The sequence below is a fragment of the Misgurnus anguillicaudatus genome, chromosome 17, assembly GCF_027580225.2.
Source record: "Misgurnus anguillicaudatus chromosome 17, ASM2758022v2, whole genome shotgun sequence".
Lineage (NCBI taxonomy): Eukaryota > Metazoa > Chordata > Actinopteri > Cypriniformes > Cobitidae > Misgurnus > Misgurnus anguillicaudatus.
In genome coordinates, this window is record NC_073353.2 from 40,309,285 (window position 1) to 40,453,463 (window position 144,179).

At 36.6% G+C, this 144,179-nt stretch overlaps 1 protein-coding gene and 1 long non-coding RNA gene across 4 annotated transcripts; one reads left to right on the forward strand and one right to left on the reverse strand.

Moving 5' to 3' along the window:
- Window positions 1-40,968: 40,968 nt before the first annotated feature.
- fign (fidgetin) lies at window positions 40,969-110,275 on the reverse strand. 3 transcript variants are annotated; one of them, XM_055215736.2, is made up of 3 exons: window positions 110,137-110,274; window positions 109,292-109,396; window positions 40,969-48,257 (listed from the first exon to the last, which is right to left on the reverse strand). In XM_055215736.2, the coding sequence occupies exons 2-3, from the start codon at window positions 109,314-109,316 to the stop codon at window positions 46,066-46,068; spliced, it is 2,217 nt and encodes a 738-aa protein (XP_055071711.2). In that variant the 5' UTR covers window positions 109,317-109,396; window positions 110,137-110,274; the 3' UTR covers window positions 40,969-46,065. The 3 variants fall into 3 exon arrangements, with proteins under 3 accessions (XP_055071711.2, XP_055071712.2, XP_055071710.2); XM_055215737.2 differs by lacking the exon at window positions 109,292-109,396 and having other exon boundaries at window positions 110,137-110,275; XM_055215735.2 differs by lacking the exon at window positions 110,137-110,274 and having other exon boundaries at window positions 109,292-110,122.
- Window positions 90,557-94,041, forward strand: LOC129432592 (uncharacterized). The gene is made up of 4 exons (XR_012358206.1): window positions 90,557-90,843; window positions 91,798-91,859; window positions 91,992-92,140; window positions 93,578-94,041. It is a non-coding gene; the product is annotated as an uncharacterized lncRNA (long non-coding RNA).
- Window positions 110,276-144,179: the final 33,904 nt, after the last annotated feature.

The following is a 144,179-nucleotide window of genomic DNA, read 5'->3' on the forward strand; positions in this document are numbered from 1 at the left end:
AATCAAAACACTTACTTTGTCATATTAAGAACACTGTCATTGCTGCTGTATACTTGAAGCTGTCGCTTAACATTTTTCAAAGCGATCCGCTGTAAAATGTTTTGGTCCTGCTCAATTTTCGTTGACTGAGTAAAATAATGGAAAGTTTTTCATAAGATCCCCTGAGGTCAATGTATTAGAATCACATAAACTTCACAGATGCTGTCGAGAGAACAAGCACCCGTCTCCCGAGTGCCTCTCGCGTAAGTTATTGCATGTTGATGACTTACAATCTTTCCCGTCACAGAAAACCATCACAGGATTATCAATGCAATTAAAGTAATATTTTGCTTTTGTTTGTTTGTTGATCACGAAGTACAAAGTAGATGAGGAAAACTAAGATTCCGTGTACTCAACGCGCCGCCAATGTTTGTTTACAATGCGTGGAATGGTGCGCTGTAATATGTGGAGCGGATTTATTGCGTTCTGTAGAAAAGGAGGAGTGGTGTATATCGCGTTTTGGGATAAAATAACACTGCGGATATTGTATTTTGCGTAAAATTAAGAATTTACTTTTAAATACTGACCAGATACAATACTGATTTGGGCAGTAACTCATTGTTTTTTTTTTTCAAAAATGCCGTTTATCGCGTTTTGGAACCAAACTCTTCAAATAATGAGAAGAGAAACTGCGGAGAAGAAGAAAATGAGGAGAGGAATAAAGTAAAGAGAGGAAAAAAATGAAAAGAGGAGAAAATAATGAGAAGAGAAACTGTGGAGAAGAAGAAAATGAAGAGAGGAAGAAAGTGACGAGAGGAAAAAATGAACACAGAAGAAATGGTTGAGATGAAGGGAGAATAATAGAGTGGAAAAGCAGAAATGGAGGTCTTCCCCCTATTTTTCTCACATTGATAAACGGACTCCATAAAGAAAAGCAATATGGCTGAGTAGGAGTCCCTGCAGCAGTGAGACAATGTCACATTACTGATTAAAGCTCTTCAGAAAACACTAAAAATTAATATCATAACCGCACACAAAGTGGCCATTAAGGTGGTGTAATGTGACTCAGGAGAGCTCTGATAGATGTCCAGGGGCTTTAAGGCCTTATTTGCACACAGGCTGTTATTAGGGCGAGCGCTGAAGGCACGGAGAGAAATGGAAGGATCGGATTTTATTAGTCTAACGTCCACAGAGGTATAACCACACAATACTTTCTGGGAGAGAGGCGGATTTTTCTGTCTTATTGCCCAACCTACGAATCTCCTTTTTGATCAAAGCAAAAGGCCACATCAGGCAGTCTCCTAAACTAAAGCCGTTTCCCTGTAAAACACTTTTTATGGTTTTCACATTCTTAAACATAGATTTACTCCCTGGCTTTGCTCTCTCCTCCTTTGACAGCGCTATTGCTTTCGCCTCCTTTTTATCTCCTCACATTTTAGGGGAATGAATTGCCCATCGCTGTCACTGGGCTCTGGCCGAGAATTCATTTTTGTGGGTCAAGTGTTTCAGAATGTCATATCTGACAGGAACCATCCAACACGATGAATACAGGGACAGACCTTGGCTCGCCTCATCTTCCCATCACAGAATACACAAATACAAGGCCTCTGCTATGAGGATGTCCACTCACCGATGGGCAGCGGGCAGAAAATAACTACAATAAAATACAGGAAAGCGCTACGGAATTATGTTTAGGGAACGGCTGACTTATTTCAACCTCGCTTAAATGAGAGCATTGAACAATTTTCCCTCTTTTTTGGATGAGAAATGTCTTATCATGTTTTGCTTTCTAATAGTGAGTGCTAGTTAATGCTGTGTTGATGTGGGATGGGTCAGGATTGTTTTTGGTTGGTTAGTGGATTGTTGAGGTGGATCTCAGTTTTTAAGTGAGTTTTTTTAATGAAATCTGCATTTTGTGTCTTACAAATGTCTCTTAAAGTAATAGGTCACCCAAAAATGAAAATAAGCCCATAATTTACTCAACTTTATGCTATCCTAGATCATTGGTTCTCGCAAGTCTCATAATCGTCATTAGCGTTGTGACGAACCATAGTCACAAGACACGTGGGAAACAATGGGGAGACACCATTTCAGATCTAGATGTGTTCACATTTAAACAAATTTGCACTAATTGATATTAACTAGCACAAAGTACTAATCATTTTCTCTCACAAACATATTGTGTAGATTTATAAAACAAATATTAACCCAGTGGAGTTGTATGGATTGCTTTTTGATAACAAATGGACTTTCAAACACGTGGCCAGGCAAGGCAAAGGAAATTAAAGGCTAATTTTCATTTTTTGGTGAACTATTACTTAACATTGCATTAGTATTTAAGTAGTGTTTGAATACTGTGATTGATCTTGTCTTCCTTCCACATGTAATAACACCAAAAGGTTATGGGTTTGATTCCCGGGCAATACATATACTGATCAGATGAAACATTGAATGCACTGTAAGTCACTTTGGATAAATGTTTCTGCCAAATGCACACGCTTATTTACAGATTGACTACGTGACTCTTTTGCACAGTGGCAGCTGGTCAATAGAGGGCGCTGGGGCGCCACCCTTCCTGGGCCTTACACACATAATACAAAAAAAATATTATTTTGTAAATTATATAAATTGGTATTTATATGATGGGACATGATTGAAAACTGTCTGTGGAAAATATTTGTGTTACCCACTTGTCTGCAAATCTCAAGTTCAGCTGTGGGGCAATCGAGAAAATGCCCACAGGAGGCAGGTCTTTGTAGAAGTTCAGCCAATTGCTGATTTTATAATCAGAAACAATTGCAAAAGAAAAACAACCAATTAAGATATATTTTTATATTATTAATCCTGTGTTTTTTGTTAAATATCCCAGTTCCACATTCACTCACTTGGTTAATTGTTATGAGAATTTGTGCAACTTTCCTGAATTTTCTCGTAATGTTTAAAAATAATATTCAAATTCAAATAATACTACATTATGATGTGTATAAGCCATAGACTGTAAAAAAAGAGGGACAACGCGACGTTGCCTCCCTCCATTGTAATGAATTGAAGCCAGAAATGTCTGACCATGGTCGCCGTCATGTTACGCAAAGTCGTCAGTTTGGAGCCAAGGCATGCGCAGAAGGAATCGTCCGTGGAGCCAGAGGCGGAGCCGCGGTATTAAACTTCCGCCCAAACGCTTGCGCAACCAATTAAACCACACCAATCATAACAGCACGCCCCGTTTCTATAGCATCAAATTACTAGCTAAAAAGAAACTTATCACAAAAATGAACACTTGAACATATATCAGTGTGATATCAAAACCATCTTTTGGAAACTTTTATTGGAAGTGTAAATAATTTTTATATAGAGCAGAGTCCCATTCGTTTTAAAGGAGAGTGCGGGGTTATGACTTGTACTGCAGCCAGCCACCAGGGGGCGATCAAAGAGCCAGCGGCTTCACTTTCCAAGACTTATGAGGCACACGCGGTATAAGCTTATTTGAAGAGCTAATTTTAGAGCCTGCCAGTCAAACTCAGAGCGCCACCCTCAGGCTGATTTGTGTAAGGACACTAAACAAAATATGTTGAGTTTTCTGGATGTAAAACTTATCAGAGAGTTTGTTCCCCAAAACAATTAAGCTTTAGCTGCCACTGGTTTCGGATGTCTCTGCTCTTCTGTTTTCAGTTCCTTTGTGTTGCTAATGAAGCTGGGGCTATGTTTCAGCAATTATGTTGGCAGCAGTGGCGTTTTCGACATAGCACAGCATCGCTAATGGAGAACGCTCTGCTGGAACACGGTTCTCTCAGCGAGGAACCAGACGTACAGCCGACAGGAGGCTCGGGGGCTTCTGAGGGGCTACACGGTCTCTAATGCGATCGGACTGTAACGGACAATCTATTTACAGTGTGCTCAGGGGAACTAATAAACAAATGTTGAGTAATTTCAGCCAGGAGTAATTACCCTTGCAGCTGACAAGGAGAGTGTGTTAGTTTCTCCTTCACCCTGTGCTCCGAGCAGGAGGCTTGAGGTCTCAAACATACGTATGGATCTGAGCCAAAAGCTGGTTCTGCAAGATCACTTACAGAGAGAAACCAAACGCATGGTGTGCACTGTAAAATAATGCAGCGTTTTTGTCAAATCAATGTATATTTTTGTTCATGTAACTTAGAAAAACAAGTTGAAATTGTTTAACTTAATTTTTTAAGTTATGTCAACATACGCAGGTAAAAACTTAAAATAGTAGGTTGAATTGATTTGCAAAATCAAGTTGTTTTAATTTCATGCTGCATTTTCTCGTTTTTTCTGATGGGTTGAACACTTTAAGCCCAGACGAGTTGAAAAAACATAGGGTAACCCGCTGCCCTAAAATTTTTAATTTTGCCTTTTTAAACAAACAAGTAACTTTAAGTTAAATCTATTTAAGATTGCTGAACAGGCAATTAATATTTTTTGTTTAATATATTGTTGTTAGATTAACAAAACATTTCCTGTTCTACAAATGGTTAATTAACAATATGAGAAACTTCATTTCAAGCGTCTTATTTTAACAGTTTTTTTGTCCTCTCAAAAAAAGGACACCTTGCAAAGCAAAGGTTTCAACTTCACACATAAACCTCAACAAACAAGTCTCAATAATGATGACAGTAATCAAATCTCATGAAATGAAAAGATGAGCTCTTAACTTCACCACAAAAATAATAAACAATTATGATAACAAAAAACAACTGCAGTAGTAGAAATGAAGACAACAAACAGCAAAACATATAACAGTAGCAGTTAATTTATGCATGTTGCCGTGCATGATGGGTAACATTTTTCTATCCACAGACTTGCTACAATAAATTGATTCAACTCAAAATTTCTTGTTGAATGAGAGAAATCATGCAATTCGTGGATTAAACTTATACATGTACGAAATGGGTGACATTTTTCAGGGGTTAGGTTTAAGTGTACTCATTTATTTGTGTTAAAACAACATGCGGGTTAACAGTGAAATTCAGGAATCAAGCAGACTGTTCTGTGATTTCAGAAGCGTTTATTGTCGTATGCACAAGACACAAGACATGTTACTTGCACAATGAAATTCGTTCTCTGCTGTCCACACTAGAATGCCATAAGTAGAAGGATTATATGAAGAATAAGTAATAAATATAACAATAAACAAGTAATAAAGTAGAAAAGATAAGGGTTATATAATGTGATGTGTACACAGTCGGGTAGTTTATGTCAGTTGTTTGATGCCATCTTTCACTCTTAGCTTTGAAAATTAACCTTACATATATGCATTTAAAATAACACTCTTTCTCTTTTAGGAATACAAACAAAAAATATTGATAATGAAATATTGATCTATCGATTGGAGCCTAAAATTGGCCATTTGGGATTGAGGATATTTCTAAAGCATTTATTCACTATGTGCAAACAACAATTAATCCAAAAACAATACAAAAATCATATCAATAAAATTTTCTTTCTTTAAGACTGTATTTTATAGTCAGCGTAAATAAAAATAAAATAATAACAATTTAATGCAACTATGGTGAGCGAGAATAGTTTCATGCATTTTAATTGTTTTCACAAATGTTCAATATGTCATTATAAACATTACCAGCTTGATCTCATAAGAATTTGTACGTATTTTACGAGTTGTCTAAAGCCCTTTTCACACAGAGATTACGGAAAATGCATCCGGGATTTGTCTGGGATTGTTTGATTTTTGGTTCATTCACACTGCCAATGATTTTCTGTGATCTGTGCGTGCACGTAAAGACACGTGACATATTTAAAGGAACAGTATGTAAGAAATGTATATAAATTAATCATACAATGGCTCTGATATGTCACTCGACATTAAGAAATCATTTTTATTTCAAATACTTATATCAGTCACAACAGTGGTCTGGCCAGGATATTGTCATTTAAAGTTTGATGTTTATGTTGTCATGTTGTGTATTGGCCATCAGTTGTGTGATTGCAGTACCAGTTTTAGCCACAAGTTTTGTGATTGCAGTACCAGTTTTGGCCACAATCCTACATACTGTTCCTTTAACTCATTCACCGCCAGCCTTTTTGAGAAAAGTTGCCCACCTGCATTTTTGTGATTTTAACAAAAGTTTCACAAAATTCCTTGCAGGAAAAATTATCTTCTATAAATATATAAACATACAAATTATATCACATTAAAGAACACACCCTTTGCTTTGAAACAAACAATAAACAAACAAACAAAATGGGGAAAAAACGTTTCATTATATATTTACTTTTTCCACTTAATGTAACCACTGAAATATGGATATTTCTCTTCAAAAATACAACATTTTGAGCAAAAAGCTTAAAAAATTGCGTTTTTGTAAAGGAATTTATGTTAGATATCAGACTCAGAATGACTGTCAAACATAAAGGCAGTTAAAATAAATCATTAAATCTTTTAAACTTCCGTTTTTGATAAATTCGGTTTTGGCGACATCCAGTGGATAAAAGCGGTATTACACTTTCACTTTGAAATTCGTCCAGAAAGGCATATTTATTGGTTACATATTAACTCATAATTGACGAGATAACTCGTCAATGGCGGGGAATGAGTTAAAGTCGTGCACTTGATGGTTTTTCCACAGTTTATTATCTATGATTATCTCTTAAGAAATCACGCTTGTGCATTTTAGTTTATGACAAGATTATAAGGAGCGCGTGATGCACTGTTCTGTCATGCTGGTGAATGATCTCAGCTTCAGCGCAGATAGTGACGAGCTCCCTGATCTCTGCTTCAGGTCAGATTGTTTGTGTTCACACAGAATTCATACTAAGTGAATCGCACAAAAACATACATTTATCATAAAAAACAATAGCGAAACCCCACCCCTAACCCCAACGTCAAAGGGCAAAAACCACGTCATACAAAAATGTACGAAATTGGTCTTACGAATTAATACAAATTAGACACCTCATAAAATACAATTGAATTGCCGTGAGATAGCTTTGGCATAAAAGCAACGACCAATAATAGCTTAAATTCTGCTCTTTAGCACCGTAAATGTTGATACATATCGATTCCACCTTATATTCTTTGTAAAGTAAAGAGATGTTCACCTCTTTGTGTTTTTGGGAGGGGTGGATGTGAGGCCGGCTGTATTTTCATCTCCAGAGCTCAACTGCTTGATCCTGGTCGTCATTCGCTCAATCTGCCAAAACGATTTTTATGTAAATTCCTCTCTATCGATTGCAGTGGTTCTCATTGACGGACAGGAGGGGTTTGTAGAAAGCAGCAGTAATTAGATTATGTGATAATGATTACAGTGTAAACGTTGGTGAATAAAACCAGTTACATGTATCTGTGGGGCAATCTGGCACAAACAATAAAAGCCAGATATCCGTGTAAATGTTTTCTGCACTTCCCTCTGTCTCTTTCTTTCTCGTTTTCCCCCGACTCCTTTCCTCTCTCCCTGTACTGAATAATAAGAGGTGGATGACGTGACAGGCCAATATGATCCGCTGACAGACGGACGGAGCGCCCGCGAACGCCTCCCGCTCTCTCAGACAGGCAGATGTCTCGTGTCCCCGTGTGGAGAGAGCTGAGGGAAAGCGGGAGGCCGCTCAAATGAGGAGCTAGCAACTTGAGCGCTCCTCGGGGGGTTGAGTGGTCATTTGATGTCCGGCACAAGGGCAATGTGCGATAGAGAAAAGCCCCGGACGAACAGAACCCGTCTGCTTCAAAACTGAGCTGGCAGGAGGGTGAGATGGATGGAGGGCGTGGAGCAAAATACACAGACTTTGGTGCATGTTAGGGGTAGGGGAACGCTTTCTGGTTTTTGCTCAATCATTCCAAAAAATTGAGTTTGATTTATTATATTTTTACATAAGCAACACACACATCTCTGCTACAAATGAACATTTGAAGTTTGTTTCTAGTACTTACCATTCTTGGACAATTACACTAAACGTGACAGAAGTGCGTAAACGTTACAAATTGCTAAAAATTCAGTTTTCAGGCAAATATTTCAATACAATTTTATCTATATACTTGAAGTGGATATTGTTTATATATCTGTCTATAATAGACAGGTATCCACACTGTATAACAAAAAAAACCTCCAATGCACTCTCTTAAAAAAGTAAAAAAGCCTTTATTAACATGGCTTGGTCATAATAAACCTGATAAAAAAACTTTTAGGTTTATTATGACCAAGCCATATCAATAAAGGCTTTTTTACTTTTTTAAGAGAGTGCCTTGGTGTTTTTTTTTTTTTTTTGTTATACTACTATTTTCCTATCCAAAGAGCACCTCGATGTCCAGGAAGCGCTCCTTTTTTGATATTTGAGGTTTCCACACTGTATTCATTCATCCAGCCCTTTTCTAACGATAGTTCAATTGTAAATGAACACAAATGTCTTAATATGTAAGAAAAAGCAGCACAATTATGACAATTTTTTTTATATGTGATCCAGTCTGTAATACTACAGTTTCAAATTCTGAGATAATGAGCATTAAAGTCTGATTTTAGCCATTCATTTCATTATGATTTCAATCTTTGATGTGACCTTATTCAATCAATATTAAAGATATGAACAAAATTTGACACAATTTTTAATTCTTTCCCCGCCAGCGTTTTAAAAAAAAGTTGCCAGCCAGTGCCAGCATTTTTCATGATTTTCACAAAAGTTTAATGCCTTGCAGAAAATGTTCTTCTTTAAATATATAAACAAACAATATATCAGATGAAAGAACAGACCCTCTGCTTTCAAACATAAAAAAAGTTTCATCCTACCTTCATTAGTTCTCTTGTAATCACCTCACAAACATGGGTAGGTTTCTTCAAAAACACCCAATTTTGAGCATTTTTGGAAGGACTTTTGATAGAGATCAGATACAGAGCGATCTTTAAAACATACATGGAGTTCTTTCTCTTTCACGTGAGGTGCTACTTCCAGGTTGTATAAGTTGCGGAAGTGCGCCGCCTGGTGGATAATAGCGGTATTGCGGAAAGACGGAAAATCTCGTCATTGGCGGGGAAGCGTTTTCTCTTAATTGACGAGATATCTCGTCAATGGCGGCGAAAGAGTTAATAAGACAGGCACATTTATTTTGTTGGCAGCCAGAATGTATACTGTTTAGCCTATTTAAAACAACGGCAAGAATTACGCTAACGTTAGCGGTTTTCATATCGTAAGTGGTGAGGGGTTAACACAGCATTAGAATTAACTCTGTTGGGTCAAAATATTTTCAAGCCAACCAAAAAAGTTGCTAAGACCTGCAGACATATTTCAAAACAATGCTGTTTTATTCAACAAGACACTGGTTAATATTACATAACATTGAATTTGGTATCTTACACACCCAACTTACAAACCAAAAAAAAAACATAGGATGAAAAAATGGACATGCCACCAAAACATTCGTTCATCAATAACTCTCTGAAAAACATTATACATTTCCAATAATTTGCGAAAGATCGTCTTTTGGCAGCATGAAAAAAATACCGGAAAAACAAAACGCTCAACTTTGTGCAACAATGTAAAGAGTCTCTGTGCTTTAAACTGTGCTCTATTATTACCATTACCATTTTTGTTTATTTATTATTTGTCTTAGCTTAAACATTTTTAATTGTACATTATTTCGTTTTATGTCTTTATTATCTTTATGTATCATGCACCTTATGCAGAAGCTTCGCAATTTCATGTATCGAGTATACAATGACAATAAATGAAATAAAAAAAGTCTGTGTTAAAACTAACCCCGCATTAGTTTTTGCCCCGCGCACCCTTACTTTAACTTATGTCTTTTCATAATTTATAATAAAGAATCTCGTGAACATATAGCATAGGAGTTGGGAACTGATTTGTGAATCTTCCTGATTGATTCATTAAAAAATCATGTTAAAGAGTGATTCAGCATTGCATTAGTGGCGCAAAAGGTCATGGGTTGTGGTTCGAATCCTAGGAAACATAAAATGTATAGCTTGAATGCACTGTAATCTGCTAAATGCATACATGTAAAAGTAAATTCGTGAGCTGGGGTACATTTGTTGTTGTGCCGTGTGTTTGTTGTTGTGTACTGAAAGCATTGTTGCTGGTAAAAAGCCAGTAATTTTTTGTTCTGCTTCTACAGATTCTAGTTGTGTAGCTTCGCATATTTTTCAGTGCATTTCATTTGGTCTGCAAAGCTATATGAATATTACTTTGTGATGCATCCAATCACTAAGTAATAATAAAGGACTCATTTTGTGGCTAAAAAGCACTTTGTGTATTTGGTGTAATACAGTTGTGTGGTTTATGGTTCAAAAAATGCATTAAGAGTTTTGCACAAATGGCTTTTTCGTGTTGAAAGAGCTGTTTTAGGTAGGTATGAATGAGGCTTCGCTTTTATAAAGAAGATCTCTTTGGATTTGAAACTTTTAACTTTACAGATCTTTTATGTGCACAGACATCATTTCACACTCTAAAAACAAAGAAAAACACGAAATCGGGTCATATGACTCCTTTAAAATACGATTCTGCGCACCAAGTAATACATAGAAGCATGCAATTAATAAAATATAATTAGTTGTTAAACAGCGTTGATACTGCTATAGCTATAATTAATTTTGTAAAGCGTATTATGTCTTGACATTGCTATCTTGTTACGCGGGCTGTGGACTATCACAGCAGAACACGACTAAACTCCTCAACCCAGTTGCGTAAAGCAGAAGTTTCCTGTGAACATCATCCGTGACGACTGAACTCTCAGGGTGCCGTCGAGGTCTTTGATTACCTGTGAAGAGCTCAGATGTGAGAAAGGCCAGTCTAGAGGAAAAAGATGGTCTCCACGTAGCTCTTAGTCTGTAATTAATCGCCAGCGATCGGATGTGCGGCCCGATAGAAAAACCCACTCGGCTCCCATGCGGCCCAGCCCACGGTCAGCAGGTGTTAGGCTACATTAACTGTCGCTATTTCAGAAGAAGAGGACAAGAGGAGAGAGGAGACTTACGGAGGTGCTTGATCCCTTGGAGCTTAGGTGCATGAGACGGTAGATGTGTACCTTTCATCTTAGTGAGAATTAAGGAGCGTCTGTGCTGTGAACCCTCTCCAAATCTCCACTAATTCATTCGCGCTGCAGACTCGCTTGGCGGCGGATAACCCGAGAATGATAATGAAGAGGAGGGAGTTCGGGAAGAGTCCCTGCCTTTGAATGTGCCCGATGGATCGAGGGAATCTTGCTTTGAATCTTGAGAGATGAATCTTATCAGTATCTGTCGTGAGATGTTCTCAAGAGAGAGTTGGCCAAACAAATCACTGTTTACAATAAAAGTCTAAAATAATTGCATTCTGGTCTTACTTTTAGTGTTTTTTATGACTATCAATTGATGATGTAGTGTATGAAGTCCTTTGAATGATTGTTTAGGTATTTTTAGTTGTTTCATTCCTTTTGGGAGCTGGACAGATATTGAGAAATGGTTTGTAAAGCATACGAGTTGCGAATGGCACAACGAGTAAATACATTTCAGTTTGCGTATACTATTTCTCGAGTGAACAAGCCTTTGCATGATTATTTATTATTTTTGTTATGTACACACGCAGTTCTCCCGCGTGAATATAAAACTGTGGGTGAACTCGCGCTGTACCAGCTGTGGTCAAACAATTACATCCGCTGATGTTCAGCCGTGGAAAGCGATCCGTCCGAATGCCGATTGCCATTTCACAATCAGATTCCGTAATGAATATTTATCACCTCCGAGCTGTAGGAATTCTCAATCAATAGATTTTACCCACTAGCAGAAAGATTTTCTCTCTCTCTGCTGGCACCAACCTACACAAATGTCCTACATTATCATCACAGATGAGGAGCGCTGTATTTACATTTATGGATTGAAATGCCACACTTTTTCCAGCCGCACCAGGAGTGAGATGGTTGATTCCTCTCTCCAAGTTTGTGAACTGGATTTTTAAAAAAAAAAGATGTTATCTTGTAGTTCACAACGGGCCACGGAACGCTCCGAGAACCCTGAACTCCCGGGCCTGTAATTCACTGAAAACTCCTGACCTGAGATTTAGGGAGAAATGTTGTAAAAATGTCAAGAAAGCAACAAGCATAAATCAACAACAACAGTTTAACATGCAGTTGAAATATCTGCTGCTAACATTTCTGTAAGTGACCTTTGTTCATAGCAGATGTGACTAGCGGTTGTTGTTTTTTCAATGCAACAATGTAACAGAGATAAGAGGAAATACAGCTGGCCTGTTTATGCTCGACTGTGCTTTTAAATTCACAGCAAGCGATGTAACGCAGTCAGGACGGAGATGATAAAGAGTCTGTCTACAGCTGCTGTAAGTCATTTTTACCCACACAGAATATCCTGACTACCTGACAGATGTAGGTGTTCGAAACTCGAAATCATTTTTTTTTTTGTGACAACATCGACTTTGTAAACAGTCTTTTTTGTGTGTGTTTTTAGCCCGTCAGTCTGTCAATAAATTTATGATTAAAGTTTTAAATAGCAGAATATCATAATCGTATTATTTTGGCGGTATATACTATGTAAATAGAATGCATTATCTATATGCATATACCACATTGACTTACTACATCATGTTTTAAAATGTGAACTATACTAAAGCACACTGCATACTATGCTGTATCCCACAATGCAGTGCCCTTGACTAGACCTTCTGTTTCCAGTGTGATGAGTGGACTGGAGGTGATATCAGCAAATATGATCTATTTCATTACATTACATTTAGCAGATGCTTTTATCCAAAGCAGCTTACTAAGGGGAGAACATTTAACATTTCCGCAACTTATTATTTGATTTGGTTGATAAAATACATTTTTACACAGAATGCATGATCAAGAATTGTACCTACCGTATTTTCCGGACTATAAGCCGCACCGGATTCAAAAATGCGTCATTAAGACGAAATAACATGTATAAGTCACAGTGGACTATACGTCACGTTTATTTCAAAAATTATTTCACAAAATCCAAGCCGAAGAACGGACATTTAATCTGAAAAGGCAAGTTATTCAACTAAACAATAGCAGACAGAACAGCAGGCTGAATAGATGTTTGTACGTTAAAGTAATATTATCAGGTATTTAAATGATAAACCATAACATACAGAACTTATCTGGAAGGTTGAATGGTCTAAATTAACCGAACAAGCGAATAGCGTCAAGTTCGCAGACTCGTCATTCCTCATTACCGAATACATTGAATTACATAAATACAGAAGCAGCATATGGCGGACTTTTGCGGCTGTAGATGGTAATGCCTAATAAATTTCAAAATTAATTCATACTGACTTGCAAGGCAAACCTGACTAGACGCATGCAGCACCAGCCAAGTTATAAAAAAAATGCGGCTTAGACTGAAAAATACGGTATATCTACTTGATGAAATAATTATCCGATGTAGAGTAATGAGGCCAAATTTTGAAGAGCACCTATCTTCAGATTCACGAATTTTCATTTCCTTTGGTGTGTAAGTGTATATTAGTACATGTTAACGCAAAAGGTACAAACACCAAAGCACAAGATGACGTAAGTGATCGTCTCTAACATAAATCTCTTTTCTTGGACTACAACAAACAAAGACAGACATTATTATAATTCCTCCCGCTTCAGACTCACAACCTGTAAGTTAACTCCTGTTAGCATTGCATTGTGAGTGAATCTTTCAAACATGGTAAGGAGCATCACATTTCCGGCTGACATCAGTGGTATTCAGACCAATCACAACATACAGATTAGCTGACCAATCAGGGGCTTTTCAGATTGATGAGCTTTGTACAAAATCAGTACGTTTCAGGAAGACATATGGAGCTACAAAAATGTACGGAATGTAAAAAATTATGTGTTTTTTTAACCATAAACCTATTTTTAGCAATGAAATAGGTTTCCTTTAAGATGTTTGAAAAGTTTGCTGATGAAACGTGTATGCCATCTCACATGTTTAAAAGTAGTAGGGGAGAACAGGGCAACGCGTATTTGGTTTTGGCTCAATCAATCAAAAAAATAAAAAATAAAAATAGAATTAGATTAATTATATGTGACCCTGGACCAAAACCAGTCATAAGGGTACATTTTTTAAATTGAGATTTATACAGTACATCATCTGAAATGTATACGTTTATCAAGTTGAATAAATAAGCTTTCCATTGATTTACAGTATGGTTTGTTAGGTTTGGACAATATTTGGCCAATATAGGGTCCAGAAAATCTAAATGGTGTCCAAATGAAGTCCTTAGCAACACATATTACTTTTTTTATATATGTTTAGGGTAAGAAATGTACAAAATATATTCATGGATCATGATCTTAATATGCTAATGATTTTTGACGTAAAAATCTATAATTTTGACCAATACGAATCTATACAAGTGGATATTGTTTGTACATCTGTCTACAAAAGATAGATTTCCATCCATCCATAATCCTTTATCTAGCCATCAGTGGCATCTGCTCTTCCGAGGGGCGCAAATTCAAAATATGCTCGTGTATATCAAAATATGTGTTTATTGCGTCATCAGGTGTTTTGTGCTGCACACGCGTCAAAACCGTTTATGATTAAAGAGATGCTCACTTTCACAAAATACACGCAAGACACTCACTTATTACGCATGAGATTATGCGAGTGTCTGGCAAACGCGAACGTCTCTTTTATCATAAACCCTTTAGATGCATCTGCATCAGGCACTTATTTTGACAAGACAGGTGATGCACACAGGTTCACTCGACGCGCAGAACACATGTTTTGAAATTACGAACCACACACGACGGGCTACATACATCATGTTGTGACGAACTCCGCATCGTGCATCCTCCAAAAAAGATGTCACCAGCCGCCACTGCTAGCCATACTTTTATTATGCATCAATACATAAGAATAGATTCATTTTAAGGGCCGCACAGTTAGGGCAAAAATGATAATTGTCAATTATTTCCTCTGACATTATATTTACATTTAGCACGTTGATTAATACAATTTGCATTATTTACATTTCATTATCATTGTGTACTTGAGGCTTAGTTGTAACCGTGTAACTGTAACAAACCCCGATGTGTTCAAATGTTTTCAATCCCAGCTATCAGTTACTAGGAGTTGTTTCAAAATAGTGTTTTTGTTTTAGGTAACAAGATTTTTAAAAAATTACCTCCATGCCTCCAAAACACTCTTTGTCCAGTATCTTAATAAAAACACATCAAAACTTGCATTAAATCATCTTCTGACAGCAAGAGAAAAAGACCAAAAGCACAGATTGTTTGGCCCTGTGTAATACTGTATGTGAAATAGCTAAGTTACAATTACGCGGGTTTAGTTTGAGCCCCTCTCACCTCTATAGGCAATATACAGCAGCAATAAGCTTGTATACTGTATAATTAACAAACAATTGCATTTATACAGAGATATCACAAGCTGTTTACATTATTATTGCTGTACTAGAGTTTTCTTACAGTATTGTATATACAATTCATAGCATTTATGTATTTCAGGGGATGAAAAAATAGATGCCAAAGAGGTGCATAAATTCAGCACAGCGTCTTCCCAAATATGCTTAAGGAGCCAGTAAGTAAATTAATTTACCTTTAAAAGCACTCAGACAGAGATGCCGGTTATGATATGATGTTGAGTTATACACTTTCAGATAATTCCCTCACGCTGTTCATCCGCCGGTCTGGCAACGAACTTAAACAGATCAATGTGGTGTAATGAGTCTCCGATCTCCGTCAATACTCAATTAATGAAAAGGATTGAGAAAATATCAACATGCCGCCAGCCAGCACCGCTCGGAAACTGTGAGTAACGATTACTGAGGAAGCACTTTACAGCCGGAGAGATCCCCAACAGAGCCGTGGACAGTGGACTCATGGGAGGTTCGACCATAAACAAAGAGATTCTGTACAGATTTACGATTTAGGGAGTCCTGAGAGCAAAGCCGTCGAAAAGCTCGCCTCTCTCAAATAGAAACCTAATTTGTAGCCCTGATGGGAGACTTTTAGAGGATACGTTTTCTCTCCCTGTACAAAAGTAAATGAAACTGCGTTGCACGAGGGTCAAATCTTGATGGCGTCTCTTTTGGCGTATATGGAGCAAAGCGTGACAATTAGGTGATGTTATAGCTGTAACCTTTTAGGGTGATTATAGTGATTTTTTTTTCCTGTTGGTAGGATCCTAGAGGTTTTTGTGGTGGTGCATTTGTACAAAGTAAATCGTACCGTAAACTACAATCAGTGTTAGGGAAAGTTACTTTTAAAAGTAATGCATTACAATATTAAGTTACTCCCCAAAAAAGTAACTAATTGAGTTACTTATATACTTTTTATGGAAATTAATACGTTACTTTTGCGTTACTTTTTCTTACTTTTCTTCCTTTTTTATGACTGAGAAGTTCTGCATTCAGAAATCGCATATTTCCATCGCGAAAATGTCAAGCTCTTTCCTACCATCTCCGTTTCTGATTCAAACTGTTTCTGCTAAGGCGCGCACGAGTGTGTTATTTTTACGTGACTACATTCAATTTAATTCAGTACATTATATTTTTATCTAATTAATTAAACTGAAAAGTAACTCACATTACTTTTTAAAAAAGTAACTGAAATAATAATGTGTACATTTATAAAGTAATGCGTTACTTTACTCGTTACTTCAGAAAAGTAATAATATTATTATTATCTAGTGGTAAGGTTGCAAATTGCAACCAACGGCTTAGTCCACTGCTCACCTCTTGCTTTTGAAACACATAGAGAAGCTTTGGTAGCCATCACCGGACAAACATGTCATCGTTGGAGAAAACTTAGTAAAAAGATAGAAAAAATTGTCTGTTAAGGGCTTTTGTAGAAAAATGGCGGCACAAAATGGCGACTTTCATGTAAGGGGACCCTTGGTGTAGATAAAAAGGTCTCGTTCTAAGGTAATAAACACATAACGGTTCATTATGAAAGGTCTTTCTGCACCCCTGATAATAAAGTTTTGTATATTATTTTGCATTTCTGTCAAAAGATCCTTCTAAAAACTACACACTGCACCTTTAAGTGAATGGGAAGGACTGCAGTGTCAAGCAAAATTTGGACTTTGGCGGATGTATTTAAAGGCTTGCTTTTTATACGAAAGTCATGAGAATGGGTTGAAAATACGTATGAATTGCCATGAGATGGTGTTGGTTTGTTCTGCACTGTTAATATATTGGTTATTCGATGAGACTTGATTTTATCCATTGGTAATGGATTGGTTGAACTTTAGCATATAACACATTAAGACTCCCTTGATTTTTCATCAACAGTTCATGTTAAACGACAGCTAGAAAATTTGTGACCCAAAGTGGCTCTCTCAGCGAAACGCTCACGTGAGATGGTAGCCAGCCTGATGCATGACTGTATAAACATAACAGGTTGTGAATGAATCAGAGGTCATCGTCTGTCTGCCGGTTAATACATAATTTATGTCTCAGCATTGCTTCATTACAGAACATCAGAGAAATCAATGGCCCAGCGGGGTTGCTATCAAAGAGCACAAGTGCAGGTGCGTGCCCGTGTTCGTGCACGCTACTATAGACATCCCATCGTACCTCCAGCTCTCCTGAGCGAGTCGGCCTGCGCTGCAACGTTCTGACAGCGAGGAAAATAAATCCCCTCTTTATTCAGAGACGAATTCGGCGCACAAGTGGCTGTAATCAATAAACACGCAGCTGAGCGAAGTGATTTACGCCGGTCGGTGTTTCACGCACAAAGAAAAGCTTGGTTCCCCCCACAGGCAGACCCTGTAATGGAGGCCTTTCAATCTTAATGGAGGGCTTCGATTGTCATGCTTGTGTAGCAGTATTCAAAAGCGCTATCCGATCAGCCTGCGGGACAGCGCGGAGCAGACAGATGATTAGGTACTGCAAACGAGCCTTATCGCCAGGGGAAATTGATGACTCAATCCTGGGGAAGATGGACGACTTCATTTGTGTCATATAAAGAGTGCTGTAGTGCTCGTAACACTGTTATGATTGAGCTTTAAGGGAAGCTTTCGTAATGATATTGCATCCAGATATGTCTCTTCTCTTGAATCTGGCATTCAGCCATCCGTGTGTTTGTGTGTGTGTGTGTGTCTGTGTGAGTCAGAAATAAGAGAAGAGAGCTTACAGGTCTCACTCATTTTTCATTGACTCGCCCAAAATAAATAAAGATATAGAGAAGAAAGACATTGCTGATGTAAAGTAGCTTTACAATTAACCAATTAGTTGTAAAGATTAAGCTAAGCATGTATGCAAAAACATTCACAGGTCAAAGAAGATTGATACAGACAATTGCAAGACCTTGTGGCCAATTTGTATGAATGCGTACTATGTGAATCAAATAAAAACGTACAAAAAAGCAACCATAAAGCCACACCATTAACCCCAACGTCATGGGACGAAGGCAAGTCATACTACAACGTATGAAGGAGATCATGCAAACTAATATGAATTGGCCACCTCGGAAAATAAGTACGAATTGCTTTGATATTATGTTGGAGAAACCAAGACCATACGAGACAAAAATGACATCGCCGTGAACGTAGATTTGTGCTTTGGGTGAAAGTGTCTACTAATTGAATACTGCAAATGTAAAAATGTATTGAGTTTTTATAGCTTCTGACCTCAGCATGAGGGGAAATTTGAGCACAGCGTGAGATTGTTAAGACCTCTTCAGAAATTCTGGCAGAAATGTGAGAGACATTTTGAGAATCTTCAAAATCATCAGTTTGGTCTTTAGTTTAAGAGTTTTCCATGTTAATAAGAGTTTTAGTACTAACCAGTCACAACGCGATGCCATGACGTGCTACAGTGGATTAAATTTTAGAAACGGTCACGGCTGAAAGCTCCACCTACACAGAGATCTCATTTAATGAACTGTCAAAGAGTTGGTCAAATAACTTTTCTGATTGGCTGTGTTTTGTGATTGATTGTGACGTAACACGCCCCTTTTTCGCATTCAGTATGGACAGACAAATCTAACGCTGGATCATATAGCATTGCGTGTAGTTAGGACACAATGTTAGATTTGTTGTTTTTGCAATGATTATAGAAGCCTGGTCTCAATAGGTTGTATTAAAGCAGGGGTGTCCAATACGTCGATAATTAAATAATTAACGTATTAGTCCTGTCAACAAATCAATATTATAAATTTTAGTGTGCTTTAAAACGTAAGTAAATGTATGTGTGGTACAACCAAACTTTACGTAAAAATACACATGTATTCTCATGAGATCATGTTGGATATAGTGATCATGTATAAGTCTTAGTTATTTCTCAGTCTCTTTATTAGAATACAACCAGAAATAAATTTGTTTGCAGTATTAAGTGCAGTGTTTATTTTGAGCAGGAAACTTCTGGATCTCTTAAAGCGAAAGAAAAAAAAACTTATTTCTAATTGTGATCGAATGACTTCAGGACTTGAAAGAGCTCACAATGTGATCAACACTAAATACTGACTTTTCCTGAAAACATTATTTTGTATCTAAATAGCATGAAAAATAAATATGGATGATCATTAAAACCTTTGCTCAAAACAACAGCTGGTAGTGACCTACGTATAAGACTTGCATAATACTGTATTGTACAAAAACAAAGCAAAAAAAAAAAAAAAATGAAATAAAAAATAATATAAATAATGTTCATACTCTTTCCACTCTTTATTGAGGCCTGGGTCGTATCTTGCATAAGTTTTGTTTGTGAATGAGTGAATGTCATGCAGCCTGACCAAGCTGGGATCAGTCTTGAGATTCTTTATGTTTCACATGTTTTGTTGTATTTTATTATTTGGTTTATTTTCCGCTATCTGCTGCCAAATCATAACAGACCTACAATCCACTATTTGAGAATGAATGAGATCTCATCTGTGACTGTTCTGTGCTATAAGAAAGACGAGAGCGAGTACAAGGAGCCTGAGATGGAGGGAAGTAAATGGATAAAGAACAAAGGCAAAACACTTGAGGCGATCGGCCCTGGCAGCTCTTGAGCTTTCTTTCAGTTTTCCTGTAATTTTAAAACGTTTCCCTCAACCTCCAGCAAAGTGCAATAACAGTGTACAGATTGCTTATGTCATCACATTTTGACAAACCTTCCAATCCAATTTGACCTTCATTTTCACCCATTTGCTTCTCCTTTATTTCACTTTTCTAGCAGTCTCGCTTTCTCTTTATTTCTCCACTTTTTCCTTTTGCTCCTTCAGACATTCATGTTTAAAGGGGTTGGTCACCCAAAAAATAATAACAAAAAAGTCTTTATTTACTCGCCATTATGTAGTTCAGTACACACATGACTGACTTGAATTCAGTGCAACTGAAAGCTTCCAAGATCCAACAAAGTAGCCCATATAGGATTAGTAAAAATATGACTTGTATTTCAAACTTTTTAAAGCCCAGTGTTTCCCATACATTGATTTATTTGTGGTGGCCCACCACAGAATCAACACTGGCCCCCACAAATAGAATTTTCATGATTCCCATTTACATTTTTATTTCACTACTTAAAACAGCTTAATTCAGCGTAAAATATAATTTGATATATAATACAGATCAAATACAGATACAGATCAAAGAGTAGAAGTGAAACATATTTCATATTTTGGCACTAGATCAAACACAAACATGACATGATAACATCACATATATGCTAATTAGCGGGTGACGTCATCACCACCACAGTCTCCTCAAAATCCTGTGGGAAACACTGAAGCCATACATATGCTAGATTAATAAGAGATTTTGAAGATTAGAAGATTACAACCTTGTCATCAATATGTGGACATTTTTTTATGTAGGAGACAACATTTTTCTTTTTAGGTAAATTATTCCTCATATGTTTCATAAACACCCTCGGCCTTTTTCCCGGACAGGGATTATTTTAGTCCCAGACTGAAATGCATGTTTGAGCTGCCTTAATTTAAAAACATCTTGTCCTGACCAGCCTGGTCTCAATGTTAATATGTAGTATACGTAACTGTCAAAAACACAAAACATAATAATGAATTTTTAAGATGTGGATTACAGCAAATAAATAAAATAAACATCTTTTGTGAATTTATGTTGTGTTTTGATGTAATTATTGTTGCAGAGGAAAAAACACAATATGACTGAAAACATGTCATTAATATGAGTAAAAAAACGCTAATGTTTGTGGTTTTAATATTTATGAATAGGAATATGTACAAATCTGTACGTCTGTAAAGCTGTTAATACGTAAATAATTAACGCATTAAGCATGTGCATGAAAATATAAGTAATTGTTCATTAGGTACAACCACAATTTACGTAAAAATACACAACAATTCTCATGAGATAATGTTTCCCTGACCTATCTTAACATATATCAGTGCCATTATTGCACCCCAGTATTGTTTTTTGTAAGGTATGTTTGTTAAAACTACTTAAATGACCTACTATAACTAAGGCCTAGTCCGGGATTAATCTAAACCCTGTCTGGAAAAACACCTCTTTATATGAAGGTAATGTTTATGTTTTAGAGTTTTTAGATATAAACAGATTTTTTTTGCATGCTTTATAATCCATTATTGTATAAGATGTTTGTTAAGCACTTAATCACACTGTGGCAGGGTGAGCAAAGACAGACACAGTAGGTGTGGTGTCAGACCGCTTGAGAGGCGTTTATTTCAACATAAAATAAACAAATGTTTAAAAAAGTGTCTATAGGGAAGATAGTGTCCAAATAAAAGGGGTTTCAGTAAAGTGATGAATGGGTTTGGTTTGGGTTAGGACCGGGGTGCTGGTCGACACACATGCTCTTTTAACGGTTCAGCATTACTTAAAGTCCACCGAGAGTGAGGAACATGGCAGCCCTAAATAAACCTAGCCTGTCAGGGCATGACCAGCCTGATCTCATGAATTTCCGTGTTTTGTCATTGTGCTAATTTATCCGTGTCATTATCACGGAAATCCGCATTTTACCGTGTCCGTACCACAGACTTTCTTTTCCGTTTCACATATTGGTTACTCAATTGTTTTTCCTATTTTCTTACCATTTTCGCCAAGTGACAATGGTTTAAAAGTAGGAAAAACAATTGAGTAACCAATACGTGAAACTGACACGGAAAAGAAAGTCCGTGGTACGGACACGGAGAAATGAGCAAAATATTCCGTGACTATACCACAGAAATTTGTGAGATCAGGTTGGCATGACACATGCTCACTTTTGGGACGGGTCTAGCAGCAGGGAAGGTATTTGACTAGTCAACCTTTTCTGTGTAAACTTTATCTGCTTTTCCGCCATTCCAAATCGTTCTCGTTGTACAGTATAATCATTCCATTTCATGTCGATTCCATTATTGGAAAAATGTTTTTTATTTTCCAATAACAGCGTCATTTGGAATGTCATACAAATGTGTCAGTAGTTGCCTTGGCAATGCAAGAGTTTACAGATATTTTTTTTTTTTGGTGTTTAATTCGATCAAATAAATCACTTTACCAGCTACAAACAGAAACTTCTAGCCAGGCAACAGATGCGTGACTATTCCTGTGCGAAGGGCTGGACAATCGTGCTAAGATTTCCGGGCCAGGAATATTGTAATTATTACATACTATTTTTAACTATTTTCCTGATCCCAGCTTTTTTTAAGTTGCCAACTAGCACCAGCATTTTTATGATTTTCACAAATACAGGCACTCTGCTTTTAAACATAAAAAAACTTTTCATCCTATCTTCATTTGTTCTCTTTTTATCCCCTTTCAAATATGGGTAGGTTTCTTTAAAAATGTTTATAAAGGACTTTTTTTAGAGATCAATTTCAGAGCGATGATCAAAACATACACAGAGTTTTTACTGTTTTTGGATCAGTGGAAAATTCAGTGTTTTATAAGTTGGGTAAGAGCACCACCTAGTGGATAATAGCGGAAATATAAATTGCTTTAAAAGCTTGTCATTGGCAGGGAAGTGTTTTCTCTTAATGGCGGCGAAAGAGTTAAAAAGGTTTTGCCCGACAGTGGAAACATGCTATTTAATTCCAAACTCGATAAAATTAAATTGAATGAATATGACACATATATATGTATTTCACCATGAAATTGAAATTATTTGTATTAACGACTTATGCATGCGCTTCATTGTTTTTTTAATCAAAAACATTAACATCTAACCCCTGTTGAAACGGCACTTCTTGTCACGAGGAATGCCACGGAGGCGGGGCTATCAGACTTGTTTCGAGGCATTCCGGTTGTTAAGTCTGACGACATGCACCGCTTTCTGGTCCAACCGCTCACAAATATCATAGAAAAATAACAAAAAACACATCTATAATACACTCATATCATAATGAAAAACTAACAAAAACACCTGATCCCAAATCCGAGATGACCAGACATGGATTTATGGACGTGGATTTTTTTAATGGAATTTTTTCATGAAACTTTTACTGATTCTGGGAGCCTGAGACTGCAGTTTACACCTGAGTTTATAACATTTTAGCTTAAATGTTTGCTATGAATAAATAGTGCTCATAAATGTGGTGGCTTGGAGCTGGAAATGGTATTCCTTACATCAAGACTTAACAAGCGGATAACGTGAGCCTGGAGACTGCAGTGTACACTGTGAGTTTTTTTAATTTTTGCTTAAATTAAATACTGCTGATAATCGGCTGTTTAAATAATATCCTCTATTGAAATGAGTGAAGGTTTGGACCCGGAAACAGTATTCTTTACGTCATCACTTAACAACCGAATTAACCGAATGGCCCAAATTCAAAAGATCCAATCGGTTCTCAATGAAGGAAATCAAGTCCCGCCCTACATTTTTTTTTTTATCAATTTAGAAGTCACTTTTCACATTTCACTTAGATGTACATCACGATATGCAATAGAAGACAATCGCTCCTTCCATTTCATGGTGACTTTAATAATGTAATTGATATTTAACAGGGTTTGCTTTCCATATATATTCTCATTCCTGTGTGTATAACTCTCTACAGTATATTAACTCTGGCCTTGTCAATCACTCGTCTGAAGCTGCGATATCTGATTTTCATGTGTGATAAACAGAGCAGCGTGAGGAAAATCAGAGGCGCTTCTCATATCAAACAGACGGCCGTTTGCGTTCCCGCCGTCGTGAGAAACACTCACCAGGGAGATGGAGACTGACATTTACCTGTGATTCTTCCAGTAGGGCCTAAAATGACAGAGCGCGTAATACGTTCAGGCCCTCAAAAAATGCCACTTCAGATCTGAAATCAATTTGCATTTCCCCCGAGCCCGGATAACACGACGCCGTCAGAGGAGGATTCAAATCCGCCATCAATAATGATGTTACGGGAGAGGTTTCGCGGAGGGGAAAGAGATCAAATTGAAAGACTGATGCTGTATGTTTCAAATGATTGGCCTGTGAGCTGTGTCTGTGTTTATGTGTGTGAGCTCGTGTGGTTATTGTACTGCACCCTATTAGCTTCCCTTGTTCTTTGCTCCAGGTTAAGACTTGCAGGAAGAGATGCATTTAAACTAACAGATGAACGTGTCAGCTGTGACTTTTTACCTTCCATCCAAAACATTGATTGCCTCCTTACTGTTTAAAACCAAAGTTTTATAACATATATAAATCAATTTAAAATTAATTTATTGGAGTGACTATTTAAATATTGACCACCATTTGAATTTAGTGCTGATATGTGTTGGTTTTAATTGTTTTACTTGAGTAGAAATTTGCTAAAGCCATTTCAGTTGTTTGGTTTACTTACCTGAAACCTGCAATACTTTTTCCCATAACTTTTTTAGATAAAAATTAAAAAAGCAAGAGTAAAACTTTATGTCTGTGTTTACTCTGTAAAGATTGTAAGACATCTGCAATGGATTTATGTTGAAACATTTATGTTTTCATTTAGTCAAAACAAACACGGCTGATTATTTGTTCAGGTGACATTTTTTCAGATACATGACTTCTTGTATCTTGTCATTCTTGTCATGTGGATGTATAATGACAGATTTGCTACAGTCAGTGTTGCCAGATAGAGCTGCTAATTTCCAGCTCAAAAGTTGTCAAAAACCCACCGAAATGCCACAAACAGTTGTCCAAAATGTTTGCTCACACAGGCTTAGTTCACACTGCAGGTCTTAATGCTCAGGTATTTTTTTTTTGCAGAAATCCAATTTTTTGAAAACGAACATATGCACATAAAACACGCGTGCCCCTTTCTTTCAAATGTGAAATCTATAAATCGCAAATGATCTTGAACTTGTGCGCAGCTGAGCAATTCCAGATCTCCCCCTTTAAATGATGCCCAATTAATGTCATCAACATATAAAAGAGCGCTGTCCATGTTCAAATCCTTTTCGAGCAGCAAGCATGGCTTATTTCTAAAAACAAGCAAAAGTGAGTATGTCTGCTTAAACCCTGGTGTGGCGCTAAACACTTTTCCACATCAAAGACCGTTTTTATGAATATGGACATGGATATTAGCATATGCACACTTTAAAACCAAATCTGTGTGTAGGCACGCTTTATAAATGAGGCCCCAGATGCATAGGTGCACTGTGTTTGGGGAAATAAACATGGATGCTGCTGGTTAAAAATCGAATGAAATGTGACATGGCCGTTCAGACTGTCGCAATGCAATACGTGGGTGATTCTCACGAAACCATTAAAACACCACAACACTAATGATTTTAGCTTTAAAATGTGTAATAAAGTAACATTAAAAAGCATCAGAATTAACACAATACTGTGTTCTACCTTGCACAATGTGTGATTTCAACTTAAAATTTACAATTATAAATTCTTATCTCATTTTCTGCTGAAATTCTCATTACCGCAATGTGTCCGGCTGTGTTTGAACATGCATTATGTTGTAATTTAATCAAATTAACACAAAAATATTAAGAAAAAAATAAATGGATGTTTTGCTAGACTACTTTAGATGACAGAAAAAATATTTACTGAATATTCATGTGTAATAATAATGAAGAAAAATTAGGAAAATGATGTGTCCATGCTTGATGTTCTCATCCTCCGCAACACTTTTTGAGAACAGTTTAAGCACACATACAGAATTTTAATAAAGTTTGATTTTGAGTGACCAAGCACATGGACCAGTTACTTCAAGATGGCTACCAGGTAAGATCATTTTTTTACAGTTAATTTGAAATATTTTCTTGTCAGAATGCTTACACGACATTTTGATTATCATTACCGCAACAGATGCTTATTAAATGTTAATTTCATTAATAGAAGCATAATACTTTGATTTTAAATGCATGTGCAGAATCTTCAAATTATGTTCTTTCAGGTTTGTCATGTCATTTTGAAAATATGTCAGTGTTGATGTTTTCTGACTGTTGCGGTAATGAGATTTTTTAGGATTAATTTTTTAAATTATGTTACAAAAAGTGTTAAATAATAAGTAAAAGTTTTTAAATTAATGTTCCCATTTACTCCAGACTTTGTTTTTCAATGTCTGGTGGGAAAAAAAGTACATTTAAGCAATTTTTACATTTTCATGCTTGACATTTTTAAAACCAAGTTTTCGTGAGAATCACCCACGTATGTATCCAATTTGGGACCTCATATGAAAGTGGCCTGAGTCTGAAAAATCTGATTTGTTCAGTCATAAGAAAATCAGATATGGGTCACATTAAGTAAAAAAAAGTCAGATTTGGGCCACTTTCGCTTGCAGTGTGAACATAGCCACAGACACACACACTGTAAAAATGCTTTGCTGCCCTAATTTTTTGTTTAGTCAATCTCTTCAAGATAAATAGGTTGAAATGACTTGTAAATTTGAGTTGATTAAACAAAAACAGTGCATGTGCATGCACTTTATAGTTTCATGATAAAGTGTTTATAGCTTTTTATATTTATTTCTTGTGATATTTTATTTAGCGTGAGAAAGAATAAAATATCCTTCTTAGTTCACGCATATTTAATATACAGTTCACAATTGCAGAAAACCATTAAATGAAATCATGTTTAAATGGCCCCTTTAACATTACTAAAAACAATGTTATTTTGATTTATTACATTTATTGATCTGAAAAGTGCTCTGTCCCTGATTGGCCAGCTAATCTGCAAGGCCCAGGAAGTAAACTGTTGCCTACAATCCGTGTGTTTGTTGTAGTCCCAGAAAAGAGATTTACATTGGAAACGATATAACTCGTGTCATCGTTTACTTTGGGGTTTGTACCTTTTGCATATTGTTAACATGAACTAATACACACTTACACACCAAAGGAATTGTAAAATCGTGAATCAGACCATAGGTGCTCTTTAACTATTAAAGCAACACTATGTAGTTTCCAAGTAAAAATGGCTTACAGCTCCCCCATGTGGTTGAAAAGCACAACAGTGCCTGGTATCAGACACTCTTCTGCAGGCAGGGGGAGGGGCGGGGCTGTGTTTCCTACCCTCCACCGCCACTTTCAGTGTCTGCTTGTAGCAGCTAGGAGGCTGCTCAGGTTGCAACAACAGTACAATTTGTCTAGTTAAAAGTTGTTCTATCACTGAAATAATTTTAGAGACATTATTTAAAGGTAAAAAAACTACATAGTGTTGCTTTAAGAAAATATTGTCTGTCACCCTTAAAAATGCATTATGAGAGTATCAATATCCTAATTCTTTTCTAAAATGAAGCCCTTGAGTTGTTGACTTGCATTAACGCTATTTTAGGCCACTTCATTTTTTTCATGAAACCTAGCCTTTGGTTCAGCATGAACATTTCTCAGTGGCGCGTGAGATGGGGATCATTTGGCTTGGAGTGATAGAGATCTTACCTTTTAATGCATTAAAGGAACAGGCTGTTGGTGGTAACTTGACAGGATCCTGAAGAACAATGGGAGTGCACACTTGGGTTTTTGTAACAATATACTGCAAATGTATGAAACCCGTAAAAATCGATCCCAAACCAGCCCAAATTTTGTCCACCTGCCCAATCACATTTTTAATCAAATTTAAAACTGCCCAATTGGGTGGGAGCCCTTGCAATCTTGCAACACTACATACAAGTAATTACTTTGCAAATAACTGCAATTTTGTGTTTCAAACAGAGTTGGCAATAGAGGATGTATTTTATTTTTTTAAGCTAAAAATGTCCTTAAAGAGGACATGTCATGAAAATCTGACTTTTTCCATGTTTAAGTGCTATAATTGGGCCCCCAGTGCTTCTATCAACCTAGAAAATATTTAAAAAAAAAATTAACCCAGTAACTTAGTTTTGGTAAACCATTCTCTGCAAGCATGTGGAAAAAATAGGTCATTGAAATGTGGCTCCCCTTGTGATGTCAGAAGGGGATCTTAATAATAATAATACCCCCCCTTAATCTGCACCTTCATCCAACCACGCACTGACATTTAGTTCAGAGGGAAAGAAAAAAATTGACAGCACAATTGATTTCAAACCACCATTATGTTGATCAGTGTTTTCTTTTCATCAGCTCATTTGCATTTAAAAGGACAAACCTAAAAATGGCAAATTTTTGCTCACACCTACAAAGTGGCAATTTTAACATGCAATTTTAGCTAAAACTTCCCATACGTACTCTGGGGACACCAAATATTTATTTGGCATCTTATGAAATGTCCCCTTCAAAAACAAATAGTGACAGCATGTCCTATATTTTATAAAAAAGCTTCAGCTAAAGGAAGGAAGTTATATTATGAGGGTGCAAATTATAGTTTTCTTTTAAAGGGATAGTTCACCCAAAATTAAACATTTTGTCATCGTTTATTCACCCTCAAGTTGTTCAAAACCTGTATACATTTTTTTTGTTCTGCTGAACCCAAAGGAAGCAGGAGCACCATTGACTTCCATAGTATTCTTTTTTTCTACTATATAAGTCAATGGTGCTCTTGCTTCCTGCTATCTTCCTTTGTGTTTAGCAGAACAAAGATATGTAAACAGGTTTATAAAACTATTCCTTTAGGTTATTTAAAAAGCCTTTATGATTGATAAGTATTCTTTTGGTCTTCTGGAGTATTTCGATATCCACACAGACACAGTGTGCCGTGTAGTTTTCACCAGGAATTTTGCAATTAAACACATTTATTAAAAAATGAAGCTAAAACCTCACTGACTTTTGGCTCCTCTCATTTTTTCAAAGTAGACAATGGATGTTTTTCTTCTGCAAACCTACCGCTGCACTGCATAGATCAAGGAACGAATAATTAAAAACGTGGAAAAACAATAACCAGAGAATCTTTTGCTCCGTTACACCAATTTCTATATTTGAGATGACCTACAATCAATAGAAGAGCTAAGTATTACAGTCAATTAGGGACTTCCAAATAGTAATTAAGATATTAATAAGAATCTACACTTTAAGAGTTAAAGCCAAAGTGGTGTAAGAACTTCATTTATTGTTGTAATTAAAATGTTGCTTGAATATTCGACTCCCTACAAAAAAAGCAAGATGGATAATTGCCACTGAATTAGAAGAGAAAACCGTGTCAGTCTTCAGATCAAGTAAAGGAGGCATTATTAAGACATAACTTTTCTATAATGGGCCACTCTTTGGTTCCTTGACATTAATGAGGATATTTATTACGCAGTGGGAGAGGAAGAGGTATCAGCTGTGATCAGCACATCATTAAGTTCTTCCTCAACCGCCGTTCTCAACACGCTAACAGAGGTACATGACACTTTGGGCACTTTGTGAAAATGTGCAGCCAATGAGGGATGATGATATGATGATCTGGAATGTTCCATGTTATGCGGTGGGGGTCGGGGGAGTCCGCGCATCATCATTTCCCTCCATTCAGAACTGGATGAAAATATAGGAAATGACAGGTAGAGGATGATGACCTCATGACATCGGTGATCGGATGGATGCTTTGGTATCGGTGTGGGAGACCGGAATGATGCATTTTTGTAGTGCAAGTGAGAAGAATTATCTCTAAGTAGAGAGCTTCATTGAACATTTCAATGTTATAATGCTTTCTGTAATTTCAGTTTAATATACAGAGACAAACTAAGATGAAATTCCAACGTGATCTCATGATACGTGTGTATTTTTACGTAAAGTTTGGTTGTACCACACTTACATTTACTTATGTTTTATACACACTGAATCATATAATATTGACATTTTGACATACCTAATACATTCATTATTAACAAATTAACAGCTTTACAGACGTATAAATGTTTACGTATTCCTATTCATAATTATTCACACCGCAGGCATTGCCGTTTCTTACTTATGGAGCCCCTAAGGGAACATGGAGCAAAAATTAAATAAAGTTTAGTTTCACATGCGCACGTGAAACTATCACGTGCGCACATGAAACTACCGCGTTTAGTTTGTGTGCTCGTGTGAAACTTTCACGTGTGCGCGCTAAAGTTTCACGTAAGCATGTGAAACTAAACTTAACAAAAAAATTCTGCTCATGAAGGTTTCAAGTGAGCACATGAAAGTTTCACGTGAGCACATGAAACTAAACTTTATATTTTTTGTACACCAATTAGGGGCTCGGTACTTACTCATGTTAATGACATGTTTTCAGTCGTATTTTCTGACTTAGTTATTTACGACAGTTTACTTATTTACCTAATGAAATGTTCATGACTTTCAGAGAATTACACAAAAAAGACTACACTTTAAAACATTAAAATGAATAACATTTTTGTAATCATTTAACCATTTTGTAATATTTAGTTTGTTTGCCATGACACACAACAAAAATTGTTTTTTCCTATGCAACAATAATTACACCAAAACACAACATAAATTCACAAAAGATGTTAATTTTATTCATTTGCTGGAATCCACATCTGAAAGATTCATATGATTGTGAGAAACAAATCCAAATTTAGCCCTTTATCCAGCGATCTTGATCCCAGCGAATCAAATCTCGCGTTCGTTATGAATTTGAATGCCTCAAGAAGCTTTACGACACATTGCTTTACGGCAGTGATATCAAAAGCTGATTGGCTCACAGATTTTTGACATTGCAATCAGTGTCGGCGCCAGAGAACACAGAATGAGGGGGCCTCCTGTTTTACTGGGGAGGCACCTGGTTCATCTTATTATTTTATTATTATTATTATTACTGCATGGCACTGTAAAATGCTTGGTACTAATTGGCCAGTCGCAACATTCAAAGGTATTTTATTCCTTGAACAACCGCCTGAAACACAGCCTCACCCGGGTACTGCGAGCGAGTCACGTAAACAGGGACAGTTTAATACCTACGAATTAATACAGAATAAATATGCATAATTAATAACGTATATGAGATTGTATTTACAATGATTCAACCGAATGTTCGTCTTTTGACTTTTAACTTTTTTTAACGCGTCTGGAAACGTTTTCCCAGAAGGTTTGTATTTCTTTAAAATAAGCTAATAAAAGACATCAAATCTAAAATGTTATGTCTATATATTTAATCATATAGCAACTAGACGTGAAATTAGCGGGATTGTTACAGCCAGCCAAGTTGTTAAATAAATCCCTCACTATAGTAAAACCATAACTTATGACGTTAAAGTGCAAGACTGGATAACTCACGCAAATCATAAAGATCAGTACATAACCAAATAACAGCAAAAGAAAACAATGTTACTGACATATCTAAGTTAACACCAGAATGAACTATGCGTTATTACCTTCAGAAGAGCTGCAGGCGACGAGAGGACATTTTAAAACTTTTTAAGAACGTCCTTTTATTTGTCGCGAAATTTCTTCGTCTTGCTCAAATGCCAAAACTTACAAGTATACATTATTTAGACAGAAAATGAGTTCTCACGCATGGCGATTGAGCCCCCGAACGTGACAGTGGCTGCGTGTATGTAACTGGCTGACTATGTTAGCATTGCATTGTGGGTTAGTATTTTAATTATTATTTTGTATTAATTATACTCCGAATTTTAATCAGTATTCATTGTATAACCAAATGTATTTGCAGCACATTTTTTAAATTATTAAGTTCATTGTTATTTTGAGAAGTAAGGGGGCACAGTGACTCAAGTGGCCGGGCCATGCCCCCTAGGGCCCGCTCGTGGCGCCGACACTGATTGCAATCTTTCAGTCGATGTACTTTTGAAATTTGAAATGCGCGCCTTGACAGAGAGAAGCAGGATTAACGTTATCGTGGATTCATAACTTTAATATTTCTGTACTTCATAAACTTCATAAAGGACTGCGGCTGCAGCACATCCTCATTTAAACTACTTTTGGTACTGCTTTTGAAATTTCACAATAAATAAGTTATTGTGATTACACTTCTGTCTGTTATGCTGTTTATTTATTTTTATGCTGACTATATTATCATATAATATTTCTGTCCATTACATTGCATAATATAAAAACAATACTTTTTTGGGGGTTTGGTTTTAGGGTAAGGTTTGGGGTAGGGTTAGGGTGGTAACATTATGGATGAAATAGTTAAAGGAAAATTATACAGCAATCTTGGTTTTAAAAGATTTATAAATGTTTTATGCAAATATGTCTACATTGTATTTAAACATACAAAAAATATGTTTTGTATTTTTAAAAAGTTATGTAGTAATATGTAGTATGTAGTAACCCCTGATGGGGTTAGAGGTGGGTTTTCGTTATTGTTTTTTTTATGATCATACGTTTTTGTAGACTCACTTTATATGAATTCTTAAAATGTAGCCATCTTGTAAAATATATCAGGCTGGTTGATTTTAGTGAATTCTGTTTTTTTAAATCAAACATTTTAAAAATATCTATCTTTGTCTGACAAATAGCAGTTTGAGGTGCTTTTGATTTTTCTTTTTTGTTTGACTTTGAGGCAACATTTCTGCAAAATGCTAAAATAGCAAAACCAATGTATAAGATGTGGAAAAATGTTCAGATACAGTCATTGGGCTTTTTAAAAGTCTCCTAATTCATATAACTGAAAATGGCATCACATTATGTGCATGTTTATACTACAATAATTTGATTGAATAATACATTTTCCACATAGAAAAACAAAGCAGCAGGCCCATGTATAAGCTATTAGACTCCTTTATTAGTTTCTAAGAAATCTTTGTATTAAATGCAAGTTATTATGGTTTAGTATTTATTGCTTTTTGCAAATGGCTGTTTACACTGTTTAGGCTGCATCTGCTTGAATTCATTTTTATATTCGCATACAACAGTAACTGTTAGCCATAGACACTGTATTCAAGCTATACATTTCACCAGCACGTGCAAGATCAACATTCTGTCATTCTTTATAACTTCAGCAGCGTCCGCACACAGCAAACTTCAAGAGTCTAAGGCACCCGTATGCATCTCAGGCGCTGTGATCTCAGCCATCTTGACCTCAGCTAACCTCATGACCCTTACCTAGACACCTCTTTCCTCCGTCATGTAGGAGTGAAGCTTTTGCGTTTTTAACTTTATGCAGCAGAGCCAAGTGCTAATTGGAGGTGGGCAGTTTGACTGGATAAGACCACCTGCTCGCTCTACACACACACACACACACACACACATACATAACTGTAATATTTCTGCATGCACTTAAACCTCAGCATACACAGTCAGTCCTGCCTGCAGCTAGACAGCAGCCTCAGCGGTCTAACATCCATCTTTAGATCAGGAATATTTTGGAGCAGCTATTCTTTATCGATTGCTTGGAAGCTCTTTAAATGCATTTATAAATGCACAAGTGTGAAAGCCTGTTTCTCTCTCTCTCTCTCTCTCTCTCTCTCTCTCTCTCTCTCTCTCTCTCTCTCATAATTACAGCAAACATACCGTATACATTCAACCTCATCTTGGTTAATAAAGAGTATGTATTTAAACAGTTAAAAATATAATAAATAAGGACATAATTTTAATGAAGAAAATGAAGCCTAATATTAAGGTTTTAACATTATTTTTATGACATCTTTGCAAATTTCCCTCCAGATTCTCATTTATGAATCAGTAGGCCTATGTTTTACTCATGAGGGTTTCTGTAATTCCTGTTATTCTAAGTGCTAATGCTCATTGCACAAAAACAATTTGTGTAAATAAGAATAAGAATGCAAAACAATATTGCTGAAGCCTGGCAATAACTGCTTGGAGCACATGTGCATTAGCAAAATAAAATATAGCAATGATTAAACTTGAGAGATTCCAGTCTGTTTGATTTTTATCAAGTAAAAGCTTGTAAGGCAGGTAAATGACACACAGTACAGATAAAACACGGACACCTTTTTTCCATTTTTTTTACATCATGCACTTTAAACGCACACACACACACACGTAAGGAATTGTGTGTATTGCTTGTTAGAAATGAGAAGATAAAACTTCCAATTAGTGCGGCAGTGACCACGCGCTGGAGACAGAGCGCGCCGACGCGTGTGGGTGCGTGAGCGCGCTGGGTGAGGGTGCGATAGTGAAAGAAAAGAGAGGGTCGTGAGGGAGAGGGAGAGATGAAAACAGCTTAAGCATTCACTCAGAGGAGAGAGACAGGTCCTATTAACATTTAACAGCATTTGTGCAACTTGGTGCGGAGGTTATGATGCAAATGAAGGAGAATTAAAAACGGCCAGGGCGTTTGGCATTGATGGATTGCAGTCTGGCAGCTCTCACACTTCCTAGTGTCCATCAGAAGCGATTACTATGTAATTAAAGCTTATTTCTGGACTCTCGGGCGCATAATTACTTTGTGAATGTAACCATCATCTAAAAGCTGCAGAAAACGCGTTAGCGTTTAGTCATTTCCGCCGGCGCGTGTCAGATATAGCCATCAGACGGCGCAAAAGAACTGTCACTTTTAATAAGAGGCAAAAATTAAATGAAACAGTATGCTTATTACAGAAAAATTAGGCTTTCGAGAGTCCTTTTTGCGATTTGCATAATTTATTCTTTCTCTCTTCCCCTCCTCCTCGCCCCGAGCTTTAGGCAATTTCCCCTCACATTTAAATCGATTGCACATTTAAGGCTACTTAAAGAAAATTATCACTTTGCATATTTTAATTGTTATGAAGGAAGTGATTTGAGAGAGGTCCTCGCGCGGGAGAGAAAGAGAGAGAGACGCGCGGCGCGGGCGTCGCAGATAACCCGTGAGTTCAGACTCTCCACTCCACTTTCATCAGAATGCTAATGAGCGCGCACACACGCGCCACCACAAGTGGATATCTTTGATATTTACAAAATAGGCCCTAATAACTGAAGTGTAATTTGTTTTACTCAACTTTAGTTTTTCCCTGTATTCTTATCACAGCTGACTTTTTATTCAAATTTATTTTTGCAATAAAACACAGTTCACACAGACTCTCGTTTTAGTTAACGAGGAATTTAATGCGCCTGAATGTTTCACATTTACCACCAACTTACAATTATATTTATATTCTTTTGGGTGTATTTGGTCAATTGCTTTTTTAATGAAATGATGTTGAACAAAAACCTAATGAGAACGGTAACCAACTCATCTTTGATAAAAAACTAAATAGGCCCTAATAACTGGAGTGCATGGTTTACACAACTTTATTTTTACTGTTTCTTATCACTGCTAATTTAATTTTATATTTATTTATTGTTTTTGGTGAAATAACAGATTTCACAGACTGCCAGTTAATGAGGAAGCTAATGAAGCTGGTGAATATTTCATATTGCATTTTTTTAAGTTGTTATGGAATATTTGCTCAGCTGCTTTTTTAAAGTTTATCAGAAACCCAAGAAACTTCATCAAGTCAAACTAAGCAACAAAATAGCGCCTAATTAAGTATAATACTACACTTAAAAGAGCCACATTTTTAAGAATGTCCTCATATAGCTAATAAATCATATCACGACTTGTCTTGAGATTTCAGGTGGTGTTCACTAGCACAGCATCTCTTGTAGCTTATAAATCAAATTGCTGTCAATTAAATCTAGTCATGTCCACCGATGTAACCATTATGTTTGTTCAGGAGATATAAAATATCATTAGCCTGGTACCAAAGCAATGTTGCGTTGAACATAGACGTCTAGGCTAAAACAAGTACAAATTTGGGATGTCAGTGAAAATATAAATCATTTAACCATAAATGAAATAAAATCAATAACCTTGTAATCAATGTTGACTTTGTTTACATAATGGAATATCCTAACATCTTACAAGTTATTTTGGTAAAAATTACATGTAACCAAATTCAAATTTATTTTGGCTAAAAGTGGGTTACTCATAGCCAGGGGCGATTCTAGGATTTTCATTTTAGCTCAGCCCTCCAATAACGCTATAATAATAAAAAATAGATGAATAAAATACGTACAAATTGTTTGAATTCAGTGTAAGGATAGGTCTATATATACGAACAGTGGCAGAGCTAGAATTAACTAATTCACCGCCAGCCTTTTTGAGAAAAGTTGCCCACCTGCATTTTTGTGATTTTAACAAAATTTTGATCTGCTATGAATATATAAACATACAAATTATATCAAATTAAAGAACACACCCTCTGCTTTCAAACAAACAAACAAACAAACAAAATGGGGAAAAAACGTTTCATTATATATTTACTTTTTCTACTTAATTTAACCACTGAAATATGGATATTTCTCTTCAAAAATACAACATTTTGAGCAAAAAGCTTAAAAAATTGCGTTTTAGTAAAGGAATTTATGTTAGAGATCAGACTCAGAATGACTATCAAACATAAAGGCAGTTAAAATCAATCATTACATCTTTTTAATTTCTGTTGTTGATAAATTCGTTCTGGTGCCATCTAGTGGATCATTACACTTTCACTTTGAAATTAGTCCAGAAAGGCATATTTATTAGTTAAATATGAACTCATAAATGACGAGATAACTCGTCAATGGCGGTGAATGAGTTAAATGGAGTGAATTAAAGAGAGGGAAGAGCCGAAATTTAAAGGAGACTGACGCAATCACGAATCTGTGTACAATTTATGGAGCCAACATAGCACATTTTTTAGGTGGGCTGAGAAGAATTTGGGGGGGGGGGCTAGCCCCCACCCCCAACCCCAATAGCCTAACAACGCCCATGCTCATAGCCAGACTATATCAGGTCACAGACATTTCGGAAAATACACGGAAAATGGATCCTGGATTTTTCCGGGATCGTTAGATTTTTTGTTCATTCACACTGCCAATGATTTGCCGGCATTTGCAAGGTCCCAGAAAGACGTGACCTGTTGAAAGTCCTGCACTATCTTCTACGCAGTGTCTGAAGTTTGCATATTATTTATTATTTCTCTTTCCAGAAACCACTCACGTGCATTTTTGTTTATGATAAGACTATAAAGGAGCGCGTGACGCGCCGTTCTATGCTGGTGAATGATTTCAGCTTCAGTGTGGATATTTGAGGAGCTCCCTGATCTCTGCTTTAATACAGTTTTCAGACATTTCTCATCGTGATTGTTAATATTAAAACCCCCATTTTAAGGAGCTGAACGATATATCTTGTTGGGATGAGCGCGGGCATTTTTGTTTATTATAAGCTCAAAAGAGCACATGACGCGATATTCTTTTATGCTGCTGAAGAGCTAACTTACATGATATCTGCTTCAGTCCAGTTTGCTTACATTTCTCATCGTGAATGTTGTATTGCATGTAAATCTCTCATTTTAAAGAGTTGAACCAACTTCATGTTGCCATGACACGCGCGTCATTGTTTATGCGTCTCATTAATAATTTCCTGATAACTGCTTCAATCTAGTTTGTGTAATTTCTTGTGGTGAATGTGGATGCATGTTAATCTCTCGTTTTAAAGAACTGAACCATAACTTTTGTTGTGATGACGCACGCGTTCTCATGAGGACATGCCCATTATGGCATTGTTTCGGCTTCTTGTTCACACATAGGGGTTTTCTGTGTATCTTACTAGGTCCTCTTTCCAGCAACGATCTCAGAAGATTTACGGGATGCGTTTGCGTTGAAACAGAAGCTTGTCTGGCAATTTTACGGGTATTTTCTGAGACCAAAGGTCTGTCTGAATTGGGTTCTAGATGATGAAATGACAGCTGTTGCTTTATGGTATGAAAATGCTGTAAGATGTCCTCACTTATCTGTGTGTGTTTGGTCAGCTGGTTTTGTCCAGTAATGTTCACAGACTTTACGCTTCTCTTTCATCAGAATGCTAATGAGCACACTAACACCAGGACAAGTGGATCTTTGATATTTATAATAACCGGACTATAGACTTTATCCTGTTTTCTTATCATAACTGTTTTTATTTTGTGTATTTGGTCAATTGGTTTTGTTTTGAAATGAAGTTCACAGACTTCAGCTTCACTTTCATCATGTTAATGAGGACGCTGACGCTAGCGGATCTTTGATGTTTACAAAATAACCCCTAATAACTTCAGTATCTTTTTGGCAAATTCATTTTTCATAATCTATTCGCACCAGTAATTTTGTGTTTTGTTTGCTTGGTTTTGACAAACCACAACAGACAAGATATTTCTGCTTCATTTTCTTCAGTATGCTGATAATTTGTGTTAACGCCAGGACAAGCGTGTCTGTAATATTTACAAAACAGGCATTAATTAATGGGTTGTAATTTGTGTCATACAGCTTATTCTTGTTTATGACTGTTTTTTCCGTCTATATTTTGTAGAAATAAAACACTAAGTGCACAGATACACTATAAGTAAACAAAAATTGATGACGGGCCGTTGAATTATTTGAAAATAATGCACACCCAAGATGCGGCACGACACAAAGCGGGTGTTCTTTATTTTCAAATAATTCAAAGGGCCAGAGTCAATTATTCTGCTTATACCACGGTTACCACAAACATTTAACAGATCAGGTGTGCATTTATCAAAAAACAATGCATACTCATGTAACATTTCTCAACCAATCAGAATAGAGCATTAAACAGCCTCGTGGTATAAGCTATAATAATGTCAGGGTTCTCACGGGTCCTTGAAATCCTTAAAAGTTTGTGAATCTGGGAAAAAATTCAAGGCCCTGGGAAGTTTTTGAAAATATACATGTATAGATACAGGTCATTGAAAGTGCTTGAATCTATTTTCTGGAAAAAATCCATATTATTTCCTGTGTAGTGTAGGATAATATCATAAAAATTCTAGACTTTTTAAGCACACGTGCTAAACGGTTCACTTTAAATGCTTATATCTTCTGTGTGCAAATGTTGATTCATACCAAAATGCTTTTTTGCATAAATGTTTTTGACACATGAAAACGTCTCGGGTTACGGATGTAACTGTTGTTCCCTGAGAAGGGAACGAGACGCTGCCTCTCTCCAACATACTTCCTGCATCTCTGTAACGCCGTCTTTGGCAATATTTCAGATAGCGAAATATTTCCTGGCACCTGCGTCACCCTGTCTTTGTCGTTAAGCCTCACTATTGGTTGAATTTGATATACACATTCAGACGCACTTACCACTGGAGGCGTCCCCAAAGTGTCACCGCAATGACGAAGCGCGAGTTCCCTCAAAAGGGAATTTGAGGGTATTGCACCTGGAAAGTCCTTGAAATGTCCTTGAATTTGAAGTTAACTAAGGTGTAGGAACCCTGTAATGTATAGAACACCTTTCAAGTAAATCAAAATGCTAAATCTAATGAATATAAAGTATAAAGCAGTTTATTTAAGTGTGCTCTTATATGTGCCACCTCAGCTGTGACATTAAGGACAAGCCTGAGGAAATAAAAACTGACCAGAGACTTTTGATGGTGCTAAAGCCTCCTGATTAGAAGCCAACATCAGTCAATGCATGACTCAGCAACGCTCACCGCTATTGGCTGCCACGCTGTGACCTATATTGAAGTGAAGGAGACCTGCAGACATTACGCCTTTTATCAGCAGAGTTGCAGAATTAATTGCATTTTAATGAACACAGAGGCAACCTTCCAGCTATTAGAAAAAGACTTGTAGAGTCCAATGAGAATTTACAACATGTCATTATTGTCTGATTATAAGTCATAAGCGTACACTATTCCCATTTTTTTTTACTTTAGAAATGGATGTTTGATGTAGGCTTATCCTTTCTGTATTTAAGTGCCATAGACATAAATTACAAATTTAAACACACTGAGCTATATCGCTAAAAACGGTTCACGCCAGCCGCCCATTGTGATTTGGCCCAAGTGCGTTGCTGTGGAGGACCCTGTTTGAATTGCATCCATTAAGAGAGCGTATTTTAACATATACAGCCACTGAAATGACACGCAGCTCTTTACAAATGAAACAGCCATGGGCACCAAATGCACCAACTTCCCAATGTTAATTGTACTGCAGCTTCCCACGCACAGACCATCAACTACATAATTATGCCATCAAAAAAAAAGCAAAGAATAAATCTAGGGCATTAATGGAATGTCTTATACGAGAGAAAGAATAATGAAATATCACAAACAATAGAAACTGTATTTAAGAAACGCAGCAAATGGTTCTGGAAACGGATGCTAATGGTCATCTTTCACAAGCGTAATTGCTGGGTAGCACCGGGACTCACTTGCCAGTACCATCGTGCTAAACGCCAGGTAATGTCATTTGGAAGCATTATATTTGTTTAATACTCAGCTTTTAAATGTGATGCATTTTAAAAAACTGGCACTTTTGAAAGATGTTATGCTGTTTACAATATAGGTCATCCTGGTGTAGGACAGCACAATATTATTTAAAATATAAACATTTTTAAAGCTATGTCACCCAACTATAGATGTTTTAAAGGTTTGTCTTGATATAGAAATCAAAATCATTGATTATATTTCTCTGTCAGTAGTAGTTCTAAAGATATTAATATAGATTATATTGGTTGGCTCTTGAAAAATCCACTACCGTTATTGATTTGGACATTCATCCAATATTATGTCTGTGTATGTGTCTTTGTTTTGTTTCATCTTTCTCTCTTTACTATCCCTCCCCAGATCCATCCCATTGGTCTGTTCAGATCAAACTCAAAAATTAAAGAATTAAAGCAAAAAAGCAAACTATATTTTAAAGTGGCCTGACTGGATATTTATATGCTGGTGCCCAAATATTATTCTTTTTTGTCCAAGTTTACATTAGAAAATACAAATACCTCACTTAGATATATTGTGCAATGCATAGGTCTTTTTCTCATCATGACATCCAAGCTTCACCGACCGCAGAAGACACACTTGAACTTGTTTTGTTGTGAAATTGATGCATTTGAAAAGCAACACAAAAAAGCCACAATGTTTCAAAAGCATTTGAATGATCTTTTATTGTCCTTTGTCCCTATGCATACATGAAAATACATTTACGTTGAATGTAATTATGGCAATAATGTACATACACACACATAATAACATGTATGTGGTGCGTTTCAAAACATTATACTAATAACAAATGTACATTAAGTACACAAATGTGCAAGTGTATCTAATGTACAAATACGGTATATGAAACGTATCTACATTTCATAGCGATTTTTCATATATAAAAATGCACACTTACACACTTCATAATAAGTGCACACACATCCACATGCACACTACAGTTCACAAAGAAGAAAAGCGATTGACTGTAATTGAAAAAGAAACAAAAGGAAATTTGCATGTAGAGACCTCGGAGAAGACCTATACAGTCCACAATATCCCGAAAAACGATTCCTCAGAGGCTGAGCGGTCAGTGTGCATCGTCTCAACTTAACGTGTCTTTTTAATATATGTGCAGGTAAGTCTCAGTGTACGTATACAGACAGTCTGTTTGAGGTAGACTGCTCAAGCCTTTCATTTACCTTTTCATTTTTCTTCGTTTTCAGATGTTTTTATACATTTTTCTTTATTTTCTTTTATACAAATGTGTGACATTCAAAAAAGACAGAACATAAGTACTACATGTCAATATGTAGCAATGAGGTAGAAATGGTCATAAAGGATAATGGTTTAACCAAACACAGATGAACTCGTTCTATATATAGATGAAAGAAACATCTATAACAGCACTGAAAGAAGCAAGTCAACAGACATAAACAGAAGGAAATCAAATCATTGGATATTTGATTCATATCTACAGGAGATGTGCTTTAAAACTTTTGGACTTTTTCTCTTCTTACTCTCGCTTTATTTTAATCAATTTAAGGAATGTTCAGGGTTAATAAGTTTAGCTTTATCGATGCAGAATGATGAAAATAATAAGGGATAAACTTTTGCTTGTGTTATTAATGTAATTCCTATTATAGTTATGTTAGTAAAATAACTCTTAGTGGCAACTTTGCATAAGTCATAAAATAAAAATGGAATGACTTGATTTTCCCACACTCCAAAAATGAAGAACTTTCGCCAGTTTTTGCCAGTTTTACTTAATCCTTTCATGTTGAGATTACTTTAAAAAAAAACATTGTAACAATGTGAACGAAATTGAATTGAGTTAATTCAACAAAAAGTGTATTTTGTCAGTTTTACTTAAAAGTAAATAAGTGGCCAAGTATGAGTCAATAAACTTGTTCTGATACATTTTTACGGTTAAATTAATAAATTAATTAATGAACGGTTTGAAATGTAGCATTTAATTTAAAATATTTTTATGATGTATTTGATAAGTTGTATTTGTAGGTCTAATGCTGTGTTCACACCAGCCACGGTAAAGGCGTCAAGTGCGAGTGATTTCAATGTTAAGTCAATGTGAAGACGCATTGACGCGCATCTGGAGGTCTGCGCAAATGGTGCAGGAAAAGCGGGAGTTGAAAAATTTGAACTTTGGCGGAAAAACGCGGCGCGTTATCCAATCAGGAGCTTGCTCTAGTAGTGACGTGATTACAGGAATCAAGCTGAGTCACAGAAGCCCCTCCCATGACGCAAATTTCCTCGTGAATGTCTTGATGACTAGAATTTCACGCGTGAATGAAGAGAGTAAACTCAAAATGTTCAAGCAGCAAACTAGACGCGGTAGACGCAAATTTGACGCCCCAAACGCGGCTGGTGTAAACCCATGGTAATGGGTAGTTTCCTGGACAGGGCTTAGTCCCAGACTAAAATGCATATTTAAAAACTCCTTGTATTGACATATATTAGGGACATTGTTTTGTCTCGGTGTTGTTTTTTGTAAGGTATGTTTGAAAAAATTATTTTATATAACTAAGGCCTAATCTTGGATTAATCTAAACTCCGTCCTGGAAACTGCCCCGATTAGTTGAATTGAATAGCTGCACTATGATTGATTGATTCAGTGTTATGGAGTTATTAAATAGGTGATCCTAATTTAAGGGGGTAGAGTTTATATAAATGGCATTATTCAAATATTTGCCATTATTAATAAAAAATTTCAGGTACAATTTACTCAATTGTTGTTCGTTGACATTACTAAGGTTTGTGAAGTTCACTTTATCTTCTTTTGTAAAATGAACTAAATTATTGTTTGTTGAGATTACTTAAACAAATTGTGTGAAATCAGTTTTTTTAAGGAAATACAAATTTTTTTTATGTAGTTTCATTTTTACGTATATCAAGTCTTATATATGCATTTAACTAAATACTGCATGTTAGCTGTGACTTTTGCGTATTTCTTTTAAAAACATTTAGATAATGACTTATCTATATTCTTATCGATATTCTTTTCTATGGAAATCAACATTATTATGCTGTCGACAGAGCTTAACTGAACCAGGAACATACCTTTGAATTGTTAAAAGCTTTCAAAACTGTTTTAGTCAACACCGGTTTTGTCCAATAATCCATAGATACATTAGTGTATAACACCAACCCAAACAATAACAGCAGAAAACAGTAAGACTAAGATTAAGATCATTTTACTGTTTTGGTCAACGAGTTTGTTCGTGAGTGCTATTTGGCTTTGAAATACACAAAGTGTGATTTATAACAACAAAACAGACAAATATATTTTGCGGCTATCACGTGGTTTAATCCTGATGTCCTATACAAGTTTCCCTAAAGGTGTAAATGCGTGGATGGGCTCTTGAGTAATGGATCAATTGTATTTGAAAGTAAAATAGTTTTGGTAGCTTTGGTTTTGAGGGAGGACAAATAAGTGTGATAGGCATTAACACAAAACGATAAAAGTGCATTTGACAAATTACACAATAGTAACTTTTCGTTAAAACAACACCCAGCAAAAAATAAAACCACACAAAGGAGAATAAAGAAAACGGTTTCCGCTTCAGACAACAAACCAAGGCTAGAAATCATGGTCCTTTGGGTGCACGTATCACTTTACAAACATGGTGAAGCAAGTGTCTCACGGCTACTGAAAAGTCTGGATGTTTGTTGAAAAAGCAAACAGATATTTCTTCAAGGATATGTTATATATACATGTACTGTATTGGAGCTCCGGTGTCTCCACAGCTAAATAAGCACCTTAAAATGGAGACGAAATACACTGCAATGGACAAAAAAGGTTTAAGTTGAAAACAGAGTGTGTGTCCTGTCCAACGCTTGAGACGTATGATAATAAAGGCAGAGAAAATAGAGAGACTGAAAAAAACCAAGGGAACAAATCACTTCACCATCTCTCTAGTGCTAGATAAACAAGCTGACTCAATCGCTTTGAGAAAGTAAACGTATCGAGAAAAAAAACAAAAATACATTCAAAAACAAAGTTTCCCCTTACTCTTACCAATTTGATATCCCATGCTACCTTAGGCTGAAACATACGGTAAGCGCTGTGAATGTGACCAACGCATTGCTGTGGCATAACTAACCTCAGTACTTAAGCGGGCCAGTTACTATTCTAGAAAACCAAGTGTGCATACTTGGGTAACTAGTCATAAACATGCTGATTTGAGTAACTCGATAAGCATGTTGCATACATAGACGCTTTTGTAGATCATGTTTCGGCCTTAAGGCAGTACAACCCCAATTATCGGCTCCCCATCATCAACGTGTGTGTGCGTGTACATGTGCGGGAGGGGCGTTTGGTGTCATCTGGGCGCTCTTAGCATAAGAATTGTACAGGTAGTGTGAGATAAACGCTTTGTGTTTACTAGGGAGAAAGGCAGCTTGTTCTTTATGGAGGCTTCGGAGCAGAACAAACCTAATGAGGTTAAGACACCAAGCTATCTTCTTCCTGTTCTGGTCGTAGTGCTAAACTGAGGTAGAACAGAATGCAGGGTACACATGTGCCTTAGATATCTCACACAGCAGCAGGACAGAAAAACGAACAAAACCAACCTTACTATGTCTCGAAGAATACGAAATGGTCTTTAATCAAATTGCCTCCGTAAAATTTCAGTTCACCCCTCGATGACTCGGTTTATTCTCCAGAGAGAAAACAACACGACACGCTGTACTTCACACAAATGTTGAAGTCTACTGCATACACTGGTGCAGACATTTCAGGCTTCAGATTTACCTTATCTACACTACAGACAGTGCCCATCTCTGACTGCAGGGATCTTTGTGTAGTCTGTACTATAACTGTGCGATGCAGAAAGGGACAGGCGCCAGAGTCAATAGTGGCACAAAATTCTGCTTTCTACACATTCACAATGGAATTCAAATGTAATTTAGGAAGAAAAAAACACATAATAATGGAAGAAAAATGCCTCAATTTTTCTTTCCAAACAACCCAGAAAATTTCTGGTTACATTCATAGTCATATCTTTATCATTGTTTTAATCGGTTGAGGTAAACCTAGAGTTATAGACCAAGCAAATTAGAAAGCAAATGCAACGTTGACAGCAGTATGTAGTGGTATCACATAATCTTTTTGAGGTACTGTACAAATCACGATCACTTTCCTGAGATTTTGGAGAAACACAAGTGAATTAATAAATTAGGATCCAGATTTAAGTACAACATGGACCTTCAACTGCCTGGTCAGACTTGATTGAGGAATACTGTTGTTCTTTTGATTGAAGTGTCGAAAACAGAAAAGAAACGAAAACACACATGTTCAGCTTTCCATGTTAAAGCTCTCTATATTAGCACATGCCACCAACGTAGATGGTGAGGCAAACGAATCCAAATCCAAATTTAGTAAAGCACCACATCAGGCACTTCATAGCAACAGAATCTCAAAAACAGCAGAATGATATTTACATACAAAGACGTTTGTCCTCACTTACAGTTTTGTGGTAAGTGGAACTCTGTGTCTGCAGTACTGAGCCCAAAATCAGTATTTCTCTGTCTGGATTATGTGCAAAGAGCCAGACCTTGACTTAAGTACAACCATGCATCATTCAACTCTATCTGACCGTCCCTCAGGTTCTTCTTCAGGGGTCATCTACATTTGTAAAAAGTAAACCACACTTTAGAACTGCATGTGTCACCCAAAGAATTCTGAATTGTATCCCCTCATTAAAGAAGGGGAGGTCACCCCACGGGATTATCTGTGCCCTCACTATTTACTGACTACAGCCAAACATCTTATTCCATTCAGTGTATGTATCAAGTTCTTTCTGTGATATGCTGGGCTGGATTTTGCAAAACACGCTCTCAAAGTCTTGGTAGGACACCGGTCTCATCGGACCCGGCATCATTACCGAAATGTCCGTTGCGGACATGCCATGGATTGGACCGACCATGGCCTCCTGGCAAAGCCGGACCACATCTAGCCCGGAGAAACCGTCAGTCCGCTGAACGAGCAACGTAACCTCTTTGTCGCTGAGGCAGTAGTTGTGCTGTGAGAGCAGCTGGCTGATTATCTGGTGCCGCGCGTTGGCATCCGGTAAGGGAACTAGCAAGCGCTTTACAAAGTACCTTCGCAGAGACTCATCAATCTCTTCAGGTTTGCTGGTGGAACACACCACTAGAACGTGTTCCTCCGGCGAGCTTAGAACGCCATCGAGCTGAAGGAGGAGCTCGCTCTTGATTCGGTGAACTGGACTTTCTTCACTCAGCTGGGCAGATAACAGCAGATCCACATCGCTGATGAAAACTACAGAGGGCTGCCGGCAACGTGCAACAAGAAATGAGGCCTGAACAATCTTTTCACCCTCTCCGAGCCATTTTGTGACCAAGGCAGAGCCACTGAGCAGGAGAAAAGTAGCGCCGAGCTGACTGGCCATACAGCGGCCGAGCAGAGTCCGACCAGTGCCCTGAGGTCCGAAAAGAAGGATGCTGCGAGGTAACGTGGCCATTCCGCTGAACATGTCTGGCCTTAGAATAGGCCATAGGACCTCATCTTTAATGGTGGCTTTTGCCATCTCTAGCCCAGCGATGTCACTCCAGTCCACAGGAGGTGTCTGTTGCAGAATCTCAGTGGTGACCATCTCTACCAAACTGGCATCGCTGTTTTTTAACTGCTCCTCGGCGGGGAGGCTGGAAGATGTTGCTGTGCCAATGGAATGAGGGAGATGCTGTCTGTCATCACCGTGGTCACTCAAAACAGGAGAGCCAAACTTTCCGAACGACTCGCCTGATCTTAGGGAGCCCAAGGAACCTTTGGAGGATCCGTAAGATGGTGGGGTCATTGCCCTGCCAGATTGGCTGCTAAACTTCCGCTGTTGATCCGGAGGCATCGACTGCTTTGTGGGCTTAAAGGCCAAAGATGACGTGTCAGCGTTTCTGTCAAATCCATTCCCTCTGGTTGAGTCAACAAGACTGTTGTCTGGCATTCTGTACATGGGACTTTGAGCAGAACGCTGCTGGCTGTAGCTGAAATTTCCATAACCGGAGTCCACATCTCCCTGGCCCGTCATGTAAAACGCCTTTCTTTTTAGTGTGTTGGCTGAGCTGCCATTCAAAGGTGTCGGTGCAATTGGTGCATGGTTGTGGGACTGGTAGGAGTAACCGGGAAGGGTGGAAGGGGGTAGGGGAGTGGGGGCAGCAATGCCTGAGGGCAGGTAAGCTGAAGGGGGGTGTGCTCCTCCTGGGCTGTAGCCTGGGGCAACAGCAGTCTGTGGAGGATAACCTGCTGGAGGGTAGTTATAACTGGAGAGATTCGGGGAAGTTGCGTTGTAGCTGGGCACCAGTGTTGGAGGTGGAGGAGCCTGAAGGAGCCCGGCGCTGTGCAAAGGTGAGGGGTGTGGGGACGGCAGAGCTGGTGTGCTTTGCCCGCCGCTGTAAGTGGAATGCAAGTATGAGCCATTGTAACTGCTAGCAAATTCCTGAGATGGGATGCCCGAGTGGTTTCCGCAGTTACTGCTGGAGTAGCTGGGCTCGCTCAGGCTGCTCGCCACCCCTGTGGAGCTGCCCACACTTGCGGTCACATCCGGAGGCAGGGCGGGCGTCATTCCGGTTTTACTTGCAGATACCACATCTGCAGCACAGCTCATTGGGTAGATCCCCTCCTGCCATGCGTCACTTTCTGATTTGCGTCCATTCAAGAGTCCTGGAGCACTTTCGGTGTATGAGCACAGGAGAGCCCGCTCGCCAGGACCCTCTAGGATGCCAGAATATTTCTCTGCGTACTTTTTTAGAAGGTTGGAGGCCGTCAGGGCCGATATGTCGTCGTTGGCCCAAGCATACTGGTAGGTCCGCTGCAAGTGTCCGCGGTATGCTTCTGCTTTATGTGCGGGGGAACGTGTGGTGGACGAGATGTCAAAATGTTGCTCGGCCCACTGCGCATGTTCTGGGGTCCACTGCATCTTTAAGCCTGAACAGAAAACACAAAGACCAAAGCATGTTAAGAGTCAGCACAATGAGTGTTCATTCAGAGATTATCAACATCAAGTAACACGGTTAAAATGTTAAGTATTTTACTTTCCAGATAAAACCTCAGAATCCCTCAAACATGATCAATTTACTTGAGAAGCAGTGCACTCTTATGTATTCAGAACTGCTTTTAGAGAAAACATATTTTGTCTCAACACACTTATACGCCTTGCTTATAAACAAGCTGACGTTGTTCTGCCGACAAGCCTGCTTACATTATGCAGAACTGCTTCTCAAGCCATTTAATTTTGTAAAGATTTAACTGGAAAAGAAGATTTAAAAAATGTAAAAAAAGATTTATTAAGCAGTGCAGAACATTTGACTAATGTTTTTTCTGCTGCCAGTTTTAAGTAAATATTGTGCAAAGTGGAATTGTTTGTCCATCCTCTTTGTCATCATGAAACCAATTATCAGTGCTGATCGTTTTTAAAACTCTATGATCTAAAAAGCCATTGGCATTGATGTTATTGACAATAACAACATAAGCAGCCAAATATTTATTTCCATTTGCCCTCATCCAGCTCTCCAAGTGTCCTGGCTTCATATCGCAGGTTCTGCTGACAGTTGCTATCACAGGAACGCTGCAGATTTGGGCCTCCAACACCTGGTTAGCACAGTATAATGCACCCTGCACACAGCCGAGTGACACAGACATCGCAGGTCACTCTATAATCCAACTCTCATCTAAAGCAGTCCCAGACAGTTTCAAATCTGCTTGGAGGAGTGCAGCAAAGCAATCTCCCAGGCAGCGCTCCGCTGCTTTCATCACACAAACCCGCAGCACGGCATGAATTACAACAGCTTTCTGTCTGCCGCCTGCCTCCCGGAGCACGGAAAAACCTTCCTGCCTCCCTCTAATGCTCTTCTTTCTCTCTCCTCTCTTTTACTTGGGCGCTCTGGGTTCGGCCTCGCTGTCTTTTATTGCCTCCGGGGTTTAAAAGCCGCCATCAAGTTTAATCCCAAACTCCATCTGCAAACACAAGCAGGCGCGCACGCTGTCATCTTAGACACAGCATGGGATTATCAAAGAGACATTTACTCCGGAGCCGTCGGGATGACGGGGGTGGTCTCGCACACGCTTTCGCGCCGTCTCAAGATGGACTTCTGATGACAACGCTGTTCTGCCGCAGAGTCTGGCGGGCGAGTTATTGTACTCATACGGGCACACCTACCGCTTATCTGAGCTTACGGGCCCGAGCGCTCACAGGCTCCATTCACCGCACAAAGAAGCGGTCACGGAAAACTGAGCTGTTTATGAGCTTTCAACTACGATATACCCCTTTTCTTGATCTCTCAATCCCACAATATTAGCCAGAGACTGCAATGCTCTTGAACGGCAACGAATGTTTAAAAACGTAATCACACCTGTCAATGCTCAAAACAGGTGTAATTACTCCTTGTGGTGTGCGCGGCATAAATGAAAAGAAAACCTTTTAATTGTTAAATGCTTTAAATTAAACATACTTGATATATTTTTTAGCTCTCATCTATCATTTAAACCTAACAGCTTTTGTCTGCTAATACAAATTAAAATGTAAAAGCATTGTGTTAGTAATGCAAAGGTTGAGGGTTCAAACCCCATACTAATAAAACGATCTGCAAAACCTCATACTAATTAAAAGCATCTGCAAAACCCAGAAATGTAAATGTAGTCATATAAATGGTGTATATTTAGAAACGTCAATGTCTAGTCACTATCCCCCCACCCCCAACATTAATCTCTCTGGATTCATGCATCAGTATTGTGTTCATCTGAGCAAAATCTCCACTATAGAAGATAGGCGTGAGGTTTTCCCATGCATGAATCCCCCAGTAGCCTGACCAGACACCACACACGCAAACACACAACGCGCACACACACATATCTAATTAGCAGGATGATGCTGAGCTAATTGTGTTAATTTACAAGGTTTTAGTCAAAGGGACGGCTGCTTTGGCTGGTGAGGCTGTCAGACCGGCGAGTTAATGACTAAGAAAGGCTGAAGACAAAAGAAGCCAGAGAGAACATGGCACATATGCCAGTAAAGCCTATTAATAACCTCAGGGATAAAACCAGCATCACAAAGCCAGGCACTTTTAGCACTATAATCAACTGATCACAACGTGTTTAAGACTTACAACAAACACTCAATTATAATACTCAACTATAGTCTGATAATCTGGCCGAATTCCCGCAACATTCCCTTTGTTTTAATTAGCAGGATTTTACACTGAGAGCAATTTACCCGAGTGCAAAATAACTGGGAAATGTGAAAAATACAGTGGGCACATCGGAGCGACACCCAATCAACACTCATTAGCCAAAACACCATCAGAATAAAAACTCGCGAACGCATTCGAGTCACGTTTCACGAAGCGTTTGACTGCAACAGAGTGAAGTTTAAATTGAAAGCTTGCAAAAGTTCGCTGCTATAATAGCGTAGTTCTTGTTGCATTTTGTATGCACTATTTTTAATTATCATATGGCTCTCTAAAACGCTTAATTCTGATTGGTCAGTCGCAACATTCCAAGGTTTGTGCTTTTCAGATAACAACCACTCAAAACTAATAACACAGGATAACCCGGATGCTGCAAATCATTTTGATAAGTACAGTTCAATATTACACACAATTAAACATAAATATGTCTTTGCATAACATTATATTTACAAATGACTAAACCAAATTGTGTGTTTGTGACAATTGTCTTATCTTAAAACTGCAAGTAAACATGTTTTTGTTACAGAAGGTCTGTATTCATTAAAATTAGGCAAATAAAATATTTCAAATCAATATTTAATGTTCCTTACCTTACTTACGAGGTAAATAGCCAAGTTAATAGCAGAAAAATGTACAGGTTGTTACCGCAAAAAAGCCACATTGTGTCCTGATCATCACACTGTCTGGGCTTATTTCTGCGATAACAACCTGCTGCCTATACATTAAATAAGTGATGCACATTGGCCCATATGTAAGAGATAATATAAAGGCAGCAAGTTGTTATCACAGAAATAAGCCCAGACATTGTGATGATCAGGACACGACGCAAAGTTGCTTATTTTGCGGTAACAACCTGTACATTATTCTGCTTATTACATGGCTATTTACCTCATAAACAGTTGAAATATTTAATTTGCACATATGACTGAAAATGTTGTGTCACCTGACTGGTCAGCCTGTGTTCCCAAGTACGAATGTTCGGCAACCAAAATTATTCGGCCAAAAATATTTAAAAAAATCATTTCAAGCTGAACAAGTGAAAATGCTGAATAAATTTTACCGAACAATGAGGTCTTGGATGACGCGATCAGATAGTTACCAGCGCAGAGTGAGAGATGCGCAAATGCAGCAAACATGTTGGTGAAAACATTTTAAAGTGTCTGAGAAAGACGCGAAATCATACAGCACTAAACAGCACTATCATTTAAAATCAAGAAATCATGACGCGTTTGAGAAAGACACGGCGGCGATCCTGGGTGTCGAACAAGAGACTTTAGCTCTTCATCTCATGTCATAGAGCGTCAGCAGTATGTAATAAAAACTTCCTAGAAGTAAAGTCCTACAATGACAGACATGCTTATATTAACGAGAAATAAATAGTTTATTAACAAAAGCTTTTTGTTAGACCCAAGCGCTTTTTCCTATGTCATCTCCTTTCAATCTTGCTGCCTTATCTCCTTTTGCTCGTGTTGGACGCAGACGCGTGTCCGCTGCTCAACATAAAGTAATATATAAGCGTTGTTGCAAGTTTCTTAAAGGAACACGCCCAGATTTTGGGAATTTAGCTTATTCACTGTATCCCCTAGAGTTAGATAAGTCCATACATACCTTTCTCATCTCCGTGCGTGCTGTAACTCTGTCTGACGCAGCCCCCACTAGCTTAGCTTAGCACAAAGACTGGAAGTGAATGGCTTCAGCTAGCATACTGCTCCCAATAGGTGACAAAATAACACAAACATTTTCTTATTTATGTGTTGTGATTTGTATAGTCACACCGTGTACAAACTGTGAGCAAATAACTCTGCCCAAGTAGCAGTGCTTCACCTCCTGAGAATATAGTTCCCAGTATGTATACTCTTAAAAGATGGATGTGTCTCATTTCACCTTGTTATTTGTACACGGTGTGACTATACAAATCACAACACATAAATAGGAAAATGTTTGCGTTATTTTGTCACTTATTGGGAGCAGTATGCTAGCTGAAGCCATTCACTTCCATTCTTTGTGCTAAGCTAAGCTAGCGGGGGCTGAGTCAGAAAGAGTTAAAGCACGCACAGAGATGAGAAAGGTATGTATGGACTTATCTAACTCTGGGGGATACGGTGAATAAGCTAAATTCCCAAAATCTGGATGTGTTCCTTTAAGGCAGAGTAATGAATAGGTTATTTGATAATAGAGTAATAAATTAATATCCGTTTACCCAAGACTCATTTATTGGTTGAATGTAACTGGAAAGTCTATCTATAGCTATTTGAACAGAAAAGTGACCAGGTGTAAAAAAAGCCCTATATAATGACTGCTGGAATGTTAAAAAAAATCATTTTTAAATAATATGAATTAAATATGGGAAAAATGACATGCTGAAAATGTAACTGGTGAGAAAATTGGAAAATAAATATTGTTTGGTTGTACATTATTCAGCCTTTGGCTGAGTTTTTTATTTAATTCGGCTTCGGCCAAGAATTTTCCTTTCGGTGCATCCCTACAAATTATAGCTCCTTGTATGGATCTAATTTCTGACATTTAGTCGAAATGCTACTGCCAAAGGTTTTTCATGTTTCTTGCACATATATTGCAAATTAAACGTTTACTAAATAGTTTAAAACAATCACTTACACATGCAAGTTTTTGGAAATTTGGTTAAAAAAACAAGCAGTGAAACAACAAACACTGTGTTTAGTTGTATTTTGTTTTTCCCAAATCAAATCAAATATATACATTTGTGATCCCCTTCACATTTAGTTTTCCCTGAACTCCCTGCTCATAGTGGCTATATGTTGATTTCTTTAACCAGCTAAACAGAGGTCGTATATTTGCCATCATCAAAGCAGAACCTTTTCATTTCTTTATTTTTATGGGCATAAACTGTGTGCCTGTGGAAAATCACCTTGGGAATTCAGCGGTTTAGTCGTCTCTATCTGCCTCTGTGCATCCACTTGTTAATACATTTATTACTCTTCTTTCATGTTCCACTTTCAAATATATATTTATATACGGCTCCTCTCAAAGGCAGGTCTTTGTGAGGAATGTGGGTGTTAACTTGCTCTACAACAAAGTAAGACATTTCAAGAGGTTGAAATCCTTCGAAGCGCCACAGAGAGATTTCAAACAATGCTCTCGTCTTGCAGTCTGATGGCTTTTCCGAAACGCACGGCGCTTGAACAAAAGAACAAATTCACTTTCAGTCACCATTACCGAACCATTACAGAATAAAACCTTACTTACACGGATCAAAGCGTTATGATACATCAAAGATTTATTTCACGGGGGCTGTAAATTACAGTATTCACTTCATGTATGTGCCAATATTTTTAAATCGTTTTTTTATGCTTTCGATAGAACTGTCACCCAACAGCTTATTTAAGCTTAAACCAGGTTTTTCAAACGGCTTGCCATTTCAGAAAGAGATTCGAGGAAAATAATTGAGTCTAAGAGCGAGAGAACCACAGAGGTGGAAAAAGAGAATCAGAAGATGAATCATGTCTGAGTTTCATCTCCACTAAATCAACACCATTTCAGCGTCACGCTGTTTTCAAGCTACAAACATAAATAACACAAAAGGACATGCTTTACACTGTTACAAGTATATATACAAGTATTTCACTCAGGACTCTCTTATCTGTCAGCAGTAGGTTCGGCAACTTCTTGAGGAACATGCCAGTTAGAAATTTGATCAGCACTGAGATTCTTGCATATTTTATTTATGTTCATCTAATGTCACACGTTTGAATTACTACAACGAGTGAGATGATGACATTGACATCATACGTTTTATAGGAGGTATAAAAAAACATCTAAAGCCGTAGTATAGTTAGTTTTATACGTATACGAGAACATATGCGCACAGTCGAGCGCACAGCTTTGCAAAGCATAGTTTATTTGACTCGTACGTATACACAGACAATCGACAAAATGCACTGCATATCCTGGGCTACATGCTACATTATCATGTGCGACCTATGCGTATAAAGTAATGTGCGCGCACTGCATGCGGACCCTAGCGTATGCATAAAAACTAAACTTCTAGCTTGAGACTTTGTATACACAACAAGGATGTAGTGAAAAGTTTCTCCTTTGCCTTTATACAAAAATTTCACGTACCAATGACAACGTTTTCAAAAAGATTCACATTTTCACAGATCTACAAAGACAGCTAAATCCATTGTATTAGGTATGTCAGGTCAGTAGATGGCGATGTAAGAAACACTGCACGCATGTGCAGGTTCTTATACAGAGAGATAAATACAAACAATTAAGACGGCGAAAGCATCGAGCCGTTATGTTTAGACGGACGATGAAGTATAAGTATTATTAACTCTTTCCCCGCCAGCGTTTTTAAAAAAAGTTGCCAGCCAGCGCCAGCATTTTTTTATGATTTTCACAAAAGTTTAATGCCTTCCAGAAGTTGTTCTTCTATAAATATTTAAACAAACAATATATCAGATGAAAGAACAGACCCTCTGCTTTCAAAAAAAAAACACGTTTCATCCTACCTTCATTAGTTCTCTTGTAATCACCTCTCAAACACTGGTAGGTTTCTTCAAAAACACTCAATTTTGAGCAAAAAGCTGAGATAATTCCATTTTTGAAAGACTTTTGAAAGAGATCAGATGCAGAGCAATCTTTAAAACATACACGGAGTTCTTTCTCTTTCACGTGAGGCGGTACTTCCGGGTTGTATAAGTTGCGGAAGTGCGCCACCTGGTGGATAATAGTGGTATTGCGGAAAGACGGAAAATCTTGTCATTGGCGGGGAAGCGTTTTCTCTTAATTGACGAGATATCTCGTCAATGGCGGTGAAGAGTAATGAGACCTAGGACTATAAAGCACCAAAATTTGTAAACTTTTTTGGAGAAGCATTAATAAAGCACAGGCTGCGTTCTTCAGCGATCTTGCGTCCTTGTGTTCTCGCTCTACGTCATCATTAACCGTCGAAGTTCAATTCCAATTCTCAAGAACGCAAGTACAGAGGATGCATGAAAATACCCAGATGTGTTCTTGATATCGAGGATTCATCGAGTGCATATTGCTTTGACATAGTTTACACGGAAATGCTAAAAGACGACGTTATCAAAAAATTGCATAAAAACTTTCCTGTTTACAGATAAAATTGTTGTCGCGTAAATGGCCCCTAAAATGCATCCATTCTTGTGTTTCTGTAAGCTCCCCAAAAGCGTTGCTTTTACAAAATAAGGAAGGTCAGGCATCCTAGAACCAGTAAACAAATCTGTGTACAGATCTTAAACACAATTAAAGAGGTTTGCATATCCACATATCTTTTCACTTGAAATCTAGCAATCATCAGATTTGTCTATTGGTGTACTTTGACAACAAGACAGTAGCTGCGTTTCCATTCCAGATTTGTGCAAAACTTCGTTGATTTGTCGACAAAAGATTATTGCGAAATGATAGCGTCTCCATTAATCCATGACATGCTACTGAAGCATAGTTTTTCCACTCGCAATAAGTCATTCAACTGTAGGTTTACTAATATCACATCCACCGGCATTGTTTTTAACCAAAGGAGACGTAAGAGTATTATCCAAACATTAATGCCAAGGAAAGCCTCTTATACTTGGGAGCAAAGACATATTGAGGTGTTTCTGGGTTTTAGTACATACAGCGTCATCTTCAAATAATAATTATGTGATTTACTTGCATCATTGCAGTTTTGCGAAATACACCTTTTCCGAATTGCCTAAAAAAAAACCTCACGCGACCGGCGAGCATAAAATCTTTTTTGCGATATATGTGAGTTTTTGTGAAATTGACGTTTTTTCCATTGGCCGTATTTTCAATTCGCAATGTAAAGGGTAATGGAAATGCAGCTACTGTCTGGTTAAAACAGTCAAGAATACGTCTCTTGGTGTATTCAGTACGGTTGCATTATTACTTGTGTTTGTATTAAAAGGAGATGGTCGTAACGCCCCAGAGCTCAGTTTCCCTGATTGACTTCTCACAAACCCTCTTTGTTTAATTTAATACAGTCGGCTGCTCTACTTTACGCCTGGAAAATCTTAGATTACGCTGACCACTGTTGTCCATTTGGCCGAGACGCCAAACAAAAGCAGGCAGGACTGATTGATCGCGAGCTGGACTTCATTAAATAAGATATTCTGAGCAAATACTAATGCGGTTCTTTCACAAGAACTTTGGAGACGACCTACAGTCGCGCTTCCCAGAATCTGTGACTGATCCCCGTACGAAAATTAACCATGGTTTTACTACAGTTAAAACCAAAAAACTGTGGTTACTGTACTAGTAAAACCATGGTTTTGCTTATAGTAATCAAAACACACACAAAAAACATGGTTACTACACTTTTACCACAAAAAATCATGGTTCTGACAGCACAATGCAAAAATATAATAACTAATTATATAATTTTGCATAGTTAAGATCCACAATTAGCAACTTTTAAAAGGGAAGAGATGTAAGTTCCCATATCTTCTGCTGTTGATGTCAAACGCTGTGCGTTTATGCTAATCTAAACAAATTAAAGTCAATGTTTACATTTGATCTTTCAAGACATTTTATGTTTACTTTTGCATTATAAACAATTTTGGTTTCCCTTTGATTCTAATGCAACTCATTTCAAACACATTAACATCAAGATGACATAAATGCAAACACAAAAACAAGCTCAATTTTAAATGGTAATAATTTGATCTGTACATCATTCACTGACTCGCGGGATGATTAAAGACGCCATACATCCTCACCTATTACAAACTGTAACATCTTCAGCAAACCTGACAGTAATTACTGATCGTCTCTGCTCATCTAATAGAGCTGTTAGTGATGACAGTGATCAACACAGTGAGTTTGGGTAGGGAGGAGGACTAGAGGAAGCGAGAGGGGGCGAGCGAGAAAGACAGAGAGAGAAAGAGAGAGAGAGATACACTGCGGTGTGTAATTTCAGACACTGTGATCATGGCCAATGAGACAGAGAAGCTGACCTTTTTCGGATCTATTAATCTGGCTAGCCTTGGCCGATTTTAAGCAAACAGTGGCGAGCTCGCGCTCTGTCTGTCCAATTTCCCAGTGCGTAAATTGGACAGCCACTCGCACCATTCTCAATTCATTACCGTGTTGCTGAAAGGAAGCTATGAGGTGGATTTTTTTGGTGCGTGTCCTAGTATGTGTGTGTATCCACTAGGGATGTGCATTCTGGTCATTTCTACAGCTCAAGCACTCGACTGATACATCTGTGAGAACACAAGTACTGGGTAGGAGGTTTGAATATGGAGAGATTTCGGTTCATACTGTTTTCACCTTCCAGTCTATGTGCAAATGCATGAAATAAATGTATTTGATTTTCGTCCTTTTTTAAAAAAAATCTTAGCATCATTAAAAAAAGATCAATATAGAGACATTGAAACTTACAAACCCTTTTTAATTGTAATGTTAGATAAAAACATTGCCAAACGTTTATAAAAAATGTACTGAAAGATGCATTCTCTAAAAAAGTTGATAATGCGCTGATATTTTATCAGGAAATTAACACAAAAATAATCATTTAAAAATAATGTTTAACTGTTAATTTATGTTAAAAATGCATTACGCTCCAGACTCTGCATGCACGGACGCCGTCCGAACTTCAACAAGCTGGATACCATAATACCTACCAAAAAAGCTAGTGTAAAATGCCCAAACCTTTACATTATGGCTAAAATGATGCGTTGACTTCACATGAAATTAGTCGATTTAAGGATGACACATAGGTGAATCGTTTATCCCCTATAATAGTTTTGCATTTGAAAGATTTCTGGCCAGGAACACAAGCCTGTCAATGGTCTCAGTCTTCATGAATAAAGGCTAAGAAGTATAGCTTTAAACTAGTTCAGTGTTAAAATAAGCATCTTAAAGAAGCCTTCTTCCTTTATTTATTAACTTTAACACTGCCTGCATTTCAAAGTAAAGTAAAGTGAAGCGAACAACTGATCTAATAGTTGTATTTGTGGTTGAGGGACAGACACGGGTCAGTTGCATATAAGAAGCACTGACAGTAAAGAAGCCTCGTGTAGGGTGCATCCTTTCGTGCCCCCCCCCCCCAAAAAAAAATGTATGACACAAAACATTCTCAAACTTATAATTTGAATAAAACAAAACAAAACATATTCAATTATATAATGTAGTGCTGTTGGTTAATAGCCTTGTTGTTCTGAGATTTAATTTCACAGAATTTATGATAAATGTATGTATTTTATAAAATTACAAAATTGAGGCCCCCTGGCACCATCTTGGCTACCCCCCTGTTTGAGAACCACTGGCATACTGGTTGCATTCTGCTTCCACTGGTCTGGTTGTTGATAAGATAACACTTACATTATCTTAAAAGGCACCTATTATGGCCTTTTTACAAGATGTAATATAAGTCTCAGGTGTGCCAAGAATTTCAGCTTAAAATACCCCACAGATCATTTATTATAGCATGCCCAAAATGACCCTATTTGGGTGGGGGCAAAAATGCACTGTTTTAATGTCTGTACCTTTAAATGCAAATGAGCTACAGCTCCTCACTTCCATCCAACAGACAGTAAGTACTTTTGAGTTAAAATAGATCAGATTAATACAGTCTAAGACAATAGTATCTAGTGGACAGAGTACAACTTGCTGAGGGTGGTAACTATGGTAATGCAGGGCTGTAAGTGGGCGGGGCTTTATCAATGTGACCTCACATTGATAAGAGAATCAAAACGGCATTTCTAATGAGACTGCTTCGGTTTAGTGGATGGATTTTTTTCAGTGTAGGATGGACTGCCAACACACATTATGTCCAAACACCTTGTAAAAGTGGATTTTGCATAATAGTTGATGAAAAAATGAAAATGAATTGGTAAATGAATTGATTAAAAATAGTCTGTAGTTGAAGCCTTACTTGAAAATAAAAAGTAAGTAGTCATGTAATAACCGTTTTCATCATTGATCACAGCCAGCCCTAGTATCAACATTCAATCTCCAGCAGGATTCCTTCACATAAAAAGACCCATTTTCTCTCTCTGGGAGGACGGATGCAGTCGCCCTAAGAGGAAGCTGTCATAATTGAAACGTGGCCTAATCAGACTCATTACCATTTTGGGCAATTTGCACCACCAAAGATGCTTATTAGGTAACTGTGTTTAATAAAGCGCTCTTTAGAAAGCTAACAGTAATGAGCTCTTTAAAGTCGGCTCACGGTGTGATTATGCCAGTGGAAGTGTTTAGTGCGCAGACTGCTACATTTAGTCTTGCGCGATGTCATAATTAAGCCATGCAACCTGTTTTCCCTGCCTCACAATGGACGCGGCTACGGCCCGTAAAACCCGGGAAAATATTTATAATTACTGATCATTACAGCCCAGGGATTTTTCTCTGCGGATGTAAACACAATTATGAGAGCCTCTTGCTTTCATGTGCCTCCGACGGAGCGCTCCATATGACAAACAAGCAATAGTGCGGACAGACATTAATTACATTTATAAATAAAAACAAGCACGGGTTTTTGTTTCACGCTCCTCTTGCTCTGACGGAGGGAGGCTGCGATGTGGTCCTAATTCAATCTCTACCAGAAATCATTACAGACAATTCATCTTACATATTAACTTAAAAGGTAATTTGAAAATCTATGTCGTCCTCATTTAAAAGCTACCGGAGGCCAGAGGTCATCGTTTAGCTAGTAATTTACTCAAGAAAATTCATTGAAGGCCTTTAGCTGCCGTGATGCTCCGATTTTCCTGACCCCACGTGAAAATGGTGGATGAGTTTCTTGCTTTATATTGTATTTCCTTTAGGGCTTTTTGGTGGACTTACCAGATATTTACAATGGTTTTGTAAAATTGTCACAAAATTGTCATATATAAGTAACATAATGTGTGATTATATGATCAACCTTTAAACCAGTGGTTCCCAGTTTAAAGGGGTGATCCAATATGCTTCGAGATCAAATAAAAATGAATACAATTTTCCAGTAATTGTTTTATATAAAAATATATAATTTAATAAAAAAATCATTTGCTTACAATGGTGGGGGGGTTGCAAGCAAAAAAGTTGGGAAGCACTGCTTTAAACAATATAAAGTAAAAACACGAAAGGTTGAAATTTAATTTCTATCACAACTTTCCTTTTCCCACAGTCCTTCGTGATTAGTTAATGAGCAACATTTTCAAACGAGATAAGACATCTTCACATTCACAATAGCTTCCGGCTATTTTAATCTAATGAAGCCGTTGAAACACAATTAATCAATTAATTACAATTAAATGCAGGTCAGAAACTTAAGTCCGTCATTAGTTATCATCATTTGGTTAATTGAAATGAGTCTTTGTTAAGAGCTTATACCTGAGAGAACAATAACTGGGTCAATGACACATGACGTCTGATATCATAAAAATGATAAATCGTTTAAACTCTTTTCATATAAGATTTGGATTTAGTGACTAATTGGGTAATATTAAGTATTATTTAATATTTACATTTATGCATTTGCCAGACGTTTTTATCCAAAGCGACTTTTAGTATGTGTGATCCCGTAACCTTTTGTGCAGCTAATGCATTGAGCTATACAGGTGTTTTTTACACACAGAAGAGATATGCATTTAAAAAAGCATTTGTGAATGACAAAAGATATATTTTTAACTACAGAGACTTACTGTCCTTGACACTCTCATCTTTCCTGTTTCATGGTTTTCATCTTATGACAGCAAAACAAAAATGTGCAAACTTGACTTTGGCACAATAATAATAATAATCTTTTCTGAATAACTGAAGGAAATAGACAATAGTAGCATCACATGATCTGTGTTTAAATAGCAGTGTCTGATTCAGGCAGCAGAGTTTTAGATAAGCCTCTTGTGTTACTTTAAAGTGTGAAGTAAATAGCTCTTTGTGTAGATCTATTTAAGCCTGTTCACAAATAAGTGTTTCATCTCAATCAAAGCTGTTGTAAAGTAGATACTGTCACACAAACCCTGCACTGAAAGCACAAACTCTTTATAGTCCATTGCACGGCTGAATTTTCATTCTCACTGACGCTCAGACCTTCAGGCCTTTTCCCAGCATGTCTGTTTAAATTTTCAGACTGAACTTTCCTCTGCAGATCTCTGCAGATTTGTGTATCTGACTTGAAACTCCTCTGAAAACAGCAACAGACTTTACAACACAACGAATTTAAAAGAACAACGTCAATACGACCACCAGTACTGCAATGCTCAAGCAATAGATTTCGAAATGAACTGTTCATAAAATTCATAAACCGAACTTTTACACTTTTAACACTACAGAACACGCATTAAGTAATTGTTAGCTTTGTGTTTGTAAACACATCTATTAAAGTCAACACAGAAATCTAAAGCAGGTACAGTTAGGGCTGTCACAATGTTTAAATAATCGTCTCATCGCGATTGTTTGACCTCATCGCAATGATTTCAAATCACTGCAATGATTGCACATCTCTCTGAAAAACACAAGGGGGAGCTGTAGTGCCTTTATAAACGAGATGGTATTAGATGGGGTTCATTAACTGACAGTGTACTGTAATGCGATACATAGCAAAATGATTCAATACAGTGGAAAAAACAGCATTTAAAGAAATAGTGTGAAACTTTAATAAGCAGAATAAACTATTATCATTTAATAATTACTTTGAAATATGTGTTATGTGTATTAAAGAAATAGTCAATTTTCTTAAAAGAAAAATCCAGATAATTTACTCACCACAATGTCATCCAAAATGTTGATGTCTTTCTTTGTTCAGTCGAGAAGAAATTATGTTTTTTGAGGAAAACATTGCAGGATTTTTCTCATTTTAATGGACTTTAATGGACACCAACACTTAACACTTAACTCAACACGTAACAGTTTTCAAAGGACTATAAACGATCCCAAACGAGTCTTATCTAGCGAAACGATTGTTATTTTTGACAAGAAAAATAAAAAATATGCACTTTTAAACCACAACTTTTCGTCTAGGTCCGGACCAGCACGACCTAACGTAAATGCGTAGTGACATAGGGAGGTTACGTGTTACATATATAAAACGCACATTGTACCATTGTAAACAATAAACTGACACAAAGACATTAATTAGTATCAGTTGACATACAACAACGTAGGAACGGTCCTCTTTCAACACACTTGTAAACACTGGGGCGGAGTTTCACGTTCGTCCTCTGTGACCTCTTGACGTCATGACGTATTGCGTGAGGTCACACTGACGCTTTCAGGACCGGACCTATCGAGAAATTGTGGTTTAAAAGTGTATATTTGTTATTTTTATTATCAAAAATGACAATCGTTTCGTCCCTTATGCCTCGTTTGGGATCGTTTATAGTCATTTGAAACTTCGTTAAAAAAAACCTGTTACGTGTTGAGTTAAGTGTTAAGTGTTGGTGTCCATTAAAGTCCATTAAAATGAGAAAAATCCTAGAATGTTTTCCTCAAAAAACATAATTTCAAACAAAGAAAGACATCAACATTTTGGATGACATGGTGGTGAGTAAATTACCTGGATTTTTCTTTTAAGAAAATTGACTATTCCTTTAATATTCACTGCTATTTAAACCTTGCAAAATATTTAATATAAATAATCACAACAATGTGTAAAAATAAATCATGAACAAACAAAGTGTATGAGAATTAAATGTCAAAGCAATAAAACAGGCAATTAATTGTCATAATCGGCACAATTTATTAGGCAATTAACCGTCAGCCAAATTTGATAATCGTGACAGCCCTACGTACAGTAGAAGAGGGCGGGGCACAAAGTAAAGCTTTTTGGCTTTATCACTTAAAAAAAATATTTAAGTTATATTAATAATTTTTTTTACACAATGAGCATATCTCTGCTACAAATGAACACTTAAAGTTTGTTTGCATGATCTACTGTTATCATACAATTGCACCAAAAGTGACAGGAGTGCAAACGTTACCCCATAGGTGGGGTTCATTGTAACAAACAGAGGGTTTGTTGTAACACTTGCTAGAAAATTTAGTTTAAACAACAATAATTTAATAAAATTGTGTCACTATATACTAAAGGTAGATATTGTTTCTATATCTGCCTAATAATAGATAGATATCCACACATTCATCCATCCATCATCCTTCATCTAAACATCCTTGTATTATAAATTAATGCATATAAACAGATTTTTGTAAAAGGGCTGCAGAATAAAGACAATTTTTTTATTTCCACTGATATTGTATTAACAGTTATAATTTTTGATGAATAGTATTTACATTGTTTTCATTTCATTATCATTGTATACCCGAGGCTTCATTGTAACACTGTGTGACAACTAACCCCGCTGTGTAAAAATGTTATCAGCTATCAGTTACTAAGAGTTGTTAGCTGTTATGTTTTAGGTAACAAGACAGTGATTAAAATTATATAAGGTTGGATTTGGGGACTTACACACACAACTCAGAAATAAAAAAAAACATAAAATGAAGAAATGTACTTTTATGCCTCCAAAATGGTCTTTGTTCAATATCTTAACCAAAACACATCAAAACTTGTTCACAAATTTACAGATGATCATCTGACAGTAAAAGAAAGACCAAAAGCACAGATTGCTCGGCCCTGTAGAAATATATAAAGTAGTCGTGTTACAATTAACCCTGCGTTAGTTTCTGCCACGCTCACCCCTATATTATTCCTCTTAACAAAAATACTGACATCTCGCTGGAGATGAAATGTGAGGAAACAAAAACTACAAATAACCAAAAAAACAAGACAAATACAAATAAAGACATGGGCCTGTTTGAAAAGTAGACAGAAGAAATCACAGAATGATAAACAAAAGGGATTTTATCAACAACCATTTAAAACAGACAACTTCAGTAATGGTCAACCAATATGAACTTATCAATGCAGACTGATATCTAGAAAACAACTTAAAATATAGTTGTGATATTGCAGAAAGCACTGGGTGAGGACGAGTCAAGATTATTGATTAAAATAATAAACACACTTATGACATGTATAATATGTTATGATTTATAATAAGTATGGATAAAGAACTAAATAAACTAACTAGTAACATCAACTATTAGCAGTATGTTTGTGTGCTATCTTTAGAAATAAAAAAAACTATTTGTTTTACACAATAATATTTAACATTCACAAAAAATCATTTTAGTGGCACTTCTGTTAATCTATCAGGCAGACAGAGTTATTGGTGATGTGACAATCTCAAAATGGCAAATAGCAACCAACTACTCGACCTATAACTGCTGACAACACAACACTCCTGTCCCGTAACCTTTGAAAAAAAGTCTTTCACACAAACTGCTGCAGTTGACCGCAGCGAAACATAAACAAGCAGAAGTGATCAATCCATCAATATGTTTTTGAGTCCTGCATATGTGCAGGAGCGAAAGCAAGCCGCGCTGTAGAAACTGGAGGCGGATAATGTGATAATTTCTGTCTAATGTACCATCTGCTATTGTATCAATGTCACCGTTAGTATGAAGTAGTTGGACTCTCCGTCTGTAGCCTGATGCTCTCAAAGGCACGCGGTCTGGACACCAAAGCCCGCTCTGCCAAAGCACTTAGATCAGCTCTCCAAAAACACCACCGGTCTCTTCGCTAACTGAAAAACAAGAGGACCGCCGAGGCCCAAATCTAAGCGCACCTGCCAGAGCCGGGTGTACGTTTACACTGTGTACTTATCCTTAATGTAGTTGGCCTGTCAGTCACGCAGTCAATTTGTAGAGACAAGGCTGCTCTTTGTAAATCAGCGTAATATTCACGATTGTATTCTGTGAGACGACAGACCCGACTGTGACAGAGCTGTAATCATTTCAATCGGGTAAACAACGATTATGGCTCTCCAGCGTCTGGCTGGCTGTTCGGCTGATACAGTGCCGTCTTTTCTGCCCCGGTACGCTTCTCAATCTCATCTGTTTCTCTACTCTTCCTATAAGACCTCAATGCAAACATATATATGTGCATCTTGATGACCAGCAAAAATATTGAAACATCTTTATAATCGGCTGAATTTAGCTGAGAACTGACGTCTGGGCAAAACAGTTATAAAACAAATCTTAAGAATTTTGATTAGGGCTGTCAAAAGATTAATCGCGATTAATTACAAAATAAAAGTTTGTTATAAAGTTATTTATGCATTTTTTATTTATATATAATATAAAATATATAAAAATCTAATATATATATATATATATATATATATATATATATATATATATATATATATATATATATATATATATATATTGGTGTGATATATATATATATCACACCACTGTTATTATTTATATATATATTTATATATATATATAAAAATAATTTATTTATTTATATATATATATAAAAAATAATTACACAGTGCACACATATATTATGCAAAAACAAACTTTGATTTTGAATGCGATTAATCTTTTGACAGCCGTAATTCTGATATCTAGAGAAATCGAAGTGGTTATAATAATTCAATTACTTGTCAGCAAATAAGGTGATGCACACAATAATGAGCATTCCCATGCTATCCCTTAACGCTCCTATACCATAACCATTAAAATACATACAGCTATATATTATTTCCACAGTAAAACAAAAAAACAGAAGTGATTAATCGTCCAGTATATACAGTATGTGTCTAGCAGAGAAACAAACCTAAACTATAGAAACTGGAGGCGGATAATGTGATCATTTTAATCTAATGTACCATCTGCTATTGCATAAATTATAGAAAATATAGAAAACACGACATTTGAACGGTCCAAGCCTGTCTGTACATTTCAGGTGACGATAGAAAGAAAGACCACTTGTGTTAAGCCCGGAGTATAGTTTGGTTTTTACGTGTATGCAAACGTACGCACATGGTCGAATCCACAGCCTAGCAATGCATAGTTTATTTGACTCGTACGTGTAAACAGATGTTTGACGCATGTGCATTGCGACAAAATTCAATGCATCTCATAGACTTCATACTACATTCTCCTGTACCCGCATGTGCCACCTACACCTATTCTAATGACGATATTTACATTACGCACACTGTATGCGACCCTCGCATATGCATAAAACTTCTAGCTTTAATCGTTTCAACCAGGCGCAGTTATCAGCTAATGCTAATAGTAAAAACTACATTGTAAAAAATGCAGCATGAAGTTAAAAGAACTTGGTTTTGCAAGTCAATTCAATCTACTATTTTAAGTTTTGACTTGTTGTAGACTTAATATCCCACCGGTCACATTTGTGACTGTGTCTTTTTTCTTATTTTTGAAAGCTCTAAAAGTGTTGATGTTGGCTCTGGGCAAGAAATTAAACTTTTAAATGAAAAAAATAGATTGTCTTGATTAAAATGTATTAATGTCATGTGACTAGGGTGAAAGGTCACATGACCAGATCAGTTTAATTCCTGCTTGCACATCTAGAAGAGGATGTCTACCTCAGACTACTACAAAAAGAAGTAAAAAATCTTAAATAACAAATTGAACTATCAATTTTGTAGGTGGGGTCTCCTACAGATATATTTTGAGGATTTTTTAATGGTCACAATTATGACCGGTAGTATACCAAACTGTTTCTAATGTAAATATGTCTCATTCAATTTCAATGAAGTCCGACTATGATGTTTCCCACCGGTTACTTTTGTGACCGAGTATAAAACCTAATATTTCACTAACTTAACCAACATAAAATCAAAGAAGGCATAAAGTTTGTGTGTTAGGGAAGTCTAAGGAGTAAATTGCATATATTCAAATTCCAAGAAAAAATTTGGGATTAAACGGGTTAACTTATAAAATCAAGTTGAAATTGAAAACTTAATTTGTTAAGTTAAAGTAACATAAAAAATATATGTTGATTTGATATATTTAAGGCGGTAATAGATTAATTAATTATGAGGGAAAATAATGCATTGAAATTTTTATCGCATTTAAAGGAACAGTATGTAGGATTGTGGCCCAAACTGGTATTGCAATCACAAAACTTGTGACTAAAACTGGTACTGCAATCACACAACTGGTGGCCAATCAAACATGACAACATAAACGTCAGTTGAGGGCTGCAACTCCACTTTTTAAATGACAATATCCTGGCCGGACCACTGTTGTCAGTAATATAAGTATTTAAAATGAAAATGATTTCTTAATGTCTAGTGACATATCAGGGCCATTTTATGATTAATTGATATAAATTTCTTACATACTGTTCCTTTAACTCACCCCATCGAGCCAGTGCTGCATTGTCACAAAAGTTGATCATTTCGCATGCTTTAAGGCCTTGCCAATCTAAATATTTAGGCACAACATGACGTAAAACAGATCTCAATGCAGTACTTACACACTGTTTGAGAAGTTGTGTGTGTGCTGAAGCGCATGACAAGGATTCACAAACAGTAAAGATCATGTTTTTGTGCTTAAGCGAACATATTTACATAAAATTTTACGTGATTATTCTCATAAACTAACTCTGTTTTAAAGTGAATGTATGTAGTGAAGAAATGTATATTGGACGTGTCTGTGCACTCTGTAAAGAAAACAACACCGTTTTTCAATATTTTATTATCTTCTTACCTCAACTTAGACAAATTAATACATACCAATACATACATTTATTTTTTGGATGCGTGCACTTAACTCTTTCACCGCCAGTGTTTTTTAAAAAAGTTGCCAGCCAGCGCCAGCGTTTTTCATGATTTTCACCAAAGTTTGATGCCTTCCAGAAAATGTTCTTCTTTAAATATATAAACATACAATATACCAAATGAAAGAACAGACCCTCTGCTTTCAAAAAAAAAAAAAAAAAAACTTTCATCCTACCTTCAGTGGTTCTTTTATAATCAGCTTTTGAATATGGGTAGGTTTCTGCAAAAACACCACATTTTGAGCAAAAGCAGAGATAATTCCATTTTTGTGACGGACTTTTCATAGAGATCCCATTCAGAGCGATCTTTAAAACAGACATGGACATGCAGCAGCTTGTCATAGGGCAATACTTCCGGGTTTAAAAAGTTGCGGAAGGGCGCCACCTGGTGGATAATAGCGATATTGTGGAAAGACGGAAAATCTCGTCATTGGCGGGGAAGCGTTTTCTCTTAATTGACGAGATATCTCGTCAATGGCGGTGAAAGAGTTAATCTTTGTACACCGCGTCATGAAAGTGTTAGCATTTAGCCTAGCAGCATTCATTCCTTAGGATCCAAACAGGGATGAATTTAGAATTCACCAAACCTCGCCCTCGGCAGTCACATCATCACTCCTTAGAACGGTGGTGTTTTCCTTTAAAGTGACTAATGTTAATAATTGTATAATTTCTAATGTTAAGCATACAACAGACAAAGAAAAAATCATTTGTCTTGACTGATTTACTTTTGTAACTTTAATAAGTATAAATCTTTATTTAATTTAAACAGTAAATAATATGAAGTATTATGTTATATTTAAATACTAAATTTGATTTATGTACCTATAACTACAGACCAACCTGAAAAACATGAAAAGCACAGTTTATTTTTTTCAATTTGATGGTAATTTCTCCATTTATATGCCAATATTTGTGTGCGATTAAATTTGATTAATTCGAATAAAAAAATTAATCACTTCTCAGCCCTAGTATAATGAGAGATTTAGTTATTTATCCAATAAAAAAACAGCAGTCACAAAGTGTGTTTGCTGACTTTGTTGACATTGGAGGATGTTGGCAACGCAGAGTTAATAAACTTTTTGATATAATTGTGCTTCCGTTTTGTAAACTGCCAATTAGTTTTCCTTTTTTAACGTAAAGCACATTTTTACAATTTCTAGTTACTAAAGTCTGTTAAAAAACATATTCAAACATATTCAATTCAATTAACAACAGAAGTTGATCATTTTTGGTTTTTCAGATTTCATGACCAAAGAAAAGAAAATCATTACAGGAAACAAAAACTTGTTACAGAAAAGGATGAACTCTGGTGTCAAATCAAACATCTCACTAACTTGCAGCGGCAGTACATAATGTGGCCATTTCCAGCTCGATTGAGCCTTTTTACGGTGACATTAAGACGGCAACGGAATCGTCTCATCCGCCTCGGCCTCATCCATCAGTCTAACTACAGTGAGCTAATTATTTAGCCCATAACCCAGACACGACGCACATTACAACAGCTGAAGGATAAATCATTACGCACGCTAGACTTTCTGATATTAAGTGGCTTGTAAGCACAGTAAACGCATCATATTTCAAGAGCAGGCGAAATACGGAGACATGACGGCGACGAGAGTAATGACCACCCATTATCTTATATTGCTTGCAATAATAATTTTCAAGAGTCTCGTTCGGTGAAGGGTCCATCAGATGTTTAGGACAAAGACTTTCCTACGTAATCTAAAAATCGCTTTTTAAAGGTCGGTAAATGAAGACACCAGATGAAACACCCTGAAGGAGGTTTACTCTTGCCCTGTATATCCGTCTGAATCGCTATCGATCGTGCCAATCCATACGGTATACAGTAATCCTTTATACGTTCAGTTTCAATTACATTACAACGTCAATTCTAAAGGCAGCAAAAAGTGGAGAGAATAGGGCAGGGGGATACAAGTGAAATATTTGTGATGAATTGACATTGATTTTGTTGATGATCTAAAATTAACATTGTGCATGGATACATGGGTGCTGAAATCTAAGGGCATTCAATTTGCCTATCAGTATTTTATTTTATTATAATAGACACTTGGAAAGATAGAAAGCTAATGCCCGGCCTTGATATTGGTCCACTTCAACACAAATAAAATAAAATACAAAAATCATAATTAAATAAAAATAAATAAAAGATGGTCAAACAGAAAGGGCAAATATAGTTACAATTCATTCCAAAGTGGAAAACTTGTGAATTTGTACTGTACGTTTTCTTTTTTTTAATCTTTTACAGGATGAATAGACCAGGTCAGATGAACAGTCTGTTAAGAGCGTTTCTGCCCTTGCTCACCACAAAGCTTTTTTTGTAACTCCAGTAAAAACATGGTATACTTAATGGGCAAAGAAATGTTGCTTTACGAACCCTTTGAATGTTTTGCACTTTACGGCATAACTCCCTCAAACTTTGTTAATTTAATAGCGATAAAAAGCCATCGAGATGTTTAATGAAAGGCTGCATTTCAAGGACAGTGAATAGACAAGTGTTGAGTAAAAAAAACTTGGTCTTTTTTGTGCTGAATACGTTTGGTTCGAATCAAATTCAATTACAACTATTTAAATGAAAAGAAATGCAATACAATAAAATAAATGAAGACAATTGCGGCCGCATGAATGTTGTTCTTTCATTTACAGTAAAAAATGTTAAAAATATTTAAAGATGATGATTGATCTCTCAAGAGCTCAAAACAACAAGACAATCCAGCTGATTAACAGTCAAACTAAAATGTCAAAACTAAAATTAATATCCAACCCGTTTATAGATCATGTTTGCCTAATAGAAATACTTTACACGAAAATGTAAAGTCTTGTTGCTACAAACATTTATACTTCATTTATACATAATTTTTTTTACATGAAACACAAGCCACATGTCAGAAAAATGCAATTTAAAAGTTAAGTGACTAGTATTTATTTTTTTGATTTACAGGTAAGTAAGTGTACATTACACAGAAAAAAAAACAGTAAGGCAAACAAACAATGCCATCTACATAAACCCCATTCACACAGCACTTTGGTCCCAGATTATTTCCGTAAAATTGTCCGAGAGGCGTCTGTGTGAACACAAACACGTCTTGTAAATGTTCTGGGATCGCTCCCGTAAAGAGGACCTAGTAAAATTCACGGAAAGCATTCTGTGTGAACGAGAGGCAGAAAGAATGCCGTAAGAGGCGTGCCGTAGAAGGTACGAGTGTGTCACCGCAAATTGAAGTTATGGTTCAGCTCTTTGACACAGGGATTTAAACGCAGACCAACATTCACAACTAAAGAGATTTAGGCAAACTGGACTGAAGCAGAGATCAGGGAGATCATCACTATCCGCACTGAAACTGAGATCATTTCCAACACATCACGCGCTTCTTATGATCTTCCCGAGAGAGAGAAATCACGGATAATTAGCAAACTTCAGACGCTGTGGAAAAGACTACCAAATGCAGGACTTCAAATACATCACGTGTCTTTATGGGATCTTTATGGTATGTTGTGAATGCCACACAGATTTCGTAAAATCATTGGCAGTGTGAATGAACCAAAAATCAAACGATCCCAGGCAAATCACGGATACATTTTCCGTAATCTCTGTGTGAAAATGGTATTATTCTATAAAAAGTGTTCCCGTAAATACAACTAAGCTAAAACATCAATTCAAATGAAAAAGCTATTTCTGGTAACATTAGATACAATTTGTAGAACTGGGCACACGATCGAAACAATAACAATGAAGTAGATTAATGACGCTCTGAAGCAGTGTGGAATTATGGGATTTTGTTGTCTTTAACTCAACCGCTGATGGCCATCAATCAATCAGGGACGAAGAATCATGTTGGTGGATGAGGTAAAGGGCAGAGGTAGAGGTTTTATAAACGTTTGATGACATCATTTTATTTCATTATGTAAGGTTTAATGTAATGTTCAAAACGTAATTGTTAGTCATAGATGCTACAGTATTAGTCAAATTCGATGGTGTGTTAACACAACACAGAATTAAGTGTTCAATTCAAATCAGTTTTATTTATATAGCGCTTTTCACAATTGTTAATTGTTTCAAAGCAGCTTTACATAAAAAGACGTAGGGAAAAACACAGAATAATCGATAGATAATATAAGAAGTAGAATACAGCGGCTAATAATAAACCGTAAAAGCGAGCGTAGTAATAATGCAACGTATACAGTAAAGTGCTAAGTTAAACCAATGTTGGCTGACTCTCCCAGGGATGAAAAAAAAACCCTAGGAGAAAAACCCTGTGGGAAAACTCCTAGGTGGAGAAAAACCCTTGAGAGAGATACATATATATATATATATACATAAAAAACACGATAGAAATGGATAAGCGTATTAAAATGGTTCAGCCGGTCGTCGTTAGTCGTCGTTGATCAACAAACTTACTCTAAACAAGCGAGTAGCCCGACAGGCGCATACTTCCGCATTTGTCCATGACACTGTTGTCATGTGGTTTTTACGTCAGTAAGGGCGTTAACAAAGGATAACATGGATATTAATGTCATTGACAGGTGACTGCACTGCCCTGTGTCACTGTTTAGAATGGCAATTTTCTCATAATTTACAAGTAGTTGAAAACATTAGAGATATTGTTAGTAATCAGCGGGACAAAATATATAACACTGGCCTAGTGGTTTTTGGATATTTTACTGCAAATATCTTACAAATTGAACCTTTAAGGCAGTGGTTCTAAAACTTTTCAGCGTGTGACCCCCCAAAGCAAACGCATGACGTAAAAAAATCTCAAACTTGAATTTGAATGAAACAAAACATGTGAAATTACATAACGATGTGCTGTTGGGTAGTAGCCTTATCTTTCTGAGGTTTATTTACACAGAAGTTCTGATAATTTTGTGTGTTTTATATTATTTCATAAAACTGGGCCACCGGCACCATTTCACGCTCCCCAGTTTGGAAAGCACTGCATTAACGCAAGAAAAATTCCCTGTGGAAAGTCACGCTCCTGCGTCAATAAAAACTGTTTAGACAGAAAACAAGATGGTTCAGGATGCATGACATCACTGGAAAACAACATTTTGCTGTTGGTTTAGTCTGTTTTCAGCAACTCTGAAGTTTGTAGAGGTTTAGAGAGTAGGTGTCTACATTAGAGAAATCCCATAAATAACTTGTGAAGAACACACACACACCTCTTCTAAAGCACTGAGGCGTTGCACAAATCATCCACATTATGCAGATTCCCATCGCATAACACCACTCATCTTTCTACATCGCTATAACTTTATAAAAGAGCTGAACTCATTTACTCCAAAACTTTATTCTGCGAGGCAGGCTTGGGTTTAGAAAAGCGGATGAAACGTTCACAATCGAGTCGACGCACAACATCCGTCCCTTCACAGCCTCATTTTCATTCATGTTAAATTATATATGCTGTCTACCCCGATTAAGATCCATTGGTGTCGAGTATTGGTATCATGACAACTGTAGCGTGCAGCAGCATCTTGCTGTAGTGACTAGCAGGGCGTCTGAGCATCTTGTCCTGAGATCAGAGGCATCAGAATGCGTTCTGCTGGTGAATGTGGAAGTAAGCCGGCCCTGAATCTCAGGCACTCGCAGCGGTGCATGCGTTGAATAATGCATCAGTGCGTTTCAAGAGAGGCCCTCTGCAGCAATTTCTGAGCCAGATTTAAATGTTCACACTCAATTGAGTCCAGCTATGATACATAGACTCCGCTTTTCCAACACACAAATCATTTACGTCCCACCTAAGCTCTGCTTTATGATACTTATACTGGGGATGAGAGTATAGAAGCGAATGCAGATGGAAGATAAGTTTAAATATAAACGTCTAAATACTTGCAGCTACAATAATGTTGTTTTTAAAGATTACAAACAATAAAAATAAAAAATAAAACTAAAGACAATGTACCGTCTAGTCTGAATAAAGTGAAAAACAAAAGCTGTCCCATTAACAATGTTCCCTGACTTTGCCGAATGGTTTGTACATGCTTTAATTGGATGCATCATTACTTAAACCAAACACCATTTCTCTCCTCGAGACATAATCAAAATATATAAATATTTCAATAACCAGACAGTGTTTAGGGCTCATAGTGACACAAAACTGCTATTAATCTTGAATAAACCAACAAAAGAAGCATTTATCTCGGCTCTGAGCAGAACAATTAGCCCGCACCACGCACAACGTCAAACGGTTTATAAAAACTAACAAATCCGAGAAGAAAAAAGGCCTTGGGTGAGTTGTTAAGCAAGTTAAACAATCCACTCCGCATCTCCGGCTAAATTCATCATTGCACGCTTAAACGTACTCGCGCGTCATCATTCAAATGCAAATTTAAATGCTCCAACCTTTCCACATAATCACAGATGATTTTATAGCTGATGAGTTGAGCGTGTTGACGGCGCATCCGCGCGGCCTAATAGCCCGTGATGCGTTCTGCCTGACCGACGCTCTCCCGTGAAAAGAGACAACTGTTTCACATTTGGCATTTCCTTATGCAAAGTGATAATTCACAAGGTCCTGCGTTTACGTGAGGCGTCATCGTGCTGTCCAAGCGATGCTCATTAAGACGCAGCAGCAAGGGTCAGAAGAAAGTCCATCACTTTAAAAGAGCAGAAAACACCACGAGAGTTACTGATCAGATGTGTTTTACTGCAATAAAGAGATTTCAGTCAATAATCTACCAAAATAAAATTGGGCCTATGTGGAAAATTTCAAAACAAAAGCAGAGGAAATTCAGTCAGAGCAAGACGGTATGCAGATGTTTGAAATCATTAGTCATTTTTAGTCATTAGGATTATCTGGACGAAAGAAAAAACGGCAAAAAATATAAACCGAAAATAAATTAGTCATTATCATAGCACTACAGCATGATCGTGACAGCTGTGCATCAAAAATTTTCTATTTCAACCAGGGTTGCCAAGTCCTCTGTTTTCCCGCAGATTTGGGCTACTCTATCACTGTTGCCATGAGCTGTTTTTCATGTCAGCGTGTTGAAGCGACCCCAATAATGTGCTATTTAGCCCCAGGAATGCACATTTAAGCAGAAGAACCCTGCCAAAAATGAAGATTTTATCCCTGAAAAATTTTTTTTTTCCCCGGAGGACCCCTCTCGAATGCGATTGGGCTAATTTTGGGCTAGTTTTGAGTAACAATAGGCTTTATGCCCAGCTGCACTACTTCCTGAACTTCAGCCAGCTCCTTGTTTCCTGTCTGCCATTATTGGACAAACTGATTAATCCAGGTGTGCCTGACCTCAGTAGTCACAACAACAATAACCAGACACACCTGGATTAATCAGTTTGTCCAATAATGGCAGACAGGAAACAAAGAGCTGGCTGAATTCAGGAAGTAGTGCAGCTGGGCATAAAGCCTATTGGGTGGGTTTTGCTGTGAAAACCTGGCAACCGTGGTTTCAACCAAGAGTTCTAATTTTTGTAAATCATTATAGTGCTGGGAAAAGATTAATCGCGATTAATCGCATACAAAATAAAAGTTTATTTTTGCATAATATATGTGTGTGTGCTGTATGTAATTATTATGTATATATAAAAACACACACAGATATACATTTCAGAAACTTTATATATATTTATATATATACAATATAGCATATATAAAAATATAAATAAATATATATATATATACACATGTAAATGTTTCTTAAATACATACATGAATCTGTGTGTATTTATATATAAATAATAATTACACACAGCACATACTTGTATAGTATGCTAAAAATCACTCTTATTTTGTATGCGATTAATCGCGATTTGCGATTAGGGATGGGACGGTATGAAAATTTCATATAATGATTATAGTGACCAAAGTTATCACGGTTATCAATATTATCATGGTTTTGTTAAAATGATTATCAAGAAAAAGCATCTTATTTTAAGAATTTTGAGATACTTTTACTGAAAACAAGACAAAAATACTAAGACATTTTTTTCTTAAATCATTTTTTGCAGTGTGCCTTCTTGTGCAAAAAAACTATGTTGCATGCGCGCGCCTCCTTCAAAATGATTCTGGTTGAAAACTACTGCAATTTTTCAAAAATCACGGTAATCAAACACGGTTGTAATGATAATTACATTTTAACCGATAATACTAACCGTCAGGACATTTTATCGTGGTTAATCGTGAAACCGGTAATCGTCCCATCCCTAATCGCGATTAAACTTTTCACAGCAATAGTTGAACTTACTTTCATTGCGAAATAATTTTTTATTAAAATTTGTATTTAATGGATAACTTAGACCAAATAATGACAAAAAAGTCAACCAATAAGAGCGAATGGACGTGAACTCCTTTAACATGCTTAAAGGGAAACTTTTTTTGAAAATATATTTATATATTTAAAATATATATGATATTACACAGCAGCCAAAATAGTTCCCTTAGTAACTTTCAATGGCAGGGGACTATTTTCGGGCGCTGCATAATATCACTACGCCTGCAGCAGCCATGTTACAGCAGCAAAGTCCTTGATTATTACGCCAGAATGAGAGTATAGTTCTAGCCATATCTGCCTAGAAAATCATAGCTTTTAATTTTCCTTAGTACACAATGTAACTACAAAAGAGTTGAGTTTTAAATAGGAAAAATATTGAAACTCTGTGGTTATTTTTTAGCGAGACCCTAATGGTCTAATTAGATTCAATGGATTATGCTAAGCTATGCTAAAAGTGGTAGCACCAGACCCGGAGATCTTTACAAATTCTTTGCAAATGGTGACTACACTAAAATGCTAAAATATAACAGATTTATGTTGCACTTTTTATTCACAGTATAATTCCCACAGTTACATTTGTGCAGCTGCATAGTTTAATATTATTCTAAATGTAGAAAACAATAGGAAGGATAAATGACCCTAAGGTTTTAAACCGTAGTGTATACACACACAAACACACAGTTCTGGTGTGTTGATATAGTTTTAGCTTACTTTATTAGTTCACTGAATGCCGCTATAGAGATGGAAAGCAGATAAACCCACTAAGAGGTTTAAATCTTTTCTTCATCTCCAGAGATTACTTACACACTTCAAAGGCGAAGTTCCCAAGACTGTGACCCTACTACACGAAGCCTCATTGACCAAAATGTACTTCCTCCAGAACATGTACATCCCCAAAACTCTTAATCCCCATAAGGCCGTTCACACGAGTACACACACAGATGTCTGTCACCACAGAAATGAGAGTAAAGGAAAAAAGAGGACTCTTGGTGTCTCCTGTGGTTATCGTAGGCCGTGGTTTGAATGAGAACCCAACAGACCGGGCCCGTTGAATATCAACACATTACTCTGTTCAGTGGTCCGGTGAAGGTCTGTGATTACCTCACACTCTCCCCTCATTACACACACTGGAATAAAAGCCTCTGTGATCGGACCGCTGTTAACATGATGTTGATGGAATTAACAAACAGCTGCGGCCGCTGATATTTCAACAGGTTTCTTTGTTTACAGACGCTTAATGCTGACAGCCGGCGCATGCTGGGTTTTAAAAGGAAACTGTTAGTCTCGTTCAGACGGAGCGTGAAAGCCACTTAGAGAAAACAGTCTGGCAAGTTGTGACTTTCTCTGTAGCAGAGCTGAAGTAAAGGTTTGGGCTTGCAAACAACTACCATTTAGAAACGACTGAAAATGAATTGTGCTATTTATCTGCATCATCAAACAAGCGTGCATTTGTCATGTTAATATGTAAATACAGCCGTTAATCCCTATGCATTGCTATACTGGTGCATATATGAAAATACAAAAAGTCATTGAGAAAACACATTATAAATGCTAGAATGTATTGCTGAAATATGTTACAAAGACTGTGAACTATTTAGATGGGTTACACCGTTAAACAGTTTTTACTGTGTTCAGGATTATTTGGGCGGGGCTAAAACTGCAGCTTGATGAAACATTAGCTACGTTTACATGCAACCAAATAATCTGTTTGTAACCATATTGATGGCTCAGTTGGATTGAAAAGCTTTAATGTAAAAACCTTAATCAATACGATTGAGGTCGATCGGATGCAAATTTCGATCGCATTGAAAGGGGTGGTCTAGTCCAATCTGTGATCCAATTGTCAGGAGAAAAGTACGCATGTAAACGCGTGAATTGTAGTATTTTCTCAATCTGATGCAAAAATACCTTGTGCAGAGGCCATTTTTTGAAAAGTTGCCCGCCAGCATTTCTTGTGATTTTCACAAAAGTTTTACAAAATGCCTTCCAGGAAAATTTTCTTCTGAAAAAATATATAAACAAATATATATAATGAAAGAACAGACTGTTTGCTTTCAAAAAAAAAAAAACGGGAAAAAAAAAACGTTTTATCCTACCTATAGTTTTTATCTGCTTATAAACTCTTAAATATAAGTATTTTTTCTTTAAAAATAAATTTTTTTGTGAAGGAATTTTTTTAAGAGATCCGATTCAGAATGATTATCAAAACATACACAGAGTTTAAAATTAGTGAATACCGTTTTGGCTTCAGTTTTCTCATAAATTGGGTAAGTGCTTCTAGTGGATAAGCGCAGTATTGCAGATTAACATAAAAATTCATCAGGAACACGTTTTTTTTTTTTTTTGCAAATGTTTTCTCTTAATTGATGTGTTGGGGCAGGGCCATGCTCGGTGCCTTCAGTGGCTATTTGTCAATGGCGGGGAAAGAGTTAAGATAATGGAGTTACACGCTGTACATTCTGCAGTGTTCATGTGTACATAAAGCAATAAAATTGCATTGTGCCTTTTGAAAAGTGTGTTTTCTTTGTCTATATCTGACAACGTCTTGTGAACAACTTTCTCCAACTCAACTTTGACTTTTAATTAAAGATAAAGCGTGAACTCAACAAGAGATGCTGTCTGCAGCGTTGCCAAGTCCTCTGCTTTTTTTCAATGTCAGATTTGGGCTCCTGCTTAAACTGTTTTCATTGTTTTTTTCTGGGAGATAAAGATGAAAAGATTTTGTTTATTCGTTTTTTTTTTTGTACTGTGAATAGTCATTGGAATGCTTTTGGGCTAGGTTTTAATGTCCAATGGGATGGTTTTGATATGCCAATCTGGCAACCCTGGCTGTGCGCTTGGCAGACATTTCGTTCAGATTATATACAATGTACATGTAAACAAACATTTTAATCAGATTGCAATGTTAAGGATGCATGTAAACTTTATTTTTGTAACTTTCAATCGGATAAAATTTAGTTGGATTGACAAAATTTTGTGCATGTAAACATAGTCACTGATTCACTGAGTATGGCCCCGCCCCTAACACAATCGCAAGCATCCATTCAGGTTGTAGCAGAGTTTGAAAGTAGATTTTTTTATCATTCAAATTTGTCTTTGTGGTTATTAACACATTAAGCAGTTTACATTTATTGTAATAAATAAAAATAATGCATTAAAGTATATATTTTACACATAAAATTATCACAAAAAATGAGGTTTGTGTTACACTTTTAGTGGTTATACCAACAATGGCCACTAGGTGTCAACGGTTTGCTGCATACTCTTGTCACAAATTAATAAATTACTGTCACTGCAATATTATTACTGTGAAAAGGGTTTGAAATATAAAATTTACATGCAAAATATTGAAGTAAACTCAGTTAAGAGTTACTGAAGCACCAGTTAAGGGTTTAAAAAAGTAATTTCGAAGCAAAAAATTCAAGATCTATAGTGAATATTATTAACAGACTGATAAGTATTGTGTCTGGCATAGTGAATGTAGTTACATAACTGTGTCTACTAGGTTGAATCTCACCCAGGTATCATTGCACATCCAAAGAGAAACACAAGCTGTGGTCAGCGGTCGCTTTCTATCCCGTCCTCGGCAACCCTCTCGTGAAACGCTACACCTGTATTTTGTGTCCTGAAACAGTGCTGTGGGATACTGAAGACAAGTCTAAATTTAACAGAAGGGAACTCTTTCTGGCTGTTTCTACAGGGCTCGAATTGTCACAAATAAAAATGTCTGGTAATAAACACCAAACTGAATGTCGATCCTTGAGATTTCAGCATATCCTTCATTAATATGTATTTCTTTAAAGCCTCTCCACGACCCTGCTGTTTGATTACTTAACATTTGGTTTTGTGATCTTAGCGACTAATAAAAACTGAAGTATGTAGTGGCTAAAGCGTCTGGCTTATGAAATATGTACAGCCAAGTGGCTATTGGATATCTGAATGGAATTCAAATAGCCTCAGCGCCACCGCGGAGGACCAAAACATCACGCGCTCCTTTACCCAGCTGAGATCGATAGCTTTTAAAACAGCCTGCGAGAGGGACGAGACAGACCATCGGCTCGGATGAAATTCATCTTCAGAATCTTCCCTGCGTTGCACATGACACCTTAATGAAACTTGTAGTGCATGTCAAATATCCATAATATATGTACATGTAATATGAATTATTTTTAAAAACCACAAATAACATCTAATTTTGATTTGATCCAGGTTTTTCAAAGACCAATGCAGTTATCAATGGTTTGAGTCTGGGAACAAGTAGATATATTATACTAATATATGAGTAAGATATGAGTGAAAGGCTGGGGCTACACCAGCAATCCTTAAAACCTTGATACAAAATGCTAGAAGTTGACCAGAAAAATTCAGATCGAATATAAGTCATTATGACACTGATTAAGTTAAGTCTTTTCTATTAAAGACAGACAAACCAAGACATTCATGCAACATCACTAAATGCTTTTTGGACGATCACAGATCATGCAAGATAACATGGATCATCAGGTTCTGTACAACTTGACCATAAACTGTCATTAAAGAACATAAGGGACAAATAAAATTTGGTTTAAAAGTTGTACTTATATTGTTTTGCTAAAAACCATTGGTTGTCATTTGGTTTGTCCATATTTGCCCCAACTATGGGTTGAAACAACCCAGCACAGGTTATTTTAAACCCAGTGGTTGGGTTTATGTTAGGTTACATTGGGGTTAGGTTGGGGATAGGTTTCGGGTAAAGCCCAAGTAATAGTCGTGCGTAAGGTCTGCGGTTATCCGTGCACCTCGCCAAAACATTTTTAAAAGCGCGTCCGTTCTATGCGGACCGCAAGCGCTGTGATTGGTCAATTAGAACTTCTCCTGTCAGGTAAAAAAACAGCCAAAATATAGTAATTTTTTTACACGTATGCAAGGATACGCGTGAGAAGCAATTTCCGTCCTGCCACATTTTTTTAAGCCTTTCATACATTAGTGAGGTTTCCATCCAAACGTGAAACGAATCTTTTCAAAATTCACAAATAAAATGACTGTAGGTGCGTTTCCAGCGAATAATGGTGGTATTGGTAACCAACAGTAAATAAAACAAGGCATGCTTAGAAAATGGAAACAGGACTGCATTTAGTTACTATTAGGCAAGTTATACATTTACTAGCAAAGAGGCTTGTAATTGCCAAACTAAATGCTGTGCACAGAAGAAGAAATGCTGAATTTTTGATGCGGACACGAGCAGCAAGGGCATTGCGATGACGTCGAGTCTTATATATGGTAAAGACAACAACAGCGGTAACAGAAAGACAACCAATCACATGGGTTTAATGTTCGCTACATCATAATTTATTCAGCAAATGTGTTTCCATCTCCTATTATTCGCATTTCCTATTTTTGCGAATTAGGGGATTTTTTTTGCAATTCTTGTTTCTGATGCGATAAAATCAGGGTGATGGAAACCCAGCTATTGTACGCATAGGTTACGCATACAGGAGTATGTAGTAAGTAGGCCATGGCTATTGCAATGTGATGCAATGTGCGTGTGCCAAACGTCAGCACATGAGTATGAGTCAAATAAACTATGCTGTGCGTTTGACTATGTGCGTTCACTTGCATATGCGTAAAAAACTGACTATGTGCAATAAGAATAATACAACCTTTAACACAATGAAAAACTTCAATGTGTATACATGTCTATGTGTGTATAAAGGCAACTAAATGACAGCACAGTATTGACTCAAAACTCACCAATTCTGTAAATCAGTCACTCAGGATCAGCTCATGCTAACAATCTGGATATGAAAAAATATCAGATGTGTCACTAATAATAACTACTATTGTAAGGAAAACTACCAATGGCCACATACGATACACACACAAAGCTGGATTAAAATCAAACTGTACTTCTGCTAAGAGTAAATATAACAGCAGTCTCAGAGCCTGCTCTCTGGATAAATGTCCAGATATGACCCTTGGGTCTCCTGCAGCAGGTAGGACGTGATCTTGAAGTAGCAGACATCTTTAAAAAACAAAATCAGCTTGAGACAAAAACGAGAAAGAAAGGGCGAGTTAAAAAGAAAAATCAAAGTTTTCTTCATCATTACAAACAGCAATTAAAAACCTCAATAATGTTTAATTAAGAAAAGAGTCATGAAGACAGAGAAACAAAGCAGGGACAGTGCTGTAAATTACACGCTTGTGTCCAGGGCCCACAACACTAACAGTCACTATTGACTGCAGCACCGAGAAAGGTCAGACGCAGAATACTGGCCGTACAAAAGGTGGAATGAGGCGGCCGAAGCAATCTTTGGTCAGTATGAAATAGAAATCTCAGGGCTATACTCTGTTACAAAGTTACTGAAGTGAGGTAGCCTTGCTGTACGCCAAACTTTAACAAATGAAAGGGGCTTGCTGGGGAAATTGGCTCGCCCACTGTCGGTGTGACAAGCCTTAGACATCCAAATACAAAACACCAGAGCACAACCGCTACTGATTACAGTTCAGTACACATTCAGTTTGGGGAAAAATGAGATCTGGATTCGCTACGGTGTTTGTAAGACTGCACTGGTTAGGGCTCATAAAAGCGTTTGTTCTTGTTGTTAGTCTGGATCACTGATCTGCACACATTTTTTAAAGGTGGATTGTAGGGTGTTTTTAAATGGTATAAAGCAACAACTGTGCACTAGACATATCTTTGTTACCAATCTACTCAAATTGGTGTACATAGTTTTAAGTAAGTTTGTTCTTGTAGTGTCCCTATAGCTCATTGGTAAAGCATTGTGATAACGCACTGTACTGTAAATATCTTGGCTGCCCTACATTTTACAAGTCATGTCAACTTACTATTATTTATCTTGACAAGAGATGCGTTGCTACATTTTATAAAATTTAGTTGAAAAAACTATACTAATAAAATCCAACTTATAATGCATTGTTGCTTTAATGAAAAGCATCTGACAAATGCATAAATACAAATAAGTGTAAAAAAGTCTATAAATAGAAATAAATTATACACACAAAAAAGAATTTAGGCAAAAGCCTTTAGCTTAAAACTTTAAGATAAAAAAAATATTTCAGCTGTATGTACATACATTTTACATATTGCATACATATTAGCGATGCACAATATATTATAAAAAAATTATTCAAATATCGCAGATGTGCATATGGCAATAGTTTGCAAAAACTGAATAATTTTAATAAATCCAAAGATTATGTATAGTCAAAGTTTTAGCAAAGAGACTTGCAAATAAATAAATAAATGCTTGTGTATTCTCTGACATGTGGAAGATGAAGATCAAGAAAGAATGTAAAACATGTAATTTTGTTATATAATTTTCAGATTTAAAAACATGTTTAATAAGTTCAAATTGATTTTACACACACACACACACACACACACACACACACACACACACACACACACACACACACACACACACACACACATTAACATGTTACTATTGTCTTAAAGGTTTGCTATTTTAAATATAATAATGTATACTACACAGAGAGAGAGAGATAGAGAGCAAGAAAGAGAAAGAGCAGACTTTCACAATAATACATATTGACATAAAAGTGTACTAATTTATTTTGAGCAATTTAGATTTTCTGCCCCGTATCATCACAATGATTGTGAAGTGTGTAGATTCATCATCTGTGGTTTCATTTCTAACAGGACTAAAAGGAGAAGCACTCAGTAAACTTTTGGCAGGTTAAACAAAACTAAATCTCCTTTCCTCCATCAGTGTTGCACAGTTTGTTCCCAAAAGTCTCGACTCTCTGCCGGGCCCTGACACAGACAGATCCGTCTCACTCTCTGAGAGTGATACCTCACACCCGGGGTTCTCCTGTCATCCACATATTGATTCGACAAGAGAGAGAAAAGATAGATCTTGGAGCTAATGCAATTGTGAAGATAAATGCACGGCTGAGCGGAAAGAAACCGGAGAGATGGGATGGGAAGGTTTTCTGTCCAGTTAATACTCCGATAAACAGCAGGGTGTTGTATCACATTTACTTTTCCAAACTAGTGTATGGGATGTTAACACGCATACGTTTAATATGTTTTGTCATGAGAAGGATTATCATGATACCACAGCAAATTAAATTATCTGTTAAACAACTTACACGTGTATTTTCATAAGAGTCTTCCCTCCTTCGCTAAATAAAATCCTCACGTCCACACGAACGCGCAAAAACCTAGTATGAAGTGCTGTCAAAATCTGGCCAAACAAACAGATAAAATAAGCCATTTTGGCCAATCAGAAGCCATTGCAGAGTCTTGCCTTGGCACCAGATACTCGACGACGCTGCATCCGGAGTTTCTGAAAATCTTCACCCTAGCGGGAGTTTTCATAAAAGTTCAGTTTCAGTCACCTAATACTGCGTTTGCGTGTGAATGAACGGCCAAAACCGCATCGAAAAAGCTACAATTTTGAAAATAAAATGTTGACAGTGCCTTATTTATAGACATTACCAACAAATGTATTCAGCCACTAACCATCTAGTGTTTGTTCACATTGCAAAGAAATATTTTCTTATTTAATTGTTTTTATTTTGTCTACAACTGCTGATGGACTACATATTAAACAGCAGCAGGTCTGTTTGGTTTTATTTACATCTTATTATTTATACACAGATACAACATTTTCACAAACATCTGATTTTTGTTGTGTCGGTTTATATTTATTTAAAGGGACAATCCATCCAAAAATGAAAGTGCTGGTATCACTTACTCTTCCTCTTTCCTACTCGTATGGCTTTCTTTTAGAGTCGCTATTCACTTTCACTGAGTTTTATTGCATAAGAAAGTGATGCTTTCAATCACAAACATTCGCAACATCTTTTACGTTTGGTGGAATAACGTAAACGACAGAAAATAAATGATGATAGGAAATTAATTGCAGAAAGTTACCAGATTTTCCCATGGATGGAGCTGAGCTGGGATTAATCAAACGACCAAATGCAACACGTTGAGAGGCTGCGTTTAACCTCACGCATCAGGATGTTAATAAATATTAATAGCTTTCATTCGCACATCACTTTTAACTCCATTTAAGAGCTGTAAAAGCCACGTCAGCGCGAGTTTGCTGTACCGTTCGGATCACAGTCACCGGCAGTAAAAGCCGTTTGACAGGGATACTAAAGATCTAAGTAGCTGAATATTGAATTGACATTTTCAGCTCGCCACTGATCAACTGCAGTTTTCCTTTACGTGCATGTGAAGGATTGCAGATACAGCTTCTTGTTACTGTTGTTCTCCATTAAATATCCTGTAACCACTTTGATGCAGATTTGCAGGAAGATGGCTGGATATATCTTAATGCAAGTAAAATTAAAAGCGTGAGCGATTTGAAGGACAGACAAGCACCACGAGTCTTGAAAACCGAGCTGAAGGATGCTGGAGAATAAGCACTCCAAATAGAAAACCCTTAAAATCTACATAAAATTCAGTTATCTGAAAAACTTCATGACAATAATGTTGCGGATTTGTGAGAGGTTTACAAGATTCCAGCATGCGCTGCAGCATGAATAAATGATGTGATTACTTTTATAAGATTAATGTTTTTATGTTTTCTGCTTTAATTTCTGCTGCTTGTGATGTTATACGCTCAAGCTTTCCTGTCTGATGGTGAAAATCAAGAAACATGTTCAACAAATCTTCTATGTGTGTCTATTTAAATATAAATCATATAAGAATTTATATAATTTCTCTTCTTATATTCCTGATGATGACTGCAAGATATATTCAAACCACAAATGTGCATATTGCAATATATTTTAATGCTTTGCATTAACTAAAGAATATTAATACTTCACAAAGTTATGTGAAGTCAAAGTTTTAGGTCATGCAAATAGCAGAGAGACTGGTGAGAATGTTGCTTAAGTTTTAATTATTTTATTATAATTTACAAACTTAAAGCATTATGATATTGTATATAATATATCACATTATTTAGCACGATATTGCATATCACATTTTACTTCAGTATCATGCAGCCCTTATATGCATGACGATTTAAACAAAACTACTCAAACAACATTACTTGAATTCAAATCAAACGCATATGTCAGATGCTAATGTGCATCGCAGCAAAATGAAATACTGTTAAACATTTCATAAATACTTCTGTTGTCTTTGACGGCTTTAGTTTAACAGATAAAACGAGAGATCAACGAGAAGCGAGGGAGTCGCATTGCTAACAGTCACCAGTCAAATGACAACAATCCTTTACAAGGGCCGCCACCTGCCATTTAAAGAAGATTATTTATGCAGTTAAGTAACGATTGCATCTGAATGTGCTGTATTTGCATGTTCTGTGTTCTTCCAATTAAAAGCTAATTAATTAGATACAATTCTATTAAGAAACAAATCCCACTTCTCAATGCACACAACCTGAGGTCAGCAACGGCTTAAATGTGAATTGCTTTTTTTGCATGGTGTGAAACTAAAAATAGCAGATCACTTTACACCCCGAGATGTATAACAAGCTCAGAGAAGGAACAGACAGATCTCACGCCTCGGCTACCGGTTCAAATTAATAATGCTGAGAATTATGCAGAAATTAAAATAAGAATCTGTATCAGAGATATGCATAAAAGAAAGTATTATTGCATTATCTACGTTTTTAATTTTGTTTAATATACATCAAATAATATCAAGCGGAAAGAATCAATGTAAAAATGCAACACTTTACAAGGACTTAGATGATGGTAAAATCATCATTTACTAATCTTTTTACCTATTGCATAAATGAACAATAAACAATTGTATTTGTATTTACTAACATCAACAAGATTAATGCATTAATACAAGATTGCATTGTTTGTTCATGTTAGCTTATGGGTCATTCTACCAAAAAGGGTATTCCCTTAATTTAATCATTTAATTTGATTAACCCAATAATCCCATATTGATATATATTTAATAAATATAGACTGTCCTTAAAAGTTTATTTATTTAATTTTCTTTTTCTTTTTTTTAAACTTTTTTTTAATGTCTGGTCCTGAAAATTGCCCTGTCCCTTTGATCATACATGGAAGTTAAACTGTGTACTTATTATTTAAAACCATGTTTTTTTGTAAAACAAATCTAATGTACATTTACCTTTAACCCTGTATGAATTTACTACAACACTGAAATGGTAACAATACACTATTAATATGAATAATATCAAATAAATATGTGTCCCCCAAATTTATGTCATTGGTGTTACCCAAAACACTTTTATTTTGAAAGAATGCATCAGCTCTTTCGAAATTTTTCTTGGGGCAAGAGGTCAATGAAAGAAGTGCAGTGGAGGAAGGCAAAAGGTTTGTGAGATGTCTTACCTTATTTGTCTAAAATATCATGATATATCTAAGAATTTTGAGATAAGATTTTTTGGATGTCATTAGTGTTACTCTTTTTTTTTATAGCTGGGAGTGTTAAGATCTTTACATAAAAATACATTATACTGAATAAGTATGTGATTGTTACATCTCTGATGAAATGGCACATGCCATTTTGTTAAAATATTAGTTTTTTTTTTCTGTAAATTGTTATTGGTGTTACCATCATTGGTGTGACCATCATTAGTGTTACTTCTCTAATGAGTACTTCCTAAGCACTATTCCTTTAACTGACCAACATAAAAGCATAAAAACAAAACAAGATGGAAAATTTTATGAAAGTTTTATCATATTCATTATGTAAGGAATAATTGACGACGGGCCATTGAATTATAAGAAAATAATGCACACCAAGGTGGTAATGCGGCACGACGCGAAGCGTTACACCGCAGGTTGGAGTGCGTTACACCGCAGGTGTGCATTATTTTCAAATAATTCAAAGGACCGGAGTCAATTATTCCTCTTATACCACGGTTACCACAAACATTTCTCTGGTGCCTATTTTTAAGACATTTGAAAGTTAGGTGTGCGGTTTACAGAAAAATAATCAACACCCATAGAACATTTCTCAGCCAATCAGAATGCAGCATTCAACAGACCCGTGGTATAAATATTATTATATTCTAATTTTGTCATTGGTGTTACATTGTGTCATTGGTGTTAAACCCAGTTTTGGTGTTATGAATGTATTTTCTTGTACTTTCTAGTAATATTTTGTTGTTGATATGGGATGTAAGACATTGTTGATATTTCAGTCTTTGCATCAAAGCCTTTTGGGTTGAATATTTTTGTTTTTGGTGGTTTTAAAGAAAAAAGTCAAACTGAGAATCAATTTCATATAATGCTGGGTAAAGATGAAGAATTTAATTAAACAAATATTAATAATCAATTATTTTTTGCTGTTATCATTCCTCTACTCAACCTTTAACTACACAAGCTGTAATAAGAAAAAATATTTAGTATCAACTTTAATGTTGTTTAAATCACACACTGTAAAAAAATACTTTGCTGCCTTAAAATTTTTTGTTGAATCAACTCGGATTTACAAGTCATTTCAACTTACTATTATTTATCTTGACTAGAGATGAGTTGTTATAACTTATAAATTTAAGTTGACTTTTCTCAACTATATTTTATAAGTTGTGACAGCTAATTTCTGTTGACATGACTTGTAAATCTGAGTTGATTTAACAAAAAATTTTAAGGCAGCAAAGTTTTTTTTACAGTGCAGGTAGTAACACCAATGACAAATAAATGACGCATGGATTCTTTATTAAAATGTATTAAAAAATAAAAAATAGATTAAGCTCCCCGTTTTGCGGATTCATAGATTTGACAAGATAATTAATGCTATTAAAGAAGTTTTGGGTATGTTGAAAGAAATGAATTTAAGCAAATTTTCATCACCCGAATTCCACCTTTTCTGTAGAATGACCCTTTATGAATGAAACCTTACTATAAATGAACAAAAGTAAAAACAAAATAACATAGAACGACGACGACTGACAAAATGATAGTATTTAATGTTGCATTTTATCCAGAATTCCATGAAAAACAATTGCATGCCATTGACTGGATTGTATAATATTGAAGAGGAGTTTGTGAATTTGCCCTTGAATGAGTTTCAGCTCTCTGCAGTAAAACAACCTTGTTGTTATTAATCTGTTGGAGCTGCTGTGCTCGCATCGGACAGCCCTGAAAAAGTGAAAATCTCAAAACGCTTTATAAACAACTCGGCAAAACACAAACAATTCATCTCAAAACTACTTTCCATGTGTGGTCACTGACCTAAAATATGACGACGCCGTTTCAGGCTGCAGTTTTATCAGAGCGACAAAATGCTTTGGGTCAGTGCGCTTGTTCAATAAAAATGAAGACGTCTCTGTTTCAAAACTGCATTTTTAAATGGCTCTCCCAGCATTAGCTGCGGTCACCGTCGGGTCTCCTCTACCCTGATATGCATCTATAACAGACAGATGTGTTTGAGAGCTTCACTGATGAACGTTAAAAGAGGAAATCCAAGCGTATAAACCGTGAAGTCTAAGTGCGATATCACAACACAGCTGGCTTTTCAAACACCTCTCTGCACAAGTACAATACTATCGTCTGGAGAGTCTCTTTCTCCATCTGTAAAAGGCATGAAATTACAGCTGAGTGCATTTCTGGCTTCCCTAAACACTCAGGTTAAAGACACGAGGCGAAGATTACGCATGCACGCGTGCGCACCCCGGGTCAAACCCGATGCGCTGACGGCGGCATGACGTTGCAGGTTTTATTTCCATAGAGACGGAGTTGAAGCGAGGCTGCCGTGTGTAACACTGACCCCGCTGACCTGTGACCTAGTAAAGCTGCCCAAGGCTCCTGCTCGCCAAATCCTCATTCGTCTGCAATTACCCTTTCCCGACGCGTGCAATACCTAAACCTAACACAGTGGGAAGGGATGGAAAATGTAAACAATGTAATAAATTCAGATTGCAAGGATTTTAGCACCTTGATTTACATTTGCATTTCATTTCTTTTTAATTACACAAAATAAACACTTTTGCAAATGTTTAACTTTAACTAACCTGTCAATATTGTAAAACTAAACAGTCAATGATTTAAGTCTCACAAGCTTCAGGGCTGCGCAATATGCTGAAATAACGCAAGTACAAATTTGCATATTGCAATATGCATATAACAACTGAATGTTTTTATTACTTCAATATGTTGAATTAGTTAAAATCGATACAGATAGCTGAGAGACTGGCACACATGTTAATGCCTGTATATGCATGATTGCATGCGCATACTCTGCCATATGAAAAATGATCAATGGATCATACACTGTAACAAATTTCTGTAATTTCTACAGCAAAATTTTACAGTTACTTCTTGTTCTGTCATTTTACAAAGTTTAGCTGTACATTGCAATGCATTGTGGGTCAAAAAACTATTACAGAAGTTGACAGCTTTTCCCCCACAATAAATTACAGGTATATTTGCGCTTGCCTGTAAATGATGCAGTATTACAGTTATTCACTGTTGAATGCGTTGCACGAGGCAGCTCGACGCCATTTTATGTCGGATTGCAGAGGAGCAGGGACATTGCCACGCCACTCATCCACAATATGTAAGTATACTATTATAAATAGCTATTATAATTGTTAATGTTGGTTGAAATAAAGTTTACCGTGTATAAGTCAAGCCCGCAATAAAGTTAATAAAGAAATTTTGAACAAGCAATCCCAGGTGAAGCAGTTTAGTGGTTAAAATAAAGTAAATGGTATAACTTTCATGTTAACCCTTTTCATATTTATATTGGACTTCAATGTATGTGCGCCTAACGTCACTCAGGCATGCAAGCAGGGTGCGTGCATGCGCGTATGTGCACGCCCACATTGATGCATAGGTCTTATACATGCATACATATATTTTGAAGTATTAAAATATTGATAGGATCAGATAGAGAGTTTTTATCAAACGTGCGTGTTCATAGGCGCCAAATTCGTTCTCCGCCGATGGCAGCGTCAAGCAATGCTTAGCAACGAAAGAAGCTCTGAAGCGCCCCCGCGATTTGAAGAGGAGAAAAGCGGCGCGGTCACGTTTTCCGCGTGGTTTCAGACGCGACATGTAAAGTAAATGTAAAGCAACTGTGCGCGTATTTGTTGGCCATTTCGGTGGCTGCTCGAGCCGAGCCCCGGAGGACCCAGGGGATCGGGGCATATCTGCGTGTTTATTGTAGCACTTCCACTCATAAAACAACAAGTGAGAAACCTTTTTGGGGTTATAATGTTTCCACCTGCGCTGAAAACGCGTTCTGATGGTGTACTGGTAGTGCAGATTGATATTTTTTCGCAACTTTGAATGAGAGAGAACGGCCGTTTCTCAACCGAAGGCTTCAGTCTCCGGAGGTCTCATATGCAGGCTCTATGTCATCAAGCCTGGTTTATTATTTTCATACATTTGCAGTCATAAGCATATTACAACAATGTATGATCAACAAAGAATAATAGTCAAGCTTTCAAAAATGATATTGCTATGAAAAATTACTGTACATTTGAATCTATTTTTCTTTGTCTTTTAGGTGTTGGCAACAGCAACAGACGTTGAAAAAAGACTACAGTTTCCTGACTCTAATTGGCATAGGTAGTCTATTTTTTGTAATGAGTTGTAAAGCATTGCAAAGATGGGCTATGAAGGACACAAATTATTTTAACGTGAATATGTTTATGTGGAAAGCAACAGATTTTTGCATGTAAACCATTTGTTTATGCTTAGGTGAATCAGCGTTTGGATGCTGAGCATCGGGTGGTTGTGCCTTCACATCCCAACTTCGTGGCTGGAATGGTAGCTTTGTTTTCTAGCTACTACAACTTCAATCTTGTGTACCAGGAGCAAGCATCTTGCACATTGGAGTTCATTCAAAGGTAACTATGTGCTTGAACTTGAAGTACAATGCGGTTTATCATTATTTTGTAAAGTATGCTATTATGAGTAACAGAGATTTTATTTTGCTTTAAGTGTGCTTACAGGAAATCCCTTTAACATGATTTTTAGTTGATAAATTGGGTTAATATAGCAGTTATTTACCCAAATGCTTTATATCATCGCAGAACCATTTCATTGTAACATTCAAACATTGACAATAAAGATTTATTTGATTATATATTTTGAAAAGTAGTTCTGCATTGGGGTAACTGAGCATTTAGGTAAATAAACTGCAAACTTGCTTTGTTTTTTTTATGGCATTCACAAGAAATCCCAGATGAACATTAATTTGACAGTTATGCATGATTTCATATGCCCACCCAGCCCTCACCCTCCCCACTATGGCAGTGATGCTCAAGGCAAACACACAAAAAAGGATCTGTATGCATATACTGTATACACACACCAACATATATATACTTGATACATAAACATATCTTACAAACCTACCTAGATGTTTTTTTAACAAAAAAAGAGATTTGCATGAGCTTTGACGATCATTCATTTATTCGTGGTTTCATTGGGGTATGAATGAGACTTTGTTATGAAAACCATAGCATTCGGAGTCATAGGATTAGTTCTTTTGGAGTTTTTTCACAAGGCTGTAGGCCTACATGTTATCAACTGTAGTGATGTAGTTGCATGGACATAGCCCTGTACTATGAGTCATTTAATTGTAGATCTTTGGATGGACCAGCCCAACAGCAGCAAACTTAGACAACCAAAGAACATTTTACCAAAGACATGTCTTGTGTTCCTCAACAGAATACATTTATTTTCCTGCTTTAGGGTGCCCTCTGACCACTCCCTACATTGGAACAGTTTTGTCCATTACAGACTGACAGTATAACTACGTTGTGGAGCCTCGTATCTATGTATCTAGAATGTTTTTCAAGTCTGAAAGCACTATAAAGTCCCTTAATACACTTAATATGGTGTATTATGTTATGAATACTAAAATGTTATATTGTTGTGGTATGTTTTATGTTTTGTTGTCCTTGAAGCAGGGGATAGTCAGGAAATTTTCAACCATAGGACCTGCTGCTTGAGGTTATGTTAATGCAACTAACCTAACCATAACTCATGCAATTTTGTGACTAGGAATCCAAATCATCCCTTCAACTGTTATGACCCTATATTTCACTATAGTCATTGCATTGCAGAGCCACTTCCTGGTTTAGCTTGCCTGGACAGCACAACTGAAATTAAATGAATAATAATTACCCACTGAATTTTTCTGTTGCAGTTTTTCTGCACTTAAGCTGAAAAGGGCAAATCAGCTTGATTTGCACAGCCTGATGTATTTTGCACTCTCTTGTAGAGCAGTTAAGGCACTTTTTCATAAAGTTTATTTTCATGTCATTTTGTGATTTCAGATGCTTCATTGGACTGAACCCCTCCAGTGGGATCAAGACAGCAAAGGGGGTTAGCCAAAAAAGAGGGAAGGTACAGGAGAAAAAGAAGAACTGCATTAACCCTCACGTCTCCTCTCTACTCAAGCGGCTGATAGATTTTGAATGGCTTCAATTGTAAGTCTCAAGCGACTTCCTCACAATATGAATGGACATTGTTCTAAATGTTTTCTGAACTTCACTGAATTAAGAAAATGAATAGAATATGCTGTTAAGAAAAAGACATTCTGAAAATGTACAGTATTGTAACACTGTATTTTGTTTTAATAATAAAATTTCATGATTTTGCATCTTGGACTATGGTTTTATTTAACAGTTGAAGAGAATCTTATCCAATGATGTTTGGATTTAAAGCAAGTCTGGTCTTATTTAAAACACTTTACAATAGGCATCAGCAAAGATTAACTATTTATGTTTTACAACAACACAATGTACTGTAAAATATTTACAGATTTTTGCTGGCAACTCGAGTTGCCAGCAAAAAGATGTAATTATTTCAAAACACATTATGTTGTTGTAAAAAAGATTCTACAATAACATATTGTATTGTGAGGAATTTACAGATATTACCTGGCAACTCTAGTTGCCAGGTAATATCTGTAATTTGAAAAGAAAACAAGATAATGTTGTAAACTAAATTACAATAAAGTAGTGTTTTAATATAGAAACCTAATACTTTGCTGTAATTTATGTACAACAATAACCTGTAAACGAAATCCAGTATTATACTGTAATTCATTTTTACAGTTATTAAAAGCAAATTCACAAAACTTTACAAGATTTTACTGGCAACTTTTTTGCCAGGTAATTACTGTAAAATCTACAGGCAAATTCGTTACAGTGTAGATGTGCCGAGCCCATAAGGTGACATTGGAGTAAAAAAATCTAAAGTTTAGTTTCATGTCCTCACGTGAAGCTTTAATGTGCTCACTCGAAACCTTCATGTGCAGTTTTTTTATTTTAAAGCTTAGTGCGCACGTGAAACTTTCATATTCATTTGTGTATGCAAAACTTTCACTATCACGTGCACATGCGATAGTTTCACGTGCGCACACTAAACTAAAGTTTATTTAATTTTTGCTCCATGTCCCCTTAGGAGCTCCGTATAAATGTATGCTGGTTATATCATTTTTTGTTTTAAAATATATTGGAATATAGTGGACATAACAAAATGTGTAAAATAAGCATTGTCGTATCCCATATTCAATATTTAGCAAATTATCGCACATTGCATTTGTCTTCAATATCTTCTCGGGTATATAGAAAACTCGTGAATCTTTCTGACTGATTCAATACAAGAAACAATGCAACCAGTGAGAAAGCCATAATCTCCATTTATTGTCTTTGTGAGACAATAATTGACAGAGAAATACCGGCTACACCAAAATAATACTTTCAAATCACACAACTCGGATAAAACCTTTTTTTTTTTTTTTTGCCGTGTTGCAGTAGCTGTGCAGCAAACACTGTCAGTGCACCAGCCTGTCCGCATCTGCAAAGTACCACAGAGATTAAAGTGCAGGTATAAAGAAGCAAATATCATGAGAAAAATTCAACAATAACCCTCCAAATAAACAACCTGGCTTTTATTAGCATGATGCATCACGCTCAAGATGAACGTGAGGGCGTCTCACAGCTAAAGGCTGCAGTGTTTTGTTTCTCAGTTTTTCTGTCATCGGTCTGTGTCTGAGCTCTGGACAGAAGATGAAAGGAGAAGCAGGTTTTTTTCTCCATGACTGGTCTCTCCAGTCTGCATGTCTCTAGTCATCTGTCACTGGTTTACATACATACAGTGACACCTCCAGTCTCCGCGGGAAGGCTGGTGTCACCGCGCGCCCCAGCTAAAGCCTGACTGGGTGGGGACGGCTCTCCTCCAGGTACCCTCGGGAGAGACATTAGGCCTGGGTGACAGCATGACAGGCCCACACACACATACAGATTTGTTCTTGCTTCCTTACCCTCAACACACACACACACATAAAGACACACAAGCATGCTCAGGCCTCCTACACAACCCCACAGTTGCATAAAGAAGAGTTTTTGCATAAAGCGCTGACTTAGCTGCACATAAATTTCGTCAGACACAAAATTATTTTTCACCCCCTTCTCTCCCGGCCTCCAAATGCAGAACTTTTTGGAATGAATAATGGAAATAATGAGGCAAAAGGCTTTTGGGAGCATTAAAATGTGGAAGAAATGTCGTCAGGCTATGAAATGAAAAATGCAACAACGGCCGTATGAGCCAGACACACCAGAATAAAATAGTTCAACAAATGCTCGAGGAACTCGAGGCGGTCAGGACGACAGCTTTTAGCTCAGGACTCGGGAGTTTAAAATATTGCCACAAAATAAAACTTGTATAAAGATATAAATACTGGATTTTAACAAATCATCCTTCTGGTGCTTACAGCTAAACTTGCGCTCCGGCAGGGTTTTGACTACTGGAGTATTTGACAGTTTCTTACTAAATTTTTGTTTTGATCATGAAATATTTCCAGAAAATATATAGACATATATGCAAGTACTACAATATATAAGGTCCTCGTAGCCATCTCTAGTGGCCACGGCTGTAAATGTTGGCGCAGGCGAGAGTGTTACACTGCACATTAGCAGCTATTCTGGACGGTGAAAAGTCAACATTCCTCCCTGAGGTGATTTCACGATAATGAACAGAAAAGAGGTGTCAGCCCTCATAAAGCCCAAGAATTCTGCTGAACTCTATATGAGCTCGTTCTCTTTTAAATTAACGCAATTCCATGTGGACATTTAAAGGGATCGTCAAATAGGCCAAATCCTAAACAAGGCTTACTATTGCGAGCGGACTCTTAAAGGGCCGGCGCCCTTCTATTAGGCATCTTTATTCATGATAAAAAAGTATGAATGAATAATTAGCTTAATTTGCTGTGACATATTATGCAAGTCTCTGCTGGGTCTTTGATATGTGCATCAATAGAGAGAGATTGAGGTTTTTACCAAATTTGACCATATTTACTGAGGACAGAAGCTACATGTGATGCATATAAATAAGTGACTAAAGGTGCCATAGAATGTAAAACTGTATTTATCTATAGGTATATATGAATAATAAGAGCTCTGTACATGGTAATGACATATCATGAGCCTCAAACACGATTGTTTCCTCATTCTTATGTAAACCTCGTGCATACAAAAGACCGACTGCTGGAAAACAGACCAATCTCAACATAACCCCAACTGTGACGTTACAGTCGAGATGTACGCCCCAACAATAAATTAATTACAATGTTGTTACAATGCTAAAAACTAAGTTGTGACTGCTGAGTTAGCGCTATATGCTAGTTCAGTGGTTTTCAAACTGGGGGACGCGAGATGGTCCCAGGGGGGCCGCAGTTTTATGACATTTTATGTAATACATTAATTTATCATGAATTCTGTATAATTAAACCTAAAAAATAAGGCTACTAACCAAAAGTACTATTTTTTGTATAATTTAATGGGTTTTTTTTAATTAAAATGTTGAGTTTTAGAACAGTTTTTTGTCACAAATTTGCTTTGGGGGGCCGCGAAGGAATGCACCGTACACAAGGGGGGCCGCATGCTGAAAAGTTTGAGAACCACTGTGCTAGTTAATGCTATATGCTAGCAGTTAGACGGAAGTTCTACTATTGACGTTACAGTTACGTTTTGCAGGTCCATACTGAAAAAACACAAACTTACACTGTAAAAAAATCTGTAGAAATTACAGACTTACTGGCAGCTGGTTGCCAGTAACTTACTGTAGATTTTACATTTATGTTATTTACTGTCAACAGTTTGATCAAAGTTAAATGAACATGAAACATTTTCAGTCTTTATCTTCTACAGTCAGTTACTGGCAACCAGCTGCATACATTACAGCTTATTTTTTACAATGTACCACTCAGAAACGTCCATTAACAATCTCCAAACAATTAATAAAAATCTGATACAGACTCAAACATAAGATCTGTTTACACACACAGAGAGCTACTGAAGGAGAAACAGCCAATCAGAGCAGAGCTCAACATTATTATTCATGACCCTTCCAAATAAGGTAATAATAGACCATTTCATTATAAAAGGCAAATCCTAGGGTTTTAAAAAGACGTGTACAAATGTTTCTGATTTTTTTTTTTGCACTAAAAAAGCCACAAACATTCAGAAGACATCAGAAAACAATTTAACAGATTATTGCAATGCATTCTTTGGCACCTTTAAATAGAAATCTTTCAATTTAAGGTCTGATACTTAAACAAGAAACTCAATTAATGTTACTAAAAAACTAAATTGTTACTCTTTTGTTCTTATATAAATATTTTCGCTTAAAGTTTGAATAGTTTAACAATAAAACAACATACATAACTATATAGATGTGTAGGAGAAGTCATAAATACATTAATCAAATCATCAGCAAAAATTTTATTAGACTAATTTTGTTTACATATTACACATTACATATTGTATACATTTATCGCGATTAATCGCATACAAAATAAAAGTGATTTGTAACATAATATACAAGAGTGTTCTGTGTGTAATTATTATGTATATATAAATATACACACACATTCATATAAGTATTTAAGAAAAATGTACATGTGATGTGTATATATATATATTTATTTATATTTTATATATTCTATATTATATATATTTTGTATACATGTATGTGTGTGTGTGTGTGTGTGTGTGTGTGTGTGTGTGTGTTTAAATATACATAATAATTACACATAGCACACACACACACACACACACACATATATGATGCAAAAATTAACCTTAATTTTGTATGCGATTAATCGCGATTAATCTTTGCCGAGCACTATAAAAAACCCAATCTACAACTCTATTACTTGTGGACTAAGCTTACTGCTGGCTCTTTTGACAAAATGTTAAATGCTCTCTCATTATTAAGTCATTTCATATAAAAGTGTCTGCTAAATTAATAAAAGTAAAAGAAAATTTCAGTATATCTTTGCATAACAAGTTCCACATAAAGAATATGTGAATAACAAGTAGCCAAAACCATTTAACGAGACGAATCGGAGTTCAATGAAAGAAACACACAGAATCAATGAACATCTTGGGATGAAGGTCTCTAGCGTACGTCTTCAAATAGCGCGAGACAAGAACGTCAGCTTTTCACAAACAGATGCCGTAAAGGAAAAGATGTGCAGAACTCTCAGCGGACACGTGATGGTTCATATGGGAATCTCATTAAGAGAAACCTGGAGGCTCATTCGAAACCAAATTGGTTCTACTTAGTAGTGAGGAAACAGGGTCATCCTAAACGCCCGCTGAACGGGGTGAAAAAGGAAGGGTGGGGGTGTGCAAAAGACAGGGGGGGGGGGGGCGTTCAGACATCCTAAAAAATAAAACGGAGTCCATGCCCAGGGGAATGATCATTATAATCCACTCCTGCCAGCCCTCCAAACACTGAACGTTCCACATATTAATCAACTGAAGCACAAAAGAGGAAAATCTTTTGTTCGGCAGCAATTACACCACTAAACATACAATTAAAACAACAAAATTTAGCACTTGTCCTGCTTACAATACAACAGATTTGATCTTCAAACGTTGAAAGTGCCAACTTTAAAGCTGCGCGGCTAATCGGTTGCATCTTAATATTTGCATACAATATCATTTCCACAATTAAATTCATAAAATTTACATCTATTTTATAATTATCTCAGTTGAAGGGCATAAATGAAGGGCAGATCATGTGCTCCGTTCAACCAGCAGACAAAGTGATGTCCTTTTATGCAGATTTGCTTGAATAATTTATGTGAATTTCAATAGATGTACCATATTTTGCGGTTTAATGCAGTGGACAATTAAAATTAGCGTATATGACTGATGTGGTTTTTCATTGGCTGGTGCTGACTGCAGGTATTTAGACAGCAGACTAATATACAATATATCCAATCTAAGATAAAGTCATTTCTTGAACTGTATTGTGAAAAAAAGAAAATACTTGACCAGAATGAATCCAAGTTGATGTCAGTTAAAAGTTGAGCTATTAAAAAATCATATATGCATTAAAAAAACATGCACAATAAGACAAGCAATGTGCATCAGGGTACGCTGTGATTTTACATTGACTTTAATAGGAAACCCACATAGGTTTTGGAGCCGAAACTCAACAAATGGTGAGGCTGTCAGCCCTTCAGGGCACTAAATGCGGGGTAATGCCTGTGAGAGAGAGGTAGGCCGTTAAAGGCTGGGGTGAGTCGGGGTCAGCGTTGAGCCGGTGAAGGCGACAGCTGAAAAGCGCAGTACTGCAGACTGCTGGGATGAGCTAATTACATTAGCACCCATCATTAGCACAGGCGCACCCCGACTGCAAACCACCGGCCCTGCATTCTGCTGGGGTTTACTACCTGAAACCAACTCCAAAATGTCCAGATGTCCAGCTCATTTGAAACGTCGAGAAGCAAACAGCTCATTACGTTCGGCCTGTTTCATTTGCAAAGTACTTTGCCTAACTTACCCCAAACAACTTATGGAGTATGTTCATGAGAATGCAATAAGAAAAGTATTTCATCTAAAGTGAGCATCCACAGAAAGTCAATACTGCATGATTATTAAGGATATAAATGCAAACCTGGATTATTTTGACTGAGAATTTCAGTAAAACTTTACCAAAGTGTTAATTTGTTAACATTAGCAAATGTTTTTTAGTAAATTCTTGATTTTTGTTAAAGGTGCAGTGTGTACATTTTTGCAGCATCTGGTGGTGAGATTGCGAATTGCAACCAACGGCTCAGCCCACTGCTCATCCCTCGCTTTTGAAATGCATAGAGAAGCTAAAGTAGCCACCAGCGGAAAAACGTCATCGTTGGAGACAAAAATGTTTGTCCGTTAAAGGTGCAGTGTGTAATTTTTTGAAGAATCTCTTGACAGAAATGCAAAATGATATACAAAACTAAATTATCAGTGGTGTATAAAGACCTTTCATAATGAACCGTTATGTTTTTATTACCTTAGAATGAGACGTTTTTATCTACATACACAGAGGGTCCCCTTACATGGAAGTCGCCATTTTGTGCCGCCATGTTTCTACAGAAGCCCTTAACGGACAAACTTGTTTATTAAGTTGTCTCCAATAATGACATGTTTGTCCTGTGTCGGCTACCGTAGCTTCTCTATGCGTTTCAAAAGCAAGGGGTGAGCAATGGACTGAGCTGTTGGTTGCAATTTGCAACCTCACCACTAGATGCCACTACATTTTACACACTGCATCTTTAAAGAGTAACTAAACCCTAAACCAACTTTTTTAGGTTACTGATCTGTAAGAATGATGCTTTATTAGTGCTGTTCATTGATTTTAGTAAGTTTTTTGACATTTTGATATAAAGTGTGTCAATACTGCAATATATGGTGTAAAAACATCTGAGTGCTTCAGGTTGAACGGTGGCTACTACAGTTGAATTTTCCTATTGGATGTTGGGTCCAAAAAATGACTCGTGACGCAAGCAGGTTCAAGCTCACCACGCCCTTGTTACGATCTCACCACACACTTGGTACGAGCTTAGCTCATCCCCTCTATCTCCGTTGGGATCTGCCCACTTTTCTTGCATTTTTCAAATATTGCCAGTGGGCGGAGTCAGACTCTGATCAGGGGTTTAGTTACGCTTTAAGGGCTTCTGTAGAAACGTGATGGCACAAAATGGTGACTTCCACGTAAGGGACCCTCGTGCATGTAAATAAAAAACATCTCATTCTATGGTAATGAAAACTTAACAATTTATTATAAAAAGGTCTTTATACAGCCATGATAATGTAGTTTTGTATATTATATTGCATTTGTGTCAAGAGAGCTTTCTAAAAATTACACACTGCACCTTTAATGTTAGTGAATATCTATACAATTGTTAATGTTAGTTCATTGTGCGTTAACTACTGTAATGTTCACAGATACAAGTTTTGTTTTTAACCTCCTAAGACCCAGCTTAGGTTTGTCTTTTTTTCAGATTTCTTCCAGCTATTTTGGGGTTAGGAAGAACCAATAAATAAAATAACCAAATATTTTTCTTTAAACATGATGCAGTGTAATTGTCCACGTTTGTGTACAACAGGTTCCAGATACACACAATTAAGTATTATAGTGCAAACAACAAAAATGTGATGTCCATGTATGTGGACACACCAGGTCTTAGGAGGTTAAATGCTGAACTAAGATTAATAAATGCTTAGGAAGTATTGTTCATTGTTAGTTCATGTTAGCTAATGTAAACAAATAAATGCTTATTGTTGTATTACCACCCTTACAAAAAATGTCCCCAAAACATACATTTCACATGTGAAATTCATGACTTTTCCGTAATAGCTTTTATTTAAAAGGCATTATGGCTTTATCAAATCACTGAATTTTCAGCAAAAATAACTATTTTGTGAAATAAGTAATCTCATAGCCATGAACCAAAGCTTTTAAAGCAGCGTGTCCTTCCTGCAGGCCTGATGCATTTAAACCTCCGCAGCACCGTCCCATCTGCCTCGACTCCTGTCGACAGACCTCGCTCAAGGTTTCTCCTATCAATCCCTGGCACACCGCCAACCTGTCAAACCAGCCGTGCTCCGGCAGGAACGAACAGAGCGCGGGGAAGTTAGCGCTGCGTCGGAGCGATCGCTCACGTCTCCCTGCGATCATCAGCCTAATTAAGATCTGACTGCTTTTATGTGATCTTTAGTAGTACATCAAAATATCAATTTGAGACAATTAGCTGGCAAACGTGATGACTCAATTCATCATTCCTGAAGGATTTTTTTCCTCCTTTTTCTCGCACCGCGCCGAGAAGACGAGGGGATAAAAGAAACAGACAAAATATTGCTCCATGAATATTTTCTGTCATGCATATCAATGGACACTTTTTCTCAGAGGCTAATTTCAAGACGTTAATTACGATTTTATGTTCTCATTAGATGATATAATTCCCTCTTCAAGCTGGGCTTCAAATGACTGTGCCACGTTTTCCCCAGCTCAGGGTAATTCGCATGAATTTAAATGTCACGAAACATCAAATAAATGAATTAAAGAAAAGATTTGAGCCCTCCAAGAAATAAAAGAAAGCGGTGCCTGCGAACCCAGGCAGAGAGAAAAGCTTTTCAACTTCATCAATTAAAACCCTTTAAATTTTTACAATTCAAGGATAATATATATATATATATATACGATTTAGGTTGAAAATGAAAAAGTAGATCTTGGATGCATTGTGGCTCTGAGCCTTGACGTGCAGTAAGGAGTCAACAGCAAACTTGTTGCATGACTTAAAAAAAGATGAAAAACATTTTTACTACTCGACAAGTAGGCTTCACTGCCGTTTATCACATGCATTTCTTTAATTTTTCTTATCTTTGTGCATTTTCAGACACTTCAGCAGTCTTAGAAATCCCTCAGCGTGCACAACAGAACATCTTCAAACAAGACTCAAATTGCTCCTCTCATTTATTTCAAGGTTGCTCAATGATAATAGCCATATTTCTCAAAAAGAACGTGCAGATAATTCTTGCACGACCCTGCTTTTCCAAGGCTCATACAACTAGGTGATCTGTAGCTTTGTATTTAACATTTATTCAAATTCAGACCCTCGCCACAAATAAAATACATCAACAGAGCACCAAGGACTTTGAGAAAAGACTAGGGTTACCAAAAGCCCAAATCCACAACCAGCAATCAAAACATTATGCAACTCACAATACCTTGCTCTCTTCTGCACGTCATCATTTTAAAAACATTTAATTACTGCCATCTATTAAATATTCAGTCACAGATTGTCTTCTACGTTCAAAGTTCAGCAACTAAAGAAGGGAAGACGTCTCGTTCTGCAAAGCCCATTAGAAAATCAAAAAGTTTAGTAAGTCTAATTAAAATGTAAACAGAGTAATGAAGACATCAGTGATTTAAGGCGACATCTCTCTCCTTGCCACTGGGGCTATGATAATTACTCAAGCAAGTGTGGGAATCTGCGCGCTGCCGAGATTAACGGATCCACTGCTAAAACTGGTTTTTCCCACCAGGGGATTGAGTGTTCGCAACCAATGCCCAGCGGGCAACGCGCTGCCACTTCGCTTTATATGCGGCCAGACAGCTTTAGTGACAGGGGAGAGAGAAAACAAAAGCTTCGACTCATTGTTTGAAATGGTAGAAAAGAAGGGACGAGAGCTTTGCTTATTTTCCGTTCTAATCATTTACATCATTTGTTTGAAGTGCAGCGCTGCATTAACTTCAGCCGTGTATGAGACACATGAAAGAGCTTTTGCTCTCTCCTCACCGCTCTACACAAACAAACAAACAAACAAACAACATACAAAAGAAGTGTTTGCACAGCTTACCGTTTTACTACAACATAGCAGTCATTTACCGGATTTGAACAGTATTGCTTTTTTAATATTAAACAAACACTGTAAAAAATAGCTGTAATTATGCAGTAACTTACTGTAGAAGATAAAGACTGAAAATGTTTCATGTTTATTTAACTTTAAACAAACTGTTGTCAGAAAATAACATAAATGTAAAATCTACAGTAACTTACTGGCAGCTAGTTGCCAGTAATACCCAGTAATACTGTAATTTCTTTACAGTGTACTTTGTTAACATTTTTAATGCAAAAATATATATTTAGATAAAAAAATATTAAGTTTAAATCAAATTCAGCTCTTACCTGAACTACATAAAACATTCCTGTGATCCCAAACAAACCAAAACTTTCAAAATATGTGCCGTTTTCATTCATTAATCCATCCATTCATTCATTCATTCATTCAAGAGTGAAACCATTTAAAACAAAGCAATGGTGCTTGGCAACGTATTGTGATTTTGTTTTGTTTGTAGTCATTATGGTGACAGTCTGTGTGTTGTCCGCCAGCATATCATCATAATGAAGTCGACCACGAACGCTCGTATTTCCCTGTTGACTGTCAATCACGGTTACACCGGACCGCGCTGCTTTTGAGATCAAATCACATGACTGCCTAAGTACAGATTAGACTCAATAAAAGCTGACAAATGCTAAAAACACACATTTATATGAACTGTAAAAGCATGACACTGATGAAAGATAACAGATACGAACACTTTTCTGTGTCTTACAAATGATTATCGGCTTAAAATCAATACACGCAGAATCAAATTAAGTATTCAAAAAAATCAATAAATGTAGCGATGTTTTTCATTTCTCCTCATTGAGAAGCACATCACCTCTTTTAGGTTTACAATTAATCTTTTACATCGTGAAATCTGACAGGTCCAAAACTGTGGTGCATGTAATACAGCAAACCATAAAAGCATGGTTTCCATATTTACACAAAACTTTTTACATACTTTCTAAATGTCGATACATGACGGTGATCCATTAAACGATGTTATGCAACTAAAACCAAATCCAAAAGTTTACAAATATCACAGCCACCACACTAGCCGACAGAGTCGCAGGAGTGTTATCCAAGCATAAAGGCAAGGAAAGCCCCCTTATACGTGGGAGTCCCATGTATGAGGTGTTTTGGGGAGGTAATAGTACACAATTTTGCATCCATATAAATTTTCTAACATAATCCTTTATCTTGTGATAAATGGGAGTTTTTGCTGAATTGAATGCGACTAGAGAGACCCAGTGAAACGCAGACGAGACGTTTGCATATTAACTCACACATTTCTAAAATCCATATGATCATTACAAATCCATGACCTGTATCTTTTATTAATGAAATACTATTAACTTAAAAAGGCAAGCACTTTTCAATAATGATTATTTGTGGCCGTATTGATTGATTAGTCTACCGTATCAATGCACAGATATTTTCCACACTCCTGCAGGCACGGCAAGAGCGATCCGGGCCTACAGCAAGGATAATGTACACAGGTGCATTTCAAAAAACCTACATCCTATATGCTGTCACTCAAAGAGAGAGAGAGAGAGAGAGACAGGGAGAGAGAGACAAGGAAAGAAAAAGGCTGAAGAGACAGACAGACAGAGTCTAAATGAGCTGGTGGAGAGATTGGGGGGGTTGTGGGGTGTCAAGGATTCATGGTCCTTCATCTTTGCAGTAGAGCAAACACATCTCTCAGTATAGCAACAGACAGCTGCAAGCACTTCCAAATGCACTCAAACTCAGATCTGTGAAAGAATTGTCAGCGCGAACAGAATCGTACCAAGATAACACAACCAGCTGCGGAGAGAGAGAGAGAGAGAGATGTTTAGAAATGAAATTTGTCCGTCTCCCCTGGGGTTCTCCTCTACGTTCGGATAAAACGCACACAAGACAACGCTTAACATATCTGCTTAAAGATGACAAGCCGTTACTACTGATTTCAGTCGAGCTTTCGTCTCTGAAATGTAGACAGGGGGTACCGAATAAGATTTGTTACACGGACTGACAAATGTATCCGTCTGTACAGATGAGTGTTTCATCAATTTGAAACGGCCCCCGAGATCCCCCAAGGTACTCATCCGCCTGCGAGCCGAGTTACTCTGAAGGTTCCTTTAATTGTCACCATTAGATTGAGATAAAACCTGTCATTCCCATTTATACAAACAATCCCAGGAGACCCGAGCTACTTACACGCATAACACACCAAACAGATCGTCTTTTATCTACACACTGGCGTTACTGAAACATCAGTACAGATTTTACCTTGCCATATAAATGTTATTATCAGTGATTATTTCATGTTGTTGTCTTTTGGTTTCATGTGAATAAATGACTTAAAAAGCAATTAATTCAGGACAGGCATCACCTACAGTTATTTTATATTTAAACCACTTACTCATACTGTTATAAAAGATTTTGATCATCCCACCCACCTGCACCTGACTTACTGAAGAAAGTAAGCAGCAAATAAACTCCTAAACTTTTCACTTTTTCTACCATTTATAGTAACACAACACATCACACAAGATCATTAAGACTTAAATCTACAGTCACAGCAATACAAATCATAGCCCAAAACTACAAAACCCACATCTGTGAGTAATACTCCTCCTGAACAAATCCCAACCTGACGCATTTGCTTGAAAAACTCACACATGCCAAACAAAGTCATACAGATCAATACAAATGAGTCTTTTGAAGAAAGTGAAGGTGTACTTGTTGTTTTGATCTTTGACTTGAATGTGACATCTGTTTGTTTAACTTGATTCATTCACTCATATTAACTCTATATTCACTTATTTTACATGCTTATTTATTTAATTTAAAATTGATTTATTTGATTTATTTATTGATTTATTGTTCCAAACCCTCGTTTTAATAAAAATATGAAAAATAACTTGATTAAGAATAGTTAACATTGGTAGGCGTACTATTCCCAACATTTTTATTCTAATAAATCTAATACATTTTTATTTTATAGATGTTTGGCTTCACTAGATTATCTTTTAAAAGTCTTGTGGTGACAAATGAGCTTTAAAAGTACAAATATTCAATAGCCTCCCAATTAATATAAGGTCAGCACATTTCAAAAAACACATCTCGCTCACTGCAAAAAACTACATGCATGTCAAGCACCCTTCATTTTTAAATAATTTGCAAAAAAAAAAACATGCTAAAGCCAATTAAGTGAATTATACAGACAGCTAAATAAAAATGCTATTACATTTAGAAAACACAATGGATTAATGAACAGAAAACTATCACTATACTTTCACATCTTGTCACAATATTGCCAAACCGTCAGTGTGGACATAATTGCGTGCATGCGTCTGCTAATTGCCGCATCAGTTGCACGTTTGTCTTCTGTAGGTTTGTGTATACAGTAAAGCGCCTGTAGCTCTGTGCTAGAATGTCAACACCAGATACATCAGATCCATCAAGCAAAGAGGGTGCTGAAAAGGGGAGGGGTCAGCATCTGTCATCACACAAACCACAAAACTCAACATGAGATTTTGTGTCAACCCCGCGGACTCGTGCACAAAGCTGCACGCACACACTCGTGCGGACTGACGTGCCGTACAATCAGGAGGGTGTGAAGCTGTCATGTCGCTTAACATGCTTATAAAGCTCAGCTTGAGGTTAAATCAGGACCGTGCGTTTTTACAAATCCACTGCTCTCGGTTATAATAATATCAATAAAAGCTTTACATAATATTTGTTGATGGCATCGCCATCTGAAACTTGAAACATCTGCGGAGCTGAGCTGTCAGATGATGTCTAAATTAGGTCACTGATATCCGCTGTGCTATTGAAAAGTGTTTACAGATTACACATCTAATGGCTTATTAGACCTTACCACCATATAATATAAAAAACACATCACTTTCAATATCCACTCCTAAAACAGAAAAAACACTCTGTGATAATGAAAACGTTCACTTTTCTATTGATTTGAGCTGAAGTGGTTTGGAAAACACACTTCAGTCTTAGCTAGGCCATTTAAAATGTTTTTTTAAATATAAAAAATGCAAATGGAAGAGGTATACGGATAATAACTATTATCATCACAACCCAGAAATGTGTAGATGTAGTTTCTGTTCGGTTGGGTGATGGTGAGAAGCAAATGTCAAACTGTATTTCCTTTAAAATAAATCAAAATTCAATTGTCTTGAAAAACTGAAAACTATGAGTTTGCGATGACAGGGGTGTAACTGTCAACAAATCAATAGTTTCTGACCTCAAGCCTTCGAGCCTGACAATGTCGGCAGAACTGTGGCTCGGTCGGTGCTATTAAAAACATAAAGAAATGAAGATCTAGAAGTAGTAAGAGGTTTGAGAGCAATTGCAAATGTGCATGATGTAGGACACATTTAAAAAATGCATGCAAATAATCTTCAATGAATGTGTCATCTCAAACTGATGAATAAAGTCCTAAATTTGGGATGAAAAATGCATGCAGTCCCAAACAGTAATTTGCTCTGGTAACTTTTTTATGCCAGCTTTGGTGTTTACCACGGTAAAAAGTAAACGGGCAGCTGATACCTTAATTTAACCTGATCTGACCCTTAATTTTGTTCATGTAAGCTAAAAGTATTCAGGTTAATTTAGACATAGCCTATATAATAAAACTGATTTAACCAAAACAACTTAGTTTACAATAAAGCACATTTTAGGTTACATAACAAAAAGTATTTTGAAAGTAGTCTATGTAAAAAAAAAACATTTTACAGTGTAGGAGGAAAAAGATATTTTAAATCTTGTGGGTTCATGTCGGTGGGAGACAATTTATAAACTGTGTTTCAAACTGCTTGAATTGTCATTTTGTTTCTATAAATATATTATATAAAAACAAATTAACAAACAAACAAAAAAAAAAACAATTCCTGGGATCTATGCATAAATTGCATAATTTACATCCCCAAAATTTAAAAGAGATGCATATAACACACAACATCATAAGCTTTGATTCTACATGTAACGAAAATTAAGCTTGCACATTTTATTTAAACTTCTCGTACACAAGGTTTAGTTATTATCTTAAGTTTAATATTCTGCCAACTTCTAACATAAACGCATCTTATGCAACAGCTGACATGACTGCAATTAATGCATATATATTCACAACTAGGCTATTATATTTAACGCCTTAATTAAAACAACCTGTATGTATACATGTACACATTCAAGCGTTTTAATGCAACCCTGCTGAGTGAAATACTGCATTCTAACAGGTTAAAGTATGCATCACTAAAAAACACAATGCATGCACACACACGCACTCCAAAAAAATGACTGAATAAATGAACGTACCATGTACACTGGAGCTAGTGATCATCTTTTTCAAAGGCGAAAACCGTGGATGAGAAGGCGAATGTGAATTCCTGTCTTTCCCCTCTCCGCTATCGGATTACACTGCTGTGAAAAGCAGGCCTGTCCGTCAGGTACTCATTTAACCTACATGCATATCATTAAGAAGCAAAAGCAACAAAAGCTCTCGGACAACATGTGAGGGAGAGAGTGTGTGTGGAGGAGAGTGAGAGAGGAGAGAGAGTGGATGAGAATGAGAGAGAGAGAGACGGAGGGAGAGTTAGAGAGAGAGGGGAAGGGGAAAACACATGACCAGACAGAGAGCCTATGTCAGTTTTTCCTTCCAGTCTTACTGGGTTTACTGGGCTCAGAGACATTGGTCGCCTTTTTAAAATGACACGGAGACGGCATTTCTACATAATTTCTCGTTATGAAGTCCCGTTTGGCAAATGCGCATTGATGTGCATGCACTAATGGCATGCAAAAACTTTCCGGGAATGATGCACGTATAATGCGGCGCACGCACTGGAAAGTTACTTTGTAAAAACTCAAACCCCGCCCCGTGTTCACTTTCAATCCTAACGTTGCCATAATTAATCATATTCAACTATTACTGACCCATGTCAAACTTCACCCGGCTGAAAATATATACCATCCCGCTAAATGCCCCCAAACACCTCGCATCAAAATAACCAACGCACGGGTTTGGATACGGAACACTCGCTTATACGCGTCCGGCTGACGCGCGGACAGGGCACTGCGACCGAAGCGACGCTGTTCTCCCGTAGTCCATCGCCGCTGCTTTTTAAATTCTTACGTGGTTGGAAATCGCCAGGTTTAACTCTTACCTGCTGTTATGACAGGATAAGCTGTCAGGTTAACGCGGCATCGATCCGACGGACTCGCCGATGAACGCGTGTGCGGGTTACGTGCGGATGCTGGTCATTTGAAAGCATTCCAAGTTAGTGTGGGGAAGACTGACCACTGCCTCTGCCATGTTGGAATTTCAAAAACCCGAACAGCTGCTCTGGAGAAGCACGGCGTGCCGCAGACTGCGCATGCGCGTTATCCAAGAGCCAAATTCAAAGGAGGGCTGCAGGGTCGGCAGATTTGCCTAAACACAGAAGAGAGCGGGACTGACTGTCTTGTCACAGCACATTGCAATGCATACTTACTTACTGTGAAGTAAACCTGCTGATAAAAATAGCTTTTTATCCAAAACGACTTACAGTGCATTACAAGGTATACATTTTATGGATATTGCTGGACTTCTCAGCTAGAAAAAATGAAACTTTTTTCACTGAAACAAAAAAAATCCTTCTGAACACCTTATCAACCGCATAGGGCAATGCCCTGGAGACAATTCTATTTGGAGACTACATAAATAAATATGGAGCTCAGATGCAAAAGCCTCTAAAAGCCACCTCGGTCAAAAATGAAATTGTGATATTGTTCATCAAAAACTTTGGCAAATCCACTTAATCCTGGCCTAGAAATCCTGGTTTGTTGGCAAAATCCACTAAGAGTCTGATCAAAAATGCTGTCAGGTGCACTTAGAGGGTTTTGCATGAGCTCTTCAAATCTTTATTTTTTATTATGTTAATTATGCATTTGTTCAGTAACATACCATTAAATGTTTAAATGCTTGAACGGAGATATTATTTCAGATATGTTATTGTTAATTCTATGTGTAATCATCTATTCATGCAATGTCTTGCAATCAAAAACTTTGAAATATGCTTATGTAACTTTGTGGTCAATAAATCTTTTTTAAATCTGCAACTAGATTGGATTTCAGAAATGAAGGGCATATCTCGATATATCTTTCTAACAGTTTGACATCCTGTCATATATCACACCATGACAAAACCACTCCACACCTCTTCCCCGGCAACGTCCCAACGCTCTTTTGACGATCCATAGGGACCTGGCTGAGGACCTGGAGTTTAGACACATGATGTCTACTGTGGAACCCACAGTCCCAGCATTGCATCTCAGATTGGTGTGCTGGGGCCTTGGGTTGATGCATCGATCTGGCCCTGAGCGTTCCCAGATGAGTTTGCAGGCCATTTCCAGAAGAGCCTCAAAGCCTTCGGAGGATTTCTGCCCATCGGCAGTCGACGCGGCTCCATTCAGCCTTCCTAACAAACGACTGCTCGCTGCACTCCAAGGTAATAATTACCGTACCGCTTCAGACTCTGATCGCCTGTTACCAATCCAGTCGAGCTTTCTCTTTTGTTGCGGTGCAACGTTTTGATTTGATTGAGTCCCACCACACCTTGCAGCCCTCATTATGTTCGAACAATATGTATGTGATGAGCGTTGAGGAGGCGTGCAGTTTAGGAGGGGGAAAGAAAGAACGGCAGACACAAATGATAAACTGGACCAGACAAGAAAGAACAAAGTGAGCTTCAGAAAATGTGGCTCTGTTCCAAATCCTAGTGTGCTCTATCAATGCCTACTAAAATATAACAAGCTGCCTATATGTAGCATATGAGGTATATAATGCTCTATATAAGCAAGACTTGACTCACAACTGTGTTTGACATAACAATAAGCTAGTTTGTTACTTTAATAAGCATACAAACACATAGCACACACAACAGGAAAAACATCACTTTTATTGTCAGCGTGAATGAATACACATAATTTCTCCTTGCAATTTTGTATTTTTACAGAGCTGAGCAATGCATTGTGGATTTGCTTCCGCGAACAATAGTTATTATTTCACAGTCTAGGTTAACTATAGACCCGATATGTCTGGCTATGAGTAACCTACTTCACTGAAAAAAATTATTCATTCAATTTACTAAATTTTTGAAGGTAAGTGGTCACAATCAATTTATTTAAGCTATATTTAAACAAATATTTTTTTGTTTAAATGTAGCTTAAATAAATTGATTGAGACCACTTACCTAAAAAATTAAGTAAATTGAATGAATCATTTATTTCAGTGTTCTAGCCAATATACTTGAATTTGGTTACTTGTCGTTTTTGCCAAAATAACTTGAAATAAGATGATATGATATTCCATCATGTAAGCAAAGTCAACAGTGATTACTGAGTTATTTATTTTATTACATTTATTTTTAGGCTACCGTTAAACGTCTATTAAATTTCCACTGACAGCCCAAATTTGGCCTTGTTTTAGCCTAGACGTCTGGTCTGTGTTTGGCCGACTATTAGAAGTTTTTTATACGCAAATTGCATGCTGGGTAATTATGTGCATTACTGTATCCTTCCAGCCTGGTCTCACTGTTAATACCATAGATATGTATATAAAGGCTAGATGGCTCGTCCGTGCTGCTGGCCAATTGAGTGCAACGTCCGCATTTTGGCGGCCATCTTACGACAGGGCGCTCGCTTACTCGTAGCATTGAGTTTTAATGATGCAGGTACTTTTAAATGACCATAACTTGCTTGATTTTTTACCGATTTTCAAACGGTTTGGTTTGTTATAAACGTCAAAGATGTACCTATGACACTGCATACCTATACTAAAAATAAAAAAAATAATTCATGAAACATGTTAAAGCATCCAGAATTATAGCCACGTTAATAACGTTTGTAAAAACCCAAACCGTTTGAAAATCGGTAGAAAATTGAGCAAGTTATGGTCATTTAAAAGTACCTGCACCATTAAACTCAATGCTACGAGTGAGCGAGCGCCCTGTCGTAAGATGGCCGCCGGGTGATGCCGTTAGGGACTCCGCCTTGAGCCATCTAGCCTTTATATACATATCTATGGTTAATACATAGTAATAATACGTGTTTTAACACAAAACATATTTTTGTACAATTAAATAGATGCTAAAGCGTACAATGTAGACGTATTTGCAACATTTAATCGTAACATTATTACGGGTTTAGAGCTAATAAACGTTAAACATTTACAAATCTTTCATACAATTTCCCTTTAACCATTTTGTTACACTTTATTTTGATAGTTCACTTCTACTAACTATAAATAACTTTTCAACTACATGTCAACAAACTTTCAATAATTTGCAACTATACGTCAACCACCTGTCATTAGAGTATTAGTAAACTGTAAGGGTTAGGGTTAGGGAAGAGGTTTGGGTTAGTGGAATAAGTTGACATGCACCTGCAAATATACTTATAGACAGTTGAATATCTGTTGAGATATCATTGCAATAAAGTGTTAGTAGATATTAAGCAGACAGTTTACTAATTCTCTAAAGATTGGTAGTTGATAAGTTGTTACTAATAATTAGTAAACAGTGTTGGGGAAAAGTTACTTTTAAAAGTAATGCATTACAATATTAAGTTACTCCCCAAAAAGTAACGAATTGCGTTACTTAGTTACTTTTCATGGGAAGTAATGCTTATGTTACTTTTAAGTTACTTTTTCTTATTGGCTGGGGCTTGATCTCTTTCAGACCTTGCAGGTGTTTTTTATGATCGCAAAAATGTCAAACTCTGGCCTGACATCTCCATTTCTTTTATTTTATTTCTCAATTATTTATTTTTTAAATTGAATTAATTAAACTGAAAAGTAACTCACATTACTTTTTTAAAAAAGTAACTCAAATATTAATGTGTACATTTATTAAGTAATGCGTTACTTTACTCATTACTTTAGAAAAGTAATATTATTACGTAATATGCGTTATTTGTAATGCGTTACCCCCAACACTGTTAGTAAAATGTCTAAAGTGGACTACCGAAATAAAGTGTTACAAACCATTTTATGGATAATGTTACTAACCTACCCCAAACCTTACCCGTAACACAAACCCTTTTTATATATATTTGTTATTTTTTTATATAATGTATTCTTTTTATATTATGCAATGTAATGGACAGAAATGTGTAGGAAAATTATTATTTTATTATTAAAATTATTAAGCCGCTAATACAGTCTTACCCAAAACAGTTTTTTTTTTAAAATCATGTGCTATTAAAAAGCATAACCGACAGAAGTGGAATTGTGAAATTTCAAAAGCAGTACCAAAAGTAGTTAAAATGAGGAACGTTAATCCGTCTTTTTTCTGTCAAGGTGCACATTTCAAAATTCAAAAGTACATCGACTGAAAGACGGCAATGTCGCAAATTTTTGATGTAGCACGCAAGAGCCAATTAGCGTTTGAAAACAGTGCCGTAAAGCAATATTTTAATTTTAAATTCATAACAAACGCAAGATTTGACGTTTACGGTCCCTGATGAGAACTGGTATCAAGATCGCTGGATTAAGGGCTGAATTTGGATCTGTTCCTTACAGCAAATGAATCAAATTAAGATCTTTTGTGAATTTATGTTGTGTTTTAGTGTAATTATTGTTGCATAGGAGAAAACACATTTTATGTGACAAACTAAATATTACAAAATGGTTTAATGATTACAGAAATGTTATTGATTTTAAGATTTTAAAGTGTAGTTTTGTTTAATATTGTTTAATTTCTGAAAGTCGTTTCATTAAGTAAATGAGTAAACTGTCAGTGGCGGCCGATGACTTCTTTTTACGAGGGCGCTCGATGCGAAGTTCATCACAACATGTGTAGTCCGTCATGTGTGTGGTTCCTTTTTTCAAAATATGTGAGATCTTGTGTGCATCATGTGTTTTTAGTCAAAATAAGTGCCTGCTGCAGACGCGTCTAAAGGGTTTATGATGAAAGAGACGCTTGCGTTTGCCAGATGCTGATACTCACTTTATCTCATGCATTATCAGAGTGTACTGTTAAATGAGTGTCTTGCGTGTATTTTGTGACCGTGAGCGTCTCTTTTATCATAAACGGTTTTGATGCGTTTGCAACAGGCACTTATTTTGACAAAACACGTGATGCACACAAGATCTCTCGATGCACAGAACACATATTTTGAAAGAAATGAAGCATGCACATCACACTCCAAACACTTATTTTGAATTAGCGCCCCTCGGTTGAGCAGAGCCACCACTGTAAACTGTCTTAAATAAATCAGTCTGAAAAAATGTCATTGATATGAATAAAAAAACGCCAATGCCCGCTATTTAAATATTTATGAATAGAAATATGTACAAATCTGTAAAGTCTGTAAAGCTGTTAATATGTAAATAATTAACGTATTAGTCCTGTCAACACATCAATATTATGTTTCAGTGTGTATGAAAACCTAAGTAAATGCGTGTGTGGTTCAACCACAGTTTAAGTAAAAATACACACGTATTCTCATAAGATCACGTTGATCCTTCAGATCCACCATCAGCAGCACACCTATGACGCCATAAAATGCTGCATATGTCTATAGCTTACTAGTAATAGTAACCTCGTCCTGTACTGTAGATGAAATCAGGACGATTATTCATCCCCAAGTTGTCTGTGCAATAAACAGCTGAAAAAAATCAGCCATTAAAGTGCTGTTGCTCTGTCTGCACAATGCAGGAGTGATGCAGGAAAACCCGGCCGTCTGCTGCCTCCGACCATCAGTCTAAGGACGAGAGGTCATCGAGAAAACAACCGCTGCGAGACTCCAGCCAGAACGGCCGCCATTGTCTCCCAGCCGCATATGAGAAAGTTCTCTCTGCGCCTTTTGTCCTTGTGTCAGCAGGCAGGACATTCTAAATTATTTTGCTCAGCTGCCTCCCTGAACTCTTGCTACGGCACGTCAACACACACATCATCCAGACGCGCGCGCACACGCACACACACAGCAGACGTCAGTGTGTGCCTGCTCTGCCCTAACATCCACCACAAACCCTCAAAAACACTAACAGATACTCACGCACGCTCCGGTAACATGCTAACACAGCGCTGCCTAAAGATCCACGCAGGGCTGCAGTTTTCTGCTAGTGTATTGATTAGTAAGTTAATTGGCAATTAATTTTCAAGTACACGCCGTTCCCTTGTTGTAAGGTAAATTAGATAACATCTTTAGTCATATGAGCTTGTCAAATCAAAATACTCAGATGAGAAACAACACCATACATTATTAAAGACATATGAAGCTGTGAATTATGGAGATTTTACCATGGGGGTTTTTGTTAAAGCCCTGTTCACACTGACAGCGATGACATCTCTCTGGAGGTCACAGAGTCTCTGTACTGTTGTATGCTAGATGATGTTTCGACCGCAGTGTCCGAAAGTGTGCATCATGCGACCGATCATTGTCTGCAGTTTCACTGCTAGTCGCATCATTGCTCATTTGCATAAAGTTGAAGTCAGTTTTTTTAAAGTTGCATTGCCAGGCTGGTGTCAAAATGCTGCTAAGAAGATCTGATGTTTAATAAACTGTTAAAGCTCACATAACACACACTGCTTCTCATCTCCTGTTAATCTTGAGTACCTATAGAGCAGTATTACCAGTGTTGGGGGTAACGCATTACAAGTAACATGCATTACGTAATAATATTACTTTTCTGAAGTAACGAGTAAAGTAACGCATTACTTTTTAAATGTACACATGAATATTTGAGTTACTTTTTTTAAAAAAGTAATGCAAGTTACTTTTTTAGTTTAATTAATTCGATTAAAAAATATGTACTGAATTAAACTAAACGTAGTCACATTATGCACTCTGTATGCGTACACGTCTGTGTGGGAACACTTTGAGTCAGAAACTGAGATGGCAGGCCAGAGCTCGACATTTTTGTGAGGAAATATGCAATGTCTGAATGCAGAACATTTCAGTCATAAAAAACACCTGCAAGGCCTGAAAGAGATCAAGCCTCAGCCAAGAAAAAGTAACACAAAAGTAACTAAAAAGTAGCATTTACTTTCCATGAAAAGTAACTAAGTAACGCAATTAGTTACTTTTTTGGGAGTAACTTAATATTGTAATGCATTACTTTTAAAAGTAACTTTCCCCAACACTGAGTATTACATCATATCTCTGAAGAGTCTTTAAATTTATCAGATTTATAAAAGACAGATCAGTTCTAGCAATTGTTTCCGGAAAAACATGAAATCCCAGACCGAGTCCCGAACAAGCAACACACACAAAACATTATCCCACTATATCTGGGTCATTTATGATTCATTACATTTTCGTGTCGTTTACATTTTATGCACTTACGCGATTGCCAAAAAACACACATTTGATGCAGTTTTAGTTACCGTCTGCGACTCATGACACAGTTGGGACCGTTAAACAAACACACGCACAAAAATCCGCTGCTAACCTGGATAAACAAACTATACTTGGAATAGGGGTGAGCGTGGGCGAAAGTATCATTTTTCAGGAAAACTTAATTTTAAAAGATAATGTTTTAGACAGAGATATATTTTTGCTGTTGTCAATAACTTACAAGTGTGCTCTATCAAGACAAGGTGCAATTTTGTAAAAAATTTAAAACGACAGTATAATTTCACTTTCGAACCCACCTGCAGGGACGAAAGTAACACAACAAAAAAAGATAGATTTTTGTGTTTCACGTGTTTTGTAAGTAAGTTAGTGTGCGGTTATCGAAAAATAATGCATACCCATGAAACATTTCTCAACCAATCAGAACACAGCATTCAACAGACCCGTGGTATAATATTAAATATACATGACTAAAACCTTGTTAATATCTAACTGCAAACATATTTTGTAATTTATCTTTGTAAAAAATAATGAAATTACATTTTCATTTTAAATTTCATTTTTATCCAATGTTTCAAAAGCAACCAACAGTACAACTTAAATTGTTGAGAATAAAATATTTTTTTTAACAATTTGAACACTATGAAAATAAAATTAAATAAAATTAGAATAATATAAATTTTTAACATAACTGTTCGTCCCGACAGGATCTCCTGACATTTAAGCCCGATTTACTTTTATTTTGAAAAACTCTGAGAAGTCAAACTTCAGGATGTGTTGGAGCATTAAATAACCTGTAGATTGATCAGTACTTTAACACATGAAATGAGAAACATACGGAGCCCCTAAGGGGACATGGAGCAAAAATTAAATAAAGTTTAGTTTCATGTGCTCACGTGAAACCTTCATGTGCAGAATTGTTTTTTTAAGTTTAGTTTAGCATTCTCACGTGAAGCTATTGCGCTAGCACGTGAAACTATTGCATGCTCACGTGCAACTATGACGCACGCATGTGAAAGTGAAAGGTTCATGTGCGCGCGATAGTTTCACGTGAACGCGCGATAGTTTCACGTGAACGCGCGATAGTTTCACGTGAGCACGGGAAACTAAACTTAAAAAAACAATTCTGCACATGAAGGTTTTTCAGTAGAAACACAACGCGTTATAAGAAAAAAATGACAGCTTTAGAAATTTACTTATTATCATTGAAAACACCTTTCTGGATCTACACGCGGAAAACACTGAGTAAATAACGCAATATTTGTCAGCTCTGTAAAGGGTTTGTGTGCGTAAGATGCTGTCATAGTCTGGGATGTAAATGTTACCAGGGCTCTGAGAAAATCGCTTTGCTACTTTCGTCCCGCGTTACTTTTGCCCCGGTTCTCCCCTACTGAACAAAGCTTTCTTCTCCTTACATCTAAAAACACGCTTCTCATTTTATTTCATTGTTGATTCTTGATATAAAACAAAGCGTGATGTGACTTTTACACAAAGGAACAATGCTAATGAGCGTCCTCGCTCTCATTTTTATTGACATGTAGGCATGGTTATATGGGGTCACTTATACGTAACGGGTACCAATGTTTGAAAAAACTTTCTGCAACTTGTAGGAAAGAGGAGGCGTGAGTTCGGCCCAGATATACTCCGTCACACTATAATGCTTTTTTGACACTTTGCATTTGCTTAGCATAAGAATTACAACTCTTAAACTGTGTTACTAATGAGAATGCATGGAATAGCATTACCCCCCCCCTTTAAGTAATAATTATTGATTATTTTTTGTAATATATGTTTACGGTTGCCATTCTACATAGCAACTTTGTGAATTTTTTTAGGATGTTCTTGCACAAAAGTTCATTTAGCTATACTGTATTTTACAATTTCAATCAATGAGTTTATCATATTGATCATGTTTGATTTTTTATTTTATTTTTCTGTTTGTAGGTGTAGTTGAATTATCTGTTTTCATAAAAAAAATCATCAAATCATTATGCATCATTATCATATACCTAAACCATCACTGTAACCATTCATTCCTCACCTCTGAAGTTTGGCTCCTGTGTGAGCCATATAAGTACTCATTAAACAGGGTGAGGAAACAGTCCTTAAACGCATGACATTACACCTTAAATGTGTTTTTCCTCACTTCAGCCACACATCCCTGCTGTGATTAACAACAGCCATTTATCTAAATGGATTTCAACTGATTAACCATTTAAGTAATAATGATCGGGGCAGCGTAGACTCCGCATTAGCGGCTAATTTGATAGGAATGTGTTTCTAAGGTTGTTTACTCACACACGCACACATACAGACAGAGTCTCCTCAGGACCGGGGTTAGGGGTTTGTCCAGTCACGTGATGTGCTGTTTTTTAACCTTCTGCCTGCAGACTCTTCTGTCAGCTTCCATCAATTCAGCCGGGCTTGCCAGAGATTTTTTTCTCGATTGAAATGAAATGCTTTGGAGAAAAAGCCCAACAATGGCTGCTTTGAAAGCATGTCTTGTGATACGTTTAATCTAATTCTTTAAAATGGACTATTGAAAAGGTTTTTATTTGGTATTAGGCTTTTATCCTTGAACCCAATGTCTAATTGTGTAAAAGGTCTCGCTACACATGTGGTTTGATGAACTACTATTTATGTAGACAACCTTTACAAAGATAAAATACAAATATACAGTATTACATATGAATGATACTTTATTGAACATTTCATGTCGAATATTATACAGACCATACATTCATATTTTCTGCTTGACGGTATGAAGGTAAAGGACTTTCATATTAGTCAGCTCAGATGTAAAGTATTCATCTATAGATCTCAAAGGAAGTGTTTCGTTTTTTACATCACTTTGACAGTTTAAAGTAATTGAAATATTGTGACGTGGATTAAATCTTTAACATTATTTCACAGGCTCACAGTTCACATCAGTCAAGCATAATTAAGGACAAAAAAACATTACAGAAGAACCATAAGTGTTTAAACAAAAAAAGGCAATGTTTTTCTAATGAAAAAATAAAAATTTTATTCGTACAGCATTTAATAATTGAGGACAATTAGCAGACTTAAATTTCAATCTGTTTATAAAAAGTATTGTATAATAAAGTGTCTTTAATAAAGTGTACTTGCATGATCTTTGTGAGGTGTTTTCAATAGCCATGACCACAACGAACAGGTGTTTGTTGGAAAAAAGCTTCATTTAAATATTTTTCTTTTCATGTTTCAGAAAAAAAAATACATTAAGGTTTGGAATAAAACTAGAAAATAATGATCTTTAACTATCAATAGAAATGAAAGATATTCGATAGGCTCCCGGCAGCGTGGTTGCGAAAGCCAAAAAACCGACTCTGAGAGGGAATAACAGGGGAGCGACAAAGACGAAAGTAAGAAAGGGAGAAGGAAAGCGAGAAAAATGAAAGGTTTGGTTTCACATTATATGATGATGTGTAGCCAAGTCCCTTTATGGTCTCCGGCTAACGTCCTAATGGGGACAAGCTCACAGCGAATGGAGCCCACGGAGGATAAGCTACTAAATCTCGCAATAAAAGCAATGTGATTTACAGTAAATTCCAGCGGGCTGACAGCGCCACAGCTGAGGGCATAAACACGCTCCTTTCAACAGAGCCGAGAACTACAATTGCACGGCCGGGCGTTCCGGCTCACCGGCAATGACTTTGATAAATAACCAGGAAGTCCCACTGTTGGCTTAAAACTAGAAGTTGTTCAGTTGCAATTCTGCATTTGTCCTCCTTTAATGGGTATGGAAGTAGCTTTAGCCGTAATCTGGCATTGATTGATTAGGTCTCGCTGTGGCTCCCACCCTCCCTCCCCTCCTCCTCTGAGCTCGGCTCCCTGCGATAGACGCTCCGCCGCAGCTGCATGGGCTCTTACCCTGCGATGGCTGTATTAGGGCTCTGCACACCTTATTTACCTGCAACACAAACACGGTTAATTCCACTCGGGTAGACGGACGGGGGGCTGGACTTTGGGAAAACGACAAACTCGAAGTGACGTGGTTTTTTTTGGTGGTGCTGGAGGTATCTGGTGAGGAGAAAATTTAGTGCGGATTGGCAGCTCTTAAGGAGACGGTTTACAATCAGTTCAATAGAGTTCAAAAGTCTCTTACAACAATAAGCCATGAGAGGCCGTGATTTTACAGCAGATAAGGGCTATTCTTGACCATGACACAGTAAAATCACAGTAAAAATACATAAAATTTAAATTTTAAATCATGTGTGACCACAGACATAGTGATATTGACAGCATAATCTTCAGGACGCACACATTGGATGATTCGATCAGACCGCGAGACCATACTCGTGATGACTGTAGTAATGATTTCAAAGTGATTTGAGATCTCACACACTGCAAAAAATTACTGTCTTACTTAGTATTTTTGTCTTGTTTACTAATATAAATATCTGAAAATTGTTAAGTTGAGATACATTTACTTGGTAAGCAAGTGGCTTAAGATATTAAGTCTTGTTTATTGAAAAAAAAAGAATAATATCAAGAGATTTTTACTTGTGCCAGATTGTTTTGCTTTTTTATGCACAAAATCACTTACATTTGATATTTTTGGTCTAAAAACTAGACTTATTTTCTTGGGTCGTTTTGCTCATCAAGATAAAGCATCTTCAATTAAGAATTGTTTGATATTTTTACTGAAAACAAGACAAAAATACTAAGAATTTTTTTCTTGAAAATAATTTTTTGCAGTGTTTTTATTTGTCTTACTGCACTGGCAGATATTTTGACTTGTTTTAAAAACCTTAAAAACCCTTTTGATTTTCATTATTTATTTCAATAAACAAGATTTAAAATCTTAAGCCACTTGCTTACCAAGTAAATGTATCTCAATTAAAAAAAATTCAGATATTTATAGCAGAAAACAAGAGAAAAATACTAAGTAAGACGTTCATTTTTTGCAGTGCAGAAATTGTGAGATCAAACGTGACTTGAGAAAAACAAATGTTATGTTATAGTTCTTGCATGAGACATTATAATAGCACTTGTACTGTTGCCATAGTTGTACAAGTCGATATTCTTTCTCAAAACTCCTCTTTCATGTCATGTTTGTTGGTGTTTTGTTTCAGCTATAAAAGCACGCAACATCTGGTTGAAGGGTGGAAATCGCCAATGGTGAAAATTTTTGCTGAAAATCTTCATGCGTGTGGCCAGCCTTACACAAGTGTTTTTTTGGGTGAATTTTTTATGAGCAAAATTTAGTTGAGAGTTATTAGCTGTGTTTCCACTAATGATTTTCACAAAATTTTAGCTTTACTTTCTAAATGTCGACAAAAACCATTTGTAAAATGACGAAATTTCCGTAATTTCCGTCAAACATAAAGTTATCCCTCTCGCAATAAGTAATTCCAAAAACCATGATGGCGGGTGGTAAGGTGTCTATAACCGACATCCTTGCCGGGGTTGCATATGTGTAGGGTGGGTCTATCAAAAGAAGGTCCAGATTCTATTGGGGTAGGGGCGTGTTTGTTAGGTGATTTCAAATATCACCGTTGGCTTTCAATTCAATTCAATTTTATTAATATAGCGCTTTTCACAATTTTGTATTTGTATCAAAGCAGTTTTACATTAATAAAAGCAGTGAAAAGCACAGAAAATCAACAGATAGCACAACATAATACACGATAGCACAAGCAGCTAAATTTGCTCGGCTATAAATCAACATTAAAGCTAATGTATTACTAATATAACGTATAGAAGTTAAGCCCAAGAAGGCTGCCTCCCCGGGTTGAAAAACCCCCTAGGAGAAAAGTCCTAGGAGAGAAAAACCCTTAGGAGATATGTATATACATGTAAACGGATAAGGAGATTAAACGGGTTCTGCCGGTGGTCGTTGTTTCAAACATTGTGCACTCCGCCATTAAGTCGCCCTTACGCAATTTTGATGTCTTGCGCATGTCGCTTTACGCGGCACGGTATAAGGGCAAACCACCCGCTGCCTTCACAGCATTTTGATGTCATGCGCTTGTTGGTTTTTGTAACACTGGATAAAGTCGACCACACCTCCTCTGTCTTAAGTCTAATTTATAGTCATGTGTAAGGTCTACGCCATAGCTTCTGCGTAGCCTGACGTGCACCTCGTCAAATTTTTAACAGTGTGTTCCCCAAGCATAAAAACTTTTTTTGTAATAAATGGGAGTTTAATGGTAAATTGCCGTGCTTACATTGGGTGCAGATTTCATTTGCTACTTCAGTTTGTGCAATTTAAAGGGTAATTGAAAGCAGCTATAATTACAACATACTAAAGCAGTGACTCTCAAACTTTTCGACATGCACCACCATCCCTTGTGTAGGGTGCATTGCTTCATACCCCCCCAAAAGAAAATTCATGACATAAAACAAAACACATTAAATTATACTACGTAGTGCTTAATTTCCACAAATTTATAATAAATGAATTTATTTTCATAAAACTGGGACCCCCCTAGCACCATCTCACACCCTCCCCAGTTTGAGAACGACTGCACTGAAGCAGTATGTTAAAACACACTAGTATAACAAATAGTTTATTAACAATATTAATGTTAAAAGAGTCCAAAAAGTTAAGCAGCTTTACAGTTTTGGCGTTTAACAATAGTTTTGAACATCTCATCCAATTGGAATTAAGATTTGAAGCGATCAATTATTTTACAGTAAACCTACAAAACTACACCGTCAGAATAAAGTGGTCAAAAATTATCCTTAACTGTCACTGGGGAAAAAGTACATCTTATGATCAGCACCTCAGAGATATTGGTAGAAAATGTATACATATTTATACACACATTAGAACTTAATTTGAAATAATCTCTTCATTCATACAATAATGGTTTCAACATCAGTGATACAGTCTGTTGTCATTTATGGAGTATTTTTATCAGATATGTGTACAGTATGACAAGCACAGTCGTTTAAATCAACTCTTGCATATATTGAACTGAAACGGCAGAAAGAATTGACCACAAACCAACCGGGTTTCTGGACGATGTTCTGCGTAATGAAAAACAATGTTTGTTTTGAATGAGGCACGGGAGGTTGAAAATGTAATTTCGACCGAGAGCCGGATATTGATTGTGTTTTACCAGCAGCAGATCCATTTTAATTAAATATTAAATAAGAATGCAGGACACAAGAGCTACAAGTTGTTTTTAGTTGCTCGTCGAGCATCTTCTAAGAAATCAAAACCCGTGCGGACGGTCACGTTCTTTAATCAAGTATTTAAATCAGGACTGAGTTGAAATGCAATTCATTTCGCATTCAAAGAATACTTTAGTTATTTTTAACAGGAGGTCTTCGTGTATGAATTTTAATGGAGACACTTAAATGGTAATTATTCTACTCAGACTCAAACGTAGGTAACAAATGGAATTCAATCAGTGGCTATGCATAATGACCATCATTAGGAGAGAGAAAATAATAATGACATCCTCTCGGCATTAGAGACACGCGCTCGCCCAACTAAACCCGTAGCCATTATTGATCGCCATGGAGATAAGCAATTGTCACTTTCTCGCGCCGTTGTGTGTGAATGTTAAATACAGCGGAACGGTCCTCTCCCCCCCACACCCCTCCGCACTCCTTTTGTCTACAGGTTTTTTTTCTCAACTTCCATTTTACAAAGTGACAGAATGCGTTTTGTGTAAAATCTTACGCTCGTTCGACGTAAAGCGATGGACAGTTTCTTAATTGTTGAATTGGCTGGACAATTACATCACTTTTGGTTACCGTGACCTCTTGGTGAAGGTTTTGTGCTGATGCGAACGGCACGCTGGCGTCGCTTAAAGAGGATGTAAAATATGCAAATGACACAATGGAAGGTTGCTAAGTAGATTTGCGCATACACAGGTGGTAATGAGTTTAATCTTTATACCTGCTGTGTGCATTCAGACCTGCTGACGGATCAAGTCAATATGTGAAGTGAACAAATAATAAACATGTGTACACTCCAGTTGAGGTAAAAGTGAGACACATTTATCACATTTATCTGTTCACTTTGGCATACAGTCCTGTGCATACATCTTGGCCACCATTGGATTTTTTTTATTTTAGCATTGATATAATTACCATTTATTTAGTCTCTATTTGAATGACTGTATGCAGTATTAAAAAATAAACTAAAGTGTCAAGTATTTATTGTGAGCTCCTCTTATACTTGAGCAATAGCAGGAACCTGCAGGATCTTAAACCTAAACAAAATAAAATCCTAATTTCTAATCCTAATCTAATGGCTTCAGGATGTGTTTAGTTCCAAAAGAGAAATCAACACTATATCCTGACGTTTACCTAACGAAGACAATGTGTTAATTTTTTCATTTGTTAATGTTAAAGAATTAGTCAATTTTCTTAAAAAAATCCAGGTAATTTACTCACCACCATGTCATCCAACATCTTGATGTCTTTCTTTGTTCATTCGAGAAGAAACTATGTTTTTTGAAGAAAACATTCCAGGATTTTTCTCATTTTAATGGACTTTAAAGAGACACAAGGCAGCATTTTTATGTTAATAAATCATCTTCGTTAGTCTGTATATGGTTAAATGACTCATTACATGACGAATGAAGACTCTCTCACCCGCCCCTACCGTCTGTAGGAAGAATACCCCACTTGCAAGTTCGCTGTATCCGACCCGGTGTCCTTCAGTCTCGTCAAGTCTCAGATATAGAAAGCATTTACTCCCAGACACTAGGGGGAGCTAGTAGAGAAATAATACTCAGACTTGCCTTGTGTCCCTTTAATGGACCCCAACACGTAACAAATTTAATGCAGTTTAATAAAGCAATAAGCCCCAAGAAGCAGTGGGTTACAACTTACCAGTGCAGTTGTAAACCCCCTTAGCTGTTATAAAATGCACTGTAACCCCACTACTTCGCAGGGGTTATTGCTTTTATAAAACGGTTTCTTCATATGCATAACTTTAGCTGGATTTCATAAAATAAAACACAAATAAGCTGTAATTATATTAGTACAAATATTACTCTTCCGCCAAACAAAGTAGTTCCTCAGAATCAAGTGTGACTAAAACAGAGCGCAGTTCCCAACCAACACAGACGCAGCAAAGACACAATGAAAATATGATTTAAGACTGTGGTGTTTATTTTTATAAATCAACATTCATCTAATTTATACATTAACATTTATATCGTGCAACTGTTGAAGTGATGATCAAATATGCACTGTAAAACCTAAAAGTTAACTCAACTCGAACCATTTAAGTAAACAGGTTGCATTAGTTTTAAAACACATACATTTGAGTACTGTGAACCCAATCAAATTGAGTCATATGCAGTTATGTACTTATATTTAAGTTCACACTACTTAAATATAAGTGCATATTGCACATGACTCAAGTTCACAGTACTTAAATTTATGTGTTTTAAAACTTAAATGGTCCAATGCAACTGGTTTACTTAAATGGTTTGAGTTAAGTTAACTGTTAAGTAAAAACCTGTTTCATCCTACCTTCATTTGTTCTCTTATCACCTCTCAGATTTTTTGGCTAAAAGTGGAAATAATTCAATTTTTGTGAACTTTTGTACGAGATCGGATTCAGACCGATGATCAAAACTTACACACCCTGTTTTTAGTGTTGAGTGAATGCGTCAGTGTTTAAGTTGGTAAGATCGCCACCCAGTGGATAGCAGAAAAATGAATTTGAGGTATAAACTCCTCAGGGAGCGTTTTCTCTTTATTGATTAGATGCCTCAACAATATTTATTGACATTTATCTGGATATCATTATTAATTGTGCAATTGTATACAAATTAAAAATATGATTAAAGAGTGTGGTTTTTATCTTCATAAATAAGTACGCAGCAACAGTGGCGCAGTGATACTTCTGTAATGCGGTCTGAACCGTGGGTTTACCGGGGGTATTTTATCACGGCTTAGAACGCGTTTCAACCAATCAGAATGAAGAACCAGAACTGCCCGTTTTATAAACTTGCATTTTCAACGGAGTATCAAAGGACTCTAAACAATCCCAAATTGTAAGGGTCTTATCTAGCGAAACGATTGTCATTTTTGACAAGAAAAATATGCACTTTTAAACCACAACTTCTCATCTGTCCTGTGATGCGCCAGTGCGACCTCACGTAATACGTCATCACGATAAGAGGTCACAGATGACGCATGCGAAACTCCGCCCCAGTGTTTACAAGTGTGTTGAAAGAGGAGTGTTCAGACGTTGTTGTATGTCAAATGATACTAATTAATGTCTTTGTGTCAGTTTATTGTTTAAAATGGTCCGCAAAGGTGCGTTTCATACATCTTACACATGACCTTTCTACGTCACTACGCAATTACGTAAAGTCGCGCTGGCGCAACACAGGACCGGAGATAAACGAGAAGTTGTTGTTTAAAAGTGCATATTTTTCTTGTCAAAAATGACAATTGTTTCGCTAGATAAGACTCTTATGCCTTTGAAGTCCTTTGAAACTCTGTTGAAACTGCAATTTTAATCTCCATTAAAACTGTTAGGAATTGGGGTCCATTAAAGTCCATTAAAATGAGAAAGATCCTTGAATGTTTTCCTAAAAAAAAAAAAAATCTTCTCGTCTGAACAAAGAAAGACATCAAAATTTTGGATGACATGGTGCTGAGTAAATTATCTGGATTTTTTTTAAGAAAATTGACTAATCCTTTAATGAAAAATAAATATGGAAAATGATACAAATTTTGCTAAAACATCAAAGCTAGTGGTGGGCTAAGACTTTTGCAAAATACTGTATATAGGCTAATAAGATTTTCTGGATATGAATGCAAAATAAAGGCAATTGGGTGTGGAGAGTTAAGGATGTAATGATACCCAGATGATATCAGTAAGTAAAGTGACTGGTTTCCAGGTAAAGATTAAAGAGTGTGAAGTTATTGTAATTGAGTGTCAGACTGATGCTGTGGAAGGTGAAGGACGATGGCGTTCAGTTTGGCTTGAAGCCAGCGGTCAGCTTACGTTCTCCGTATGTCCTGCACATCCCGTTTCTCTCTCCTCCCGTTACACGTGCACATATTCACAGGTCATTTTTTCTTACACACTTAAACGCGTCTCTCTCTCTCGGTCTGCTGCAGACGGCTGGCAGCACGCGGTGTGCTGCGTTGCGGTATTCGGGTCCCAGCCCACCCCAGGTGAGACAAGCTCTGCTGCTTTGATGGATTTGCCATTTCAGCCCTGTTCTGTTCGACAGCGGGAACCCAGGCCTCTCTCTCTCTCTCTCTCTCTCTCTCTCTTTCTCTCCCTCCCTCGCTCATCTCTTAATCTGAGAGAGAAAATATATATCCTATATCTCACAGATACACATCCCCCTGAGCTGAAACAGAGCTCATCTGGAATACAGACCAACATGCTATTATTTATTTAATGCACTCAGAGAGAGAAGGCGGCAGAAACAAATGCCAGACGTGTAGTGCAGGTACCACAGGATTCAGAGATAATTGGTACAATCTAAAATCTGCAGGAACATTTGATTTTAAACATGATCAAATCACGTCAACATGACATGCCATTCACACATTTTCATTTCAAAATCTGCCGCATTTCCGAGTGAATATAAAAACGGGGACACTTGGGTTGAAATAAAGTTGATTAATGAAAATGAATATTACAGAATGAAGTCACCATGATTTTATGCGCATTTTTGAAGTATCGCATCAAAAACGAGCAATGGAAACGCCAAATTCTGATGAAAAATCTCTTAGTTTGCAAAAAAGTTTTTACGCTCACTTGAGGTGGTTTTTGATGTATGATTAAACCCATGTGACTGATCGTCTGGTGTTGTTGGCTTTTCCATATATGGGGCTCGATGTTGTCGTAATGCCCTTGCTGCTAGTGCCTGCATCAAAAATGCTGCATTCCTTCTTCTTTGGCAATGACAAATTTTCTTTGCAATAATGTCAAATAATGCACAATAAGACCACACATTACTACATTTACAAGAGTAAAATGGGTCAATTTTGAATTCAAACAACTCTTTTCACACTGCGCTTAACCCTGTGTTATCTTTGTTCTAAAGCCCGCTTTTAACGCTGGGTTAAGGAGCGTTTCACACTTGCAATTTAGAAGCGAGGTTATTCCTGAAATTAACGGAGGGTTATGAAACTCTGCTCAGAAGCAGGGTTAGAACTGCTTTTGTGGGGTTAACCCCAAATTGTGGTGCCAAACACATGCAGTGTGAAAAGAAGCAGGGTTCAAATGTTATGACCCCAATTAAAGCTGAAGCAGCTCATGAAGGTGTTCAGGATTGCTTGATAATCACAGGTGTTGGAGCAGGGTGAGAGACTCCTGACCCAGGGTTTAGGATTGCACAGTGTGAAACGTCAGATTATGAATACCCAGGGTTCAGTTTTAGCAGTGTGAAAGGTGAAACAGATAACCCAGGATTTCATTAACCCGGGGTTTAGAATAACCTATTGGGGTTAACTATTTCCAGTGTGAAAAGCCCTTCTGAGAGTATAGCACTTATGCAAGAGAGAGGCACGACAATCGACAAATGTATTTTGAATTATGTTTGATAAAAATTGGTGCATTTATTTATTTATTTATTTATTTATTTATTGGTGCAATGTAATCAATGGTGGCCGGTGACTTTTTTTCAAGGGCACATGATGTGAAGCTCATCACAACATGTAGGATATTTAGCTCAAAATATGTGTTTGGCCCGTCATGTGAACCATGGCATCACGCGTCTTGTCAAAATACGTGCCTGCTGCACACGCATCTAAAGGGTTAATGATGAAAGAAACGCTTGCATTTGCCAGATACTCGCTTAATCTCATGTGTAATCAGAGTTTACACACTGCAAAATAAGACTTTCTTATTTAATATTTTTGTCTTGTTTTCAGTAAAACGATCTAAAAATTCTTAAATGAAGATGCTTTTTCTTGATGAGCAAAACGACCCAAGAAAATAAGTCTAGTTTCGAGACCAAAAATATCAAATTTAAGTGATTTTATGCATAAAACAATCAAAAATATCTGCCGATATATAACTATTTTCTTGGGTCGTTTTGCTCATCAAGAAAAAGCATCTAAATTTAAGAATTTTTAGATATTTATACTGAAACCAGACAAAAATACTAAGAAGTTTTTTTCTTGAAAATCATTTTTTGCAATGCACTGCTAAACATTACTTACTTGGTATTTTTGTCTGGTTTTCTGTAGAAATATCTAAAAATTCTAAAATCAAGATGTATTTTTTGATGAGCAAAATGACACTTTAAGTCAATTTGTGTTTAAAACATGCAAAATATCTGTAAATAGGGTGAGAAAATTGTTCTTGATTTAAATGTTTAAGAAAAAAGTAAACTTATTTTAAGACTTTTTTTCTTACCCCATTGGCAGACATTTCTGCTTTGTTTTAAGCACAAATTGACTTAAATTGTAAAAAAATGTCCAAAAACTATATTTTTTTCTTGATTTCTTGATTTTTTTATCTTGATTTTAGAATTTTTTGATATTTCTACTAAAAACAAGACAAAAATACAAAGTAAGAAATTCATTTTTTGCAATTTAGTGTTAAAGGCGGGGAACATGATCTCTGAAAGCCATTGTTAATATTTGAAATCACCTAAACAAACACGCCCCTACCCAAATAAAATCTGGACTAGGGCTGCAACTAATGATTATTTTAATAATCGATTAATCTGTCGATTATGTGTTCAATAAATCGATGAATCGGATAAAATACAAAAAGCAAGAAAAGCATTCATTTCCAACACCTTGTTCAAAACAGAACTAAAATCTTTAGAAATTACACAAACATGTTGCTCCTTGAACATACCTGAGCTGTTACAATAATAATAAAATAAAATAAAAATTAACTAACACAAAAAAATACACATGTATGCTTTACATCTGCCAAATATATAGACTTTTTTATGATGCATTTCCCATCAAGAAGTACTGTATGTTGGGCTCGGCACGTGCGTCTCCTTGCTCGGCATGAGCAAGGAGCTCTGCAAGCAACAGTGCCCGAGAGAGACCGACACTGCGTCCCAAACCGCATACTTCCATACTTTATAGTAGATGAAAAACACTACTTCTCGTACTCTTTGCCTACTATATAGTATGGAAGTATGCGGTTTGGGACGCAGTGCGAGTGTGTTCACTCCGCTCCGCGCTTAACTGAAGTTTTTCTTCTTTATTTTTTTAATTAAACGTCTCTGCGTCACGCGACACAACGAATCGATTATGAAATTTGTTGCCAACTGTTATAGTAATAGATTTGTTTGTTGTTGCAGCCCTAATCTGGACCTTCTTTTGATAGATCCGCCCCCACGCATGCACAACCCAGGCAACAATGTCGGTTAGTAGACACGCCCCTTACTGCTGATTGGCTACAAGTGTGTTTTGGTAGTCGGCCCGAGTCCCTTTTCCTAAGTGTTTTTCAAAAATCATGCACCCCGCCTTTAAAGGAGCATTTCACCCGTAGAAACATTAATCTTTATTGAAAGTGTGTTATATTTGTAGGTGAAATTTAACATACATTTAGAATTTGGTGCCTATTTGAATGAGAAAAGGGGTGTTTGTAGTGTCACTCAAAAATGATGATTTTTACATCATTGAAAGAAGGAAGTGCAACACTGAAATCTGTATTTCTCCTGTCTCAGCGGCAACTGAGGAAATGATGCACGACCATTCAAAAACATGAACTATACAAAGCTTTATGCAAATGGGTGAAGTGTTCAATGCACATGGTTCACATGATGCATTGAACACATATTTTGGCATGACGAGCAACACACGACACTCCAGACACATATTTAGAATTCACGCCCCTTGGAAGAAAAGTCACCGGCCCCATACTTGATATTAAGGGGCAAACATATATTTTTGTCTGTCTGAAGGACTGTAGTTGTGTAGATTATGTACAGCCGAATAAACTCATTGTGTTTTCTCACTCTGTATGGGCCTTATAAATGCGTTTCTTTTGTACATTCACATATATAATGATCAGTAAGGCCTGTTACATTTAAAAGCCTTGTTGAGATTTCATGAAGAAGGTCACAACTGTTAACTATAAAATGTCATTTTTAGTGACAATGGTCAGTGTTGAGGGAGACATGGTCAAAGCACATGGTTTTAAAATACCACTAAAACACAATTTTTCCTTCCTCTATCTGCATTCGATGTTGAAGTGGACCTCCTGAAAAACCCACCCATGTCAAGGCCGTTCAATTAACGCCTCTCTCTATTCACCACAGTGAGAGTGTGATGAAGAGAGAGAGAGAGATACAATCCTTACACATCATGCCAAAGTACAACATCCTTTTCACAGCTGGAATATTCTGAGAAAAAAACAACATGGTGTGAAAGAGTCTAACAATCCACACGGGTGAATAGCACAGGTCTGAAATGATCCAAAAATAACAACACTGAATTCACCTAGAGATACTCATTCAAATGACAACTTGTTACCCAGATTTGTTATTTAATTGTGGTATACGGCCATTCATCGTCTTAAATTCACTCAGAATTAAGTCTTTTAATATTAAAACAAATAAAGGGAAGATTCTCCAACAGTTTTTCTGCTTTCACTTCAGAATGATTCAATTCCAGTGGATTATGAAGTGACCTTGTTTTATTGAATGCTCTCTATTACAGATTTGTAAATGCTTTTTATCAGTAATACAATAGCTTAACCTTTAATAGCTTTCTGTTTCTTAAAAGGTTCTTTGTAGTGAAAAAAGTTCTTTAGATTATAATAATGATATGAAAGAAATGGTTCTCCTAAGATCCTCTGACTGAACCAAAAATGGTTCTTCTATGTCATTACTGTGAAGAACCTTTTAAGTACCTTTATTTTTAAATGTGTTAGGTATAAAATCATAAAAAATGTTTACAAACCAAATATTTTAACACTTTTTATCTCATTGCTTTTTATATGGATTTTACAAGGTGGCTAATTCACATTAATTCGTACGACAAAAATCATACTCAGACTTGCTTTTGCCCCTGTGATGTTGGGGTTAGGGGTGGGGTTTTGTTATTGTGTTTAGTGGTAGGCAAGCGATTAACCGCGATTAATCGCATACAAAATAAAAGTGTTTGCATATTATACACCAATATATATATATTTTATTTGATATTATATATTAATACATTTTATTTACTTTTATTAATTTAATGCATACGTGTGTGTATGTTTAAATATACATAATAATTACACACATATGCAAACACAAACATTTTTGTATGCGATTAATCATGCTTAATTGTCTGCCCACCACTATTTTTTATTCTATACGAATTCTTATGAGATCAGGCTAATTATTATTATTTTACTTCAGGCCAACATGAGAGTCAACATGAAATCAAAATGTACATTATTAAATTTCAATTTCAATTCATGTTTCTGGTCATACTCTGTACAAACTACCTGAGCAAGTTTATTCTAATGTATTCTTTGTATACCCTAAAATTTGACTTTAACCCCTTTAACCGCTTGGCTCTGTTCTGAAATGTGTTGTACATTTTTCATGATAAAAATAGATGAATACTTTTTCTCATCTTGTTTATCTCGGCGATTCACATCAAAGAACGGGTTGTGAACTTCCTCTTACATTGACTTCTTCAACATCTTCTGTCTGTAAATATCACTAAAATAATCCATCATTTGTTTTTTTGTGGCTAATTAAATAACTTTATTCCCTGAATGCTGATCAGTCACCGGTCCTTTAATTAAAGCCAACATATGCCAATATGATTTCTAAGCGAGATTTACTCCACAGCCGGTTCCTTCCAAAAAGACTAGGATGATTTTATTTGAAACACTTCGCTCATATACTGGACAGGCCTTTATGAAGAAAGTTCAATTTATTTTATTAAACAAGAGATCTTGGTAGACAATATTGTAAATTGTAAATATGGTCTTTGAATGTGTTTGCAAGTACAGTAATAAGCTTTATTAATGAGCCTCTGTGATTTTACTGCAATAAAAGATGTATTTGGCTTTCTATATTGGTGCTTAATCATCTTGGTAACTGTGATATATTTCTCAGACTTCCCTTCTGATTCTCTTCAGCATCTTCTAATCATGCCATTGATCAATGTAAATATTAATTCAAACATATGGTTATAAATAGATGCTACAGCTCACCTCCAATATCTGCACATACTGTATGTACTCCTGCTCAATATATTGACTAAAGTGTTTATGGTGAGCTGATAGAAAACTCTTTTTTCAATGTCAAAACAACAACAAGTAAAGCAGTCTGCTTATGAGATATTTTGCATTATAGATCTGAAGAGCCAAGAGAGGAATTCAGAAACGTGTGAGTTTTTCTTTCAAGGCAGTAACACAATAAAGTTAAAGTTTTCGGTTTCTTTAGGTTGTAGCCATTGTTGTACAGGAAAGTAAAAATGTACAATTCAGTATGAAAACAGATTTATGAAGGAAGACTATTCAGTGTCCTCACAGCAAAAAATGATTTTCAAGAAAAAATATATATATAAAAGTTATATCTCTGTAACTTTTAAAGTAGCACACACTGCAAAAATGGCTTTCTTAGTTTTTTTGTCTTGTTTTCAGTAACTATCTATAAATTCAAATCAAAATAAGAAAATTAAATATAAAACTTAGATGAATTTGTGCTTAAAACAGGTGAAAAAAATCTGCTAATGGAGTCAAAGTCTTGAAACAAGTTTACTTTTTTCTTGAACACTTGATTTAAGAAAAATTTCTTGTGCTTTTTGTGCTTGTTTTAAGAACAAATTCATTTGAATTTTACTTTTTGTCTAAAAATTAGACTTATGTTCTTAAAGTGCACCAATTATCTGATTCACGATTTTACATTTCCTTTGGTGTATTAGTAAATGTTAACAATGCTTAAAGTTGATCGGTCAGCTCGATCATCTGCATTTTCTGGATCAGATTTGGCTCGTATTGATAAAGATGATATTAACTCATTCCCCGCCAGCCTTTTTTTGAAAAGTTGCCCGCCAGCATTTTTTTGTGATTTTCACAAACGTTTCACAAAATGCCTTGCAGGAAAATGTTCTTCTTAAAAATATATAAACATACAATATATCAAATGAAAGAACAGACCCTCTGCTTTTAAACAAACAATAAACAAACCAACAAAACGGGGGAAAAAAAACTTTCATCATATCTATATTTTTTCTCTGCTTATAAACACTTGTTTTTTCTCCAAAAATATTTTTTAGCAAAAAGCTGAAATAATTACATTTTTGTGAAGGAATTTTGTTAGAGATCAGATTCAGAATGATCATCAAAACAAAAAAATAAAAATAATTTTTTGCTTCAGTTTTTTTAATGAACAGGGTAAGTGCGTCATCTAGTGGATAATCGCGGTATTACATATAACCATAAAAACTCATCAGGAACACGTTTGTTCATGCAAATGTTTTCTCTTAATTGACTAGACCACTTGTCAATGGCGGGGAAAGAGTTAACTCCTGTTAGCATTGCATTGTGAGCGAATCTTTCAAACCTGGTAAGGAGCGTCACATTTCCGGCTGAAGTCAGAGGTATTCAAGCCAATCCAGCCCAGTCTCGCGAAATTGCGTTATATAGTCACGTAATTTTTTGATTCTTTTTTGTGATAATATTACGAATTTACGCGTTTTTTCATTTTTACATAAAATGACATCCCTACCCAAACCCAACTCTAACCCTAACACCAGCAACATATAAAAAAATCAGAAATTTTGGTTTAAAAATAGAAAAAAGCAGTTGAGTAACCAATACGGGTTAATCACACGGAAACAGAAATTTGCTATACGATCAAGAAAAAACTTGAAAATTTGTGATAATATCACGAAAAAAAGAATCAAAAAATTATGTGACTATTTCACGAAACCCCGTGAGACTGGGAAGGCCAATCACAACCTACTGGTAAGCTGGCCAATCGGGGATACATTGCTTTCAAAACGATAAGCTTTGCACAAAATCAGAGCATTTCAGGAAGATTTATAGAGCAACAATAATGTACTGTGTGTGGGAAATAATGTGTTCTTTGGACCATAAACCACGCAAACACACCGTATTACAGCAACAGTGCCGGTCTTTCCTATACGCAAATTACGAAATTTGCATAGGGCCCGCACCACTAGGGGGGCCCCTTGATCTCAATATAATTTAAAACCATTATACCAAATCAAAATTATTATCATGTTAAATGAAAACAATTATAATTTAAATAATTTGCAAACATGCAGATTTATGTGGGTTTTTAAAAATACTTAATCATTTCTTTATTCACTGATATGTACTTGGACAACATGCAGGCTGCAGCCTTCAGAGGTCACATTTGTAGGCTGCATGTGTCATAAAGACGTATTTTAGAATATTAACAATTATAAAGTTAACTATTATCCTAAGTTACCGGTTAATGTTATATTATGCTTATAACTTCTAAATGAAATGCTTATTTAACTTAAATAAACCAAGCTTGATGACATGCAGCGTGCATGCGACCACTGGAGGTTGCAGCCTTCGCATTTAGAAACGGCCGCGTGCATGACGAAGGAGAGTGATGTGCATGTAATTATGCCCACCATTGCTTTAAAACGAAACTATCCATCTGGAGCAGAATAAAGGAAGAAACGTGAAGCAAGGTCAGTAATTAATAATTTGTCAGTAAATAAAGTTAAACACATTTATGCCCTTTAATGTGTTTGTCTCTCAGTTTGTTTAGGTTTGGTAAATGGGTAACGTTTTAAATGGTTATTTTTTACTGTATTAAGAGTATGTATTTATATTTCACTTGTTTCATTAAATTTATTTAAATTTAAATCAGGTTTATTTTTTGTGCTTCTCACAACACATTTTAAATCAAAACAGCTTTTCAGCAAATACATGTTTCATGTTATAATCAGCAAGTTTATCAGTCAGGGTTTACAAAGTAATTTGCATATGGAAAAATATACAGCTGTAAGATAATACACTATGTGGTTAGTTAACAAATAACTAACAGCAACATTGAATGGGTTTTATGAATGCACTGACAAGAGGGCCTGCCACAAAGGTTTGCTTAGGGCCCCCCAGCATCTAGAACCGGCACTGTACAGCAAATACACAAAATAACATTGTTTTCAGCAAATGTAATATGTCTTTTCAAGTAATTTTACTCATCAAGAAAATGCTTCTTTATTTAAGAATTTTTAGATATTTAAACTAAAAACAAGACAAAAATACAAGGTAAGAAAGTCATTTTTGCAGTGCAGTAAATACTGACATTAGAATACAAAGATTAAATGGAGTATGTTAGGCTTGCATACATTTATTATTCACAACAAAGCCTTAAAGAAATATCTATCCATGCAAACATGGTAAAATATATTCTTTATGCCAATGAGAGGTGGTAGTTAGTAGGTTAAAGATGTGAGCTAAAAAAACTAATGCATGCTAACGTTTCTATACACTGCTGTAGTACTTTCTGATGTTGTATAGTCTATAGCTTTCTCTCTCTCTCTCTCTCTCTCTCACACACACACACGCACACACATATAAGTCATTGTGAGCGATGGAGTCTTCTGTGTTTACTCACTCCAAACCAAATGATCTCTCTGCAGCTCTGCCACTTCAGATGTGAAATGGAATTTGCCGGCCTGTTCTATTCCGAGTCTATTTCTCTCACCGTGTGCTTTACCAATTCCCAAATAGAGTTCACTCGCTCACAGATAATGTTTGTGAGGATTGAGGCAGACTCTCCGGCCATTCAGCGGGCCCTGGGGACGAACCTCCGGGGAGCCCAGCGCGTGAATTGGAAAGCGCACGACGCTCAATTTCATTTTGTACTATTTGCCAAATTGTGTTTGTTCATTTGAAGATGGTTGGATATCTACATTTAGTTGTACGGTTGAGCACCGGAGCAGGAATTGCACTGAATGGGCATGTTTGGTTGAGCATCACGTCCCTGGTAAAATGTCACCTGAAATTAACTCCTCACAGCATCCAAAACAATCTGGTGTGACTGTCGATCTCTATTGTGATTTTTCTTGGGCAGTACTGCAGCTTATGGCGCTTGTGAGGTGTAATATTGTGACATATGAATTGCTTTTGAACATTTACATTATATGCATGACGTGCTAGATGATAACACGATAACAACTAAAGATTTGTCATTTAATCATCTAAAGGTTATTTTTCAATGCATGTCTTTAGTAAATCCTGACAGTAGGTTTTTAATGACAAAAGAGGCGTTTGCACTGGCCATAATGATCAAAACGAAAATAAAAGTATGAGAGATTACAACAACTAATTTTGTTATTTATTTATTTATTTTGTGCTTAAAGGTAAAAAAAATCCCCCCAAATGTATAAAAAAGATTCATTATATGTACAACTAACGCTATCTCACAGCAATGCGTATGTATTTTACGAGGTGGCTAATTCAAATTAATTTGTATGATCACATTCGTACATTTTTGTACGATTTGCTTTTGCCTCAAGATGTTGGCGTTGGGGTGGGTTTCGTTATTGGGTTTTTTAATGATAATCGGAGGTTTTTGTTAGGGATGTCATAAGATTAATCATGATTAATCGCATACAAAATAAAAGTTTTTGTTTGCATAATATATATTTGTGTGTGTATTTGTGTGTAATTATTATGTATATATAAATACACATATACATGATACATAAAATATATAAAAATCTAAATAAATAAATAAATATTATAAAAATAAATAAATAAAAATATTTATTTATTGTAAATATAAATGTTTCTTAAATACATAAATGCATAAATAATTACACACAGTGCATACATATTATGCAAAAAAACCTTTTATTTTGTATGTGATTAATCGGGATTAATTTTTTGCCAGTTTTTGTACGATTCACTTTGTAAGAATTCATACAAATTAGCCAACTCGTAAAATACAATTTTTTTGTGAGATCAGGCTGGCACTATATGTAGCTTTTTTAACTCTTTCCCTGCCATTGACGAGTTATATCGTCAATTAAGAAGAACACTTCCCTGCCAATGACGCTTCCCTGATGAGTTTTTACGGTAATCTATATTTCCGCTATTATCCACTAGGTGGTGCTCTTACGCAGCTTACCCAAGCATCAACTTATTCAAAAACATACAAAACTCTGTGTATGTTTTGATCATTGTCCTGAATCTGATTTCTAACAAAAGTTATTTACAAAAATTTAAATATTTCAGCTTTTTGCTCAAAATTTGGTATTTTTAAGAAAACTTAATATAGCATGAAATGTTTTTTTTTTTCAATTTTGTTTGTTTGTGTGAAAGCAGAGGATCTGTTCTTTCATTTGATATATGCATTTTACATATATGCAAATATATGCAAACTGCCAAACTGCCAAATGCATAAATATATTGTATGTTTATATATTTATAGAAGAAAACTTTCTGGAAGGCATTTTGTGAAACTTTTGTGAAAATCAGAAAAAAATGCTGGCAAGCAACTTAAAAACGCTAGCAGGGAAACAAGCATTTTGGACAACAATTAAAATTAAAATTTAATTACGATAGACAAAAACAACTTTAACCACTCTAACAGCAGATCCTTAGACCTATATCGAAATTTCACATCCTAATTGAAAACAAACACTTGAAACAAAGATCTTTCTGCTCTTTGTCGACAGAAAGCGTGATTCTTTATTCCGCTGTGTTCCAGCACCACCGGTACCTCCGTAAGGACCGAACCCGAGTTTGTGTCTGTTAATTGGAGCGCAGAGGGGCCGGAGCAGCATTGATAGGTTCTCCTCTCAATCAGTGCATCACGCTGTGGAGAGAGAGAGGTCAGAAGGCTGAATCGGCCCATCTCCCCGCGGACTTCCTACTACGGCCCAACCGACATAGCAAACAATTAAACGCACGGCCATGCTGGCCCGAGCGGCTGCGGCGGTCGAGCCGGACGGAGCCGCAACCCAGCGGGTTGTTGTTAGTCACTCCTTACAACAATAAACTTGTGGCCTGAGCAATCGATATGGCCACAACCGCTGCCGCTTCCATTATCGGTAGACATCGCCCCCTCCGAGCCACTGGAGCAGACGTGCGTGAGCATGGAGCCGCGTGCATCCCCGAGCACCTGCCTCTGTCTATCACTTTCAACATTTCTCCATTTCTCTCTCTATAAGCCGAGGGTAATCTATGAGACTCCAGTCATCTCACACAGGGAATAAGTGCTCGACGTGCACGCAGACACACACTCGCGCACTTAGTGTTTTGGAAAAGACGGGAAACAGCAGGGACGCAGACATCGGACGAAACACCCACAGTCCTTTCACCGACCGTCTGAAAACCTACTAAAGGTTTAAAGTGAAACACACTTTGCCAAAAAAATATCTAAACGATCATAGAAGTGAAGTATTTACGCAGAATTCTTAAAAAAAATATTATAACCAAAATGTACGCATCACTTCACCTTTACTGTCTCTTGGTAAGCACACAAAAAAAATCAACAAATTCTGCTTTTCTTCTTTGAAAATAGGCAACTGCCAACAGTTAAAATCAGCTTTGTTAGAAGCATTGTGATACTCAATGATCATATTGTGTGTTGGGTAGAGCCAGAGGCCATTCAGTGTTGAGCGAACGTGACAATGAGAGTCTGTGTGTGTGTGTGTGTGTGTGGAAGAATCCAACCTGTGCCTGCTCTGAAATATCTGCGTCTCGCCTGAGGGGGAAGCCGGCTAACTGCTATTAAACCCAACACATATACAGACAGACAGAAGAGCAAAGCATGTTCGACTGAGATGAAGAGCGCCAAATAAAGGAGGATATTTGTATTCAGAAGCATAAGATGCAGAAAAAAGGTATGCAAAGGACAAATTAAATAAAATAGTAGAGATGTTCCGATAACCTTTTCTATTCCCGATACCGATACCTGGGAGTACTGATACGTTACCTAGGTGTGTATCTGTATAAACAGCTGTATATACTACTAGCCCTTTATGAGTTGATAGTATTATTTTATGGTGTGCTTATCCCTTAATAAAACATAAACAAAAACATACAGTGAACTATTTTTATTATCTGAAATACATTTGATAGTTATATTATTTATTTTTCTTAAAGGATTAGTCAATTTTCTTAAAAAATCCAAAATGTTGATGTCTTTTTCATTGTTCAGTCGAGAAGAAATTATGTTTTTTGAGGAAATCATTCCAGGATTTTTCTCATTTTAACTCTTTCTCCGCCAATGACGAGATTTTCCGTCTTTCCGCAATTCCGCTATTATCCACTTCCGCAACTTATACAACCCGGAAGTAGCACCTCACGTGAAAGAGAAAGAACTCCGTGTATGTTTTAAAGATCGCTCTGCATCTGATCTCTATCAAAAGTCCTTCACAAAAATTTAATTATCTCAGCTTTTTGCTCAAAATTGGGTGTTTTTGAAGAAACCTACCCATGTTTGAGAGGTGATTACGAGAGAACTAATGAAGGTAGGATGAAACGTTTTTTTTTTTGTTTGAAAGCGTAGGGTCTGTTCTTTCATCTGATATATTGCTTGTTTACATAAAGAACATTTTCTGGAAGGCATTAAACTTTTGTGAAAATCATGAAAAATGCTGGAATTGGCTGGCAACTTTTTTTTTTAAAACGCTGGCGGGGAAAGAGTTAATGGACTTTAATGGACCCCAATATTTAACAGTTTTAATGCAGTTTAAAATAGCCATTTCAAAGGACTCTAAATGATCCCAAACGAGGCATAAGGGTCTTATCTAGCGAAACGATTGTCATTTTTGGCAAGAAAAATAAAAAATAAGCATTTTTAAACCACAACTTCTCGTCTTTCTCCGGCTGTGTGACGAGCCAGCGCGACCTTACATAATTGCGTAGTGACGTAGAAAGGTCACGTGTTACATACAGGAAACGCATATTTGGGGACCATTTTAAACAATAAACTGACACAAAGACATTAATTATTATTATTTGACATTCAACAACATTGGAACGGTCCTTTTTCTCCACACTTGTAAACACTGGGGTGGAGTTTTGCATTCGTCATCCGTGACCTGTTGACGTATTGCGTGAGGTCGCGCTGGCGCCTCACAGGACCGAAGGAAGACGAGAAGTTGTGGTTTAAAAGTGCATATTTTTTATCGTTTCGCTAGATAAGACCCTTGTGGCTTGTTTGGAATCGTTTAGAGTCCTTTGAAACTGCATTAAAACTGTTAAGTATTGGTGTCCATTAGAGTCCATTAAAATGACAAAAAACATCCTGGAATGTTTTCCCCAAAAAGCATAATTTCTTCTTGACTGAACAAAGAAAGACATCAACATTTTGGAAGACATGGTGGTGAGTAAATTATCTGAATTTTATTTTTTTAAGAAAATGGACTAATCCTTTAAGTGAAAAAGAACTTTAACTGCAGCCACACATCTAACACAAGACGGTATTTTATATTTTAGTTTTAAAAATAACTGTATACAAAAATACTATTTATGAATAATATAGGATAATCTCTTTGGAACCTAAAAGTCCAGAAACAATTTTGTTAAATAAAACGTATTTCAGCTTTTAAATACAGCACAAAAAAAAGTCCTATGTGCAGCCACAATGTAGTGAAATATTGCTGGATTTACACTGCAAATCTTGATGCCCAATTCTGATTTTTTGCTTGTATCCGATTTTTTTACGATCATCTTTTAAAAGTGACCCATGTCCGATATATGCATTTACACTAAACACTTGGCAAGAAAATTCAAGGTAGACTTAATGACCGAGAACAGCTCAAAGGAAGTAAAATGTTTCGATTGATACAGACAAATTGATTTTACAAGATTATAGAGCTTTATTTCTGTAAAAAGACCAAAAACTTTAACATTACTCCACTAAGCGGAGCAGTCGTCCTCCATTGCACGGCTAAGAAGAGTCATGTGATTATGAGTGGTGTCCACCTGAGTTGACGTCATTTGCCAGCGTTGCATTTTTATTGATGCACACATTGCGTACGCGATAAACCCAACTCTAACCCTAATGACAGGCGACAATGGTTTAAAAATGATAAAATATAAAAAATAAATAATGATGAAAAGGTATAAACCAATACTTAAAGTGACATCAAACACCAAATCTAACCCTAAACCGAAGTATCAATGGTTTGATAGAAACAAAACAATAGAGTAACAAATACGTGACTGTGACACGTAAACAGAAATGTGTGACATGTTCACGCAAAAAGGCGGAAAACCATGTCAGTGTTACGCTTAAGACTCATAAATTTACGTGACTATAGGTACATAATTTCGTGATACAGGGTTGCTAATAATGACCATTTTACATTTACAATAATACAGTTGGCAGGTAAAAAAAAACACTTTACAAGATTGGTGCTTTGTGCTTTTGCACTCTCAAAAATCCTGGATTAATTTAACCCAAAGAGACGAACCCAACACATTTAATCTACTGTATGCTAGCTGGGTTGTTTGAACCCAAAATGCTGAGTTGTTTTATCCCATTGTTGGTTCAAATATAGTTGGATTTCTTTCTTTTCTTAAAGTATGCATAAATGAATCAGTAGATTTGTCCATGTTCTCCTCATTAACATCACATCTTTGAAAGATATGCATAGTGTTGTTTAAGTATTTCACAAGTTATATCTGTGAAATAACAATCAGTAGTTTTGGATAAAAACACATTCTGATTACAAGGTCATCATTATTTGAACGTTTCTTTGTTCAGCCACGCACGGACCGACACTGCTGTTTGTTTTTCCGTAAAGACTAAATAAGGTAGTTTTACTTTATCTTTGCTGAAAATATACATAAATTTTTTTATTGAATTTCCGGCAAAAATATCTGTGTTGTGGTGTATACGGTTACGGTAAAATAACATTACTCATGATATGAAGTTTTAGTCATACCGCCCACCCACCCCTACTGCAAACTGGACCGGATTTCATGCCGCTAGTCAAAAGTGTGGTTACGCGAGACTAC

Coding starts and splice junctions, on each gene's coding strand:
- fign (XM_055215736.2), bottom strand. CDS start 109,316: ATGATCACTAGCTCCAGTGTACATG. Junction 48,258..109,291: donor CACTAGCTCCAGTGTACATG/GTACGTTCATTT, acceptor TTTTCTGTTCAG/GCTTAAAGATGCAGTGGACC.